The sequence below is a fragment of the Adiantum capillus-veneris genome, chromosome 17 (genome assembly GCF_014529385.1).
Source record: "Adiantum capillus-veneris isolate H3 chromosome 17, ASM1452938v2, whole genome shotgun sequence".
In the NCBI taxonomy this organism is placed as follows: domain Eukaryota; kingdom Viridiplantae; phylum Streptophyta; class Polypodiopsida; order Polypodiales; family Pteridaceae; genus Adiantum; species Adiantum capillus-veneris.
In genome coordinates, this window is record NC_140947.1 from 123602114 (window position 1) to 123746292 (window position 144179).

Below are 144179 nucleotides of genomic sequence, written 5' to 3' on the forward strand. Positions count from 1 at the left end.
CTCCCACCTTTCCTCCGGCCATTGCTTTTTCCATAACTTGTTAAGGGGGCTAGACCAATTCTTCTTATGCATCATTTTTTGATAAATGCTTTAAGGATGGGGTTTCCATAAGAGACTGCTTCCGGGCCATTTCCAGGCATTCCAGTCAAACTCCGAATCACAGATTGGCATCATCAAATTGTCAAGCTCTTTCATCAATTTGTGGAAAAGAAAGACCTCCAAGCCATTGAGTTGGTATTGGGTAACCATATGGTCAATGGTTTTCCAACTCTTGTTGCCACTGTCCCAGAAGTCCCCAAGTCGCTTCAGATCCTTATTACTCAGTTTCTTGGCTGTCTCAATCCAATAGGGAGTTTTCGGCGGATCTACAACTTTAAATAGCCAGGGGGACCAATGTAAAATGGAGTTCTTGAAGTATCTGACTTCTTCCCCCCACTTTAAGATCCTGCTACTCTATTGCATTTTAAATAAATTCACCTGAGTTGCCCCCCAGTCTTAAGGTAGACCACGCCGGGGCTAACAGTTTGTCATGAACCTCCACCCCTCTCCACTTTCCACCATTCGAGCCAAGTTTAGCAGCTTCCATCATATCTTTGACCATGACAGCCCAAACTTGATCCTATTTAGCCAAGGACACAACAAACTTGGCGCAACACGCTTTTGCATGGGCCACAGGGTTGAGAATTCCAAGGACTCCTTGATTCCCAACGGGCCCATTGCCATGGCTTGGAGGATTTCGTGTTGTTTTTCCATAAAAACCTTTTTATTGGTTTTAAGAACTCTTTCTAGTGGCACTTAGCCATCTTGAGAATCGGACTAGTGAAGGCAATATAGGGAATCATAAAGGCATTCATCACTTTTATCCGACTTGGGAATGGGAGAAGAGCATACTCCCACCTACTCATTTTTGTTTTGATTTTTTCCAGTACCCACTCAAATCTTTGCTTGTGAGTTATGCCCACCCCCAAGTGGGCTCCCAGATGCCTGAATAAATTTCCTTTTGTGACAATCTCCCCCAACCAGACAGAAGGGTCTAATGAGTCATTTTCCAATAGGGAGATCAGCCTTGACTTCTCTATATTACACTAGGACCCCGATGCTACTGAGAATATTTTCACAATCTCTAGAGCTTTTCTGATGACCTGGGGGCACGCCTTCAAGAAGAGAAGAGAATCGTCTACAAAGGGTTTTGCTAGGAGCTGGCTATTTCCTGGCAAATCAAGGCCTTGGAACTCCCCTCGTTCTGCACTAGCTTCGAGCGTCGTGATTAAAGGATGTGATCCTATGGCAAAAAGTAGGGGGGGCAGAGGGCATCCCTGCTTAATAGACCTTTTGACCTCAAAAGAGCCCACAATTCTATCATTGAATAGGAGCTCTGACTGGCTTCCAGTCCCCAGTACGCGTACCAACCGACATAGGTGAGGCCCAAAGCCTAGAGCTTCCATGACGGCTTCTATATATGTCCATGTTATTCTATCATAAGCCTTGTCCAGGTCCAACTATAGCATAATGCACTCCTGCTTTGTGACAGTTGCATATTCGATGCCCACCATTGTTGCCAAGATGTTATCATAGATGGACCTTCCTTTTATGAAACCATGTTGATGGGGAGAGATGATCTTGGTTAGTAAGGGGGCTAGTCTGAGGGCTATTGCTTTAGCTATAATTTTGTAAGCCGCTGACATCATCGTTATAGGGTGAGAATGTTTCAGTTGAGAACGGTAGATCTATTTTGGGATGGGTTTGATAAGCCCTCTCTTTACACTTACCTCCAACAACCCATCGACCATGGCTTTATTGGCCAATCTTGTGATTGGGGCCTTGGGATCATCCCAAAATTCTCTATAGAATTCCACCGTCATCCCATCCCAACCAAGGGACTTTTCCTTGCCAAGGGCTTGTAATGCTAGTGAACATTCGTCTTCGGAGAATTCTTGTTCCAAGCAATTAGCTTCTGAGTGGGGAATTTCCTTCTTGACACTCTACAGTAAGGTCCCTTTGGCTTCTTCCACTTCTTGGGACTGGATCTTTGGCCGTCGGATGATTTGACTAAGATAGCTCAACATCAGACCATCCATCTCACCCTGGTTATGAACTGTTGTCCCTTTCTCATCATAGAGCGAGCGGATGTGGCGGCTCTTCTTGATTTTTATATCCCTAAAAAACTGAGTTTGATTGGAGGCTTCAGGTTGCAGGAAAGTCTCCCTCGAGAGAAGCCTTGCCTTTCTGATATCTTCTAACTGCTCATTAGCAAGGTTAGCTTTGGCTTTGAGCCATTGTTTGTGCTCCTCCTCCGTAGCATGCCCTTTGGATTTTATGGAGGTAAGCAATTGTACCTCCACTGTAAGATGCAGAAGGTGTACCTCCCTAGCTTTCTTGAATCGGGGACCCGAGGTTTTGATTGCTTTCTGGATGCTCTGAGCAAAGAGGTCCCACGCATTGTGTTCGTTGAGGTCGACATCTCTTTTGATCTTACCTAGTGCCTTCTTGGTTAGATTCCTGAAAAGAGGGTCTTTGAATAGGTGTGCCCCTGTTACTAACAGTTTTTTCTCACCTCTTGGGGTCTTCTCCTCCCCTTTATTCTTCTTAAAATGTATGTGCAGAGGAATGTGATCTGAAAGGCTTTTTGTTGGGACTACCTTCATCTCCATCAACGATGGTATCCAGCCAGCTTGGTGTGAGCAATAGCATATGTCCATCCTGGAGGCAGTGCGGGCATACTGGAGGCTTGTGTAGGTGAAACCAGGTCTGCTCTTCCATGGGCCGACTTCCCATAAGTCGATCATCGCCCACTTTTTGCACAAACTTTGCAATTTAGACCTTTTTGAGCTAGCCAACATACTGGAGGATCCTGTTCTATCCCTGCTCTTTTCCATCATATTGAAGTCGCCAACCAATAGCCACTCCCCTTCAATAGGAGTATCCCTAAGATACATCCATAGTTTAGCTCTTTCTTTTGCATTGCAAGGGCCGTACACATTCACAATGGTGAAGAGTTGCCCTTCCCATGTGATTCTAATCCCCAAGATTCTGCCGGATGGGTGGTTAAGAACCAACTTCGGCTCCAATTCTCTGTCTACAATCACGAGGACGCCACTGAACCCGTTACTTCCTTCTCCATAGAATACTAGTTTCTTTCCTAGCACGTGCTTTCTCTTGCTATGTGCATCTAAGTGGTGTTCTTGAATGGCCCAGCAATTGACTGTCTTCTCCTTTTTTAATTCCTCCTAGAATAGGATACTCTTCTTATGGGTTTTCAACCCCTTTACGTTCCAAGATTGGATAGTGAGAGACTCCATCCTTAATGAGGGGTTCATTGGGATAGAGGAACGAATTCTTCAGCATCCGAATCATCCCCCCCCCTCCCCCTCTCCTTGGTCACAGGAGAATCCGACGGTTCCAAGTCAGGGGATTTCTTTTCTTGCAGTGCTGCAAATGGATTGTGTTGTGGAACAGTGAACCCCCCTCCTTTCACCTCAAGTGTTCTCACAACTTGAAGCCCTGTAGAGTGTTAAGTATGGAGCCTGATTTACCCCTTGTAATGTTCTGTCGTAAGAACGCACATTTGTAAGGCCCCCATTATGAGGAGAAGCCATCGTGCGTGAAGAAAAATCACTCGCCAGAAACCAAAATTTTCACGGCCCCGGAATATTCTTTTTCGCCGAAATATTATGGCCAGATGGCGACCGAGGAAAAGTGGTCGAAAAAAAACCGGTCAGCTGACCGGGGCCGGTAGTCAATGGCCAGTGGCCGGTCGTCAGAAGTGAATAGCCGGTGGGGTCGGTGGCCAAATTCAAAAGCGAATTTGTCTTCTCAAGAGCGGCCACACATGGGCAGATTGGAGGGTCCGATTTGGACTTATCTACACAAGGGAGGCTACACATGGCTGCCTCGCATGAGAGAGGGAAGCCCTTTTGGCCTATAAAAGGAGGCCATTTCTACACACATTTCACAGTGTGAAGTTGATGCAGCAAGGTGGGTGTGAGGTGGTGAGAGTGAAGCAAGGCGGGAGCTCTATTAAGGGTATAATCCCTTTGTAACCTACTTCTTTTTTGAAGTACTAAAGCCATTAAGTGGCTGTTTTCCCGTGGATGTAGCCCACATTAGGTGAACCACGTACATTGTGTGTGCTGTCTCTCTCTCTCTCTACTCTATAATCTCTTGTGTGTGAAAATTATCTCTCCATTAAGTAATCTACTCAATTATCTACTTAGCTACGTCATATTTCCTAACATAGAGATGATGCCTAAATATAAAAAGACCATCATGCGAGAAATTTGCGAAGAGTGCATACTAGAAATCTCAATGTGTGATGCCAGAATCCAACAGATTGATGAAAGTGACATTTCATTAAGGATTTCATTAGCATGGTGTGGGAGTGCAAGCTACGTGAAGAAGCCCACCATGCGAGTTATTGGTGCCATTACTATAAAAGAATTCGATCCACATCACAAAATCAGAACAGTGCTTGGTAGCATGAAGATCTATTATAGAGATTTGAAAGAAGTCATTCTTCCCATATGCACTATACCAAGGTGGAGTTGTGGAACATGTAGTGGTCAAAATAAAAGGTAAAGATAAAAAGAGTGAAAGTTCAAGACCAATCCACTTAGCTCAAGCAAGTAAACATGGTGTAAGATGCATAGGGAGCCATCCGTGGTAGGTAGGATATCAATAGCATGGGAACGATCATGCGGATAGCATTGAATGCTAAGTGTGTGCATCTAATTAGCATCCCTTATGAATGATAAGAGACAGATCAAATGGGTGCCCACCTGGCCGGACACGTAGCCGGACACCACATTTGTACTCTATTAGTTTTTCGAGCTAGTGTAGTGATACTCTATGTAAATCTTGATCCCGGAGTAGCAAGTCAATTTCCTGAGTTGTAATTTTGTCGACAACTGTAAAGGTCCATGTGAACCGATCACTGGCCATTTAGAAATCCCTAGGTATAAAGGTCAATAACCTTAATGTGAAATAAGGCTTATCTTTAGAAGAAAACGTACGCTCAAGCTACAAAGCTGCTCCAACTTGTAATCAACTTTTCTAACGATTGGGTAATCTATTTTTGATTCAGAAACTTGCATTGTGTTCCTCTCTCTTTGCTCTTTCATTTAAGTGTAAGCATTGTGTTGTGGTTTGTGACTACGCGTCTGTGAGCCTTAATTGCATATTTGAGTGTTTAATTACTATTTTTAGTCATTTTGACCATAGGAGAGTGTTCCTAGATCATAGGGCAATTTTTTTGGACTGATTTGTTGCAATGTTCATGAGCTTTTTCATGGTGGATCGTGATTTTGGTACCTTGTTGGATTGCAACCATACTTGGTAGGATAGTTTCCCTAGGTGTCTTAGACCTCCTCCTTAAGTTTTGTTGCATTTTGAGTCCATTCGAGTGTCGAAATGGCGTGATGACCTAGAGTTGTGTGAAAGGACATAGGCAGATTTCAGTGATCATTGAGTGTTGGTTTGCTTGTTGAGTTGTTGTGTTTTCTTGTTTAGGTTCACTTCTTGAGATTAACAATTTCAAAGAGTCTATGTGTCCCACTTGAGTCACTTCCCTGAGTATTGACATTATGTTAGTGCCAAATCGCTATGCTACAGACGTCCATCGTGGCGACCTGCTAACATTGGTGCCATTTCAAAGTTATGGTCATTTTCACCAAAATATGGTTTTCACCCTTTTTTCCCCGACAGCGGCACCAACGTTAGTGGGTCACCGGGACGACTAACGTCTACAGCATAGCTATCGGGTACTAACATAATGTCAATACTCAGGGAAGTGACTCGGATGGGCCACTGAGACTCTTTCAGATCGTCAATCTCAAGAAGTGAACCTTAACAAGCAAACACACTAACTCAACAAGAAAACCAACACTCAATGATCACTGAAATATGCCATCTCCTTTCTCAAAACTCTAGGTTATCATGCCATTTCGGCACTCGAATGGACTCGAAATGCAACGAAACTTTCAGAGGAGGTCTAGGAAACCTAGGGACACTATCCTAGCAAATATGGTGGCAATCCAACAAGGTACCAAAATCACGATCCATCATGAAAAAGGTCTTGAAAATTGCAACAGAACATACAAGAAATGCTGCCATATGGTCTAAGAACACTCTCCTATGGTCAAAATGACAAAAAACAGTGACTTAAGCACTTAAATATGCAATTAAGTCTCACAGACGTGTAATCGCGAACCACAACAAACGTGACAATTCTTACACTTAATTGAAAGAGCAAAGAGACAGGAACACAATGCAAGTTTCAAAACTAAAAATGGATTACCCAATCATTAGTTGCAATGGTTACAAGTTGGAGCAGCTTCGTAGCTTGAGCGTATGAACAACAGAGCGTACTTTCACCGTGGTGGTCAACCGTGGCGGCGGCGTAAAGAAGCGAAGAAGAAGAAGAAGACCAGCGGTCATTTTCGAAGGGTGAGTTCAAGATTCTTCAAAGCTTCACCATCTCAATGATTCTCTTTTAATTCACCCCTCTTCCTTCATCAAATCAACTCACTCTACCCATTGTAAATGTAACATTAACTTTTTAGTGATTACTAACGACTAACATACTAACACAAAATAGCATTGACCTAACCATAAAAGACACCTCACCTCAAGACATGTACAAAGTAACTCTCTCTCTCTCTCTCTCTCTCTCTCTCTCTCTCCTTACTTACTTTCACCTTATCTACCATCAATAATGCTCTCTTTTGAGCCCACACCCATGACTCAAGCAGACAAAGAAGGCCCGCAATGTTTTGATATTCAAAAAAATCATAATCCTGATTTGTTAGCTTGTAAATTAGGATTTCCAATAATCTTTATGAGGGGTCTCCAACCTATAAATAGACCCCTCTCCTTCTTGTAAAACAACCTCCAACATCTCACATAGCACCCCAACACTCTATGCGTGAGGAGAGACTTAGGTGTAGCAACCACTTGTGAGCTTCACTCTTGGTGTGAGAGAAGCCTTCAAGCTACACATTGCAAGTGAGAGAGAGTGAGTTTCTCAAATCTCAAAACCACTATTGTATATGCTCCTTCATCATCAATAAATTGAGGTTTGGTGCATCAAAGGCGTGATTCGACGTTCAAATCTTCGTCCTTCCATTTGTGCAATACGGTTTGGTGAATTCAAGGTGACTTGTGTATTTTGAGTTTCCATCGGTTGATCTTGATTTTAGAAAGTGTTTTAGTGTCTTTTTCATTGCCAATTTTGTGTCCATTGTAAGAGGGTATTGTGGTGAGAGGTCTCCCACACCCTAAAACAGTGTGTGTGTGTGTTTTGGCAATGATTAGCAATCACTAAGCATTGAGTGAGTTTTCGTACAAGCTCTACGATAGCATCATAACAAACCATCTCTATTTGCAAGTCACAAATAAGGTATTACGCAAGATCCTTTTCTCTCTCTCTTCCCTTTGCTCTAGCTCTCTCTGGTCCATTTTTTGTGTGTCTTGGTGTGAGGTTGCTTGTGTGTGTTGTGTGGTGCATCTTCTTGGTTGTACCAAAATCTCTCTTGCGTCCTAGTTCGCATACCATAACTAGGTGGTGCCCCTATCTTGTTTGGGTTTGGCTGTGGGTTTGCTGTTTTGTTGTGCTTGTGGTTGCCCCAGCCCCAATTGAGCAGCACGGGAGCCTTGAGGGGTGTTTAGAGGTCACCTCTCTTGTTGCCCGCCCCGGACCGCCTCAATTTTGGTGCCCCCATTGAGGAACGATTGTGTGCTTAGTGTTGTTGTATTGCATGAATGCTTGAATTTCAGCATAATCAAGTAGATTTTATGAATCATGAAAACATGTATGACCGAGTTTAATTTCAAGGAAACAAAAATTGATCTAGAATATGGTTCGGATTATGCATAACATAAGAAAGGAAAAAAACATTTTCACATAAAAGTCTAGAATTCATGTTGAAAGACCTTTCAAAACTTTGTATAGGTAGTTGATGACTGTTTGGAACTAATCTTTGTGTGGTTCTAGCATTGATAGACTATGACACGCTATACCTTTGATGATATCCCAATCTTCTTCGGAAATCTAGAAGAAGATGTTGATGATTTTCTTGCTGATTTTAGAATGGTTTGTCATATCCTTGGTAAAAGGGATGACATTGAAAAAGGGGATTTTCTATTGTTATGCCTTAGAGGCAACGCTGGGCAATGGTTTTGGAGTATGTCTTCTCAGATTGAAGATGGATATACCCAAATTTCCAAAGCTTTGAAGGCCAGATTCTCTAAAGTTCCAACAACGGAGAAAGCATGGGCTTCACTAGGGAGACTTCAACAACATGGTGAAGACTACTATGCTTATGAGGATATTTTTTCTCGTCAATGGGAAGGATGTGGATTTAGTTCTACATTTCCAGATTATGTAAAAATGGATCAATTTATTTCGGGTTTGTCTCCTTTCCTAAAGACTAAGATTACTTGTAGTGGGCCCTCTACCTTTGAAGAAGCGGTCACTATTACCCGAAGGAAGTTTCACAAGTACTTCTATGTCAAAAATGGTTTCCATCATGCTGGAAGAACCAACCATCATGAAAGTGTTTCTATCAAGGAGTCATCGCCTTTGCCATACTTGTCTCCTTCTACTCTGACAAATGTTGAAGAAGTTACTTACATGCCAACTGATTATTCAAGTGCTAAAGTGTGTGGCCAAGATTCAAATGTGGAATCTCTTTCTTCTACCTTTATCACAAGCATGCAAAAATCGACACAAGATATCTCAAATGGCATTGATGATTCAATAATGGATACATCCAACCTTTTGGCAGAGGACCAATTTCTAGTCCGAGCAGGCGAAGCTTTTGTGCAACATGACTCTATGGAGAATGAAGACCTTGAAGGTAACCTTGATCTTATGGAATGTTCTGAGAGTGTATCTTGCCTAAAAGAAGAGAGTGAAGAAGAAGATGAAATCATAGGTGGAGAGATCATAGACTACATTGATCATAAAGAGATGATTGTGTACATAGAATGTCAACTCCAAAACAAAGTAGAAGAGTGTGAGTTGAATCCATGTGAGGATAATCTTGAAGAAGTGTTTGAGGATGTTGAAAAGCATTGGTATGGCCCATGTATGTTAAGCATGGAGGAACCTATCATGCAAGAAGCCAAAGTTTTCACAAAATCAAACGGTAATCCATCAACCTTTGAGGTGGTACAATGTGAGGAGTTACAACCTTGCCAAAGGGGGGGCTTAGAAGGGGATGAAGAACATGGGAGAGTAGTAAAAAATAAAATCATAAAAGAAAACTATCAGAAGGGTATCATTCTCTCCAATGGTGTTTTAGTGGGTGGCTCTTCATTCATGGGACAATCTCTTAGCAAGAAAATCCAAGCTTTTGAAGCCCCAATCATCTTCACATTGGGTTTCACCTCTTCAAGGTCAACTTCTCTTCTCTTCACATATACCTTTCATCGGGGACACCATACCTTCTTAAGTGGAAGAGGACATGAATACTTGGTGATAAACGGATGTTTCCAAATCTTCTTCACTTGGTTCTTTGTTGTATGGAGGTCGCACATTGTGATGCTTATGGTCTTCATCATAGATGAAAAACTTGTTGATTGCTACATGTGGATATTTCATCAATCAGTACCAAAATCTATTCTCTTCCAATGTGTTGGAAGCAATAGAAACCTTCATCTATTATCTACTTATGTGGTAAACTATCTGCAATATCTTCCAATAGTAGCTGGAAGCATGGATCAAGCTTTCCTAAATCATAAAGGTCATAGAATTTTTTACTTGATGAGCCTACCCAGGTTGAATGAAATTTATGAGCTACAGTTCAGGAATTTGCTCATACAAGATCTTGAAGATCGTAGCAGATACATCAACTTTACACAAGAGGAAGAGCAACCAATCTTTTATATCACATTCATAGTGATAGATGCAATGATGGACAACAGTAAAATCTACAAGTTTCTTCAATCAAAATGAGTAAGTGATTCCATACCATACATCTCGCTTTGGGAAAGATATTTCAAGATCTTTGATTCTGGGGGGTGCTTATGGAAACATTCTCAATGGAGGAGGTTTACTCCGTCACTTCATTTCATCTTGCTATTGGCTCGGAGAACCTTCCATATCACACAAGGTTTTTTAATCATACAACAAAGGTTCTTCAAAGATAAGAGCAGACAAAGACAGACGTTACATAATATACATGTTGTATGCTCGGATAAATGGTACATGAATGTAGCATTATCTAAGGGGGGGGCTAATGATAGCCGTTTTTCGGCTTTCCATAATTGCCATAGTAAGTTACTCCACCCTACCAAATTCACCCAAACACTGTGGCTATCCCTACCATTTCACTGTACATAGGCGTGTGTGAGTTACGGGACTTTTCCCATATCTCCTTAAAAAACCCTCAGCTAGCTAGTCACTGGGCTTGTTGAGCCAAAAAAATAAATAAAATCAATAAAATAAAATATATTATGGCCCATTTGTGTGTAAATATTGCATTATATATATGGCCTAAATATAGGGATTTTTTATAATTATTTTGGTATTTTATTTAAATATTTCTACCTAGGTGTGTGTTTTATTAAACCTATGTACACCTTCTTTCATCCTCTTACACCATAAGTATATTTTTTGCCAATATGTACATACTCTAACCTTATATTTTTCCTTTTTACAAATCACTCCCACATTTTCACCCTCACTCTCGTGAAAACAAAAAATTGATTTCTACTCATTGGTTACTTTTATTATATTATTTACTTGCATACCTTTTCCTCTTTCACCCAAAATAATTCAAGGAGGGACCATATCATATGATTCCAATATCTTTCCATATCCATAACTCCTCCATATTTTTATTATTATTTTTACTCATTATTCTAACACCATGTGCTCATTGAGCTAAAGTCCATGAATAGTCCATACACTAGTCCCACCATGTATATATTTCTTTATTCACCAATAATCCTCCTCCATGCATGGGTCAAGGGCAACTTGGATGCTTTGTATTATAATATGACAAAGGAGGGGCTCACTCTTGGATGCATTGTACAAATTCAACAAAAGAGGGGGCCACTAAAAGACTTTTGCAGGCATAAAAAATAGGCTTTTTGGTGAGAATTTTGGCACCTATCTCCACTCTCAATTTGGAGCGGTGGTCAAAAGAGACAATGTAGCCCACGATTTGAATAATCACCTCAAATTTTTTCATGATTTTTGGAGCTACCAGCAGTGAGCTATGATTTTTTGAGTGGACCCCAGTCTGCCCACTTTTCTCACAAGTAGCCCTTACTCTTCTCTCACCCTTCCACACACCTACTCACTCTTACACATCCCTCCCTCTCCTTCCCTCACTCAAACCTGCAATTTCCATGGCTTCTCTCACCCTCTTCACCATTACCCTTCTCTCTCATCCCTATAGTTCTTTTATGAACCTTTACATACATACACCCTCTCCATGTCTCTCTCTATTGCTTCTATGTTACAATTTCATTTACCTCTCCTAAAAATATCTAAAATTCAGCATCTTAACCATGATAACTTCTGCAAATTGAGGATTTTTCATCAACAAATCCTCTTTTCACCGTGGTGGTCAACCGTGGCGGCGGCGTAAAGAAGCGAAGAAGAAGAAGAAGACCAGCGGTCATTTTTTCCACAATCTACACAAGGGTGAGTTCAAGCTTCTTCAAAGCTTCACCATCTCAATGATTCTCTTTTAATTCACCCCTCTTCCTTCATCAAATCAACTCACTCTACCCATTGTAAATGTAACATTAACTTTCTAGTGATTACTAACGACTAACATACTAACACAAAATAGCATTGACCTAACCATAAAAGACACCTCACCTCAAGACATGTACAAAGTAACTCTCTCTCTCTCTCTCTCTCTCTCTCTCTCTCCTTACTTACTTTCACCTTATCTACCATCAATAATGCTCTCTTTTGAGCCCACACCCATGACTCAAGCAGACAAAGAAGGCCCGCAATGTTTTGATATTCAAAAAAATCATAATCCTGATTTGTTAGCTTGTAAATTAGGATTTCCAATAATCTTTATGAGGGGTCTCCAACCTATAAATAGACCCCTCTCCTTCTTGTAAAACAACCTCCAACATCTCACATAGCACCCCAACACTCTATGCGTGAGGAGAGACTTAGGTGTAGCAACCACTTGTGAGCTTCACTCTTGGTGTGAGAGAAGCCTTCAAGCTACACATTGCAAGTGAGAGAGAGTGAGTTTCTCAAATCTCAAAACCACTATTGTATATGCTCCTTCATCATCAATAAATTGAGGTTTGGTGCATCAAAGGCGTGATTCGACGTTCAAATCTTCGTCCTTCCATTTGTGCAATACGGTTTGGTGAATTCAAGGTGACTTGTGTATTTTGAGTTTCCATCGGTTGATCTTGATTTTAGAAAGTGTTTTAGTGTCTTTTTCATTGCCAATTTTGTGTCCATTGTAAGAGGGTATTGTGGTGAGAGGTCTCCCACACCCTAAAACAGTGTGTGTGTGTGTTTTGGCAATGATTAGCAATCACTAAGCATTGAGTGAGTTTTCGTACAAGCTCTACGATAGCATCATAACAAACCATCTCTATTTGCAAGTCACAAATAAGGTATTACGCAAGATCCTTTTCTTTCTCTCTTCCCTTTGCTCTAGCTCTCTCTGGTCCATTTTTTGTGTGTCTTGGTGTGAGGTTGCTTGTGTGTGTTGTGTGGTGCATCTTCTTGGTTGTACCAAAATCTCTCTTGCGTCCTAGTTCGCATACCATAACTAGGTGGTGCCCCTATCTTGTTTGGGTTTGGCTGTGGGTTTGCTGTTTTGTTGTGCTTGTGGTTGCCCCAGCCCCAATTGAGCAGCACGGGAGCCTTGAGGGGTGTTTAGAGGTCGCCTCTCTTGTTGCCCGCCCCGGACCGCCTCACCACATGCATATGTAATGAAGCAAAAGAGAGTTGGAGTGAGAAATTTCTTTAGACCAATTGAATAAGTGTGGAGAAACAAACCAATGGTAAATTGAGAATAGAACACTTACTTGATTTCTCGCACACCTTTTAAGGGGAGGACAGACGCTGGCTAACCATCACGAATTGCGACACTTGAAAGTTTTGAAGATGTTTTCATGATCATTAACATAACCATGAGAGATATCATGATGTATTTACAAGTTATTGAGGTGCTACAAATGATTTATTGGGTTGATGGAGTAAGAGATTGTAGAATGGAAAGAGTGGAGAATAGAGTTTGCACTTCCTCCAAAGAGGAGGGTTAGGAGGGAGGATGTGAAAGAGGGAGAGTTGGGTTTTTCTCTACTATTGATCAAGAAACAACATGAAGTTGAAAATATAGGTGTGTGTCCTTGAGTCTCTCCAAGGGGGGCTATTTATAGTTGTGTAGGAGTGGGATTATGCTACACTTAATTAGAGTAAGTGATTAGACCTAATTAAGTGTCCTTTGACCACTCATTGAATATTGGACATAAAAGGGACTATTTATTCACCAAAAATATCATTTTAGACCGTGAAGGCTCCATAGGGGTGCATAATGTAGGTGGCCCCCACCATGAGGCCCTACGGGTGGCTCCTGCGGGATATCTCAACTTGTCTGTCTTGGCATTTAGAAAGCATCTTTAGGTTGGTCCCATCACATGCAAGTGACCTTGAACACTCATTGATCTTCTAGAAGTTGAGTAGAGGAAAAATAAGATCTCACCCTCTTGATTTACTTGATTTACAGTTCCCTTTTGCTGCAAATCTGACAGATTTACACTATTTTGACCATAACTTTTTACCTGTAGCTCGGAATGACATGCTTCAAAAGGCAAAATTGTCCTTCTCAACATGTTTGATATGAATTTGGACTATTCTTCACGCCCATGCACCAAGGAATTCGGTTTGTAAGGTCCACACTAGGCTAGGGAACCTTTTGCTTCCAAGTCTTCTTGTATGGGCCCTTTGCTTGTATGCATCCAAGGGGGATCATGCTTTTTTCAAAAGGCTATGATGATTAAACAAATAGAGGAGGGCCCAATATTATTTGCTTGTGAAAATAATATACAATTGGAGTCTTTTGGAAAGGAGAGAAACTATATGTATATTCTTAAGAGTTATTGGGCCACCTATGTAGGGGACATAGAAGACTTGTAGAGAGGGACCATAATCTTTGGTAAAGACAAGTGGAGAGTTGATTTCCATGGGAATTTATCTATATGGGGTGGAAGATGGATATATTATTTTTCTACTACTAATTCACAAGAGGTAAGAAAGTTTGGGGGTATATACTTGGTTATTGTATGCTTATTCTATTTACAAAGCAAAAAATAAAAGGGTGGTAATATAAATATATGGCTAAGGTGACATTTTTGGGAAGAGTATAATGTATGTGTCGCCACAAAGGTTAAACGAAGAGGGGGAATTTACTCTAGATAACTTAATAGCGTAGAAAAATATATACACATATGGAGAAGAGGACGTTGAGTAGGCTGACAAATGTTGCAAAAAGATGGTTACCATTTTATGCCACTCACCGTCAGACATCTTGAAGCACTAAGACAAAATAGCTGCAATCTGCAAAAACCTGCAAATCTATTGAACCTGCTATCGTGGTACCTGTAACACTTTCTACACTCAACGAGGGTCCACAATCAAGCGTACATACAACCACTATACTTGTACAGTAAATCTTTGTGTACTGCACTTTGGAGACCTGTTTAGAAACTTGTACGAAGGGATTGTGATGCTCTTTCTCTCTTAGCCTCTCTTGCCTGCACCAAGCTCTGGTACCATGTAAAGAAAGAGGATGCAAGAGAGCTACACAAGACAAGCACAAAGCACACAGATATGGAAAGATTCTTCTTCTTCTCACAGAAAAGAGAGTACAAAATGACTAAGTGCTAAAACTGAAAAGTAGCACCTATGTACATGCGGTCACTAAGTGTGAACTCGCTAGAAGCATACTAGACTGGCACTATAAGTGTAGTCCAGCTGTAGAATCACTGGCAGAGATCCTCCGTGTCAGTCACCTAACGCGCCAGTGAGTAAATGTCGTAAGCGGCCAACACTCGTAGTGGATGCCAGCTCAAGATGTAGAGCTCGACATCTCAACAGGGGGTACCAAGATTTGAAAATGTCACTTCAATATTTCATCATTTTTTTGAAATGAAAGCATACAAAAGTTAATCTTCTTAGTGCTAGCATGCTCTAAGGTCACACGATGCTCTTTGCATGGAGTTCTCTTGCTTATGACTCTTCCAGAGCTATCTCTCCAATTGTGTTGTACCACGACTACCACGAGATTGTTGCAAGCCATTTTCTCCTCAAGATGGTTAGAGCTCTCTCTCTCTCTCTCTCTCTCTCTCTCTCTCTCTCTCTCTCTCTCTCTCTCTCTCTCTCTCTCTCTCTCTCTCTCTCTCTCTCTCTCTCTCTCTCTCTCTCTCTCTCTCTCTGTGTGCTACATCTGAAAGTCGTGGCGGCCCTCGATCATCGCACATGCACATGATCGATCTCAACACGAACAGAGAGAGATAGCAAGCAAGAGAGAGGAAGAGAACATGTGCAGGCGCACCTCCTAGAGCGGAGTGCTACGCCGGCACGGCGAGAGAGAAGAGAAGAGAGGAGAGAAGAACAACACGGACACTGGGTGCAATCTCCCCCCGTGCAAGAGTGACCATTTCCCTCTTGCACGTATTTGTTGTATAGATTTCTTGAATGGTCAAATTGGTTACAAACTGGCCGGTCGGTCATAAATGGCCAAAGCTCATAAAGAGCACTTGAATAATAAAATGTACATAAAATATGATATCCTTTTGCAATAGCTTAGCTCGTTCAAGCCTTTTCCACCTGTCAATAAATAATAAGATATCAATTCCATAATATACCTCTCCGTTGGAAAGCAACTGTCCTCAGTTGCGAAGATAAAAATCTACAAACAATACTTGTCAAAAACATCACATAATAAAAGAAAAATTTATGAAACTGAACAACATTAGCTTATGATTGCCGTCATCCACATACTACCTATTCTAGTGTCCCATACCACTAGAATAAGCAGTATATGTCATACCCTGGTGAATCAGGATATCATTACATAAACACTGCCATAATAATCTCCAGATACCAAATCCCAATCCAATTCCAATTCCACAGCATAAGTCCAAATCCAAATCACTTTCATTATGTACCCGGGTAACAAAATCATACCAGTTACAGTGGTGGCCAGCCACTACAGCATGATTTTGTGATCGGTGTTGCCTCATCCGGCGAGTCTACACCAATAAAACGTGCTGCCTAAATCGGCAAATCTGCACTAATGCTACCTAAATTGGTGAATCTTCATTTGGTATAAGTGTAAAAATCATGAATCTGCAATTTATCAATGTGCTGCCTAAATCGACGAATCTGCACCAAGATGAGTATCTATACACTGCCTAAATCGGCGAATCTGTGTGTCAGTGACCAATGGACTAGACAAGACATAAAACGGAAAAGTTTTTATTATGTGTGTGACACCATTTTGGAGTATAGCGAGGTACTTACAAAGTGTTGGTCACTATCCAGAGCACCGTAGCTCACATGAGTAGCTGCATAGCTTATTGACAAATTATCTCAATAAAGAATTCTTTCAATACAATCAGAAGCCATGTCCTTAGTAGTGTTGTTTGAGTATTCAACGTAGAACACAATGGAGAGAAATGAAATAAGAAAAGAGGAATGATGTATTTGATGTACATACCAGGAGGGTAAACTGTATTTGAATATATAGACCATTGTTGGTATATGGATGAGGTACAAGTGTTGTGTGCTTTCTGTAAACCATTAGACTCTGGATGATGTACTACATCTGGAAATATGTACTAGTTTGTGCATGGGGAGAGAGGTACAAGTAGGAGACAACTGCAACCAGAAAGCTTAGACCAAAGTATAGGTAACAGATCCAAAATGTGATAGTGTGGGGTTAATGATTAGTCAGGAACTTGACAACTACAAAGGGGATTAGTATACAACGGAGACAAATGTGAGACAACTGGGGGAGAAAGCAATTTTCTACAGTGTTAACTTAATAGCATAGATAAAGTAGTCACAATCGAAAAAATGTATGAACGACATTTGATTTGAGTTTAGAGATTAATGTAAGAGATAAAATTACAGTACACGAATTACTTACAGACATCTACTAAATGAAGCAGCCCTCATGATATTGAAAATTGTTGTTTCTAGAATGCGTTAAAAAAGTGTATTATTAGTTTTAATTATTTAAAAGACATTGACTTAATGTCTCGTCATCATGTACAGGCCATACTATAAACAGTAAATAAAACTGTGCAATTAATTCCGTTGTAGCGGCTCTTTCCTAGAAGTCTCCATTTACAACATGCAATTCTAGTTAGACACTCGCGATAGGTGTGTGTGTGTGTGTGTGTGTGTGTGTATGCATATAGCACTCGAATTTACAAATGAGTGTGTGTGTGGGTGCCGAGAAGTCATCTACTTGTGAGGTTGGGGGTAATCGAATACAAAGGTAGGGTGCATAGTTTGGTTGAGGGGGGGAAAGAGATGGAGATAATGAAATTAAATGTTATATTAACCATCTTAAAAATGTAATTTAATTAATTGTGAGAATAACTGATACAATCCTTGTGTATCTATTTCGATGCCTGAGTACAAATAAAAACAAAATGAAGTACAATTGAAAGCATAAAACGTAGAGGCTAATATCGTGATGAAAATTAGTATCATTATCGTCAATGCGTGAGAATGGTCGGCAATGGGCGTATGTCGGATAAAATATTGCAGCAAGCACGAAAGAGCGTCATTAATGTCCACCTCTATAGGTAAGCGTACTGGGAAAAGAGAGCAAAATGAAATGGAATGTTAAATTACTTGTCTTCAAAAAAAAGCCTAAGAGACCATATTGATACAATCTTTAATGATCGAATTCAACACCTAGGTATGCCCTCTACACATGGAGCAAAGCGCAACCAGGCTTTATTTTGAATAACAAGGTCTTCGTTTGTAGCTGTTCGAAACTACATGAGTGCTCAAAAATGGCAAGCGACGGAGGAGTTGTATGATGAGGTTGTGTAATAGGGTATAACTCTTCAGAGTACTACCTTTGTCAAGGTCATGAAAGAGCTTACCAAGGGCCGCAGGTTTGATCTTGGTGGGTAGCACAATATGCACGCAAGCTCATGTAGAAGTTTGGTCCACCCTTCAACCTATCTCCTAGCTGGCCTTACATTGCAGCGGTCTGCGAGACCACGTCGCATGCAAGTGGGGGTGAGAAAGTGATATTTTTCATGGCGGCTGGTCCGGAGAATCTACGCATCTGCGCATTCAGTGGTGCGTCTGTCTCCAAGCTTGGCGTGGAGGCACGGAATCCTTTCGTAGGTGAAGGTGAGGTTTAACAGAGCCAGACCGGCTGAGAGAGGTGAGGTTGAGTAGAGAGGAGGCAGTCGTGGGAGCCGGTGAGGAACATGAGCAGGGCAAAGAAGCGCAGGCCATCAAATCCGAGAGAAATCCTGTACTAAGTGGTGCAGGATTGAAGGGTTGCAGGCGGGCTTAATGGACCGAGGTAAGAAGGGAGTTAGAGGACTCAGGTCGACGCAAAGAAAGATGTGAGAGAGAGTTGTAGCCAGAGTGCAGAGAAACGAACGCTTCTGTGGTTCTGTGGGTTGGCAAACCATAGCAGCTAAAGTCACTTGTTAAGTGATATCAAAGGGGGAGAGTGAAAGGCTGATGTGAAGCATGTGGTCGTAGGTGGCCGAAGAGAGAGAGAGAGAGAGACAAAAAAAAAATTGTTGCGCTGAAAAGGGAGATAGAGGAGGAAAGAGAACGATTGTGGGCACTGATTTTTGCAGCTGCAAGATGCATGTTGACGAGAGGTGGAAAAGGAAGGTAAAGCTGTGGAGTTGTGGCTGGTAGAAGTTGTGCACTGGGAGTGTGTGTGTCACAAAATAAAATAAAATTTTTGATGGCATCGGTGAGACTGCAGATCGGGCGCCTCCCCTTTCTCTTTTCTTTTCTGGTTAGGTGGCGGCCCTCCTATCACTATCACATGCGAGAACTATGACATGCAAGAACCAGCGGGTAAACGTTGGCGGTTGGTGGGATGCATGCAGATGCCTTACAGTGCCGCTGTAATTGCCAAAGCAATTGCTGGAGTGTGCTGGCCAAAGTCAAAGATAACACCATCAGCTCTTATATTGTTGACGTGCATAGTGTTTGCTTTGGCCAGCACCTCTACGTCCAGCTTCCTCTCTTCTGCTCGTGAGTGGTCATGTGCGTTGTCATTGCCTTATGTTGCTGCAGCTGGTCGTGCCCGATGGTTATCACCGTGAGTGCGCCTCTACACCTTGCCTGGCCATACTAACGTCGGCTACAAATGTCAATAAAGATCATCGCATCGGTGTGGATGACATGTCCCAAAGCACAGAAGACAGAGGGTGCATCCTCCATTATCGTATTATCGTTGGGTCTGTACTGGATATGCAAAACTACATTAATATAACCTTAACATTATAACTGTGAACTGCGAAGGTCGCATAGGGTGTTTCCAACGATATTTTATTTTATTTTTCCCTTTTTTTTTCTTTTCTTTTGTGTCTGTGTATTGGCATGCTTGGAATAAGAGTTCTTTAATGTAAGACTCGTTGCATAGATCTATGAGGCTTCTTAATGCTATGATAAATTCTTCTTCTACTACTTCCTTTAGATCTACATACCATAAAATGATGAGCTCTCATGAGCTCATCTACTCTTCCCGCTCACCATGAGATTATTCCCATCATAGGAAATTAAATTCTCAAACTACTCATCATGCTATGCAATGGCATATGGATCCTACTGCATAAAAGTTCAAGATCTATTTATATCTTATGTGATCGCTTGCACTAATTACAAATTAATGAAGGATTAATGTTAAGATGTCCAAGGATTTTTCAGAAACGGGTAACATCAAGGAATTTTAAAAAAATTCAAAAAAGTTTACATAAATCAGAGAAAAAAAGAATTTCGTAACACTTACCTTTGGCACATAATCGTACAAATCCTTGCTCAGATGCCTTTTTTTGGATCTCTTCTCCTAATTATTATCAAGAGCGTAGCCTTGTGCTCTGATACCAGTGCTACAGCTGGAAGTCGTGGCGGCCCTCAATCATCACACACGCACATGATCGATCTCAACACGAACAGAGAGAGATAGCGAGCGAGAGAGAGGAAGAGAACATGTGCAGGCGCACCTCCTAGAGCGGAGTGCTACGCCGGCACGGCGAGAGAGAAGAGAAGAGAGGAGAGAAGAACAACGCAGACACTGGGTGCAATCTCCCCCCGTGCAAGAGTGACCATTTCCCTCTCGCACGTATTTGTTATATAGATTTCTTGAATGGTCAAATTGGTTACAAACTGGCCGGCCGGTCATAAATGGCCAAAGCTCATAAAGAGCACTTGAATAATAAAATGTACATAAAATATGATATCCTTTTGCAATAGCTTAGCTCGGTCAAGCCTTTTCCACATGTCAATAAATAATAAGATATCAATTCCATAACTAACTCTCTCTCTCTCTCTCTCTCTCTCTCTCTCTCTCTCTCTCTCTCTCTCTCTCTCTCTCTCTCTCTCTCTCTCTCTCCCCTTCCGGTGCTTGCACATCTCTCTTGAGTGAGATTTCCTTGCATAGCCTATTGAAATGTTGGGTTTTCTTCCTTGAGTCCTCTCTCTCTCTCTCTCTCTCTCTCTCTCTCTCTCTCTCTCTCTCTCTCTCTCTATCTATCTATCTATCTATCTATCTATGCTGAAGGTGTTGCACCCATTGTTTTATGAGATTTGATGGTTTTTTAATTGTGATACCAGAGATGAAGATGCCCCCGTGAAAGTGCACCTTACCAAACAAATCACCAGTTGAGGTGTCATCCACCAGCTTGCATTCCAACAGTAGCAAGCCCAAGAGTAGTGCAAGTATGTCATCAAAGGACTCCTTTCCTACCTCTAATAAGAGCAATGATAATTACCCATTTCTTTCTCATGAATGGATGAATCTATGACAATAGTACTTTGTGGTAAAAAAATAGAGGAATCCATGTCGGCATTTCATGAATTCATAGTTATACATGGCAATGGATGTGTTTTTACTAGTCCCCTTCCCTTTGAATTTTTGTGCCTAATAGTAGTATCTTGGAAGGCTCAATATCCCAAGCAGACTAGATTTTTCTTTACACGACGTGACCTACATGAAGAGGATGGTCTAAGTTTGAAAGGCACTCTATACCAACATTTTTCTCATGAGATTTGCTGGCACTCTTTGCAAAGAAAAGGGAGAAGGGTCTCATGATCTTCTTGCATATGGTACAACTTGAATATGCAAAATAATGTAGGTTATGGTTTTACAAAGTATATCAAGCCATAGCAACCAACAAAGAAATCACGCACAAGTTTTCAACCATGTTTGTATATGAGAGATGCTCAACTGCCTTGTAAAGTCCAATGAGTCAGCGGAAGGTTGCATGGGCTGTTTTTGGTGAGTAGGTCCTAGATCATTATAAGAAGCTCTCGGGCAAGATGGACAAAAAGCTCAAGAACTCGATTCACTGCAAAACGAGAACGATCAACAGGTGACTCAAACCACACGGTCCACTTGACTATGGGGGATAACTTCTTGTAGTTTGGACTCTCAATCAATTCTGAATTGTAGCTCTGTTAACCTCCTAATTGTGGTAGAAGTGGAGCAAAAAGACTACACTAGAGAGTTTGAAATGCACACTAAATGTCTCCCAAGTGCAACTACAAGAGAAAAGTCGGAGCATGTGGAAGATAAAGGGAACATCTTCAGTTGCAAAAGTGCTTCAAGGGAAATTGAATGAGCTGTAACAATGAAAGACAACATGGAGGGAGCATGTTATGCATCTGATTCGAAAGTGATGGTAAACGACAGAAAGATAGTTGCTCTCTCAAGTGCATTGATAGCTCTTGGGCCTGATGCAAGCAACTCAAAAATTAGATACGACATTGATTGTATAGAGGTATGCATCAAGACCAAGACATTATGTATTAAAACTAAACCTTGCATTGAGGTTTTTAAGTGCACATGCAACTTGAATCCTTTTCATAGTGTTTTATAGTATGGCTAAGCACTATAGGTATTTTAAAGGATAGAGGATTTGTACAAGTTAGTTATGTACTTAAATATGTAGGAAATATTTGATCGGTGTACTTTGCATGGTAGTTTCTATGTTTGCTTATAATAGTCCATGGATTCTAGGTACTGCATTTGGTAGCCTATGAGAGTTCAAAAATCATGGTCCCTACAAAGTTCAAAATACCTACCACATGCACTTTGAAAGTACCTATGTGATCCTACTAATGCTTCATTGAGTTTCAGAGTGGTAGAAAATAGAAAGAACTCTCAAAAACCATCATATGCCTAGCATTATACATGACATGGTACTTTGTGTAAGTACCATGTGAACTTTTTGGGTGGTCCATAGAGTTTTTGGAAAGTACTTGACAAGTACAACTCTCAGTATTCGACACTTGACTTTGATTATGTTTTACATGGTACTTTCCACGAGTGCCAATGGAGCCTTTTTGGTACTTAACAAGGCACAAAAAGATAGATCTACTCAAAGTGTTCCATTTAACAAGGATTAAAGATGTCATGGTGATGGTACTTTATATGAGTACCAATGGAGTGGTATGGGGGCTTCACAAAGCCTAGGGATGGTAGAAACGAGGTAGTACTATCAAATTCCACCATGTGATTGTGATTATATACACCATGGTACTTTTTGTAGCTACCAACGAGACATTGTTGGTGCTTCATAGAGCTTATAAATGGTAGAAAATAGGTAGAGCTCTCCAAATCCACCATTTGACTGTGATTGAGTAGATCATAGTACTTTTTTTTAAGTACCAATGGAACTTTATTGATTAGTGGTTCACAAAGCTTAGTGATGGTGGTGGAAATCACAAAGTCCACCATGAGACTAGGATTAAAGGTACTTTGTGAAGCAAATCAATTTGGTAGATTTTTATATGGTAGTTCAAATTTAAGCTACAACCAAGAGTGCCTAATTTGTACATAATGCTGTATTACTTGGTAGATTTTATAGTACCTATCACAGGTACATTGAAAAAATATATGCCTTTATCTTTCAAAGTACCTTTCATAGGTCGATACTTTGAAAGTACATATGCCTTGTTTCCAAAGTAACATGCATGTGTTTGTACATTGTGAAAGTACATATGCCTCTTTTTTTTCAAAGTACCATGTATGTGTTTGTACATTGGGAAAGTACATATGCCTTTCTTTGCAAAGTACCTTTCATATGTTCTTGGTAAGTTCTTGTTATTGGTACTCTAATCTTTTCCTAGTACTCTCATAGGTACCTAGATTGTATCCTTGGTACTTTTTTGACATGGACTAATATTTACTTCCCATTGTGGTGCAAAAAATAACTAATTGACCTGGCAACATCAAAAGCTACATGTGATGCTCAAGTCACATTTTGTGAGAGCTTGCTAGAGAAAGTGAAGAGAGGCGAGTCAATGTTGCTATGTCCCACAATGACGAGCATGGGAGTTAATCACAGGCCAAAGTGATTGTTCTAGGAGCATGTGTTGCATGTGATTTAGGTTTTGTGGCTCCCAAAGTAGTGTGTGTGTATACACTAGCATGTAATAATGCATACCATGCTTTGTGCTTTGTTGGACGGTTTGGGTTTGAGAAAGAATGTGCTAACCCCTCCTATAAGCAGAGTATTTTGGAATTGACAAATGCTTTTGCATAATGGTAGGTTTTCTATTCTCCATGTTTGTTGGGATTAATAGAGTTTGTTAAGAATGCAAGAAACTTTTTTTGATTGCATAAGCTACAACTTTTGTGGTGTAGTTGTAGGTTCCAGTCATTTTCCATATGTGGCAACATTACCAGATGAGGTGTCAAAGTTGAATGTTGATGCAACTCTAGACACCCCCACCATAGACACAAACATGCAATTTGATGATCAGTCAACTCCAGATGGTAGGAAAGGCTCATCCTTGGCAAGTGACAAAACCCTGGCTATTGAGGTGGAGTCCTCTGAGTAGACAGAAGGTGAACCAGAACCAAAGGAAACTGAACCAATGGAAGATGTTGATGTTAAGATGATGGATTTTGTAGCACAACAGGGGTGGAAGCGGTGCAACGCATGGTTCATTCATACACATAACTAGATTCCCCTGTCTTCCTTAGTCATATGGTGAAGAAATCAAAGAATCAAAAGAAACATGTTGATGGTAATTTTTTTTTGGCCATAGGACTTGTCTCCCTATAGGCATTGACTGATTGTTATTGATGTGCCTCTTTAAGGTGGTGAAGCTGGACATTCCAAAAAGACATGAGCATCAGAGATGGATCGCTTAAAGAAACATTTAACAAGGTTGAGGATGACAATGATGGTGATAACTCCTTTACTCATGGATTGTTCATGAAAAACATCTCAACATGTAGAGGAAGTTTGTATGGTCAACCTCATTGCTAGTGACATTTCTATAGCTTACATTCATGCTCATCAGTGTGTAAGTTGATTGGGTTTTGGTTCTAGGAAGAGATGGAAAAGCGATGAGCAATGAAGTTCCAAAGTCACCACCTCCTGCAAAGAAGTCCCCCAAACAGGTACTTCGCTCCGACATCCCATGCCAAAGCCTCACATTTGCAAGAAACTATGACATTGAAGACAAGTAGTGTCTTCACTCTCTTGTAATGACAAAGAATATTTGATTCTGTTTTTTGAATAAAAATGAGAATTTTATGTTGGCCTCCATTTCTTTGTCTCTCAATGGTCACTCTTGTTTTGGTCAAAAAGTCTTTATCTATTCCTTTTCAATGTAAAACCATGTCTTTTACAGAGATACGAAAAGAAAGGGGACTCTTAAATTTCCTATTGAAGAATAATAATCATCAGAGATCCACCACCCTATATTTCAAAAACCATCACATCACTACCACTTGATATCCCCTCACATCCAACATTAGTATTTGATCTTAATGGTGTCTACGCTTCATGGATTGAAGATCCTAACTGAGCAAGGATGCTCAGCTACATGATCTGGAAAATGTTTCATTCAACCTCATCAACAAAAAGAGGGGTAGGTTTGACTGAGGCTTTGAAGTATTTTTTCTATATGTATGATTTGTGCATGTCAATCAAGCAGGAATTCTTGGAGTTTTTAGGTACCTCTACGTTCCCAAGGATGCCAAAAAGTTCTTAGCTTGGACTATGGGCTGGGTAAATATTTACACATGGAGTTCAACAATGCTAGAAAGAGTGAACAGAATAATCAAGGTATCTTTTGGGGGGATTTTGGACTAGTTCAATGGATGTGCTAGACAACACCTTTGTGATGTAGCCACATTCTCAATCGCAATGAAAAACCAAAATTTTTCAAGAATTTGTGGAATTTTTTAAAGGTGGTTCCACGATACGATACGAGAAATGTAATATTGATCGGAAATAGTTTTTATAAATCCCATTATAATCCTCTTGGTTCCTACGTTGTGAGCGGAATGAAAACACACACAGCGCCTCTATAACGACCCGTCACACACTCTTGGGAAGATACACACACACACTATGGGGCACCACTCGGCTTAGACAACACACCTGGCCGAGACAGGGAACACACCTCTGGAGTGAGAGGAGAGAGACTATCCACTTGCCCACTCCACACAGACACACACACACACACACACACCCAAAAAAATCAGCTCAAAAGAGGAGAATTTCTGATGTTTAGATACAATTGAGCTTGGGCCAACACCAATGGGGCAAATAGCTCACACACTATGGGTGAAAGAAGCCATATACAATCACAAACTGGAGCAGAAACTTCGCTCATAGGAGGAACTTACACAGAAAAACAGCAGGAAAAGAGTGAGGAATTTGGCAAAATGGACAGCGCCATCGCGTCCGGAACGGCCCAAAACCCCAGTCTACAATGTCAAAGTGCTCAAATCCGACCTCGGATGAGCAGTTTACGGCCAAAACAGGCTCCAAAAACCCCAAAAACACACCTGCGGCTGTTCCTCCTCTCTTCTCCACGTTTTTTCTGGTCTTCTCTCTGTTTTTTCAGTTCCCACACTTAGATTTATTAGTTGGTCACCCTTGGCCTTTTAGATGACCTCAAACGGACCCCGAACAGGCCAAAAACTGACCTCGCAGTGCATAGTTGTCACCTTTTTGCATCATTCGCACACCTGACACTCAGCTTTTTTCCAATAATGCATCTCTCCACCACGTGAAGTGGCCCCAAAAAAAGGTCCTCATGATGACCTCTCTGCATAACTCTCACCAGAAAACACCCATGTTGTGCCCGTACTTCTCCACGTGCAAATATTGACCTCGTTCGCCCTCCTGACGCCACTAGATGCCATCTGACGCACCTGCTGACCTCACGTCGTCGGCCCGCGGATAGCTTCCTCGAGAAGTTTTACGCGCTACCAACTCCTCCTTATTGTAGAAAAAACACAGTGGTACTGGTAATAGTGAAAATCGATGCACTATGTACACCCTGTCCTACCTGTACACATGTGGGCCCCACGTAACCACCTGGCTCTGCAAAATGGGCAATTCCTTTATTCGATGCACCATGCATGTGTATATACATATGTGCAATACCTTGCTCCAAAAAACTCCTGACATAATTTGCCCACCCTCTAGCTTGCTAGAGCATTCATGCTCAGCAGCAGCACTAGTAGATGCTCATTCCACCTGGATCAAAAGGCCAAAGGCATATGGCCTGATTCACAAGAAGCATCATAACACCACACCTACATTTGTCAACAATCAACCAAAATGCACCATAGGTATATCCAACTAACACATCCGCCCTGTCTGGAGTTCCAAAAGCATAAATATTGCCTGCCACATTCAACCCAACCGATAGAGACAACTCAAGTGACTCATCACCTGGCATCTTGGCTTCACCAGCCATAGCAACAACCTGCAAATCATGCACCCAAGTAGCTAAAAGCATTGTGTGAAGGTAAAGTTGTTGATATCCAAAGCAAAAAAGTATCCCCGCAGCACATATATCCCTAGCATAGGCATCCACATAGCTGAGATTAGACTCATATATGCCAAACCCCTTCTCATCATCATAAGCATACTCATCATCACACATAACTTCATCCACATCATAATCATGGCTATCACCACTATCCATAGCTTCTAGTATGGGTTCATCAATCTCTAAGAATACAGATCCCTGCTCTAAATCACAATCATGCTCACAAATCGATTCAATCACTGCACATCCATCAACATATGGCTTCAAAACAGGCTCCACATCCAAAAAATCCACAAAATGGCTCTCAACCTTGCCCTCTTCCCTAATTTCCAAGGAACTAGTATCCAAAGATACGTGCTCATCATCAATAACCTCAACCTCACTCTCACGCCCAGAATCACAAGGTACACAAGTAGCTAATGCATCCTCTTCAAGACTTTTCAATCCTGTATGCAAAGCATTACTCACCTCTTTAGGCTCTTCCATAAACCTGTCAACCTGCAAGACCTCTTTACGCTTCACAATAGACCTTGGGAAGAAATGAGAAACATCATAGGATAGGCTACTTTTCACCTGCTTAGGCTTAACTTCATCTTCCATGTCAAATCCATCTTGCACATGCATACCTGTACTGATACCATGTTCCTCAAGACGCTTAAACTTCCATTCCTTGTGCTTTGCAATGCATACCGCATCTTCAAAAGACTCGGGCGTCTTCAACTCAACCTCGAACCGCAACCAAGGTGACAAACCATAAACAAAAGAACTTTTCTTCAATGAACAAGGGGGGGTCTCATCCTTAAGAGCAACACACCAATGAGTCCATAAATCTATAAAACCTTGTACATAGGCATCAACACCTTGACAAGAACCTTGCTTAAGAGCATTGAGCTCATTCCATACTGCATTTGCATCTTCAAAAACTTGGAAACGCTCTAAAAAAGCTTCTATAAACTTGTCAAGACTCAAACCATAAGAAGAAGCCATTGCTTCCTTAGCTTCCAAATCCATGAGCCAAACACGGGCCTCATCTTTCAAAAGCAATCCAAATAGCCTCAAAATCTTCTCCTCATCACACATATTGTTGCTTATGCATGCCACCTCGACTTGCTCCAGAAAGTCTTCCGCATCTTCACCACTTCTTCCATGAAATTCCGGATAAGAGAAAGCCATGGCCACCCAAGCTACTATGCTTTGAGAACCCCTTCAAACACACGTACAAGAACCCAAAACTTTTCACTACCCAATCCCCAGAAACTTCGATGGAGCTCAGCTTTAGATAAGGACAAACACATGCACATCAAATGAGTTTTCATAGTTAATCATCGGAATGACAACAGGAAAAGGACATTCCAGGATCTCTCTCAATCTTCTTGGCCGAAACATAAAGACTATGCGCTGCTGGAAAAAGATCTTCCTGGACACATGAACATTAATCTAAATTCTTTGAGTTAAATGAAAAGGAGTGAACTGAGGGCCATTTTGATCATCCATTAAAGCCAACCATGAAGCTCCCAAGAAGGCACACCTGACTCAACCTCTGATTTTGCCAGAATTTCAGCAGCATAACAGCATAAATGGCTCAATATACCAAAAAACCAGCCATCATAACTTGGGAAAATTTCGACAGAGTTTCCCCAGAAGTAGAGCAGTAGGAACCCAAAATATAGACTGTCTATGTATGCATAAACTGTCAACAATAGAACCCGAGCATCAAGTAGGACTCACTAGTACATAGCCTATGGCGAGGTCACGAAAAGGGTGCTCCAGCTACCTGTATCACCGAAAGGATCTCCACATTTGAGAATCCCCCAGCTCAATAAAAACCTCACGCTATCGACCCTCACACGAAAGCTAATGCAAATCGCGTATAGTCAAGTCTCAGAAATGACTATCTTCCAGACCAAGTCTCAGAAATGGCTGGGACTGCCAAATAAAACCATATATGGCTCCACAAAGGCGTACAATGGCAGTTTCCACAAGTAACGTACAATCCAACAGACAATGCGCTCAAATAGGCGCCAAGTGATGCATACCCACAATAACTGCAAGTGACATCACTGCTAGTTTATCACTGTACTCCAGCTACCTGTACCTGTGTGAATCACCTATACCTTTACCTGTCCCTGTAACCTGTAATCTGTAATCTCGAAGCTTGAAGCTTGAAGCTCGAAGCAGAAGGTACTCGAAGAAGATCCTCCGTGGGGGCGCCAAAAGAATGTGAGCGGAATGAAAACACACACAGCGCCTCTATAACGACCCGTCACACACTCTTGGGAAGATACACACACACACTATGGGGCACCACTCGGCTTAGACAACACACCTGGCCGAGACAGGGAACACACCTCTGGAGTGAGAGGAGAGAGACTATCCACTTGCCCACTCCACACAGACACACACACACACACACACACCCAAAAAAATCAGCTCAAAAGAGGAGAATTTCTGATGTTTAGATACAATTGAGCTTGGGCCAACACCAATGGGGCAAATAGCTCACACACTATGGGTGAAAGAAGCCATATACAATCACAAACTGGAGCAGAAACTTCGCTCATAGGAGGAACTTACACAGAAAAACAGCAGGAAAAGAGTGAGGAATTTGGCAAAATGGACAGCGCCATCGCGTCCGGAACGGCCCAAAACCCCAGTCTACAATGTCAAAGTGCTCAAATCCGACCTCGGATGAGCAGTTTACGGCCAAAACAGGCTCCAAAAACCCCAAAAACACACCTGCGGCTGTTCCTCCTCTCTTCTCCACGTTTTTTCTGGTCTTCTCTCTGTTTTTTCAGTTCCCACACTTAGATTTATTAGTTGGTCACCCTTGGCCTTTTAGATGACCTCAAACGGACCCCGAACAGGCCAAAAACTGACCTCGCAGTGCATAGTTGTCACCTTTTTGCATCATTCGCACACCTGACACTCAGCTTTTTTCCAATAATGCATCTCTCCACCACGTGAAGTGGCCCCAAAAAAAGGTCCTCATGATGACCTCTCTGCATAACTCTCACCAGAAAACACCCATGTTGTGCCCGTACTTCTCCACGTGCAAATATTGACCTCGTTCGCCCTCCTGACGCCACTAGATGCCATCTGACGCACCTGCTGACCTCACGTCGTCGGCCCGCGGATAGCTTCCTCGAGAAGTTTTACGCGCTACCAACTCCTCCTTATTGTAGAAAAAACACAGTGGTACTGGTAATAGTGAAAATCGATGCACTATGTACACCCTGTCCTACCTGTACACATGTGGGCCCCACGTAACCACCTGGCTCTGCAAAATGGGCAATTCCTTTATTCGATGCACCATGCATGTGTATATACATATGTGCAATACCTTGCTCCAAAAAACTCCTGACAACGTCATTGTACCTAGCCTAGAGGATTGACATAGTGAATTCTTGTCAGGGATTTGTAGGAGGTTCTCATAAAGTGGAATGATGCTACAAATTGATCAATCGAGTCTTTCACCTTCAATAATGGGGAAGCCTACATTGGAGGACGACTATGTTAAAGTTTCACTCTAGCAAGGTGGAAAGATGACTAGTTATGAAGGATACTTGGAAGGGCCACAATTGGTGTCAATGTTCTCTGAGCACTAGTATCTCATCCTTGTCATGTGAGGGATATTTGTAAAAATCTTATGTAATTTTTGGACCCCAAGCTTTGTAGCAAACCCTTGTATAAGCAGACTTGTCATTACAATTACCTAATTGTAAGCTAACGCTCTCCTACAAAGCCATGTATATGCCTACTTCCCATGAGGGATGGTTTTTTGGCAACATTTAGAATGATTATGTACTGAGTGATTAACATGTAACTCGTCAATGACATGAAAGTTGAATTTATAGTTACTTCATTATGTCACCATTGTTGCTTTGGACTCAATTTATGTTGTGGGTATTGTGTGTTTGGTTGTGGTTGTGGTTGTGGATGGTGTGTATCAGACACGTTCTAAGAGCATGCTATGTGTCAAAATTGGAGGCCTCTTGTCACTAAATTCATGCTGTATTTTAGCATTCTAGCACTAAAAAGTAACAATACAAGTAGTACCAACCAAGGTACTTGGTGTACCTAATGTGTAGATGAGTATTTTAAAAGAATATTGTGAAACCACCCACAATGGTAGTTTAAGGTACCCTATTTGTAAATAGATACATGTGAAAAATGTTGGGAGACTACCCAAAATGGTACTTAAAGTACCTATTCATAGATATGTTCCATGCATCGTACTTCAGTACCTAATACACACACTTCTAGAACATGCACTAAAAACCTATGATTGGTTCTTTGAGACTATAAAAACCTGTGATTTGTACTTTGAGACTATGTGCATACCTCCTTTAAGTACCTGAACAAGTAGTCAAGTGGTTGAACTTGAATTGTAGTAAGTCTAGCATTACTTTATAGTACACATGTTGGTACTTTAAGTACATGGGTAGATAGATAGTTTGCTATCATGTAGGTCAGCCTATTTTGAGACTATGTGCATACCTCCTTTAAGTACCTGAACAAGTAGTCAAGTGCTTGAACTTGAATTGTAGTAAGTCTAGCATTACTTTGAAGTACACATGTTGGTACTTTAAGTAAATGGGTAGATAGATAGTTTTCTATCATGTAGGTCAGCCTATTTTAAATATGCTTCTAAAGTCAGATTGTTAAGCCGACTCTTGAAAAAACACAACCTCCTCTCCTTTGCAATTCTCCAAATGATGCTCTGCAAGCGGGCTGAAAAATACAAGTACCTCCAAGGTCTTCACCACATTAAAAACGCAGACAAGAGTCTCTCGGTCCCTTTTATAGAGAAAGAGAGGGAGACACCCTTTACCAACATGAAACCACTACTGCATGTGTCTTATATACGTGTTGAAAATTTTCACTCTGATATCATGTGAGAAGTGGCAGTGGAAGAGAGAGAAACATACCATGCATGGACTATAGAAAGAGAAAAGTAAGTATGAAGAGACTACATTTGTGATTACGTGTTTTTGGAGGACTTAGGTACAATAAACAATATTGCAGCAAAATAATTGTTTATTAGGCTCAAAGATATAGAGACCTACAACAATGTTGGCATGCTATTGTACAAATTTTCATAAACCTTTAGAGATAATCTAAGCTTATGTGGATCACCATGCAAGGGCTCCAAAGGTATCTTGATCGATTGAACCAAGTGAGATGCCAAAAACACTTTTGGTTGGTCTGGAGGTATGTAATAAACATCCTCGGTACCATCAACTAGCTCATAGTAGTAGCCCTCAACCAAATAGAAGTTTGAGAAAATGAAGTTTTCCTAAGAATCTCTTAGATCTCATGTTATTTTGTATTTCTCCTTTAAGCACCTCAAGAGGTTGAAGTCTGCTCTATCTTTGTTCCTATTTATGGAAAAGTTTTCACCTACATGGAGAGCATCACTAAATATTTCCACCATACATAGGCAAATCTAATCCTTCATCGTCGTCACTTGACTAATTGCATCATGATGTCCACCATACATAGGCAAATTTGATCATTCATCTCATCACTTGATTGATCACTTTCTTTAGCATTGTTGTTCAAGGGTTTGATGGAGATGTACTACCAAGACCATGTTGCATCCCATGTGACAACATGTGCCAAAGAAAACCCTACCTGTAGGTCCATAATTGCATGATGTAAAAATGTATTTCGGCACTGCAACCCAAAGTTATTTGCTCTTACATGACCTTGTCATGTTTTTGAAGAGGAAAATGGATGAAAGCATTCAAGATTATTCATTCAACTTGAAAAAGTCAAGAAAAGCAGATCTAAAAAGGGAATAAAACCAAATCATATACATACCTGGAGGTTGAACATGAAATTCACTTACGCGTAGTCACATGCACTTTGCAAACTTAAAAGATAAAATTGGAAACGTGCCTTACCATAAAAGCAGCCTGAAAGAGGTAATATATGGGTGACCTGTTGAACACTAAATCAAAGATTAGTGAAAAACAAGCAGTAGAAAACCCTGGGTGTTGCCCTTGCAATCCAAACCCCTTGGTTAGCTTCTACAATGTCAACCCACTTGGTTAGACTTTGCATGAAAACTACTCAACCTAACAACCAACGGTGGAGAATATAGTCTACCGTGGTCAGAAGTGTTCAAGAAAGTTGAATTTGTTCACTACCCCTTGGTAGTTTGCAAAACTCTTTCCTTGAAAGTAGAACTGTGCTGAGCTCAAATCCTGACGCTCAACACCTATGGAGTGATTGTGTATTAGCTAGGGCATACCGCTGAAAATACCACTCCAAGAGATGTAATCAATGATACAACTCCGCAATAGATCTTCAGTAGTTAGAATCATAGCTTTAATGATGTAGCCTAGCTACATAATACTTGCTCATGAACAGCCTTGCTTGTTGTCCACGACCATGTCTATTCCTGTGAAAAGGCAGCATAAAGATGCCTTGGTTACCCTTTAAGAGTATGGGATTGCTCATAGCCAAAAAAACCCTAGACTGGAGGTTAATCTACAAAGTAGTCGTTCCCTTATATTTCTCTACATGATCTGTTCGTCCGCCATAGTTAAGCATTGTCTAAATATGACGACCAATTTGCTTAAATTCTGATCTTTGTGACCATGAAGGTCTGCTCACAATCATATTGTCGACTTTCAACCATTTACCGAGCAGGTGGTTTGTCAAAAACAAAGAAGCTTGACACTTAATGCCAAACATATGGGCCCGTGCTGATTTTTCCAATTCTGCGACTCTTGTTGGGGCTATAGATCTTAGTTGGGTAGTTGGGCACCCACATTTTGAACACAAAGAGAGAAGAAGAAGGAAAAAAGCAATGGCTGCTTCTACAGAGTTCCCAGGGAGAAGAAGCAAGAGAGAACTACTGTGTGATGCCCCATGAAGGCCGCCAATAGATTAAAAAATATCCTCAGCCCCTGCGCACCCCACGAGTCCAAAAAACACACCATCCATGCAGGTCGACAAAAAGCCCCTTGTGTGTGCAATCTTTTGTTCTTGAGGACCTCAACCTCCTCGGATCTGTGTATTCAAGGGGCCATGCCCACAGCCTTCCCCCCTTCCTTGCAAGAGAGCTTATCCATGGCCTAGGATTTCCCAGAGAGAGAGAGAGAGAGAGAGAGAGAGAGAGAGAGAGAGAGAGAGAGAGAGAGAGAGAGAGAGAGATATTCTTGAATGTGCCATGCAATCCCCTCCATGCATGCTACCCTTCCCCCTTCTCCCTGAGCTCCAATACCAATGAAAATCCTAGGGAGTGGAGCATGCAACTCTCCACCCGACCATGCCCTATATAGACCCTGCCTTGCTAATTGTAGGCCCCCCTTGACTGCATGTCCGCCCTGTCCCTTGGCCTGCCTGGTCTTACCCTATGCCTGATAGGATAGACTCCCTATCTTGTGTTGTGTTAGACTCTAGCAGTCACAGTTGCAAGACATTTAGGAAGCTATAGGGAGGGTATGGAGTATAGAGTCTCACTCATACTGTTAGAAGCTTTGCGACACCTCACACTTCAGAGATGAGCATAGGTAAGTGTTTAGTCTGTACCATGTTGGAGGCTTGCCTCACACTTCACAAAGTAGATTTAACATTTCTAGATTGCGGTTCATATTCTGCACAGCATAGTGCTTTGTGACACAAGAACAATTCACATTCGTCATACATCTTCTATCTCAAATTATGATAAAAAGAATAGAGTCGAGGTTTATCTTTTCTCTATATTTGATATCCTAGTTGAGAGTAGATGTTATTCATCTAGTATCTTAGATAATGGGATGAGCGTTGAGTTGAAAAAAATTCTTCTCTTCGTCTCCAATATTTGTGCGAGTTATTAGATGCATTGTACGTGTTCAATTCTGAGACCGACGTAGTTGTTGTGTTTGACTTGGATCCCAATGCTAGGTTTATATTTTCAAAATTAGTCATTTGCTACTTTGTGTTGATAGACGATTAATCTATCAACACTTCCCTTGCAGCGTCCAAATTTGTGTTAAAGATGGACATCTCACATGGTTGGATTGCACACATGGTGTCCTCTTTTTCTCTTCCTATCTATGTTTTTCTCTTCTTCTCTCTCACACACACTTTTTTATGATTCTATTTCTGATGAAAACAAATAACTTGATTGTATATACTACATGCTCTCTGTGTCTCACATAGTAACAATGTTTGAAGATAGTTGGTGTATCTATCTTTAGTTTTTAGCGTTTATTTTGTTTTGATCGTGGTTGTCATTGACACAACTATGTATTAACAAGAATGGTTGAGATAAAAAAAATCATGAGCGCATCAGAAGTACACAGTAGGGTGTTGCATTTGTTTTCTACATTAGATGCCTGAGAATGATCCGCATCATCATGTGGGCCCTGTTACACCTATAAATTTTACCCTTCTCATCAGAGACATTTCCCACCACTCATTTGCACAATTATAGAAAATATATCAAACCACCTCCTGTCACTCAACAAATCTTTGGGCAGATTATTGTCTCATTCAAAAGTTTTCATGGTCCGACCATTTATGCATTGCTTGATGTGCGACAACGAATGAAACTTGTGAAGTAGGTACTTGCAGAATTAAAGGCCAAGAAAAGATTGAGTCTTCTTCAAAGCCCAAGTGTACAGACAATGATCCAGTATCAAGCACGCCAATCGAAGGAGAGAGGGATCCTATGGCCTTTGCAACACCACAAGTCTCTCTCATGCCCTCCTCGATACATGTTTCCACATCCTAATTATCAACCTCCATAGGGTCCATGCCCACACGACATCTTTCACGCCATCCTCGACGGTGTTCACCAAAAAAAGTGTTAGCGACAAATGGAAAAAACAAGAGCGTTGGAAATCTCCTCGTTTTTTAGTGAAAATTTTAGGGCTTTTACTAGTTTTTACACTACAATTCTCCAAGTTTAGCCGATTTCCATCAAGGTGACCCTCTCGCCTACTCGTGAATTTACAATTTGTATCCTTTAAAACTACACTCAAGGTTAGTTTTCTATGAATGTGGTTCATGTTCTTTGGATAGAGGCAAAGGCAATCTTGACAAGGATGGCATAACTAGTGCTTAGTTAGCTGCGTTGGTACCCACCAGGTCCAAGAAGATCCATTGTTATAAATGCAAGAAAAGACGCTTTTTGCTCAAGATTTCAAAGCCAAAGGCAAAAGCAAAGAATTCACAAGAGGAAAAAGGCAAAGGAAAATTTGACAGAGATAACGATGATAAGTATCTGATAGATGAGATCAACATGGCACACGTGGTGGAAACTACAATGGCCACGATACCAAATTTCTAGTTAGGTGATCATTGTGGCCACTAGCTTCATCTAGGTAGGGGCTTGTGAGTGGTAGAGAGGGGAAAATTGTGCTCCCTACAAATAACTTGGACCCTTGTGTTGGAGTTCAAGTTATTGGTGTTTGAATGCATGGATTGTGCTACAAGCACATGTATCTGACAAGGAACCTATGAAACGTATCTAAAACACTATGGATGAGTGCACTAACACATTGTTGTTGGCCAGATTATGGACAAAATGTGTTTCAAAGTTCATTATCTAGGACTATTTGGATGTGATGTATTCATAGATCATGAATGGGGATCTTGGACATAGTGTGGTCTACAATTCAGCTTTGTAAAAGGCATCTGATGCTCAAGATTGCACTCTTCTCGGTGATACATTGGTACTAGCAAATTTGAGGTGTATCCACAAGCACAATAGTTGTTGTTGGGGTGTCTATGGTAGCTTTTTCATTGCCTTGTTATCACTACTTATGTCGCAGAGAGGGTGTTAAAGGTTATGGCATCCCAAGTGAATATCCCAATGTGCTCCCTATATATATATATATATATACATATACATATATATATATATATATATATATATATATATATATATATATATATATATATTGGCTTTAGACATTTATTTTACTTATTTGTCAAATCTTGGGCAGGGCAATTTGCCTAGTGCCAGTTTTGTAATTGGCACTCAATTATCCTAAAGGAATACATAGGAATTGATTATGTGGGAAGCGCGCATGACAAGAAGTATGTCAAGAAAAGATTGAAGAAGAGAAGCCTATAATGATGACTTGGATGAGCTGGATAGAATGGATGAAGGGGTAAATGTGACACCACAACAAGCAAAATTGCCCGAGGGTGTTGTAGAAAGTGAAGGAACGGATAACGATGATGAATTCATCATGATTGCTCATGCCAAACCTAGCTGGTTGCAACTGATGAATTAAGTGCTTTGGAGGAAACATTCAAGAGTGTGCAAGAGGAATTTATGAGGACTTACAATGGGCAGAATGTGCAAGACACCGGTGATGACAGCCCTCTCTTGGTTTTTGTAGACAAAGTGAAGCTGAAGAGGAAAGGTGGCCTAGAATAAAATCCAAAAGAGCTTGTAGAGGATGCTTGTGTTGCCCAGAAGAGCACCCAGGATGATATAACCGACCTTACCAAAGGTGAAAAGAAAGCCACTTGCTCACATGCTTACAAGAATCTATGTTGAACATGTTCTCTATTGTGCCCAAATTTTGTAGTACTAGCAAGCTTCACATCTTATGGCATGTATCTCTCTGAATCTTTATAATGGAGAAAATATTATAGGCATAATTATGTCTCTGTGCAATAGTTCAATAGTTTTCTCTTGTCCTTTATGATGTCTTCATTCGATACCTTTATTGGCACAGGGAAAGAGAAACTAGAATTAATTGCCTTGCATGATATGAATGTTGCCATTGCATTGAAAAAGATATGATAAAGGCGTCTCACCAAGGCCAAATAGATAAGAAGAGAAAAAGATGAGATTGAGAATCACCTAGACCGCTACCTTAAACAACATAGGAAATTTGATGAGTACTTGGGGTAAGTTATTTTTTTTTTAGAGGTATCCGCCATCTCACCCAATATGGTGCCCAAGATATTGGTTGACAAGAGGCACGCTCTAATTCTTGATTTGAATGGCATGTTGGTTAAAGTTGTAGAGTCAAATCATGGTGAAGTTCCCCCTAAATATGCAAGGGAAATGATAAAGTAATGTATGCAAAATAGGTGGTATGTATTTTATCGCAAAAACAGACACCAATTTTTGGATTGGTGCCTCCAGTTTTTCCATGTCACATATGGAGCACCAACATTTAGCTAAAGTAAATGCAATATTAGATACAATATTGAAACTGAAATGGGCAAGGATGGCAGGTGTTTTTGCACATGAGAATTGTGGTAAGGTGCCTTGATTGATATGTAATAAGCATGTTTTCTTCAAGAGCTTGAGTATGTTTTGGAGGGGATTAACACAGTTCGGGCCCAAAAACACTCTAATCATTAATGATAGTAAGTACAAACTGTGCTAGAACCCTGAAGGAAGTTGGCTTATTACTCCCAAGTTAGAGGACCAGACTGTTGAACAATGGCAACAATTTTTGGTAGACACTTTGGCTCCCTGGCTATTTTTGTGATTGCAATCGAAGGATCGTGTGTCACATACAACCAACAATGGGTTTGATACTGGTCTAGATGTGTTTTCTTATGCAGTACTCATCAAGCCGGAAGCAGATATGCAAGCAAGCGATGAGGCTGAGTGGAGGGCAGACATCCATCAGAGACAAAGGGAGGCTGACGAAGAAGCTGAAAGCCATGAGAGGGAAATATTAGAGAAGCAGTAGCAATTTGAAGTAGAAAGGACAATGTAGGAACTAGAGGCCCAACAAATCCAAGAGCACAAGCACATTGGGCACTACAAGTACAAGCGCCCTAGGTAGCACAAGCATTTTGAAGAGTAGGAGACTCTTTGCATACTTGTAAAATTATGTACTATGATGGAAAGTTGTAATATCATGATGAGGTTTCCTTTTCAATGTTCATACCTATTCTAACTTTCATTCCAGATAGTAATGTTTAAAAATTTTGTACTATTGTAATTTTTGGGGCCATACGTCCTTGTGCTATGTTGGCATACTTTTTTGGTCTTGTAAACATTATAAGAATGCAATGGTAGCATATTTAGTGTTGCCTTTCACACTCAGTAAGCTAGTAACCCTAAGCAATAAGTTAGTTGACTTACCCAATTTTTTGATAGTATAGATAGTTGTAAACATCGTGAATGGTACTTTGCATGCTGGCTAGCATACATGGTTATGCTAGTCAGCAGACATGCTTTTGTGTATGTTAGTCAGTATACATGCTTATTATGTTATGTATGCTAGTTAGAAGAGTTTGTATGCTAGTTAGGAGAGTCTGTATGTTAGTTGGAGAAGGGGGTATAGTGGCTATCATATTGTGTTTAGCTAGCATACCCAATTATGTTATTTAATATACATGCTATATATGTTATGTATGCTATTTATCATAGTGGCTACTATGGTGGCCATCATACCCAGTTAACCTAGTAAATATACCCAATTATGCTAGCTAGCATAAATGCTAGTAATTCTATGTATGCTTGTTAGCATAGTTTGTATGCTAGTTAGCATAGTGTGCATGTTGGATAGCATATTGTGTATGCTAGTTAGCATACCTAGTTACTAGGTGTTATAAACACCAAAACCATGTATACACAATGTTCACAAAAGAGACACAGAACCAACTTTATGATAAAACTACATTATTTGCAGCAAGAAGTATATTGAAAATCCAGTGATTACAACTCAAAAGCTGAAGGGCGTGCTATTAGAGATTGCTTCATAGCTTTAGTGGTTGATTGTGTACACATGCCTTCTCCTTGGGATGTGCTGCATAGGTATTTTCATACATCACACTAGATGTGAAAGTAGGTGGACGATGGGTTGCTTGTGGTCTATCTTGAAGGTGTATTCATCCAATTGCTTGTAACACAATCCTTGCACAACATATGAGCCTATGTCAATTACATTGATACATTCATCATGGAGAATCGATGTACCCCTTCTCCACCTTCTCCTTTGCTGTAACACACTGAACCAGGTAGAAATCCACATCATCGATGTTGGTTGAAGCATCTGAATTTATAGAAAAAGTGTTTCTAACCATAGAGCACTACTCAATAGATCATGATGACCTTCGTATGTGAAGTCATCATAGCAAAAAAATTCCTATGTTGAGATTTCATCTGCTGGCTCAGAATCCGCCACAACCTCATAAGGTAATGGCATTAGAATATGATAATCTCAAGCCTACACGTAAGATTTATTGATGCAATGATTTCACCTTTCATGCATGCATGCGTCACAAAAGCATACCAATTTTCTTATTGTTGCAAGGGTAGTTGGATCATGTAAGTTGTGACCACGAAAAGCATACAGAGAGCAAGATTTTGCCACAGTGGCACAATAGGCTTGGATCCCTTGGATTGTGAGGCTACACTATCATACCACACTTATTTTTGCTTAGAAGTGGCACCCTCTTGTTGTAACCAATCTCGGTGTAGCATGAAGCAATGTTGCACAAACAATGTGTCATGCACCTTCTCATTTGATATGAAGAAGTGGATTGTTTTGACTTCCTCCCCTCCATTGCGCTTGGGGGTGGGGGGGGGCACTACAATAAATAAATGCCTATAATGTGGGCTCAACAATAGGGATTATTAAATCCTATATTTTCTCACATTTTCACATACAGAAAGGTGTTGAAAAATGATCTTGATACAGATGGAATAGGAAAATGGTCCTCTTTATTGGTGGAAAAATCACAACTAAGGCGGGCCCGAGGCCTTGTGGTAGTACATTATGTGTACAAAAATGGTTACCTAACTAGAGTGCCAATGCATTGACTGAATCTCATTTTTCTCCTTGAAGACATAATTTTTGGTAAAATCAACAACTGAGACAACAACATTATCCAAAAACCAAAGTAGAAAATATCTAAATTGTTGTCCTTTCCGTCAAGCTACATAGATAGAAGTGATGAAGAGCTTCGCCTTGGTCTTCAAGAGTTTCAAAAACTCCCACCACTGCATTTCTTTACGCAAAAGATATTATTGTTTCCATGCTTGTCTTTTGCTACTTCCCATCCAATAATTCAAATTGATGGCAAAAAATTGCCATAATCATCCGTAATCCATGCCTTTACACAACAATACCCTCCACCATTTCCAGCCATGGTTAATAAAACCCAGTCCCCCAAGCAAATATTTAATTGTGTATACCCAAGTAGACTAGTAATACACAGGATTACAAACCTAAGCCAGCTTCGACCTTCTTTAAGCTAGAAGGGACAACTCAAGGCCATAGTTCTAAATATATATGGTCAACTAGAGTAGCTATCAAAGGGAACATAGTCTTCATACATCAAGGTCTTGATAGAGCAAGACTAGTGAAAATACTCTCACAATAATACTCTTATGTGGATTTGCTGTCTCCGAGCATCATAATTCTAACCTCTTGACTCCACATATCTTACAGTCTTCCATCAGGCATTCTCTTTTATGGAAAATTGCATCTACTGGCTTTGGACAGGCAAGCGACTCCCACATTTGTGTGACACCTTTGAACGTGTGGTGTGAAGCCAAGCCACTCTTGCTAATGTTCTTGCCTATGGCACAGATGCAGCATGGACATTTGCAACCCGCACCATGTAGCCCAAAGACACAAGGGCGCATTTGGTTCAGTGGGTCCTTTGAAAAAGACATCTGCACATGGTATTCACAACATCATGTGTATGTATCCTTCAGATTCCTCCAAAAAAATGGCTTCAACATCTCAAAAATTATCATGCCAATCTTGCATCTGGATGTTTTTCTTTGAATCTGTGAAAGAGCTCAACCTGCAATATCGAAATTTGATTAGTATGTTTACTAGGATAAATGAATCCAAACACGAATATATTGATTGTTACCTTGGACATTTGACATGTCCATGAAAACAAATCAAGGTATTAAATAGCACATTCAACATCCTAGCATGCATGTAGCGTGGTGTGTTGACTACATATATGGTTTTTTCATTAGCATAATAGGTATGCTAGCATACTCAGTGTGCTAACAAGCATATGCAAATAGCATAGCATGTATTCTAACTTGCATACATTGTGTGCTAACTAGCATGCAAGGTATGCTAGCTAGATCCTTAGGTATGCTAACCAGCATAGCATGGGCAAGGTTCTAATCAGCATGCCCAGGATGCTTAACAAGTATACTAGATGTGCTAGTAAGCAATGATCAGTGTCTTGTTTAGCATATGAGGTATGCAAAACTACATAAAATGTATGCTAAGAAGAATAGAAAGCATGCTAGCTTCCATGGACTAGGTTTTGACCAGCATACCCTGAATGCTAACAAAAATAAAAACTGTGGTGATTAGCATACCAATTATGCAGTTGATCATACCTGGCATGGTACGTAGCATACTAGGTATGCTAACAAGCATAGAATGGGATAACCAGCATACACATTATGCTAGTTACCATACTACTTTACACTGGCAACAACTCCCAACTCGTACTCGTCGTATCTTGTTGACCATGCATCCAATCAATGAACTTTCAAATATTGTTGGACCCACACCATGCCCACCACCTTATGAAACCTTGTGGAGGCCCAAAAAACACCAGGTTGGCACGTCTTTCAATATGGTCAGGTTGGCACAGAGCCAACCCCCGTCAAATTTTTCAAATAGCCATAACTTACACCTTGGAGATCTAATTAGCTATCCAAAAAGATTGACAAGCTCCACACCTCACTCTCTACATGTGTATCCACCAAACCCAACTCTAACCACCCATCGCTAGCTACTGAGTCTGTTGGGGATCTGCAAACCTTTCAACTTTGAAATTTGATATCTTTCACAAACAACATACTCAGCATGCTAGTTTTCATACTAGGAATGCTAACTAGCATAAACATTGTGTTGAATAGCATATGAAGCATGTTGGTGAGCATACTAGGTATGTTAAATAGCATAAATGGTGTTAAGTAGCATACATATTGTGTTAACTAGCATACTTTGTATGCTAGGTAGATTACTAAACATGCTAACTAGCATACTTTGTATGCTAGGTAGATTACTAAACATGCTAACTAGCATACTCATTATGCTAAAAATCATACCTAGCATACTAGGAATGCTAACTAGCATAAACCTTGTGTTAAACAACATTCTCAACATCCTAGTGAGCATACTAGGTATGATAATTAGCATAAATGATGTTAATTAGCATACATATCGTGTTAAAAAACATACTCAACATGCTAGTGAGCATACTAGGTATGCTAACTAGCATAAAGGGTGCTAATTAGCATACATATTGTGTTAACCAACATACTCTATAAGATTACTAGGGTGTTAATTAGCATACATATTGTGTTAACTAGCATACTAGGTATGCTAGGCAGGTTACTAGGCATGCTAACTAGCATACCTACCATACTAGGAATGCTAACTAGCATAAACCTTGTGTTAAACATCATACAAAGAATGCTAGTGAGCATATTAGGTATGTTAACTAGCATAAATGGTGTTAATTAGCATACATATTGTTTTAACCAACATACTCTGTAAGATTACTATGCACGCTGACTAGCATACTCATTATGCTAAACAACACACCAAGCATACTAGGAATGCTAACTAGCATAAACCTTGTGTTAAATAACATACTCATAATGCTAGTGAGCATCCTAGGTATGTTAACTAGCATAAAGGGTGTTAATTAACATATATATTGTGCTAACCGGCATACTCTGTATGCTAGGTAGATTACTAGGCATGCTAACTATCATGCTAAACAACATAACCAACATATTAGGAATGCTAACTAACATAAAAGTTGGGTTAAATAGCATGCTTAACAATATACTAGGTAGGTTAACTAGCATAACATATTGTGTTAACTAGCAAACTTTGTATGCTAGGTAGATTACTAGGCATGATAACTAGCATAATCATGGCATGCTACCTATCTTACCTAGCGTGTTAATGAGAATTTTAAGTATTATGTACAATGTGGTTACTAATATCAGTCTACATATGATTATGCTACTAATCAACATATAAGTTATTATGCATAGAGATGCAATACATAGAATGCATAAGTTATGGCATAAGGTGCAGCGGCGGTCGACTTTTAGGACCCTAGAGAATTTTTCAATAGGCATGTTTTTCTTTGAATTCAACAACATCTACAATGTTGCACTCTTTGAAAACAACTCCTCGTTATAACCTTGTTGCTTGATGTAGCCAGTGTGTTGCTGACATTGGAGACCATTGCACTCTGTACAACAGCCTCCTCCACTAAAGACTGAACATGGATTTCCCGAACAAGCGGATGTTGAGCGACAAGATTCCATATTTTCCACTTTTCTTCTTTACTAAAACCTTCAATCCTACTCTTGAAAGCTCTCGCAAGCTCGGAGGATATTTTCTTTTTCTCCTCATCATCGACGGCATGATGTCCTCGCTCAGCTTTCATCTGTTTGCGCTCCTACTATTTACTCTCTCTTTCTCTCTTATACTTTCTAATATTTTTTGGGAGTTGTAACTCATTGCTTGTAATGGCTCCCTTCTTCTTTCTCCTGAGGACTATAAATGTGTATAATATATTACTTACTTGAAATCACTTAAATGAATAATTATCAATAATTGATACTGTAATTCCAAACATGCCAGCTCCAAACATGCAATGATGTGACCAACTAAACAAATGACATCATATGGAGTGATTGGGATACCCACAAGATTTCCTTACCATCATCGGGGGATCACTTAACAATTATGTGACTATCAGCTAAGTGCAGCAGAAGGGATTATTAAATTTCATGTTTTCTCACATTTTCACATACAGAAGGGTGTTATAAATTATAATTGGGAAAAAAATTTACAGATTGAATAGAAAAAGGGTGTATTTTACCTATAGAAAATTCGTAGATATTAAAAATAGTCCTTAAACGCAGGTGATATACACAATTTATACATAGTGCCCCTCCCCCGAGTCATCATTATATTATAGCACACCTCCATTTCCAACATCGGAGTTAGTGGCAATAATGTTGTATGCTAGTTCTCCATATATGTTTGTCTTTGCCGGAGCGAGAGAGAGCTCAGCTTTGACAACTCAACTCCGAGGCAGGATGCCCGTCACAAGGAACGAACGTGACACACACACACACACACACACACAAAGAGAGAGAGAGAGAGAGAGAGAGAGAGAGAGAGAGAGAGAGAGAGAGAGAGAGAGAGAGAGAGAGAGAGTCTAGTACCCCACGTCGTCTTTAGTAAGGCCACCCCCCAAAAGGGAGGGAATGAGTAATATTTTTTATGGACATTTTAAATTCAAACTGCACTTGCTCTTTGGTTTTCAATATATGCTAACAAGCACAACTAGCATTGTGCGGGACAACATTTTTAGTGACACGTTATAATGCTTATTTCTTGCAAAATAAATATTGCTATGAAAACGTAATAAAAGTATGCATATAGATTTCCCAATTGTGTCCATATGAGGTATTTTTATACAAATACATGAGATAAATGGACAAATTCAAAAGTGGACTTTATTTTAAGGCTAGTCTTTGACCAATAAAAAATAATAATTTCAACATGCACAGTTTTTGGGATATGACATATGTTGGGAGTAGAAGCATAGAATGGTTGCTTCACAATTCTAATTTGCTTGAACACTTACTTGTCAGCCTCTCATCATCTCTCCCAAATCCCAAGTACACACACCTAGACTATGACACCATACACACATACACATACACACACAAACATAGACTTGATAGTGAGATCTTGTAAGGGGAAGATGATGTAGACAAGATTAGAGAGTACACATCATAGCATAGCATACCATGAGAGAGAGAGAGAGAGAGTAATCTTGCAAATCAATGGCCTAAAGATTGTAGCCCCAAACTCCACGGCACCTCTTGTGGAGTTTGGTATTGAATTTTTGATATTGCTTATTGCTTATTTTCGATATAGTTACTTAGTTCCACTTTAGTTTATGAGTGGAGCATATCACTTATTGCATGAATCTGTTAGAGTGAATTCTTACTAACTCTTTACAAGCAAGGCACAGTGGCTTATTGAAGATATAAACTATAGCACTATGCAAATAAAAATTATCAAGAATAATTTATTGTCGACGCATTCTCCTCAACTCCCAAAATTCCAATCTACACAGTATCAACTCACCATTTACTTAAAATAGAAAGACAACATAGTAATTAACCATTACATGTCAGCTATCCCAATTGCAGTAAACCACATACAATAGGAGGATGCCCAATCTTGTAATATCCCTCCCTCTAGGAATAACAACTATCCTCAGTTGCTCAATAGAGAATCAACTGGACTATGAGTGATGAAATGTGTGGAGACGATCTAGAAAGTTTTGGAAAAAAATTTCACGCATCCACTTAGCACCTTCTCTAGGGTGGCCTTTAAAAGTCAAAAGATAACGATTATAAGCCATGCCAGTGCGTGTAGTGGTGGTCTCATGATCATCTATCTGGTCATGGATGAGTTTCTCTTCTTGATCTACAAGTGTTGGTGGCTCCTCATATATATGATGTGTAGGTAGGGGTCCTCAAAAGGATCAAAATAAATTAATGTGAAATTCATTGTGAATATGTCAATGTGAAGGTAGTAAAATGGAACATCATTTATTGCAACATAAATTTTGAATGGACCTAAAAGGGCGGTGGTAATGCGTGTGCTAGTCTCCACCCAGCCATGCTATCTTATAGCCTCCCCCTAGCGTACACCCTATCCGGCCGTGCCGGTGGCCTTGCCCATAGGACCCATGTCCTTACATTACCCCCCCTTTGGAGAATCATTTTCATCCTCACAAACAAACGTAGGAAAACATTTCTTAAGTGCGGAGACATTCTCCCATGTGGAACCTTCTTCAGGTCTATCTAGCCATTTTACCAACACCTGTCATCTGACATGATGTGTGGTGCGAAGCTCATGAGAATCCAAAATATTTTTGGGCTCATGAGGAATGCTTGGTGGTTCGACAAGGTCAACTAACACACCTGTGTCAATGACATTATCATTCTGTCCTAGCTATTTTTGTAAACGACTAACATGAAAAACAGGATGAACTCGTGATTTCTCTGGGAGATCTAACTTATAGGCCACTTGACCTATACGTTTGAGAATGGTAAATGGTCCACAATAGCGTGATGAAATTTTAGCAGCTTTTCCCATCTTCAGACTTTCTGAATGCTCCGGAACTTTGAGGAAAACCTTGTCTCCTTCTTCAAAAGTAGCAAGACGACGATGCTCATCTACGTACTTCTTGTATCGATCTTCAGCTTGCTTAACATTCTGTCGAGCAACTCGAAGCATGTCAAAATGGTCTTGGAGAAAATCCTTTGCTTGTTGTATCTTCTCCTTAGCCAGCCCCACCGTAATGGGTGATCTAGGTTGAAATCCATATAAAAGCATAAATGGACTAAACCCTATAGTCACATGCTTTGAACTATTATAAGCAGATTTCAATATAGGTAAGTAGTCTTCCCAATTGGTTTGCTTCTTGCTAACGTACGCTCATAGCATATCCTCACTTGATTAACTCTTTCGGTTTGACCATCCGTTTCTGGATTATCATCCGTACTTAGATTAAGTTTAGTTTCCAGCTTTTGGAACACAACTCTCCATTAGTGATTATCGAACTTTCGATCTCTGTCACTAATGATACTAGCTGGAAGACCCTAGAGTTTATATATATGCTCTATAAATAGCCGTGCTAATTTTGGTGTCTTAACCGTAGTCTTAGTGGGAATGAATTGACCCATCTTTGTGAGACGGTCTAAAATTACCCAAATGGCATCATGGCCATGATTTGTAGTACGTAGTCCTACTACAAAATCCATAGAGATACTCTCCCACTTACCTTGTGGAATCTCTAAAGGATGTAAAAGAGCACCTACCTTGAGGCACTCTGCCTTATCAACTTGGCAGTATTGGTAGTTTAGTACGTACTCTTTAACATCATGATGTAAGCCCGGCCAATAAAATTGTCGTCAAACTAAGGCATACGTCTTACAAATACCTGGATGACTAGCAAGCACATGGACTATCGTGACACTCAAATAAGATTTGGCACCTAGTGTCTGAGTCCTTTGGCACACATACTCTATCTTTGTGGAGTAAGTATCCATCATCAATGGAAAAATTCTTCCATCGCTTAAGCTCTTCCTGAGTAGGGGTGGAGCCCTATGTGTTGGAGTTTCTATATTCGCGTGCAGAGACATGTTGATCTGGTTGTTCACAGACATGTGGGTGTGAGGGGTCCCTCCACACTTTAGCATATGATTGATCTTGTGCACACTTTCCATGTAATGACTCTAAAAATCCACTCTTTATTTCCGTGAAAGCAAGTGAATTAATCTGAGGCATCCGACTTTGTGCATCCGCTACTACATTATATTGCCCCTTGCGATATCGTAGCTTACAATCATAATCTTGAAGGATTTTGGCCCATCTGGCTTTAAGGGCCTTCAAGTATGTTTGAGTAGTAAACCATCTGATACTCTCATGGTCAAAAACTACTTGAAACTCGGTACCATATACATAGTGTCGCCACTTTCGTAAAGCGTGATATATGGCATAGAGTTCTCTCTCATAGACATAATAATTCTGTTGAGCTCTATCTAACTTTTTACTTTCAAAGGCTATAGGTCTTTCCTCCTTGAGAAGTACCGCACCAATTGCTTTATCACTAGCATCAGTCTTTACAGCAAACGGCTTAAGTGGGTCGACGATTGCTAGGATGGGAGCAGTGGCTATAGCTACCTTGAGCTGTTCAAAAGTGCGTTTTTTGGGCTTCTTCCCAAGAAAAGGTCTTACCTTTTTCTTTAAGTTGATCCGTCAAAGGGCAACAATTTTGGCATATCACACATATACTATTGATAAAATCCAGCCATGCCTAAAAATATTTGAAGCTTCTCAACCGTGTTGGGATGTGGCTGATAGCGGGAAAAAGAGCAGTGCAATCGGGTGGCCTCTGTACTCGTGCACACTCCACAAACCACACCTCATGCAAACAAGCAAAGAACAAAACAAAGGGGGCACCACCCTAAATTAAGAGGTTTAGGGACCTCACACATAGTGCACATAGGCAAGTGAGACTTCTGGCATTATGATGGCATCAAAACATATGGCAAAACACATAGAAACGAAGCTTAGGGACCTTATGTAGCATATATATACACAAGACATCAGCTTAACAATACAACGGCATCTTATCATACATAACAAGGATATAGAGAAGCAAGCCAAGGATGGCATAATCCCTTGTCAAAAACAATCAACCCAGCAAGTAGGTATGATCCTACTAGCAACACATCAATACCTTAGAGAATGATGGCGAGGATGGTGGTCATGGAGCATGAGAGAAGACTCCTTATTAAGGTTTTAGAGCTAGTAATGTAGCATACTAGAGGGAGAGAGAGAGAGAGGGAGAGAGAGTAAAGCTCCATCCATAGCTCCTCGTTGTGAGCAATGTCGTCATAGCTTCGTTGCTTGGTGAAGTGGGTGAAGTGTTGGTTTTGAGTGAGAGAAGGCCTCCTTATATAGGTTTCTGAGAGGGTTTAGGACTAGGGATAAACATGCTTAAATCCGCTGATTGGGGTTACTTTTTGCTTAGGGTGGTCAACAGATTGAGGTCACCTGATATGTCACCATCAAGATATTCTCTAGAGTGATGTGAGAGGGGAGGGTAAATGCTGATTTTTCTGATTGTGACACATGGGGATAAGGCCTTGACCAGCATTTAAGAGCAGGTAAGGTGGCTGTTGAAACTGGAGGTTCTGCACATGTCAGGGGGGGACCTGCGGGGGGGAGGTGGCAGCTGGGTCTCCTGAATATCAAATTCTCAAAAAATCCTCAACCATGGCTTCTTTTGACATGTGTTCTTTGAAAAAATCAGCATGTCTCTTTTCAACTCAAAAGTCTTTATCCCTGTTGACTCACCTTTACCATAAGATTTTCCCCTTTTCTCCTCCTGTAACTGCATTGTTGATGCCCAAGCATTGCTTCTAGTAACAGTGAACTGTTACCTACCAAATACTTATGGTGCAGTAAAAAATATTTACCATGGGTAAAAAAAGTTACTGTCGGTAAAAAGTGATTTGTATTTACCATGTAGGTGAAAAATATTTACTGTAGGTAAAAAATATTTACTGTCGGTAAAAAAGTGAAAATGGAGTATGCTGTGCTGTGAGTCCACACGAACATCCTCGTGTAAATTTCACTAGAAATTCACACCTAGAATGGGCTATTCTGTAAGATATAGGTTTTAGGCATGCATAAGAGCTCGTTCCCACGTATCTTCTGTCCATGGCACTTTTTACTCTTTGGTGCTTGTGAAGTAGATTTTTCTTCTCTTTCGAGATCCCTTGGACTAGAGTATCCTCATCTCCCCAACAACTGACTGTGCCTTTATTGCATCTTCAGAAGGGGTCCTAAAAACCATGCATCATATAGCCCTCCCCCTTAAGCTAGAGGTATTTGATGCCTCTAGCTGTAGGTTGTGCTACAATAGGGTTCTCTTGAATACTTACCCACCTGGTACCAATTGAATTTGCCATGTTACTGCTTTCTTGGCTGATGCACCCTGTTTAGTCCTTTCTGATGAATAATTGTATCCATCCATGACTAACAACTGGTCTCCTAGACCCTTGAAAGTCATACCCCATCCATTGTCAATATCCGCTTTCACTGGTAGCATTCTCTTTTTTTCTTCTCTTTTTTTCCTTTTTTTTTTTTTTTTTTTTGAAACGACTATGTACATGATTGTTACCTTAGTTGGAGCTCGAATATGATGAGCTCTCCTCTGAACCATCCTTAGCATTGATTTCACCAGCATATGGCTGTGAAAGACGACATTGGTAGGCCTTCAATCGCCAACCATTTACCGGGGTCTGATGTACCTTACCATCTAGGTCACCTAGTTGGTAACTACCATTTGAGAACCTTTGTATCACTACAAAAGGGCCTTCCCACTTAAGCAAGAACTTACCATCCATCCTGCGATCAAAGAGATTGTCGTATCTGAGCACTAAAGAACCTTCCTTGATACCTTTCTTGACAAGGTTGCGATTGAACTTCTTTCGTTTCTTCTCTGCCTAGGCTGCATATACTTCACTGTTGACTCTTGATCTAGCCCTAACCTCTCCAAATCGATGATTCTTCCTTCCACCTGCTTCTCTTGACTATCCTCTTGATGTGCTTTTAGAACTCGGAGGCTCGCTAGCTCCACTTCTATAGGCAATAGTGCCTCTTGCCCGTAAACCAAGTGAAAAGGTGTATACCCCAAGGATGTTTTAAAGGATGTTCTGTAGGCCCAAAGTGCTGCATCTAGGTGTTTGTCCCATGCCTTAGGATGTAAATGCACTTGCTTAGTGATGATTTTACATATAAGACCATTTACCTTTTCCACAAGACCATTGCACTGAGGGTAGTATGGTGTAGAGTGCCTGCGCTTGATTTTTAACTTGCTCATCAATTGCCCGACTAAATCAGCTCGAAATCCCGGTCCCCTATCCGAGAGAATCTCCAAAGGTGTGCCAAAACGGAAACAAAGGCATTCAAAAATGAAATCACTCACGTCCTTGGCTGTGATGCGCTTTGTGGGACGAGCTTCTGCCCATCTGGTCATGTACTCCACCCCCATAATGATGTATTCCTTCCCTGATTGAGTGCAAGGTAGTGGCCCTATTGCATCTATCCCCCATTTTTCAAATGACCCATAGGTTTTGATTGGATGCTGATTTTCATGGGTAAGACGCCTTGGTCCAGCTTTTTGGCAAACCTCACATGTGCGGCACCAATGTTGTACATCTCGATGGAGGCTTGGCCACGTGAACCCTGCTTGTAAAATCTTTCTGCTAGTAATCTCTTGTGCAAAGTGGCCACCACACACACCTTCATGACAACTAAACAAAATATCCTTTATCTCTTGGGATGCAGGAACTCTCCTTAAGACAGCATCTTTCCCTCTACAATACAAGTCCTCATTCACTAAGCTATAGCTGGTAGCCTTTTTTTCCAACCACCTACGTTCACTTTTACTCATACCAGAGGGTGCTTCACAATGCTCAAGAAATTAAAGTAAATCATGCAGCTCCTCCTTTCCCTGGTATAAAGGACTTTTCACAAGGATAGCACCTACTATGAGAATTTGTAGTTCTTCACCTGCTAAGGCATCTGTTTCTCGATTTTGATCTCTAGGTACAAAGTGCACTCGAACTTCTTTAAAACCCTTCAACAAGGCCTTTGCTTCCCTCATCTTAACAGACAATTTGTCATTTTTACAGGCCCATACACCAACCATTTGCTTAACAATCAACATGGAGTCACCAAAAACATTTAGCTTTGTGATGCCCTGAGAAAGACAACATTGCAACCCTAAAACAAGGGCATGGTACTCTGCCTCATTGTTAGAATGAACCTCTTTTAGATGAAACCCTTTTGCAAAGATCTTCTCCTTCTCTGGACCTAATATTACTATGCCTGCTGATGCCTTGTCTTTGGTCCTCTTGTAAGCCCCATCAAAATACAGACTGTGTGCTCCCAGTAGAACTTCAGGCTCCGGGATAGGCGGTACCTTACTAGGTGCCTCTTTCTTGGCCTTCGCATAACACCTTTGTGTGAGGACATCTGCCAAACAAGCACGGGTGGAATCCTCTACTTGTAGTGTGTAGTCAAACTCTTGAAGCTGCACCACCCACTTTGCTATTCTTTGAGACAATTCCATGTGTTGTAGGGCATATGGAAAAACCTCCTCATTTGTGATCACCACAAATTTTCTTGGAAGTAAGTAAGCCCGAAACTTCTCCACTGCAAACTTAAGAGCTAGCACCAATTGCTCAGTTGCGCTGAAACCCTTTTCAGCAGCTGTCATCACTCTACTAGAGAAGTAGACTGGTCTCATGAGAGATGTCTTTGGGTCTTTTTGCATCAAGACAACTCCTAGAGTTTCTGGACCTACACTAGGATTTACATAGAATAATTCACCCCATGTGGGTTGTAGGACGACAGGCAATGAGCTCAAAATGGTTTTAACTTCTTGAAAGCACCTTTCACCCTCCTCACTCCATGTCAATGTAGTGTGTTTAGTGAGCTGCTACAAAGGATAGATTGCCTAAGAAAGGAGATGTATGAATCGTCCCATGTAGCGAACCTTTTGAATGAAGGAGACTAGTTGCTTCACGTTTGAAGGAGTAGGTAAAGCTAACAATGTCTTTACCTTTTCAGGGTTAGCCTCAATACCATCTTGAGACACAACATGGCCTAATAGAGTGACCTTGCTCTCACCTATGTGGCACTTTTCTTTATTCAATTGCCCACCCAATTGGGCCAGACGGGTGAAACCTTCATCAACCTTGGACAGATGTACTTCCCTAGAGCTGTAAATGCAAAAATCATCAATGAAGACTTGTATGGACTTACCAAAGTAAGGTTGAAACACCAAGTTCATAAACCTCTGGAAAGTAGCTGGGGCATTAGTTAAACCAAAAGGCATAACTCTATAAGCAAAACACCCCCAAGGTGTTATCAAGGTAGTCTTTCTTTGGTCTTCATCTGCAATTCTGATTTGGAAGTAGCCTGAGTACCCATCACACACTGTGTACCTTTCATGACCAGCCACTTCATTTAGTATTTCATCTTGAAAAGGCAAAGGAAAATGGTCCCTTTTTGTGGCTGCGTTTAGAGGCTTGTAATCCACACATACCCTCCACTTCCCATTTTTCTTTGGTGCTACCACAACTGGAGACACCCACTTAGAATCTTCCACTGGGTAGATAAATCCTGCCTTGAGTAATCTTTTTACTTCTTTTAAGAGTGCATCTTGTTGCACTAGCCCTAATATCCTTAGCCTTTGCACCACTGGTTTGGCACCTTCCTTTAATTGGATATGGTGTTGGGTTACCGTCACTCCTTTAATGTGCTCGTAATCAGTTATAAAGAGGCCAGCATGCTTCTTTAGTACCTGCAAATAGGGTTCTCTCTCTTCTTCTAGTAAATCCTTAGCTAGCATCTCCTCTAAGCCTGTGGCTTCTTCCTTGTTTAGAGAGTCTTGACCACCTTCTCCTTCTGGGTTTCGCAGTATTATACCCATGACTTCCAAAGAGCTAGCATCCTCCTCAGATGACTCATCCTCAGATGAAGAGCAGCTGCTTGTGATCCATTCATCCATAGAAGTCTCCAGCTCTAGGTTTTGTTGTCTACCCTGCTTCATGTCATACACAATTTTTTGTTGCTTGCCACCTACCTTATGATTTGGTCTCAACTCAAGGGAACCTGTCTCCCAATCTTGCCTAGCTTTCATGGCCATAAGCCAAGGTCTTCCAAGGATTAGCGGATAGCCCTCCCCCTTAGTTGGGATCACATAAGCATCAATTGAGATTGCCACACCAAAATCTGAAACCTTCACTCCATTAACCTTTCCCACACAAGCCACCCTTACATTATTTGCCATCTTAGCTTGTAAGGAAGTTTGCTCGTTTACTTCCAAACCCAACCTGTGCATTAATTTCTCTGTCATAACACAAATATCGGCTCCACCATCTACGTACACATTGGAGACTCGCTGACTCTTAATCTCTGCATCAATGACTGGCACGATATCCTTCATGCCTCTTGCACTAATAGACCCAACTGACTTTGCCTTATCCCTCCTGGTGCTAACCATCTTAGACCAGGTTCTACGCATATTTGGGGAAAGGTGGAGGATTTGCTTTCGTGAAATCTTTGGTCCTTGCTTACTCACATCTGCTACCAGGTCGTAAGGTATGGATCCTACCCCAAGTGGAAATTCTTCTACTCCTATGTGCCTCCTTGACCTACTCTTCCTTTTCTTGTCTCCTATCACTTGGGAGGAACCCTCATTCCCTTTATCCGGCTCTGAAGCTTCCATTTCATCAATTCTTTGTCTCCTAACTCTCTTTATTGGCATGGCAACAGCTTCCTCCATTTTTTCTTTCCCTTTATCCTTACCATTGTCAAGACTTATGACAGAGACAGCCCTGTCCTCCCCTCCCAGTGGTAGTGGAGGGATCTCTACTGGTGCTTGTGGTGGTGGAGGAGGGGGTCTCAATATTTGGATTGGTGGAGCCACGTGTGCATTTTGTCCATTTAGTGGCCTAGCTCGAGGAGGAGTGACTTGCTGACGAGGAGGCCGTTTTTGATTACCATTTCCTTGATAGCGTCGTGGATGGGGGCAATAATACATGCCGTGACCTACCTCTCCACAGTTGTAGCAAATGTACTCACATGCTTGCCTTTGTCCTTCTTGTCTATTTCGTTCATTTCCTAGCTGGGGAGCCCTTACACCTTGAACCAGATTGATGGACAGGCTCTCTAGTTGATTGGTGATTTGTTGAAGTAATTCTTGTTGAGAGGACTCTTGGTCTGTTGCTCCTGTCCCTGCTACTACCCTTGCCGTAGGTTGAGCTAGCGGTGGAGGCTCCATTCCCCCTTGTAGTTGAGCTTGGAATTTTAACTTCCTATCCTTCTCCCTTGCATAAGTCATAGCTTTATCAAAGGTATCTGGGAATTTACCTTTTACCTTTTCTTGAAGGATGGGGTAAAGCCCTGCCAGGAAACAGTCCTTCTTTAGGCATTCTGGCGCCCTTTCTCCTTCACCTAGTGATACACACCATTTCTCCCACAAGTTGGAAAACTTTCCTTCATAGCTTCTATAGTCATTGGGTGATGTTTGGCGTAGCTCTAAGAGCTATCTCCATATCTCCTCTGGAGGCTCATGGCGGCGAAATTCTTCGATGAAGGCCATCTTTAAGGACTCCCAGTCTCTTCTTTCTTCAGGTGCCAAAGTTTGATACCATAATTTTGCACCTTCCCTCAAGACCAAAGGAAAGGCCCTTAACTTAGTAGCTTCGTCATCCCTTCCCGATACCAGAAAGGCCATTTCCAAATTATCCAAAAAGTCTGGAGCAACCTCCTCAGGCTTACCATAAAAATTAGGGAAGGCCATCAGTGAGAGCGTAAACAATTACACAAACAGCTCCAATTTATTTTAAAATAGAGTATGGTAATTACAATTTGGAGCTTTAGCACAACTTAGCTCAAAATAGGATGAAGATCGACACATCAAAGGAATGGTAATAGTCTAGTAAGGGTAGAATGACAGGATGAGGAGAGCGCAAGATTTCCCCAAGTCTCTCGGCTCCAAACAGCAGGGCTATTCTTTGCTGATAAAAGATTTTTCTATCAATACAAATATTCACACGGATATGACGCACAAAATGGAAAGGAAACATGCGGGGATCATCATTCTCATTATTGGCATCCATACTTACACACAAGAGCCTAGCTTAGTTGCACCACCTTGGGACCAATGAGCATGATCAGCCACAGAAGGTCAGCACCTCGGATCACTTCGACTCTTCCTGATGCATCTGTGAAGACGTAAGGCGTGATGGCAACACTTTGTACAATGCTGAGCCTTTTAGCAAGCAACAATTGGATGCTATTACCATAATCAGCATGACGAATGAAAGTGACACCATTAATGTGCAGCACATCATCAACTAAGATAGTTTCCTTAGATTGAGATAACTTCTTGAAAATTAGCAGCAAAGGTAGGGCAGGGAGGCTTTTCACCCGGTCTCCAAATCACTTTGGAGAATATCCAAAGTGATCTTCACGCGGACAGGAGGTTGGCTTGGGATTGGTGGTGTGTGGATTCACAAAGTGCACTGGGAGCACTCGCAGACGGGCGGCAATCTTGTAGGCAAGCCTTCGCCTCTTTGCTTCAGGAGGATTTAGGGGTGAGAGTCGTGGTTGCAAGTTGGAGATTGAAGTTGGTTGCTCACTAGCCTTTTTCTTGCCTGTAGTGGTCATGTAATCCCTTATTTATGAGATTAAGCCAAATGTTACCTTACGCTTGAGCACGCGTTGCGGCCTTGGGCCACTTAGGTGTAGAGGTGATCTTCCTCCTCTTAGTCGGCTCCTCAGGAAAGAGAGGTCTGGTGATGCTTTCTCTTTCCTTAATGTGTGTCACAGTACCTTCGTGTATGTTGATGTAGAATATTTCAAGCTCGTGTGCGTTGGAGGTCTCTGGAGCACTCATAGGTTGAGAGGAGAGGTATATCAAGCTCTTCTTCTCACTCTCCTTCGTTGGCGACGATCACGAACAAGGCATGTACAAGAACTTACTTCTTGAATTTCAATGACACTACAACCTGGTAATAAGACCTCAATGAAAGCTTTTAAGGCCTCTAAAGCCTCCTCCTCTTCTGTTCTCCAATTTGCAAACTCCTCACGCCATTCGTCCATGTTGTAGATTGCACATCTTCATTGCTTGTGGACTGAAGGTCTGTGTAGCCCTCCTCCGTGGGGGCACCAAAATGATAGCGGGAAAAAGAGCAGTGCAATCGGGTGGCCCCTGTACTCGTGCACACTCCACAAACCACGCCTCATGCAAACAAGCAAAGAACAAAACAAAGGGGGCACCACCCTAAATTAAGAGGTTTAGGGACCTCACACATAGTGCACATAGGCAAGTGAGACTTCTGGCATTATAATGGCATCAAAACATATGGCAAAACACATAGAAACGAAGCTTAGGGACCTTATGTAGCATATATATACACAAGACATCAGCTTAACAATACAACGGCATCTGATCATACATAACAAGGATATAGAGAAGCAAGCCAAGGATGGCATAATCCCTTGTCAAAAACAATCAACCCAGCAAGTAGGTATGATCCTACTAGCAACACATCAATACCTTAGAGAATGATGGCGAGGATGGTGGCCATGGAGCATTAGAGAAGACTCCTTATTTAGGTTTTAGGGCTAGTAATGTAGCATACTAGAGGGAGAGAGAGAGAGGGAGAGAGAGTAGAGCTCCATCCATAGCTCCTCGTTGTGAGCAATGTCGTCATAGCTTCGTTGCTTGGTGAAGTGGGTGAAGTGTTGGTTTTGAGTGAGAGAAGGCCTCCTTATATAGGTTTCTGAGAGGGTTTAGGACTAGGGATAAACATGCTTAAATCCGCTTATTGGGGTTACTTTTTGCTTAGGGTGGTCAACAGATTGAGGTCACCTGATATGTCACCATCAAGATATTCTCTAGAGTGATGTGAGAGGGGAGGGTAAATGCTGATTTTTCTGATTGTGACACATGGGGATAAGGCCTTGACCAGCATTTAAGAGCAGGTAAGGTGGCTGTTGAAACTGGAGGTTCTGCACATGTCAGGGGGGGACCTGCGGGGGGGAGGTGGCAGTTGGGTCCTCCTGAATATCAAATTCTCAAAAAATCCTCAACCATGGCTTCTTTTGACATGTGTTCTTTGAAAAAACCAGCATGTCTCTTTTCAACTCAAAAGTCTTTATCCCTGTTGACTCACCTTTACCATAAGATTTTCCCCTTTTCTCCTCCTGTAACTGCATTGTTGATGCCCAATCACGGCTTCTAGTAACAGTGAGCTGTTACCTACCAAATACTTATGGTGCAGTAAAAAATATTTACCATGGGTAAAAAAAGTTATTGTAGGTAAAAAGTGATTTGTATTTACCATGTAGGTGAAAAATATTTACTGTAGGTAAAAAATATTTACTGTGGTAAAAAATATTTACTGTCGGTAAAAAAGTGAAAACGGAGTATGCTGTGTTGTGAGTCCACACGAACATCCTCGTGTAAATTTCACTAGAAATTCACACTTAGAATGTGCTATTCTGTAAGATATAGGTTGTAGGCATGCATAAGAGCTCGTTCCCACGTATCTTTTGTCCATGGCACTTTTTACTCTTTGGTGCTTGTGAAGTAGATTTTTCTTCTCTTTCGAGATCCCTTGGACTAGAGTATCCTCATCTCCCCAACAACTGACTGTGCCTTTATTGCATCTTCAGAAGGGGTCCTAAAAACCATGCATCAGTGGCCATCAAAGAATGGCAGAGACCTTGTTAGTGTCCATTTTGATGCCAAAATAACAGATCACATGACCGAGGTAATGTATCTCTGCTTTAAAGAAATCGCACTTGCTTTGCTTAGCATACAGTACGTGAGCTCCTAGCTGTTCGAATACTAATCGTAAGTGTTCTATGTGTTCATCTTTAGTCTTACTGTAAATGAGAATGTCATCAAGGAAAACCACAAAAAAATTTCCAAGATAGGGACATAAGACACTATCCATGAGTGTCATAAATGTAGCTGGAGCATTGGTTAGACCAAAATTCAAAATGCCCGAACCGTGCTCTAAAGTCAATTTTGGAGATATCTTGTAGTAGGATACGCACCTAATGGTATCCTGAACGAAGATCTATCTTTGTATAGTATCTTGCCCCATGGATTTGATCAAACAACTCATCCACTCGAGGTAGAGGATACTTGTTCTTGATGGTTATCACATTTAATCCGCGATAATCTACGCACATGCACATAGTACCATCTTTCTTTTTTACCAATATAATTGGTGATGCCGAAGGCAAAGTGCTAGGTCTAATGAAACCACGAGTGAGGTATTCAGTCCACTAACTCTCAACCTCCTTGGCTTCTTTAGCACTCATACGATAAGGTGGTTTACTCACCGGTTTAGTGTCTGGCAAGACATCTCTGCCATGCAGCACATCACGTGTAGGGGGTAAACCCAGTGGTAAATCACTTGAGAACACATCACTATACTCCGTGAGTAAGTGAGTTAGCTTTTGCCGTGCAAAAGGAGAAAGTAAACTAGAGTTATGTTGGGATGGAGAATCTTGTAATTCATGTAATGTTTGTTTTACAATAGTTGCACGTTGCTCTATAGAATTAAAATTGAGAGCACTTTGCTCGTTAGATTTGTTAACGCTTTGTTTATCAATAGAATTCATTGCACTTTGAATACCATTAGAATTCATTGCACTTTGCATACCATTACTAGAATTCACCGCACTTTGCTCTTGAGAATTCACAAGACTTGGGGACAAGCAGTAACACAAAAAGACCTCATCTAATAAATCTGCTTTCTGCAAAATAGAAAGCTTGGCTGTACATATAAAGAGGTGCATATGGTATATTTTCTCACCAAGAAAAAGCACATGTTACCATTGGCCATAAACAATAAGGAGTTGCGTTCATAACTAGTGTGCAATGTGTTTTTTAAACCATGCAGGCACTCCCATCCTAAAACCACATCAGCACGGTCCATGTTCATAACTTGGAAGTCAAGGGTCATCGTATGATCTTGAAAAATAAGCTCAACCCCTTGAACTACCGTGTCCCATACTTCTTTATCATTCCCAGACATCTGCTCCACCACATACTTGTGAGAGCAGGGAGTCTATGTAAGCTTCAATTTCTTGACTAGCTTATAGTTTAAGAAGTTATGAGTTGCACCATCATCCAATAAAATACGAACACGTTGTCCGTTAATAGTGCCATGCATGCGAATCAAACCATGGGGACCAAAGGTGGGCTGCCACATTGAAGCACGCACACAACACTTGTGCTTTTCTTCCATATGAAGAACCTCTACAGCACAATATTTAGGAGATGAATCTAATGTGAGGCGTTGCACCATGTGCATGGCCTTTTCTTTGTCTTGCAAAAGAGGACAATATTTCTTGTTATGTTGGTTCGAAAGACATCTAAAACACAAATTGTGTTTCTTTTCACGCTCAAAATCAGCAGTGGTGAGAGACCCACGTGGAGTATTTCATGATTGCTTAGGCTTCTTAGCCTCTTGTGGGCATTGAGAGGTAGATTGTCTCTTATTCCTCTTGGAACGTGTGGGAGATCTACCTCTCCATTGGCTCTTAGCCACATTTCTCTTAGGAAAAGTATTCTTAGAGTAGGGAACATTTCCTTTCCTCTCTTGGTTATCATCATATCTTTGGGCATGAGTGATGTCTTCTTCCAAAGTTTTTGGATGTTGGGTCTTGACATGAAGACGATAGTCTTTGTCAAGACCCCTATTAAAACCCCGTATCTTTTGGAATTCATCTAGACCTTTTAGTTTTAATATGATTTCCCAATTCTTTGAAAGGTACTGTGTGAGAGAGAGGCTAGACATGCAGCATGCATCCCATGCTAACCAATTCTTATCTTCTTCATTGAAGTCCAAAAACTCTTTGGAGAAAGAAGCTTAAAACGCAGCCCAAGACGGAGGATGAGCATATATTGGAACTATCATCCACCACTTATAGGCCTTGCTTTTAAGAGATGGACTTGTTTCCATAGCGGTCTTTATATCCGCGATGTGTCTTAATCTATGAATATCACTCCATTTGTGTAAGAACGTATTGACCGCATCCTTGTTGCGATCACGCTCTTCCCCGTGAAACTCAGGAATGGTGATATTCTTAAGTGATGCATGGCTACCTTCTGCATCTTCTGTAGCACTTGTCTCTTGGACTCCTTGAGTAATGCGGTCTTGGTTCCCTTGAACCGTGCCACTTGTGGCTCCTTGAGCCGTCTGTGAATTCATAAATTCACAAGTAACTCCGTAAGATTGGTAACATTTTCATTGAGTACAGAGAAGTTGCTTTTAAGTACACTTTGAGGATGTTCCAAAGTCTTGAAAGAATCCATATCTACAAGCCCATTATCTCATAGATCATCATCATCATGCATATTAGTGTCTACAGCACCCGCGGTGCCCTGAATTTGATCTATGTGCTCAAAATCAAAAGTGTGTGTAGGTGGGATATCCTCATTGGCCAAGATAAACACACACTAATGTAAAGAGAGAAAAAACGTCAACTTCTACCTTGTCAAAGTGAAGTCTTTGTGTTTTGTATGCTCCGCAATTTGTGTTGCATGCGAACCTCGCCTTGTGAGAATTGTAGCGCTTCACGTGTCGTTCATCATAAGTACACCTTTGTTGCCTCTTCAGAAAAACTCGTCGTTTTTGTTTAGGCTTTTCATCACTTTGAAGCTACCTCCTTGAGGAAAAAAGAATTTTTGGAGGAAAACTTGCCTTCCTCCAAGAAGTGAAAAGGAAGGGTGAAACTACTTCCTTGAAGTTTAAAGATTTTCCTTTCCTTCTAGATTTCCTTTCAACACAAGTATGCTATCTTTCCTTGTTATATACAACAAGGGTCTATAGCTTGATGGTAAAGTGTTTCCTCTTACCCTCATGGGGTGGGTTCAACTCTCCTCCATGCAAGGGTTAAGCAAGCCTTTCTACGCGCGTAGCCAACGCCGCCAACGAAATCCTTCGGAGCCTTGGTGCCATGGTTGAGTTTGCCTTGGGCACTCGCTGTGGATGGCGTAGGTGGGTCGTCCACAGTTGGCTCTCACAATGTCTATCCGCGCGCGCTTCACAGAGAAAACTGTGCATGTCTTCTTTTTGTTACAGATATCTTTGGCTCCTTAGCAATAGACTTTAGGGTCATTGGCTGATAACCCGATGCTTGCGAGCTAGTAGATTTAGGCTCAACAGACACTTTTTCTCCTTGAACCATTAAATTATCCTCCAATTGGATCGCATTGGTGGTGACTGCTTCCCAAGTGGTGATACCTCTAATGACTATTCCATTGTAGATATCCTCATGTCATAATATCGCAATTAATCTATCAAGCAATTGATTATTATTGAAGCGCTCATTTGGATTACAATGAGAATTTGAATGCTTCAAGCGACAAATAAATTCTCTCACCAACTCTCATTCCTCTCCTTGGGCTTTCTGGAGCTGAGATGCTACACCCCAAAGTACTCCCTCTTGTATGTATTCTTGAAGAATAGTCTCCTAAGAGTAGGGTAAATCGTTATTTCTTCCACTCTTAGGGTTCTATACCAATCTCAAGCCTTCCTACTTAAAGTTAGGATCAAAGCATTACTCTTATGCAGGTCATTTTGTTCTCCTCCTAGAGAATCGCATATTTGTTCAAACACTTCGATATGTTTTCTAACATCCCCGTCTCCGCTAAATTTTTGTGTGAGCCTGGCTATTTGTATTGCCTTACTTCTAGGCTCTCTATCAGGCGTGTTACGCATATTCTTAGCAATAGATCGATTGATAGCTTGAGAAAATATTTCCAAGTCACCTAAGTGAGCAGACACCGTGGGCGAAGGTGCTCCAAAGACTACATGTGGAGTAGGTATTGGAATTGGTCTTGGCATGTAGGAAACCCTTGGGTTCCAAGTTTGGTACGGTGTTGTGCCATGTGGTGTTCACATGTGTGGCCCTAGGCATAGCAGACGCCGGATGTGACATGCTAATGCTAGCCGATATGGTCCATTGAAATAAGATTTTGGGTGTTGTGGTGGTGGAGCATAGGTTGTTGAAACAATGGGAGGGGTAGGAACTATATGAGTATGAGGACCCATAGGTGTATACAATTGGTACACACTTGTAGGTATTGTTGCAGGCATTGAGATACCATGTAGCGGTGTTTTACTAACAAATGAGGTCCATGGCATGTTTCTTGGCATGCCCATCATTGGGGTAGGCATGGTATCCATGGCGTGTTTCTTGGCATGCCCATCATTGGGGTAGGCATGGTATCCATGGCGTGTTTCTTGGCATGCCCATCATTGGGGTAGGCATGGTATCCATGGTGTCATCAAGGGAAAGATGAGCTAGACTTGAAAAGGTAAAGCTATCACTTGTGGTCTCAGATTTCACTGAGACACCTAGCGAAACAACATATGGAGGATCCATCGGACTTACCGAGGGAGTCTCCATTTCTTTAGCCTTCCCTGCATCCAAGAATCTCATGAGACCCGTTGAAGGAATGTAGATCCCCTTGTTCTGTCTCTCTAACTCAATAACCCTATGGATGACCTGACAAACACTTTGTTGTTGATCCTCTACACTAGTAACACCCGTTGTGGATTGTAGCACATCTAACCAACCCACGTGATAGATGTGACCTGTGCATAGGTCGATTAGAGTTTCCGTTTGTAGTTCATACTCCCAGTTTTTGTTTAGAAACGCTCCATCTAGGATTGAGGTGCTAGGGGTGTCCTTTGAACTAGATGCAATGTGGCTCTCTATGGGTTGACCCTTAGTGGTCGCTAATTTAGGAGCGCTCGATTGTTCTCCTGGAAAGGATATTTACATAGGGACTTTCACTTTTAACTCTCTTTGTTGCTCTACCCTACGTAAGCTCTTGATTTCCTTTTTCCTAGCCGCAATGATATACCACTTAACCTCTTGCACTTTGGCAAGGCTTCTATCATCAGGTAATAAAACCTCGGAGGAAAATAACTCTGAAGAGTCAAGGGGTGCAGTGAATGGATTATTCACATGCACATTCTCGAGGAGCATGGGGTCTACGTTGTTCTGAATGGCGAATTTACTTCCCCACCCCCCTCATTTACATCGTTAGCTCCATGTTTGAAGCAAATGGCTCTACTAAAGGTTTCCTTCAAGCGGCTAAGCACGCTCGGCCGAGATCGTGGGCCCATGGCATGCATGTCTTGGCTTGAGCTATCCGGATTAGGCATTGGGTAACCCTCCATGACATTGTAGTCAGAGGAAGAGTCACTAGATGCAATATGTGGGTCTTGAGTGGTACTACCTTGGGTTCCCGTTGAGGGCCTAGAGCCTAAGGTAGAGGAATAATGAGTGCCCGCATAAATGGAGACACTCTATGTGCTCGTCCTCTAGCACATGACCAGATCATAGGTGCATGTGACCTCAACACTCTAGAGGTGTTGGTGAGTGTCCGTGAAGGCCGCTCAACTAGTTTTTTAGGTGTCTACAATTCTTTTTTTTTTTTGTATTTTATGCATCTATTCTAAACCAAGCCACTAAATATATCATGCAATAGTCAAAACGAGCATCTTGGCTAGAGAGACCTGTCGTGCTTTACAACCCCCGATTCGGTTATGTACAGCCCTCAGAATCCTAAAACTAGTATTTTCCTAGGTGGGGAGAGGGCTAGAATTAGTAAGTCCAAAGGGTGAGTGTGAAGGGGATGGTGGAGGACTTGAGGAACTTGTACCACATGCCCTCCCTTCACTTGAGATCCTAGTATTTATATATAAGGTAGTGTGAGTAGTATATCATAAGATTGAGGACTGAGACTTGGGGCTGGTCTTGGGCTTGGGGAATGATCCTGATCCCTTCCTTCTAGAATATTATTTTTTTAAATTTAATTTCCAAATTTCTTTTTAGTCCCAAATATCCCGAGCGTTTTTTTTTATTAACAAAGAAAAACTTTTGTGAGGATAATGTGGCCGCGTGGGTGCCAAGCTCCCACACGCACACAGCACCTCCTGCAAACTCTATCTAGCCTCTTTTCAACTAACATAGCTAATTAATGTTCACTACCTCTGCTAACCCTTTGTCAAACACAATACTCTACACACTCACAAAGAGTCAACCCAGCACAACAAAATAGAGAAACAGATGGAAGAAAGGCTCCCGAGGTAGCACTGAGTGCTCCTTGAGCCTAATGCAAAGCTTTTCCCGACAGTAGCTGCGCCAAAAATGTACGCTTTTCCATACATGTGGAAGGATGGGAACTTGCATGTGCACCATGTGCGAGCCTCAAAAGGCTACAAACACACAACTAGAGAGTCCTAGCAAGCTCAAAGCAATAACGGTGTGTCACTCACCGCTCAATGCTTCTGTCGTGAAGGATTCTGTGGTGCTGCAAAAAGGAAGGATCCACAGTCTATGCCATGCTCAGCCGCCTCACCACCGCTCATGTCGTCACAATGCTCAATCTCTCTCTCTCTCTCTCTCTCTCTCTCTCTCTCTCTCTCTCTCTCTCTCTCTCTCTCTCTCTCTCTCTCTCTCTCTCTCAAGCATACACACACACTTGTGAGCACACGAAGGAGAAGGAGACAGAGATGGATCAAGAGCACGTTTTAGCTTACACCTCTCAGAATAAGGATTTTAGGTCAAAATAGACCTTTTAGAAGAGTTCAACCCATTCACACATGGGCGCCCACAGTGGCTGGTCAAAGTAAAAATAGTATCAAATGAGATATGTGGCACGTCTCTCATTGGTGATCACCCAAGCACCTATAGGACCGACAAACCCGGTCTCTAACTCACAACAATGTGATATTTGTGGATGTTTATTAGATCGACACCCATTTGCCGGGGTCAACACCAAGCAATGCGGAATGTTGGGCAGTCACCAAGCCTCCTATTTGCTCGATGTTGAATCCACTATTGCATGTAATGATGTTAACACCAAGGTCAACACCAAGTGATAGAGAGCGTTGGGTAGTCACCAAGCCTCCTATTTGCTTGGTGCTGACTCCATTGCATGACTTGTAATCACATCACCAAAAGGGTCTCCATCGTCAATTATACCAAGGTCAACACCAAGCAATAGGGAGCATTGGGTAGTCCCCAAGCTTCCTATTTTCTCAGTAGTGACTCTACTATCCCAAGGTCTTTACTGTCGCTTGTAATGGCTTTAACACCAAGGTCAACACCAAGCAATAGGCAGTCGCGGAGCTTCCTATTCGGCCAGTATTGACTCCACTGTATGGCTTGTTGGTTAACAACTTTGATACCAATGAAAAGCCTAGGGAGTGGAGCATGAAACTCTCCACCCGACCATGCTCTATATAGGACCTGCCTTGCTTATAATAGGCCCCCCTGAGTGCATGTCCGTCCTGGCCCTTGGCCTACCCGGTCTTACCCTAGGCATGATAGGATAGACTCCCTATCGTGTGTCATGTTAGACTCTAGCAGTCACACTTGCAAGAGGTTTAGGAAGCTCTAGGGAGGGTATGGTGCATAGAGTCTCACTTATGCTATGTTAGAAGCTTTGCAAGACCTCACACTTTAGAGATGAGCATAGGTAAGTGTCTAGTTTGTACCATGTTGAAGGATTGCTTCACACTTCATAAAGTAGATCTAACATTTCTAGATTGCGGTTCATAGTTTGCACGACATAGTGCTTTGCAACACAAGAACAATTCACATTCCTTATACATCTTCTATCTCAAACTACAATAAAAGAATAGAGATGAGGTTTATCTTCTCTCTATATTTGATATTGTAGCTGAGAGTGTAGATGTTATTCATCTAGTATCTTGGATAACGAGATGAGCGTTGAGTTGAAAATTTTCTTCTCTTCGTCTCCAATCTTTGTGCAAGTTATTAGATGCATCGTACGTGTTCAATTTTGAGATCGTCGTAGCTGTTGTGTTTGACTTGAGTCCCAATGCTAGATTTATATTTTCAAAATTAGCCATTTGCTACTTGGTGTTGAAGACATGTTCTCACACTCGAACAGTGACTCGATTGATAGAGGATTAATCTATCAACACTTCCACTGCAGCATCCAAATTTGTGTTATAGACAGACGTTTCACACGGTTGGATTGCACACATGGTGTTCTCTTCCTCTCTCTCTTACACACTTTTTTATGATTCTATTTCTTATGAGAACAAATAACCTAATTGTATGTACTACATGCTCTCTGTGTTTCACATAGTAACGATGTTTGAAGATAGTTGGTGTATATATCTTTGGTTTTTAGCATTTATTTTGTTTTGATCGTGCTTGTCATTGACACAACTATGTATTTACAAGAATGGTTGAGATAAAAAAATTCATGAGCGCATCGCAAGTACATAGTGGGATGTTGCGTTCATTTTCTACATCAAATGCTTGATAATGATCCGCATCATCATATGGAGCCTGTCACACCTGTAAATTTTACCCTTCTCATCAAAGATATTTTCCACCACTCATTTGCCCAATTATAGAAAACATATTAAACCACCTCCTTTCACACTACCCTTCTCTTGAATGCAGTTATAGAGAATGCAACTCAACAAATCTTCGGGCAGATTATTGTCTCATTCAAAATTTTGCATGATCCGACCATTTAAGCACTTCTTGATGTGCGAGAGCAAATGAAACTTATGAAGTAGCTACATGCAGAGTTAAAGGCCAAGAAAAGACTGAGTCTTCTTCAAATCCCAAGTGTACACACAATGAGACAACATCAAGAACGTCCATCAAAGGAGAGAGGGAGCCTATGGCCTTTGCAATTCCACAAGTTTCTATTTCAAAGGCAACACATCTTGACATGAGCACCCAACCTCCAATGCTACATCTTCTCCTTGAAAGAGTTATTTTTTCATTTGTGGATGTCGTAGTTGAGTGAGGGTAGGTGGGCTGTAGTGAAGCCAGTTGCAGTATGAAATCCTCACTTCCCAAAGCCGATCTATGCAGCGAAGTGTTTACTTGGTTAGCCCAAGGTCCTTTTTTCAAATAAAGCCAAGGTATTGAGCCACTCGTCTTGATCTTGACCATAGACTACAGACCTTAAGACATTAACCAAAATAAAAGCATTGCCAGCTTGCTTGCTTTCAATACATATTGTCAAAAAGCAACATGCCTGATTTTTGAGTTTGTTTAAAAACAATAATAGGGCTTTGTAACCAACATTTTGCATCATCAGTCCCCTCTACAACTGACCTTCAGTATCTCGGCTCTCAACACTGCTTCTCAAGCATCTAGTAAGAGGTATCTCTCCCCCCCCCCCCCCCTCTCCCTCTCTCTCTCTCTTCTCAATTACAAGATGAAAATTGATATGGTTACAGCAGTCCATGAGAACTACAGATTGCAAGTTTTTCTTATTCATGTTGCACTTCAACGTTAAAGAAGATAACAAATTATGACAGACTCTTCTCAATTACAAGATGAAAATTGATATGGTTACAGCAGTCCATGAGAACTACCGATTGCAAGCTTTGTTCATTCATGTTGCACTTTAGCGTTAAAGAAGATAACAAATTGTGTATGTGTGTGTGTGTGTGGAGAGAGAGAGAGAGAGAGAGAGAGAGAGAAAGATGTAGGGTAAATGCCTCAATACACGAATGTTGAAGTTGGGGCATGTCTTGCAACAACCCATCTTGCTTGCAGTTGTCTGACTATATTCCCATCTGTACACCAACAACACAGCCCTTGCCGAAACCCACCTACTACACCTTCTGTCATTGTTGGCAGTATCGCCTTCACCTCCACCTACAATAGAAACCTTTGCCAATGCCACCTGCTGTAACCCAATAACACTATTATTTGAACAAATGTTGCCATCCACCCCAAAACCCCCATCTTAGCCCCTTTTGAAATTTGGCTTCTTGTGTCCCCTTAAAGATCTCTATATTCACTCGTGCTGGTGCGTATGTCATACTACATTGAGTTTTGAGGGGAGGCAAGGAGCAACAATTCATCGCTTGCAACGCCCAGCCCGGATTGAAGCGTAGTTGTTTGCAATCATCCTTCTTGCTTTCTTCACTGCATGTTGAGCCTACACCTCGCCCACATATGCTCCTGCCTCCAAAGGGGCCATGCCCATAGGACATTTCTCAATCCCTCCTTGATACATGTTTCCACATCTTAATTATCAACCTCCATAGGGTCCATGCCCACACGACATCTTTCACGCCGCCCTCGACAGTGTTCACCAAAACAAGTTTTAGCAACAAATAAAAAAACAAGAGCATTGGAAATCTCCCAGTTTTTCAGCGAAAATTTTAGGGCTTTTACTAGTTTTTACACTAAAATCTCCAAGTTTCTCTAGTTTCTATCAAGGTGACCCTATCACCTAGCCGCCGTGAATTTTCAATTTGTGTCCTTTAAAACTACACATAAAGGTCGGTTTTTTATGAATGCGACTCCTCAATACATGTTTCCAAAAGGGGTCTACCCATAATATAGGCCTATCTTTGGCGCTAAGCCCTTGAGGGCCCGGTAAGAAAACTTGAGTAAAGGTCTTGGATGGATGTGATGTGTCTCAAGATAGCCTTGACCATAGAGACCAATGACACTCACCCCTCCCTGAACAAAGCTTGATTTCCTCATCTAGCATACAATCATCACCTTGGATCTCAAACATCAAAAATCCTAGATCATCAAGACATGAAATGCTATCTCTTTTAGTAAAGAAAGCATAAAGTAAAAGTTGGTAAAGCCATTAATAGAAATATGAGGGTGTACCATGCAAAGGGGGAGCTTTCCATATTTAATCTCTCTCTCTCTCTCCTCTCTCTCTCTCTCTCTCCTCTCTCTCTCCCTCTCTCCTCTCTCTCTCTCTCTCTCTCTCTCTCTCTCTCTCCCTCTCTCTCTCTCTCTCCTCTCTCTCTCTCTCTCTCTCTCTCTCTCTCTCCTCTCTCTCTCTCTCTCTGGGGATCTAGAAGCAGGGATTGGGAGAAGAATGTGAGCTTGAAGGAATCTTGATGAAGGCAAGCCGAAAGGGATCATCCATGGGCAAGAAGGACGGGAGGGAGAAGCTTTCATGATCTCTCTCGATCAACAAGGATATGCAAGTGAAGCAACAGGGGAAGGAAGGTGAGATCTCTCGCTCTTGCTCTCATTCTCAATCAAAGTGGTGCATGAATGGAGGAGATCTGCCAAAGAAAGGGGAGGGAAGGAAAGACAAAGCAAGACAGTGAGTGGATTTGATATGTCTCTTAATGATTTGCGCAAGCTTTGATTAAAATTGTCAAGATAAGGACTGGAGGATTCTGCATTTCTCTACGCACGGGCAAATAGGTTGCTTTCAATGGGCGGGGAATTTCTGATAAGGGGTTTGTAAAAGGGATAATCTTGGGGAGAAGATAACATAGGGATTCAAGAGAATTACGGGGATCAAAAGGGGTTGGAGATTTTGCTATCAACAGGGTGGGGTTCTTCAGCTGGGGGATTTCTGATAAGGGGTTTCAAATCGAGGTGCATACCAACATTGGCATATGCGGTCGAATTGTAACAAAGTTGTCAGAGATCATGCATATGAAGAATTTTGTTGTTTGCAACATCAAATTATGTGTCATTTTCTTGCTCTCTCTTACTATTAAACCATTAATTATGTTCTAATCCTCAGTTATCTCTTGCATTTAATCTCTAGTCATCGATATTCACCTTTTCTACCGCTTAACACACCACTAACTGCACTCCGTTCACTCGGTGGGAGCCTACACCTACTTTCTCTCTCACAGCCAAAAGCCCCGAACTTTCCCGGTCACCCATGGAGAGCCGCACACGCCGACAATGTGCCAATGAGGCCACAAGGACAACATATGTATCGCAACCCAACAAATGTGGCACCCATGCAGAGATTTTTAATGAATATAGAGTAGCTATAGCCAATATTAGGTCAACAAAACCACTCCAAAAAATACGCAACACGAGCAATAGGTCACAAAGGCCACTTTAGCTCTACAAGAATCAGAGTCTACGGTGCAACGCCTACAGATTCAGTTTAACATTGCAAATACACAGTTAACCCAGGCGGAAGCATGATGCCAAGAACAGAATGCACTTCTTAATCAGCTAAAGGATATTCCAGCAGTAGTCACACTACAAAGCATATATGTTGCATATGAAACAATGGGGCAGAAGGTTAAGGACTTACATATGGAGCTAAAGCTTGAGCAAATGCAAAGAAGAGAATTGTTAATCAACTTCATGCGAGCGAGAAGACAACTACCAAAAGCATATTTCTCATCTTAACTAAGAGTTAAGAAAGATTAAAAAATCATTTGTGGCACATCCAACCACGTCGGGGGCTGAGCAAGTCACTATCGCAATGCGAGATAAGAATACCCTTCAGTTCATGTATTTGGAAGTGCCAACCGTGGAAGAGGCCAGTCTTCTTGAGCTTGAAATTTCTCAAGCAAAAGTGGAACCTTCCACTTCTTTGAAAATCCTGATTGTTGAGGAGGAAGATGTTTTGAAAAACCAGATAGTTTAGAGGAAACAAAGACCATTTGGAAGGAGGCAATGCAATAGGAAGAACGCATTATACACTTAATCAATGTCAATCTACTCACTTCCTCCACAATCAATGAAATGTGGCATTAGAAACCTCTCCCTTACCCTCTCATTAAATTTGAAGTCCTCCAAATCAAAGAAAGACTCCAGGCCAATCCATCACTACACACCCAAAATGGCTAGGAATTTGGCTTAACCAGTGATACCGGATTAGTTACACCGCCCTCTAGCCCGGCCGGAGAAATTAAAGTTTGCTCAGCTTTCGGAGCCGAGGCTGCAGGAATCAACCCCATTCGGGGAGCATGAGGTGAAAAAAAAATTAAAAAAAAATCACTGTTGTCGCCAAACCACCACTTCCCTCCCCTGCTCGCGCATGTGCGCAATAAGCCGCCGTGCCTCCCTTTAGCACCACTCCCTCCCTCTCCTCCATTATCCCCTCTCTCCCCTCTATTATTGACAACACACCCCTAACTCCCCCTCTACCTCTTGCCACTGTCACTCTCTCTCTCTCTCTCTCTCTCTCTCTCTCTCTCTCTCTCTCTCTCTCTCTCTCTCTCTCTCTCTCTCTCTCTCCACTCACACCCACACACTACCGCCACCTCAGCCTCTCCCTTACCCACTCCCCCTCTCTCCTTGGCCCACTCTCTCTGCATAAGGACGGGCCGCCATGCGTAAGGAGTCTCTCTCTCTCTCTCTCTCTCTCTCTCTCTCTCTCTCTCTCTCTCTCTCTCTCTCTCTCTCTCTCTCTCTCTCTCTCTCTCTCTCCCCTCTCTCTCTCTCTCTCTCTCTCTCTCTCTCTCTTACTCCACCCCCACACTACCGCCACTCAGCCTCTCCTTACCCTCTCCCCTCTCTCTTGGACTCTCTCTCTCTCTCTCTCTCTCTCTCTCTCTCTCTCTCTCTCTCTCTCTCTCTCTCTCTCATCATTCACCCACACACACCCACACACAAACCCCCCCCCTACTTTCTCCCTCTCTTGTTCTCATGCATGACAAGCTGCTCGGCTTCTCCCTCCCGTCGACATTCCGTGCCCTCCTTTCCTGATCCAGAAACAACCCAGTGGGCTCGGCCATCTCACCCATCTCCCCCTCACCCCCCCCCTCCCCCCCACTTTCTCCCTCTGTCGTTCTCATGCATGGCAAGCTACTCGGCTTCTCCCTCCCGTTGACTTTCCTTGCCCTCCTTTCCTGAATAGCCCAGTGGACTCGGCATCTCACCCATTTCCCTCACACACACACACACACACACATCCCCCCCCACCCCACCCCCCCCAACCTCCTCACTCTCGCTCCCTCCCCTGTTCCGATGTAAGCCCGCCATGCAGTTGCGCAATACTAGCTCTCTCTCTCTCTCTCTCTCTCTCTCTCTCTCTCTCTCTCTCTCTCTCTCTCTCTCTCTCTCTCTCTCTCTCTCTCTCTCTCTCTCTCTCATGATTCACACACACATCCCCTACCTCACCACACACACACACACACTCCCCGATGCCTCTCACCCCCTCAGCTTCTAGCCATCATCCTCTCTCTCATGGCTCACGCTCTCTCTCACTCATGCTATTTGTGAAGCCGGTGTAGCAGCATGTAAATTATTAAAAAATATAATATATATATTTTCCCTCTCTCTTGTTCCCATGCACACACACTATCCTTATTACCACACACACCCACACACAACCATATACATGCACATACACACTCATGAGCACATGCACATGCATCCAAACACACAGTGCACGCATATATGCACACACAAAAAAGTAAAAAGCAAAGGAAACGAGCACCACGCCATTGACATCGGCAAAGAAGAAACACTAAAAGCACAAGAAGGTGACACTAACTTAAATAGTGACGCTGAAGTCATGCCCTGACCGGCCTGGAAACGAACAAACACGTAGCACCTCGGCATCATGCAAAAAGAACACCATTTTTGGCAGCATTAACCTCACATCGGCCACCCGAACCATCAACAAAACCCCTTGTAAATTCCACGACCCCCCACTCTTCTCTAATAACCTAGCTAATAGCTAGTGGATTGTTAAAAAATCCCCACCCCACTCTTACTTGCCTTCTCTCTATCTCCACCTTCTCTCCCTTCTCTCTCTCACTAGAGAGGCATCTACACTCACTACAGTGACCAGTGGATATTTGCAAGAACCATTAGGTAAAAACCACCTCTTAAACCTATATAAAGGGGCCTCCGCTAAGCAAAAAGGGAGAGACACAAGTAGAGAACACACTAGAGGCACCACCCAAGCTCCATGCACTCTACATTCCATGCACAACTAAGCACATAATGCACCTCCCAAGGTAGGCAGCTCATGGTATCATGTTTTGTTGCAAGCATGGGCATTTTAACATTGGCCACATCACCACCACCACCAATCTCCACCCACACCATGGTTGAATTACTAGCTATGACCACCCATGCACATAAGGCACTCACTATCACCCCGTAGGGCAACATGAGCACGCTAGGATTGAATGCACCAACACCATGCTATCCCTGGCCACTCTCGATGATGGTGATTTACGTTGTCGGTGGTTGCATCCCCTTGATGTTTCCCTCAACTAACCTCTCGCTAACTCCAAAGTTTGCCATGTACCATATGGTGCTCGCATTTCATCATGCATCGCGAGTGCTCAAAGCAAGGTTTGGTAACAGTCAAGACCACTATTTGTAAGTATCACCATCATCAATAAAAGTGTGCAATGCTATCCTGATCTTTGAGTCCATTCTCTTTTCTCCTTAGCTTTATTTTTCCCACATTTGCGAGATGTTTCATCTCTTGTATATCACTCTACTTGTGCTTCATCACGTGTGCCATCACCAGTCAGTCAATATGCTCCATTTTGACCTTGTCACATACCTCTCTCGTACACACACTCCTGACGGTTGATTAGGCATTTTCTATATTTGGACATTTTGCTACATCATCATTTCATGTTGGCTACCTAGATGGCATCTCACTTTTCTATCCTAGGTCATCTTCCTAGCCTCACTTCTGCCCTGGGGAGGTCACCTAATAAAAATGTAACCTATCACGTGAGCTCAACAGAAGGGTATTTAAAGCTCTTGAGACTTACAGAAATATATATACAGAAGGGCATTATTTTTTCAAATTTCAAAAAAACTTAAAAATTTTAAAAGAAAAGGGTACATTATATTCCTAACAAAATTCACAGATAAGGGGTTTTACAAACATGTCGTGAATGCAAGGGATATGGTAGTTTTACACATACTGAACCCCACGAGACTTATGCTAGGTGGTGCCCCTCTATAGGTGTAGGCTAATTCCTACCTTGAGATGATGCTTGGGATGTTCAGGCTATATGTGGTGTAGAGGCCACCCCATATGGCATGTCATTTCTGGTCATCATTTTCTTGGCGCCCCACCGAGAATTATTTCATGAATCCCTCTAGTTTACAAGACTGAAAACCCTAATCTTTTGTGGATGGATGAATGATTACCAGGGCTAAGTGGACGACAAAAGAAGAAGAGCTCCGAGCACAACTATACAAACTTCGCATCTCCATCGAGGCTCAAGTGCCAGGTGTAATGGTGATATATCTGCAGTGGGAAAGACAACCAGAACGTCAGACCCAGTGGATATACATAGGCTGGGTTCCAAGGACAAGAAGGAGAAAGTCGAGACCATGTCCGCAACCTACGACCAACCCGCAACAACAGGATGGAGGGAGCTCTACACAATAGAGAGTCAACACTATTCTTCTTCAAGAATCGGGTAGCTCAAGTCACCGAGGTAATTATCACAATCAGTTTCCAAGTTGCACCTGATGCTGCAGCACAGATAATGGAAGCACATGCTCACGCTCTCACTAGTCTACTTCAAGAATCGGGTAGCTCAAGTCACCGAGGTAATTATCACAATCAGTTTCCAAGTTGCACCTGATGCTGCAGCACAGATAACGGAAGCACATGCTCACGCTCTCACTAGAGAGACTAGGGATCTACTAAGCCTGTTTTAGGAAAGGACACCACCCTCTCCCACAAGTTTGGATAGTGACTAAGCACCTCTAAGCTTCACATGAATCGGTACAACCTACCTCAAGGCAGATCACACATTCCGATACGAGTACGTTCAATCAAGGTAATACTGGATTGGAAGGCTCATTGCCAGCACGTCATCAATGCCATGCAAGGTGTGGAGCACTTCTCTAAGGTTCTGGCATCAGATCATTCATTTGTCCTACCTTTGGTACAAGGCAATGTACCGTTTGAAATTTTGATTTATGTTCTAGTATAAAAAGGGTATACATGCCTCCTTGTAAAGAAAAAAGAAACTTTTGATTGCAAGCTAAGTAGTGTCGTCTTTCTAGCTCTCTCTCTCAATAGTCATGGCAAGTGTAGCATTTCCAACATTTAGAGGAAAGAATGGGGAGGATTTGGTAACAGATTTCTTAGACGACTTTGAAGTAGTATGTTTAGTAAGCAACAAAGATATACATGAATCTCAGGTTAGAATCTTTAAGAATCTCATGAAGTTAGAAGCTAGGTCGTGGTACAACGCACTTCCACAAGCAACTAAGGATGATTGGGAGACCTTAAAAACTGATTTTAAGAGGCGCTTTGGGGGAGGTACTGTTGAGATGTCGAGCTCTACACCTTGAGCTGGCATCCACTACGGGTCTTGGCCGCTTATGCCATTTACTCACTGGCGCGTTAGGTGACCGACACGGAGGATCTCTGCCAGTGATTCTACAGCTGGACTACACTTATAGTGCGAGCCTAGTACGCTTCTAGCGATTTCACACTTAGTGACCGCATGTACATATGTGCTACTTTTCAGCTTTAGCACTTAGTCATTTTGTACTCTCTTTTCTATGAAGAAGAAGAAGAAGCTTTCCATCTCTGTGTGCTTTGTGCTTGTCTTGTGTATCTCTCTTGCATCCTCATTCTTTACATGGTATCAGAGCCTGGTGCAGGCAAGAGAGGCTAAGAGAGCAAGAGCATCATAATCCCTTCGTTCGCAATCCACGACCAGATATGTACAAGTTTCTGAACAGGTCTCCAAAGTGCAGTATACAGAGATTTATTGTACAAGTACAGTGGTTGTATGTACGCTTGATTGTGGACACTCGTTGAGTGTAGAAAGCGTTACAGGTACCACGATAGCAGGTTCAATAGATTTGCAAGTTTTTGCAGATTGCAGCTATTTTGTCTTAGTGCTTCAAGATGTCTGACGATTTCAGTCAGATTGTTACTGAGAAGCTTGAGAAAAATAACTACCCTGCATGGAAGTTCAGAATAAAAAATTTCCTAAAGGGAAAGGTTATTGGGACTATGTAGAAGGAGACAATGAAAAGGAACCAGAGCTTCCCGAGGCAAATGCTACAGCAGAACAAAGGAAAGCTTTGAGGGACTGGCAACAAGGCCAGAGCAAAGTGATGTATTGGCTTTCTATGAGCATCACAGATGGCATGATGGGCTATCTACAGGATGCTGAAACCCCGCCATTGCATGGAGAAACTTAGGCAGAGTGTTCGAGGTGAACACCAAGCCAGGAAGCTTCAACTAAAGTCGGAGCTAAATCAGGTTAAGAGGAACAACCTCTCAATCAATGATTATGCCTTGAAGATCAAGAGTATCATTGAGGCTCTTGGATCTATTAAAGTCTCAGTGGAAGACGATGACATTGTCCGTGCATGCTTGGATGGTCTAGGAAATGAGTATGTACATTTTAGGTCTTCCATGAATACAAGAGACGACATCCCCGTGTTCCAAGATTTGATTTCTATGCTTATTCTTGAGGAGAAGAACCTTGACACATCTTCTTCTCATGGAAGAAATAATTTTGAACAGGCCTTCTATTCTAACTCCAACAGAGGTAGAGGTAGAGGTCGTGGTCGAGGCCCAAGGGGTTGTAGGGGCCAATTTCTAGAAGGTCAATCACATCAAAAAAATACAGGTGGCAGGGGAAACCAGTCTCAAGGCAGGGGGAGTCAAAGAGGTCGTGGTGTCGGATCAAGCAAGCAGCAACATACTCCAGATAGCAGAGAATGTTGGACTTGTGGTGAAAGAGGTCACATGTCATGTGACTGTCCAAAGGGAAAAGTAAGTGGAAAGAGAGAACAGGGCAACTATGCATCTACTAGCAGAGACGCAGATGACAGCAAAAACGAGCGCATGTTTGTTATGCAGCATGTAATGAATACAATGACTGCAGAGAATTCCACCCAAGATGATGTTTGGTATGTGGATTCAGGTGCCTCTAATCACATGACGTCTCGTGGAGAGTGGTTTAGAGATATGTGCAAACTAGATGTGTCAGGCTATGTGCAGACAGGAGATGACACAGCTCACCCCATTGCTCATGTAGGGGACATACCTCTAAATACGAAGAGTGGGAAATCAAAGTACTTAGCAGATGTACTTCATGTCCCAAACATTACAAAGAATCTTGTTTCTGTTGGACAAATGGTTGAGCAGGGTTTGTAGGTTCGCTTCAATCCAAATAGCTGTTATGTGAAGATTTCCAGAATGGCTGTAAGCTGATCACAGAGGGCAAATGTGTGGGCAGAATGTTTACGTTGAATGTAGACATGCCTGAGGTAAAAGCTGCATTATTTTCACAGGGCACAGGTGTTGTGGTTGATGTTGACATTTGGCACAAACGCATTGGCCATGTCAATGAGCAGAGATTGCGCAGCATGCAATCAAAACAGATTGTAAAAGGTTTGCCCAAATTCAAGGTGGATGGTATGCATAAAGTGTGTGCAGCATGCCAGTTTGGAAAACAGTCAAAGGGCTCATTTCCACATGAGCGCAATGTATGTAAAAAGCCACTTGAGGTGGTGCACACAGATGTTTGGGTTCCAACCAATACTGCAAGTATACATGGTTGCAGGTATTATGTCTCTTTCATTGATGACCGTACAAGGAAAGTATGGGTCTACTTCATGCGTAACAAAAGTGAAGTGTTTGGTCACTTTCAGGACTTCAAAGTCATGATTGAGAAGGAGACAGATATGCAAATCAAGACATTGAGGTCAGATGGAGGGGGAGAGTACTTCTCCAATGATTTTTCAGATTTTTTGCGAATGCATGGCATACGCAGGCAGTTTACATGCAGATATACTCCACAACAGAATGGGGTCGCAGAAAGGAAAAACAGGCACATTGTAGAGGTTGCACGTGCATTGATGAATGAGAAGCACATGCCTCATCATTTTTGGGCTGAAGCTGTAAATACAGTTGTGTACATTATGAACATGACACCTATAGCTGCGGTGCATGATGTAACGCCTGAGGAAAAGTTTACAGGTACAAATCCTGATTTGGCACACTTGAAAGTGTTTGGCTGCATAGCTTACGTGCATGTACCAGATGAGTTGCGTACAAAATTGGATCCTAAAGCAGAGAAATGTATTCTTGTGGGATATTCCCTTGAACAAAAGGGGTACAGGTGCTACAATCCTACTACACGATAATTACGAGTGAGCAGAGATGTAGTCTTTGATGAGATGAGCAGCTGGTACAGTAATGCACATGGCACTATTGGGGCTGATGTAAAAGATGATGTGGTTGTACAAAATGTGAGGCCACAGTCACAGGTTTTGAGTGGACCACAAGAGTCCTCTTTTCGTGGCTCTGTTGAGAAACCATGGAATGGTAGACTACGTACGCAGGTTACTCCACCAACAGGTACAGGGAATGTATCACGAAAAGGAAAGGAAAAGGTTGATCTTATGGCTGATGCATCATCAGGTTTTTCACATGTAGACATGGATTCAGATGGTTTTGAACAAAGTCTTGATGAGGAATTTGGAATTCCGGCTGTCAGGACACCTGGTGTAAGGAAAGTACAAGAAGATGCTAGAGGGCAAAGGAGTGACCCAGGACCGCGCAGATCTAACAGAGTCAAAAATCCAGTATAGAAATTGACTTATGATGGGTATCTAGCGCATCACCAAGCCTACATGGCTAAGGTGATACAGGATGTGGAGCCCACATGTTTTGAGGATGCAGTTGGAAATGTGCATTGGGATGATGCAATGAATGAAGAGATGGCTGCATTGGAAGCAAACGACACATGGGAGTTGGTGCCATTGCCAAGTGGCAAGAAAGCTATTGGCTGTAAATGGGTGTATAAAACCAAGCATAAGACTGATGGTAACATTGAGCGTCACAAGGCAAGGCTGGTCGCAAAGGGTTATGCACAGACGTATGGCATAGACTATGAGGAGACCTTTGCTCCAGTGGCAAAGATGATGACTGTGAGAGCTGTCATAGCAGTGGCTGCATCTAGAGGATGGATTATGCATCAAATGGATGTAAAGAATGCCTTCTTGAATGGTGAGTTGCAAGAGGAAGTGTATATGGATCAGCCACCTGGTTATGTCGATCCAGGTTACCCAGATTATGTATGCAGACTTCTCAAAGCTTTGTATGGTTTGAAGCAGGGCTCTAGAGCATGGTATGACAGGATTGCCAAGTATCCTGTCAGTATTGGGTTTAGGAGAGCTCATGCAGATCATTCACTCTATGTACGTGAGAGTGATGTGGGGATTGTGGTCATTACCATATATGTAGATGACCTTATTATTGTGGGTGACAATGCTATGGAGATTGACCATGTGAAGGGTCTTCTTAAACAGGAGTTTGAAATGAAAGATTTGGGCGAGTTGCGCTACTTCTTGGCATTGAGGTGATCAGGACTCCAGAGGGTGTATGGCTGTCACAGAGACAGTATGCTTTGGACATGTTGTCAAAGTATGGTATGGCTGATTGTAAGCCAATTTCTATTCCCTTGGATGTGAATGCAAAGCTGAGTGCAGAGAAGGGTGATGTTGTTGAGGATGTCAACATGTACAGGAAGATGGTGGGTAGTCTAATCTACTTGACTATCACAAGGCCAGACTTGAGCTACACAGTAGGCTTGGAGAGTCAGTTCATGCAGCTTCCGAGGAAGCCACATTTGGATGGAGTACGACGCACACTTAGGTATGTGCAAGGGACTCTTGACTACGCATTGTTCTATGCAACAGATGCACCATTAGCATTGTATGGGTATACAGATGCAGATTGGGCAGGTAGCATTGTTGATAGGAGATCTACGAGTGGCTTCATGTTCTCTTTTGGGAGTTCTGTTGTTACTTGGAGCAGCAAAAAGCAGCCTACGGTTGCTTTATCGAGCACAGAGGCTGAGTACAGAGGTGCAGCAGTTGCGGCGTGCGAGGTAGCTTGGCTACGCACATTACTTGAGGACTTGGGAGTGCAGGTGGACCAACAGATTTTCATCCATTGTGACAACCTTAGCAGCATGCAGTTGGCTAGGAACCCAGTGTTCCATGCTAGGACAAAACACATAGAGGTCCATTACCACTACGTTCGAGAGCAAGTGTTGGCGGGCGACATCGACTTGGTCTACGTCAGCATAGAGGAGCAGATAGAGGATATCTTTACCAAGGCCCTCGAAGCTGAGAAGCTTCGACGTTTCCGGACTATGCTTGGACTCTGCGACATGCAGAGCTCGAGGGGGAGTGTTGAGATGTCGAGCTCTACACCTTGAGCTGGCATCCACTACGGGTCTTGGCCGCTTACGGCATTTACTCACTGGCGCGTTAGGTGACCGACACGGAGGATCTCTGCTAGTGATTCTATAGCTGGACTACACTTATAGTGCCAGCCTAGTACGCTTCTAGCGAGTTCACACTTAGTGATGGCATGTACATATGTGCTACTTTTCAGCTTTAGCACTTAGTCATTTTGTACTCTCTTTTCTGTGAAGAAGAAGAAGAAGCTTTCCATCTGTGTGTGCTTTGTGCTTGTCTTGTGTATCTCTCTTGCATCCTCATTCTTTACAGGTACCACTTCAGAGAAGCTGTGGGACAAGTTGAGAGACTTGAAGCAGGAGGGTCTTTTAGAGTATTCCACCTATGAGTCCAAGTTTGTGGATTTATGGGAACGGTGGATTGAGTCATTGGCAAGAGGGGAAGCTGCACCCGATTTCCTCAAAAAGGATCGGTTCACGCATGGCTTGTGGCTGCTGCTCAAAAATAAGGTGAAGGGTAGATTCCTGGCTACGTACGAGGTAGCCATGGAGATTACTTGCTTTAAAGACAAGAAGTTGCGAATGAAATCCAAAGACACCAAGTCAATAGAAGCAAGAACATCGTGTCGACCAACAACCACGACAACCACCATTCCTCCACCACCACCAGCTCTTGGGGTAAGAAATGACCAACAAGATATGTTGGACCACATTACTGGACCAACGGCAAAATTTGTCTGTCCACTTGATACAACAAGGAAGGAATCAGAAGAGAGATCATGACCCAGGGAGAGCACGATAAAAAAACATGGATTATCACTGCTACAACTACGGAGAAGATGGTCATGATATGTACCACTGTCCTAAACTGCGACAAAACGATAATAAGGGACGTGGGAGAAACCAATTTTCACCTCCTAAAGAGAGAACACCTCCACCCTGAGCACCAGTCCCACCAACACAAATTTTACATCCACCCTAGGCACCACCACAAGCACCCATTCCACCTCTTAGTTAACAACAAGCTAACACAGATACCATTTTTCGGAGTTCTCATTGTAAAACACTTATTATTTTGATAAATCGGGAATATTGTAACTCCTATTTTCTCGGATAAACTTTGTAATTAATGAGCCAGAGCTACAAGCTTCCAGATTGTATCAACCTGTCATTAATCATCTTTGGTAGAGCTCCCAAATTATTAGTTTTGACCACCAAAAACCTTTGCTAAGGTATAAAAGCCAATTTTTGTAAGTTATTATGAAGTTTTGGATAATGAAATACACAGCAAGAGCTAATGGTGCTCACTCCTCTCCTTCTCGCGCTTCCTACTCCCTCCCCGGTTGTCACATTGCAGTCGCGTTTGTTGCATTGCAACACCGCAGGTAAGAGCTCTACGCATTGACGTAAGCACTTCACAATATTTTGTAGCTTTTGGTGTCACCGACCCGCAGCCTAATTTCATCATAACTAGGAATTTACACTTTGAAATCAAAAACTAAGCATAGACGGGGTATTGGGGCATCATTGCTGAGCATTTAGATGCATTCGAAAACGACTAGGTCAAAAATCGACTGCTGCTGTAAATAATCGCGATTTTGGAACTTGACCTAAAGTGGGGTTTGAAACCATAAGCATGTGTGCTTAGGTCTTATAAACATGTCCTAGAAGTTTTGTTATGTTTGGATGTCATTTGATGCTGTAACGGATGTGATTTGTTTGCCGATGAGCGATTGGCTTTTGGTGATTTCAGTCACTTGAGTGTAGCTTGAGTTAGATGCGAGTTGTTAGTTGTTTTCCAAGATATTGACAACCTCTTGTAGCCTCTATGCACTAGTCGAGTCAGCTTTGTCCCATGGATTGACAATTTAATCGTGGTTCTCACTAATACTGCAATAAGATAGGATGGTGAGGTTAGACATGCGTCCCACATTTGGCGCCGCTGTCGGGGATCAAAGAGACCTAAACTAGGAAAAAATACGAGCGTCTTGCTGAAGTTATCCTTTAACTTCCTCTAGGATCGCTTAGAGTTCAAAAATTTCTTTTAGAAATCGCATAGCCTAAGATTGTTGTCTTTTGTTGTGTAGAGGTAGCTTGGAAGTAATCGTACTTGCTGAGTGCCTTTAGGATTGTAGGATTGTAGAAATAGATTAGGATTTTCAGGATGATTGGTAGACAAGACAAGTCTTAAGATCAATACTCAGAAAACCATAAAAGATAATAAAACGAGTGTTTGTGGACACTTTCTACAACCCCATTGCATGAGAATCTAAGAGTAGAGTAAGTACGATCTGAGGTGGATTTCAGAACATTGCTCTCTTTGAAAGAATCATTGTGAGTTGTTATTGGAAGTTACAGAATTTCAGGTCTACGGCTAGAAATAGCACAAAAAGACTCCAAACCACCCAATCCGACTGGAGAGTAAGCTTAAAATTTGTCTAAACCAGTTGGTAAGCTCAAGAACACTTCGAGGTAAAAATTTCAAGAGTTGGCCAAAACTCAGATTAAGTTACGTTTTTTTGACATTTTAGGCCAAATTATTGTTGACTTGATTCATAGGCTTAAAATAGTTCATAAAAAAGATTGTCCATTGAAAAATTGCAAAAATCGGTTCATTCAAGCCTGAAGTTAATAATCGTGATTATTAACTTTCGTTGACCATTGCATGTGTGCCAAAACTCAGATTAAGTTACGTTTTTTTGACATTTTAGGCCAAATTAATTGTTGACTTGATTCATAGGCTTAAAATAGTTCATAAAAAGATTGTCCATTGAAAAATTGCAAAAATCGGTTCATTTCAAGCCTGAAGTTAATAATCGTGATTATTAACTTTCGTTGACTCATTGCATGTGTACAAACAACTTTTGTAAAGGCACAAAAGATTTGGATCACCAAACTGGCAAAAAACTGGGTAAAAACTAAAGTTTGTACTGACTTTCTGAATCTTGAGTGTAGATTGGGAAAAAATTTATCCAAACTTGTTGAAATTTGATTCATAGGCTTATATTGATGTGATAAACATGTGTACATGCTCAGTTGACCAAAAAGGATGCAAAAAGTTTTCAGTCGTAAATAATCGTGATTATTTACATCTCTCTCATTTTTCAACTTTTTTGACCAAGTCAGCATACCACTAGTTTTACCATGCTGTAATGAGCCCACAAACCAAATTTGGTAAGATTTGGATCGCTGGATTAAAAATTGTGACCAAATTTGCAAAGTTAGTCTGCGAAAAGGAAATTGATGATCATTTGACCAAAAATTGTCCAAACTTGATGAAACTTGGCTAGGGACCTTAACTTGAGGTGCTTAACAAATCTGTGTCAAAATTGGGACAAAAATTTGCAAAACTTTAGCTGGAGTAAATAATTGTGATTATTTACACCTGCTTCAAAACTTGAAAATTTTGCAAATTTGAGTATACCACAAGGTCAAGCATATCAAGTAGACACCACAAATCAATTTTGGTGAAAAAGTGAGACCTAAGCCAGATTCTTGAAATTAGAGTCTGCAAACACAAAATAGTCGATAAACTTGATCAGATTTTGTCCAGACTTGTACAGGGACTTTAACAGGTTGTATACTTGCCAAACCAAGCCAAAAAGTGCAAAAAAACTAGCAAAAGTAAATAATCACAATTATTTATTACTGCTACCCAGGGACATCAGTTTTGACTTTTGAACTTGTACAGTGTTAGGCCAGCATAATACAAAGCCACCGGGCAATTTCGGGTTCAATCGGATCCAAATTTGTACATGTTCACTCAGTTTTCAGGTTGCAGATTAATCCTTTGATTTTTGCTAAAATCAAATCTGAAAGTCAATTGTTTCTGACTCCAATAGCTCGATTTGAAGTGATACACATAGACCAATCACGACAGTTAGCAAAAACTCTAATGTCTTTATAGAAGAATAGCTAACTTGATCAAATTTGTACACGAATCAGGTTGCAGACGAGGAATCGGTAACTCATCAGAGATTAGAATCAAGTCAAGTGGAAATTAACAACAAGTCAATCCAAAGATAAGTACTCTAACATGGCTTCATAATTCTATATGAACTTTAGATCTGGTCGTGTACTAGGAAATCAGGGCATACTTGGAGTAACCTCCAGTACAGTATCCACCGAAGACAGCGTGAATCAAGGAAATTCCTTGCACACAATCCTTGAAGAAGTCTGAGAAACTTTTTCAGATTCAACATCTGAAATGTCTTCTTACTCGACTCACTCAGAAACCGGAACGACAATGCGCTATAAGCATATACTCTCTTTTTATAAGACTAACCGCCATGGAGCTCAGGTTTACCTGGACCCTAACGAGGAGTATGCTATTTGCATTGATGACCATGGCATTGAGTTCGAAGAAGAGATTTTTCCCTACCCTCTGATTAAAGTTGAGTTGCTAAAGGTAAAAGAAAGGCTTTACACAGACATGCGAGTCGACGGCGTAGATAAAGACCACCCGAAGTGGAGGTTGAGTTGGCTGAACAAAAATCCAAGATACTTGATTCTCTTTACGAGAGCACCTGCAGCCCCACCTGCAGCCCTGCAAAAAGATCCGACTTTTTGTCCTGCACGAAGAGTAAGGACCTGGATAGCATATGAGGCACTACTAAAGAAGCGGCGAACTTGGCTGAATTACCTTAGATTGCCTGCTCCAGAAAGGGGACCAGTGAACGACTAAAGAATACATGGTGAAAACCCTAAAGGGTGCCATGTCATTCTTTTAAAGTCTACCAGATTTGTCATGTGCTATGCTATATAAGATCTGTCGAATGGTGCTCACATGCATCAAAGTGTTCAATGAGCCAGAGCAAGCAGGCGCCCCTTGGATGTCATTCCTCAAGGGTAATAAAGGTTTTTGCTATGATCTCAATGGCCAACCTTCCGAAGAAGTCCTCTATGGCTTCTACGCTAGATGCATGTTTCTACCTTCACACAATATGTTGGCGTTTGAGAAAGCGTTCTACACGGGATTCTTTACTTGGCAAACGAAGATATTTGAACCAGTGATCAGCAACCTCACATCAAGGTTTGTAAGCTACTCAACAGTGGAGCTAAAAGATAGAGTAACTATGCAGTTTTTGCAAGTGCCAGATGAAGAAAAGAAGATCAGATACCAAAAGACACTAAGTGCGCTTAAAGACCACCTTGCCAGTCTCACCAGCCCAAAAACTTCTTCAGCCCATAAAGCTGTGTGAAGGGACGACACAGGTGAGGAGGGGGGGAATATTAGCAGCAAGCTAACACGGATTCCATTTTTCAGAGTTCTCATTGTAAAACACTTATTATTTTGATAAATCAGGAATATTGTAACTCCTATTTTCTCGGATAGACTCTGTGATTAATGAGCCAGGGCTACAAGCTTCCAGATTGTATCAACCTGTCATTACCCATCTTTGGTAGAACTCCCAGATTAGTAGTTTTGACCACCAAAAACCTTGGCTAAGGTATAAAATCCAATTTTTGTAAGTTATTATGAAGTTTTGGATAATGAAATAATTTCATCAAGACTAGGAATTTACACTTTCAAATTAAAAAACTAAGCATTAACAGGGTATTGGGGCATCATCACTAAGCATTTAGATGCATTCTAGGTCAAAACGACTAGGTCAAAAATCCACTGCTATTAATAATCGCGATTTTGGAACTTGACCTAATGTGGGGTTTGAGACCATAAGCATGTGTGCTTAGGTCTTATAAACATGTCCTAGAATTTTCGTTATGTTTGGATGTCATTCGATGCTGTAACGGATGTGATTTGTTTGCCGATGAATGATTGGCTTTTGGTGATTTCAGTCACTTGAGTGTAGCTTGAGTTAGATGCGAGTTGCTAGTTTTTTTCCAAGATATTGACAACCTCTTCTAGCCTCTATGCACTATTCAAATCAGATGCGTCCCATCGATTGACAATTTAATCGTGGTTCTCGCTAATATTGCAATAAGATAGGATGGTGAGGTTAGACATGCGTCCCACACTCTTCCACCGGCACCACCACCTGATCGCCCTATAAGCATCATAAGGTTAGAGGAGAAAGGAAAGGCCGTAGTAGTGGATCCACCCAAAGTAAAGGAGAGCGATAAGGGTAAGGAGAAGGTAATCTTTGAAGAACCATTTGAAGCCATGACTATAAAGAGAGCTAGGAGGGAGAAAACTACACAATCTGATGATGAGAGAAGGATGAAAGGAGAAACTAGCAAGAGGCCGTCAAGGCCACGATGGAAAATAGACATCACCAACTTTTAGTTATGGGAGAGTTCTAGGACTTATGATCTAACATTGGATTTGTCACAGCAAAGACCAAATATTACATGGCCACAGCTGCTACATCTGGCACCAAAGGTAAGGCGGAAATGGTCCAAAATGGTGGCGCTCCAAAGCAAAGGTATCCGGAAAAATTTTGGGTTGCAACATGGATGACATCCTTCCAATCGTCGACGTCAACATAAAGGGTAAGAGGGTTGGAAACACCTACAATGATGGTGGTGCACAAAGTTGTGTGATGAGTGAAGCTATGATGCTTTGGCTAGGGCTCGAGGTTGACATGCCTTCTCCATGCAAGGCAAAGATGGCAAACAATGCAAAAGTAAAATGTGCAAGTGTAGTAAGTGTTGCAAAGATAAAAGCCTTCAACACTGAGGTAGAAGTAGATGTTTTTGTGATGACAACTAAGGGGGAGGTCTATCCATTGATCTTGGGAAGGCCATGGTTGATGGCCATGAAGGAAAATTAGGACTGGGGCACTGACCTTCTATGCATGACTGGTAAGAAAGGACAAACAATCTACTATGACATGAAGACCGGCAAGCAGAAGCAAATGGACCTAGAGACATCAGCAGATGAAACCACTAGTGAGTCTTCCATTTCTGAGGAGGAGGCCACTCACACCGATGAAAGTGAAAATTCCATCGATGTGATGGGTATCATCATGAAGGATGTACAAAGGGTTAGCACAATTGGTGACCTGTCTCACCAGAAGGGCAAAACAACGAAGAGGAAAGTAAATCACCTAGCCTAGGAGAAAGTAGGTTGAAGAGCATGTTTTCCATGGAGTTAACAATTGAAGAGAGGGATAAATTTTTGTAAATGTTGATGGGATTTCCTGACCTTTTCATTGACAATTATGAAAGAATCACAGGTATTACATTAGTGGATCATCATATTAAGCTGAAGGAAGGGGTGAAACCAGGTTGTGAAAAAGCTACAACAATTGGGGGTCATACAAGAAAAGGCACTCCTTGGCAAGGTAAGGAATCTACTAGAAGCAGGGTTCATCTATCCTGTGGAAAACTCAGAGTGGGTGTCAACCATAGTAGTGACGCATAAGAAGAATGGTAAGTGGAGGGTCTGCGTCAACTACAAACCACTAAGTGCAGCCACAAAGAGAGACCACTTCCCTCTCCCTTTCTTGGATGAAATTCTGAATGAAGTAACTGGTTTTGAATGCTACACCGTGTGTGATGGTTATTCCGGGTATTTTCAAATACACATATCTTTTGAAGATCAGCTAAAAACCACTTTCATTACGCCATGGGATTGTTTTGCATACAGAGTTATGCCATTTGGTCTCACAAATGCACCTGCCACATTCCAAAGATATGTCACATATGTCTTTCAACCGTTCTTTGGAGCATCTATAAGAGTGTTCATTGATTATTTTTTTATATATAGCCCTCGCATTTCACATTTAGAAAAGGTAACTGAGGGTTTGGCAAGGCTGCAAAGCCTGGGTGGGCAATTAAATGTAGACAAGTGCCACATTGGGGAAAGTAGAGTCATTCTTTTAGGCCATCAAATTTGAGCGAAAGGTATCAATGCCGATCCAAGTAAGGTGTCCACACTCATAGCCCTACCTTCACCAACAACCGCAAGTAAACTAGTCTCTTTTCTACAACAGGTGAGATACTTGAGTAGATTCATACATCTACTATCACAACTTGTTATACCACTACAACATCTCACTCAACGATCAACTTTCACCTAGGACGAGGAGAGTGAACATCACTACAACAAGGTAAAGGAGGTCTTAGCCACCCTACCAACTATCTCACCGCCTAAGTGCGACAAAAAATTCTATGTCACCTCAAGCGTGGGTGATGACTCCTTAGGGTTTGTGCTACTTGAGAAGGATGCAACGACATCTTTCATGAGACCAATCTACTTCTCCAGTCGAATGATGATAGCGGAAGAGAAAGGTTTCACCCATGTGGAGCACCTAGTCCTAGCTCTTAGATTTGCAACTACAAAATTTCATTCATATTTGCTGCCTAGGCAATTTGTGATCTTAACCATGGATGAGATGTTTCCCTATGTTGTATAAACATGGATGTTTCTGCTAGGATTACTAAATGGCTAGTTCGTCTGCAAGACTTTGACTACACGGTACATGTGGAAAGCATAACAAGGGCAAGCTTGGGGGGACTCACGAACTACCAAAACTTTGAGAAGAAGATAAAGCAATCTAAAGGGGAAGGAGTTCAACCACTTTCAGAGACACCGGTGGTAGAAAGAGCACACTCTCTCTACTTTGATGAAGCCTACAAGTGAGTATATGATAAAGTGCTACTACAGGCATAGTGGTCTTTCATGACAAAGGTATCAAGGTATTTTCGCTTGGCCATTTTTTAGAATCACATTCTAACAATGAAGTTGAGTATGAAGCACCGACCAAGGGGTTGCAGTGGTGCGTCTCACAAGGGGTAAATCCCGTTAATGTATTTGGGGATGCTCTACTTTTGGTAAGGCAAGTAAATGGAGTGTGGACATGTAAGAATCCTAGCTTGAGGGCCCACTTAAGCTGTGTAAAAACTTTGTTGGGTACATTTGAAGCAATTCAAATACACCACATCCCAAGGGCTCAAAACCATGAAGCCAATGCATTAGCAAGAAAAATACTGCAGGAAGTGGTGGTTGGGGCTATAAAGCTAAAACTTCCCCTATTTCAAGGTAGTGACACCTTACCCAACATCATGTATTTCTTGGAAACAGAGGAATGTCCACCGGATTTACAAAAGGGCAAAAGCAATGGCTTACCAGGAAGGCCGCAAGGTATCGCCTTACCAATGATGGTTTGTGTTGTAAAATTAAGGACCAAATACTCAGGAAGGTCCCTCTTTCTAATGAAATTACACGGGTAATTGCCAATTGTCATGATGGTGTTTGTGGTGGCCATTTTGCCCTAGATATAACAAGCAAGAAAATCTTGCAGGCTAGTTTTGTATGGCCTACCCTCAATCGTGATGTACAACACTGGTGCAAGACATGTAAGTTGTGTCAAAAGGCCAGCACCAGGTCACTCATGCCTAAACCACAGACATCCTTTCATATGGGCCATTTGAAAAATGAGGTATAGATGCCATAGGAGCATTGCCTAGGAGCCAACTCAAGGAAGTTCTACATCATCATGGGAGTCGACTATATGACTAGATGGGCGGAAGTCACAACCACAACTAGGATCACAGCTGTGGAGGTAGCTAAGTTTTCTATGAGCGCATATGTTGCACGTTTGGCACACCATTAAAAATCATCTCTGATAGAGGGCCAGGTTTCAGAGCAGACTTGGTAGGAGAGTTAATGCAAAAACTAGGCATTACAAGGAGGCACTCCTCACCATAATACCCTCAATGTAATGGCCTAGTTGAAAAAGTGAATGGAATGGTTTGTACAATTATCACCAAGCAGGTTAACAATCATCCTGAAAATTGGGATAAGTATCTAATCCCAGCTTTGTGAGCCTACCAAACCTCATTCCGCACATCTTTGGGGTTCACCCCATATCATTTGGTATTTGGCAAGGAAGCAATCTCATCTCTTGAGGTGCAACTAGCAAGTCTCACAGTAATGGCAAGCCAGTTTCAACGACCCAACATGCATTTAAGAGATCACATCCTTGACTTGGAAGGATAGAGAAGAAGCAATCAACTATTATGTGACACAGGCAAAACACAGACGGCTTAGTTTTAATCAGTGTCTTTGGTGCAAAGATTTAAACAAGGGCATGTTGGTGCTCCGCTATGACAATTGCTTCGACACATGCAAAGATAAGAAACTCCTACTCCAATGTAAAGGCCCTTTCATCATTAGAAAGAAATATGCCAATGGGAGTTACCAGCTCATGGAAGTTGATGGTAAGTTCCATAAGACCAGAGTCAATGGCTGGCGGATTACACCTTATTTTCTATTGATTTGATCAAACTCCACCTTTCGCGTTCCTGATGAGGATACACCATAAATCTCCACCTCCGATGAGAATGATTAAACAAATGAGTTAGAGGCATAAATGCCCTAACCTTAGGGGGAGGGCTAATGATACCGGGTTAGCCGCACCGACTGGAGAAATTAAAGTTTTCTTGGCTTTTGAAGCCGAGGCCGCAGGAATCAATCCCATTCAAAAAGCATGAGGTAAAAAACAACAACAATATATATATATATATATATATATATATCATTGTTGCCAAACCACCACTTCCCTCCCTTGCTCGTGCATGTGCGCAATAAGCCGCCGCACCTCCCTTTAGCACCACTCCCTCCCTCTCCTCCATTATCCCCTCTCTCCCCTCTGTTATGGCCAACACATCCCTCACTCCCACTCTACCTCTTGCCACTCTCTCTCTCTCTCTCTCTCTCTCTCTCTCTCTCTCTCTCTCTCTCTCTCTCTCTCTCTCTCTCTCTCTCTCTCTCTCTGTGTGTGTGTGTGTGTGTGTGTGTGTGTGTGTGTGTGTGTGTGTGTGCATAGGCCAGCCCATAGGGCGTTTTTTTAATAAAAAAACACACACTCTCTCTCTCTCGTTCTCTGCATAAGGAGGGGCTGCCATGCATAAGGAGTATTCCTCTCTCTCTCTCCCTCTCTCCACTCACACCCACACACTCCCGCCACCTCAGCCTCTCTCTTACCCACTCCCCCTCTCTCCTTGGCTCGCTACGGCCCCTATTTCCATCTTGTCCATACCCTCCCTCTTTTGCTCCCTCGTTGACCCTTTCTCTAACTCTCTCTCATCCTCTTGTCGACAGCCCATATGGGTGCAGCATCCTTGCTCTCTCTCTCTCTCTCTCTCTCTCTCTCTCTCTCTCTCTCTCTCTCTCTCTCTCTCTCTCTCTCTCTCTCTCTCTCTCTCTCTCTCTCTCTCTCTCTCTCATTTACCCACACACACCCACAACCCCCCCCCCACTTTCTCCCTCTCTTGTTCTCATGCATGACGAGCTGCTCAACTTCTCCCTCCTGTTGACTTTCCTCGCCCTCCTAGCCTGATCCGGCAAACAGCCCAGTGGGCTCGGCATCTCACCCATCTCCCCCTCACCCCCCCCCCCCCCCCCCCCCCCTCCCACCCCACTTTCTCCCTCTCTCGTTCTCATGCATGACGAGTTGCTCGGCTTCTCCCTCCCATTGACTTTCCCCGCCGTCCTTTCTTGATTTGGCAACAGCCCAATGGGCTCGGCATCTCACCCATCTCCCCTCACACACACTCACACCCCCCCCCCCCCCACTTTCTCCCTCTCTCGTTCTCATGCATGAAGAGCTGCTCGGCTTCTCCCTCCCGTTGATTTTCCCTACCCTCCTTTCCTAATCCGATAACATCCCAGTGGACTCGACATCTCACCCATCTCCCCCTCACACACACACACACACACCCCCCCCCCCCCCCCCCCCCCTCCTCACTCTCGCTCCCTCCCCATCATCTCACTCTTGCCCTCATTCCAGTGTAAGCCCGGCATGCAGTTGCGCATTAGTAGCTCTCTCTCTCTCTCTCTCTCTCTCTCTCTCTCTCTCTCTCTCTCTCTCTCTCTCTCTCTCTCTCTCTCTCTCTCTCTCTCTCTCTCTCTCTCTCTCTCTCTCTCTCTCTCTCTCTCTCTCTCTCTCTCTCTCTCTCTCTCTCTCTCTCTCTCTCATGATTCACACACACACCCCCTACCTCGCCACACAAACACACACACACTCCCCAATCCCTCTCACCCCCCTCAGCTTATCGCCATCATCCTCTCTCTCTCTCCTCGCTCACGCTCTCTCTCAATCACGCTATATGTGAAGCCGGTGTAGCAGCATGTAAATTATAAAAAAATATAATAAATATATTTTCCCTCTCTCTCATTTTCACACACACACACACACACACTATCCTTATTACCACACACACCCACACACAACCATATACATGCACATGCATCCAAACACACAGTGCACGCATATATGCACACACAAAAAAGTAAAAAGCAAAGGAAACAAGCACCACGCCATCGACATCGGCGAAGAAGAAACAATAAAAGCACAAGAAGGCGACACTGACTTAAGAAGTGATGCCGAAGGCATACCCCGGCCGGCCCCAAAACGAACAAACGCGTAGCATCTCGGCATCACGCAACAAAAACACCAATTTTGGTAGCGTTAACCTCACACCGGCCACCCGAACCATCAACAAAACCCCTTGTAAATGCCTCGACTCACCACTCTTCTCCAATAACCTAGCCAATGGCTAGTAGATTGTAAAAAACTCTCCACCCCACTCTTACTTGCCTTCTCTCTATCTCTACCTTCTCTCCCTTTCTATCTATCTCACTAGAGAGGCATCTAGACTCACTACAGTGACCAGTGGATATGTGCAAGAACCATTAGGTAAACACCACCTCTCAAACCTAGATAAAAAGGCCTCTGCTAAGCACCAAAGGGAAAGACACAAGTAGAGAACACACTAGAGGCACCACCCAAGCTCCATGCACTCTACATTCCATGCACAACTAAGCACATAATGCACCTCCCAAGCTAGGGAGCTCATCGTATCATGTTTTGTTGCAAGCATGGGCATTTTAGCATTGGTCACATCATCACCACCACCAATCTCCACCCACACCATGGTTGAATTACTAGTCATGACCATTCCATGCACATAAGGCACTCATTATCACCCCGTAGGGCAACATTAGCACGCTAGGATTGAATGCGCCGATACCATGCTACCCCGGGCCACTCTCGATGCTGGTGATTGTTGTCATCGGTGGCTGCATTGTCTTGATGTTTCTCTCAACTAACCTCCCACTAACGTGCTAACCTCCCGCTAACTCCAAATTTTGCCATGTACCATATGGAGCTCGCATTCCATCATGCATCCCAAGTGCCAAGAGCAAGGTTTGGTAATAGTCAAGACCACCATTTGTAAGTATCATCATCATCAATAAAAGTGTGCAATGTTGTCCTGATCTTTGAGTCCATTCTCTTTTCTCCTTAGCTTTGTTTTCCCCAAATTTGTGGGATGTTTCATCTCTTGTATATCACTCTGCTTGTGCTTCATCACGTGTGCCATCACCAGTTAGTCAATATGCTCCATTCTGACCTTGTCACATACCTCTCTCGTATACACACCCCTGACGGTTGATTAGGCATTTTCTATATCTGGACGTTTGCTACATCATCATTTCATGTTGGCTACCTAGATGGCATCTCACTTTTCCCATTCTTTTTCGGCACAATAACTATTGGAGAAACCCATTCTACATCATCATTTCATGTTGGCTACCTAGATGGCATCTCACTTTTCCCATTATTTTTCGGCACAATAACTATTGGAGAAACCCATTCTAAGCGCTCAATAGGGTATATGAATCCGCATTTCACAAGCTTTTCAATCTCTTCTTGAACAATCTTTGCATACTTAGTATTCATTGGGTAAGGTTGTTGCTGAACTTGTTTAGCCATGCTATCCACGGGGATTGTGTGTGGCACCATGGAAGATGGAACACCTTTTATATCATCATATGTCCAAGCAAATATATCCCTGAATTCCTTGAGAAGTTCTTTAAGTACATACTCCTCAGTCTCTGTCAGATCTTGGGCAATGAAAACAAGTTTGGACTCTTCACTTGGGTCTGCTAACTCTATTTCCTTAATTATTATTGGACCTTCATAAACTCCATTGCTTCCATCGGTAGGTTTTCTTTGAGCCTTTGTATACACAACCTTATGTTCCTCTATGGTATAGGATTTGAAATGATTAGGTGTAGGGTGTAAGTCTGTGGGGTCTTCTTGTTCTGTGGACTGTGATTTCACTTTTGCTTCCTTTTGTTGTTGAGCTAACTCTCAACTTTGTCGTCTCCTTACGGTACAACTCAACTTTAGCTTCACTGTAGCCTCTAGTTGTGCAATGGAAATGCGTTGTGGACTACACCATATAACGCTTTGAAGGTATTCACCCCAGTTATCTACCAGCTTCCGATGAGCATCACATGCCCCTATATAATTAAGCCATTCCATGGTAGATTTCTTTTTGTTTATTCTAGCACGCACATTTGCTCGATATCACAGCCTCTTATATCTATTACTCTTCTTGTGTAATTTTTTATTACGAAGGACCTCTAGTGAAGAGTCACTAGATGAATCGCTACTTGTGTCTTCTGCTCCCCTGGATAGATTGTCATCTAGGGTACCACTTGGCCCTGAATGGTTTGTCCCCACATTTGCATTAAGATTTAACTTAGATTCTTTGTCCTCAGAGTCAATTTCAATTGATGAGTCTAAATCCAAATTGTGTGGGCTAAAGTCTTCTGAGACGCTACTGGTTCCAATGTCAATAAAGCGTTCATCTTGTAGGTCATCAGAATCTATATTCATTGCTTCTATCATATTTAAGGGTACAAGTGGTGGCATTTCATTCCCCTCAGGTGTTACCCAGGTCGTTCCCCTATTTCCCCAAGTGTCTATGGCTGCGTGTCTATGGCTGCTGCTAGGTGGACCCAATCCACATTGTCAGACTCAGTCATCCCATGTAGAACATCCATATAAGGAGAATCTTTCCCAGCATCAATGTCCATTTTACATGTGTAACAATATTGCAATGGGGCCAAGTGAACTATGGTGTTAGATCTATGATCAATTATAAACATGTTTCCTAGAGGATGTGCTTGACTAGTTAAGATCCACTCAAATGACAAAATCTTGGAACTACAAGTAGACATAGTTTTTAGACTAGTCATGCACCATTTTTTCCTCCCTCATGAAAGGATGTCCTGAGATCATCTCAGATGTCATAGTGTGCTTGGAGAAATCCATAACAATGAAGGTATTTCTTATTTAGGGTCCAAAGACCTTGATCTTGAGATCTTCTAGCATCCCAATAGGTTTAACAATAGACCCATTGGCCATCTTTACTACTATGGTTGTGGTCCCAAGGTGAGGTCTTCACACAGTTTCCCAGCAATTTTTAGTCACAATGCTAACCCCAACGCCACCATCAAGGATTCACTTCACAATTAATCCCTTGGTAGTGATTGATATGGTCGCATTGAATTCATCACCCTCAAAGTATTGTCCCAAGTTGTTAATAGGTATTTCTACAACAGAGTTCTCATCTAGGTTGGGTTGTGGATCTAAGTGTTCCTCCTCCATTGGCATCTCCCTAGCTCCATCCATCTGTGCAAATTGTGGTAGCCCAACCTTCAGATCTCCATTGAGGAAAGCTCAAAGAGCTAAGAATAGCTTGGAGTCTCCATATAGTTTGGGCATGATGGTGGTTCTAACTTCTAAATCCATGAAATCCATCAATTTGCCAATATATAATGGCATCTTTTGGGCTTCAGTCCCTTGACATGGGAAAGATGGGATCTCCAAATTCTTTGATAGATGTAGGTAGTCCCTCTGTAAACATTCTTTCCAACAAGAAGTGACTATGCCCACTTTCCCATGACTTTAATTCACTTTCTTCTTGGATGACACTAGGTATGGCTAGGGATCTATGGAATTTGTGAGGTTGTTGTTGCGTCGGGAACACTGTGTCTGTAATCTAGATCTGCCTAGGTGCTGGCTCTAGATCCCTTCGGGTCTCTTATACCAAAATTCTTAATTTCTTGACTAGCTTGATCTCCTCTATATGGTTTGGGTAAGTTCCTATCTTCTTTTTGGGTCCTAGCCATTGTGGCTCATGATGATCTTCCTTGTTGGTTTCTTTCCTAGTGTTCATTTTGGTCTCCATGGTTTCACTTGAATCAAAATTCTCTTCAGCGTCTTTTATATATACGGGGTCCTTACCAGCCCCTATGTTAGTCTTTGAACAGGGGTCAGACTTCACTGCTTTTTGCGATATCTTCTTGCGTGTCTTCTTCTTCTTCTGAGATTGGGCAGTTGATGCCGTGTTTCTTTCTTTAAGATTTTTTTTTTTGGAGCATCGATCATATGCGTATATTTACTTGTACCACAGTGTACTTTGTGATGGATCCTTGGTAACCTCAATCAAGTTTAATGGCATAATCTTCGGCGCATTTGGATTATTTGGACATTGGGCAATCAAATGATCTACTCCACATCAACTACACATGAGTATTGGCATTGTAGACATGCTCGCTTGATTGGTTTGTATTAGTGTAGCATTCTTTTGTAGCCTAATAGGACACTCGGCTACACCATGTGGACCTCCATACTCATAGCATTGAAGATATGGTCTCTTGGCAGTGTAATTGATATTTTGGCCTCTTGCAGCAAGAGAAGCTACTTGATAGACATGTTTGACTTGTCCCCAATAGTCCTCCATGTAATATTGTGGACTTTCTTCAAGTGCATCAATTTCATAGGATATATTAGGGTCTATGTCTTCCTCATGGCCGTCCAAACAAGCAATATATGACTCACAACCCACTTGATTCATAGAAGTGATTCTCGGATGTGGTGGTTGCGGTCCTAGAACTGGAGGTGGTAAGGGTGTTTTTTGAAGAACATTTTGGGCCCTAGGGACTATGTGTTGTGACCATTGTTTAAGAGGTGGGGCCGGCATCAATGCAGGCACTCAAGGTGTGTCTGTCCATGCTAAGGTTGGTCTATTGGCCATCGCGCGCTTAAACAATATGCAATCCTTAGCTTGATGACCATACCTCCCACACGAATTTCAATTCCCATTGAGTTTTACTCTAAAAGTAGGGCATTCATTGGTACTATGCGGACCATAGCATACTGAGCACCATTGTTGCGCCCTTCTTGGATACATATGATTGTTTGGCAGAGCACAATTGTCTCTAAGCCTCTCTTGAATGGCCTTGGTGAGATCTGCTAAATTCGTCTCATATATCTTTGGCTCCTTAGTAATAGGCTTTAGGGTCATTGGATGATGCCCCGATGCTTGCGAGCTAGTAGATTTAGGCTCAATAGACACTCTTTCTCCTTGAATCATCAAATTATCCTCCAATTGGATCATAATTGGTAGTGACTCCTTCCCAAGTAGTGGTGATACATGTAATGACTAGGCCATTGTAGATATCCTCATGTCGTAATCCCCTAATGAATCTATCAAGCAATTGATTATTATTGAAGTGCTCATTTGGATTTCAACGAGAATTTAAATGCTTCAAGCAACTAATAAATTCTCTCACCGACTCTCCTTCCTCTCATCGTTGGGCTTTCTGGAGCTGTGATGCTACACACCAAAGTACTCCCTCTTGTATGTATTCTTAAAGAATAGTCTCCTAAGAGTAGGGTGTTGGAGCCCCACATGTCCAACTGTTGTAATGACCCCATCTTGTAAAGCCTATCAAATTCCCATTTTTATGTCAAAGACGTCTTACCATTTTGATCCACTTGTCTGGGTTATGTAAAGATTAATCAGTCAGTCAGGACCCATATTTGTTTCCACTTTGTAATTATGAGGAAGAGAACCCCATGTACATTTTTGAGCTAAGGTGACTCAAGTATAAAAGTCACCTTAGAACCATTTTTTGAACAACATTTTTAATTATTAATCCTATGCCGTACGAGTCTGAGAGAGAGAGAGAGAGAGAGTGAGTGAGTGTGTCTTATCCTCTTCGCTACGCGCTTCTCCTTCACCGGATTCATGACGTGACCACATCATCGCGGTAGTCTCTCTGAGAGCTACGCGCCCATGCCACGCATTCATATTTTTGAGCTGTTCGTGATCGATCCTTCAGCGAGCTTGTTTTGCTTGTAAGTAACACAAACAGTGTTTGTTTTCAACAATCAAGTGCTCTATGGAATGAGAAAGAAATTAGCTACACCTAGATATTCATAGACTTAGGTTTCGCCCAGTTTTGGATTATGACCTGTGAGTCTATCGCGACTGTGATTGAGATAATTAGGGTTCAAATCTGGTGAGATTAGACTTATAGGTAAGTATATCCTATTGAGAGGATGGTGTCTAGTAAGTTTGATGCGATTCCGAGTTCATTGGAGGTGTAAACGGTGTTGTGAGCGTTTAGGGATAGAGTGGGTTGCATTCTACCAGGGTTAGTGATTGATGCATCATGAAAGTGCGTATGTGTAGATTGGTCTCAACCTGACAAGCTAACGAGATTGCCTACGTGCACCTATGGGTTAGTCGTGTCATCGGATGATGTATGTTGTTTGTGTCATGCTTGAGAGCATGAACAGGGGAGTAGTTTTGCCATAAAGCATTTGGCGCCGCTGTCGGGGACACAAGACCTTAAGTAGGGAGATCTACGTCACTCGTGTGATGGTTAGCTTACTTTAGTTTCGACTAGAGAGAGCTTAAACTTTTAGAACAAGATCCAAGATAGAGTATCCTGAGGTCTAGTGGATAGCCAGGAAGCCTGTGTCTTGCCGAGGGTCTATGACTAGTTAGATTTAGTTAAGTAGGATAATGTGGAGTTATGGTTTTTGGTTTTGAGTGTTTGTTATACTTGTGTAGAAATAGAGTAGAAAAACGCAAAAACAAACAAAAAGAAGAAACAATAAAGCTGTTTGCTTGCCTTGAAAGCAAAACCCACACCATATACCCTTGAAGGGGGTGAAAAGAGTAGACATTGAAATTTATGATCCAACACTTGAGAAAACATAAAAATTGCTACCAAAACCAACAAAAAGAAACAGGTTGTCAGAAGAAAACACTAGTGACCCTAACAAGGCCAAGAAGAGATATATAACCATTAGCCTAGGGTAAACTGACTGTGTCATATGTTCACAAGTTTAAGATGAAGTATCATCAAATTTGCATCACTTCAAGTGCAATTGAGTGGTGAATTGCCAGAGAAAAGTGAAATTTTTGAAGTGCTTGAGTCCAAGGTCAAAATAAGTCCAAACTTCATAAAACTTGGGGGATAGGCTTATATGGGCATAAAGTAACTTATATGGGCATAGAGAACACAACTATCCAAAAACAGACAAAAATGAAATCCCCATTGCTCTCTACCTAGTCTATCGTGATAGACTGATGAAGTTGGTGATTGACTAACAACAAGGAAAAAAAATCTTTATACCACAAGTTTAACACGTCAATACAAGGGTACTCACAAAAATTGAGTGAAACCGAACACCATCTTGACCACAAAACTTCAAAACTAGTGTTTTAGAGTTTGAATTCATAGACAGTGGCAAGAAGGCTTTGACCAAATGTCCAAACAGTGCCAAAATTTGTCAATGCACTACACAAGGAGAGGCTGAACCAGCTGTGGAGAAAACTTGAGAAAAATTCCAACAATGGAGAACATGCCAAGTCTATCGCGATAGACTAGGGAAACTACTATTGGGGACCTTTTCTTTCAAATTTCCCAGAGGGAGAGCTTTATCAGAGCCTATACAGCATACACACCAAATTTCAAGGCATTTAGATCATTGAAAGTCAATCTAAGGCCCAGATAGAGAATCAAGCTCTGACCAAAATACTAAAATGGGACCAAAACCCAACCCAAGTGTCCAAACTTCATAAAACTTGAGGGATAGGCTTTAGAGGGTAACTGGAACTCAAGGGTGAAGTCACAATTTTGAATTGACTTGTGCTGAGAAAATTGTCAGTCTATCGCAATAGACTAAGAAAGTAGTGATTCAGACATATTTTGCAATTTGTGACTATACTACTAGGACATACTCTCCATATAGATCCCAACCATCATTTCATATTTGAAATTGGACCACCAGAAGACTGACTAAGGGGTTGTTGTACATACTTGAAAGATTTTTGTGATTCAAGGAAAACCCTTGTGAACAGACTAACCATACTTGTGTAGATCCAAGAAGGAGATCATCACAAAGCCGCACAAGAAGGAGTCCAGGTAAGATTTTAGTTTGCAACCCAATTTTCATTCTTATGTATTTAAGGTCGGGAGCCTTTGTTAAGTCAGGAGCTAAAAGTGTCAAAAGTCAAGTAAGCACCACGTCCACCGAAGAGAGTGTAACTCAGATGAGACTAGACCCATTAGCACCGATCATTGAAGAGGGTAGTGATACTGACACTTCATCGGAAAAGTTCTTCTTCATGATGGGGAGTCAACAACTAGGAGGGCTCAACGGTGAAGGACCAATGCCAGGGGGGAGCACCTCCCTACATCCTTTAAACGAAACCAAGTTCACTATAATCTTCTTGGAAGGAACAAACTCGAGGGGAGCCTTAGTTTATTCTAACTATTGAGGACGCAAGTGTATATGTATTGAAGAAAGACTGGCTCAGAGACTAGAGATAATTCGAGTCTATGATGATGGAAACAGATTCCGAGACGAAAAGGGGAACCACTATCTGATAGTTAGTAACCCTAAGGATTACAACAGATATGGAGATAACGTGGCAAAAGGGAAAATGGTTTCAGAAACCCAAGAACCGCCTCCTAACATTGATCGACCTGGAGCACTCTTTATGTATGATAAGAAAACAACCAGGGTCCCAACCTATAATGAGAATGCGGGGATTTACAAGCATGAAAGCGAGGGAATAGTCTCATACTTTTGATTCAAGGAACCCTACCCAAATGAATTAAGCAAAGACAAGTTTCTTTACTTATTCTCTTATGAAACTTCTATGGGGAAGGATATTGTTTTTTTTTTGACAGGTACGGGCGAGAATACAAACGTATTCTCCCAAAAGAGGTTGAAAAGGAAACAGTTCCGGGAGCATCAACCTATGGCCCCGACGAAGTACCAAGAGCCAACTACACCCCTAGCAAGTCGGCAAATCCCTTTTCAGAAGAGTATGATGCTACCTCACATTCTACCCGACAACCGACGTTCAACTACCAGGACCAACCAGCTACTCAGCCATCATTGCAGGCATGGCTTCAACAGAGTGCTACATTAGAACAAGACCAAACCCGAGAGGGTTATCAAACCGCACGAGGGCTAAGGGATTTACAAGAACCACCACTCTATGCACAGTATCAAGGAGAGAGTAAGCCAAAGATTCAGGGGTCAACTGAGACTAGAAAACCACCCCTAGAACGAGTTCGAAGAGATGAACCATCTCTTGCGAGAACTGTTAGAAATTATGGCTTAGGAGCACCATTGGGAGAGGAACCTGGACACTACAGAAGACCAGAGGAGGTATATCGACTAGGACGGGGAGATCCCATGATGAGATTTGTAGACCATCGTAGAATTAGACCTTCTCAAGTGAAAAAATGGGTAAACAAGAAATATACGGGAAGCAGGGATCCAAGAGATCATGTAGCAGCCTTTGTGCGTGTAATTAGAGCTGAAGAGGTGTTAGACTTTCCTACCCAATTTGCAGGATTTGGTTTAACCTTAGAGGATGATGCTGCTACATGGTTTGACTCAGTGGAGCGAAGAGACTTTGGGTCTATGGAGGAAGTGTTTGACGAGTTTATCGAAGAATTCTCACAAAGGAGAATATCTCATAATACCGTCTCACAAATCAATAAATTCAAACAGAAAGATGGAGAGTCTGTGCGAAAGGCAGCCCTCCAATTAAAAAGATATGTTAAGTTTTGCCCCGTGGAAGAACTGCCAACTCAGTCCAGACTTATGCTTATATTTATCCACGGACTAAGGAATGCAGATCTCCAGAAGGACTTACATATGAAAAGGAGCACGACGTTGAATGATTTAACCAAGGAGGCTCTATACCTTGTGGACAATTGTGCGGTCTACAAAGAGGGTGAGTTCAAGGATCTTGACGATGATTCCTCCTCGCAACAAAGCGGAAGCAAGTCTGCTAAGACAACACCGAAAGGAGAAGTAGCGGTGATCCAAGAGCAGCTTGTAGAGGAAGTGCTTAAAAATATTAACTTGTATTCCAAACCACAAGTTAAACAACCAAAATGGTGTGCGATTGAACAAAAATGGACAAACCATGGGACGGAGGAGTGTTATTATAACAAGGGATATATGAGAGAACGACCATATGCTCCACAAGCTCAAGCGACATCCCCTCAAGTCCCACCGATGCCTAGATATCAGACAGGCAACCTACCAGGACCTGTAGGTGTAGAAAGACCATAACCAGTGTTGGGACAACAACCACCCCTACCAAGATTACGACCAGTCGGCCTAAGATACACACCCACCGTAACTGAGTCGGATGAGAAGGCTTTGGTACCTATGCATGCATACTATAACGAGCCCAATGGATATGCGGAAAACTCTGTCTATTATCCACCGGAAGAACCCTCTACACCAGAACCATGGAGCATGATAGGAGATACAGGACCACCAACTGCTGCACAGGCAGCGGGGGAAGGAAGATATAGCTTGGATGAAAGAAAATTGTTGTTCATAGCCAATGGAGGCATGAGCGGACAGAGGTTTTCACACCAACAAAGAGGAGCTCTAGGAGCACCTCAATAGCCTAAAGGACCATGCTACAAGTGTGGTGGAGACCATTGGCTGAGGGACTGTCCTCATGATGAAATCCTTAGGGTCAACGCATATTGCACCGAGTGTGGAATTACTCACTTGATCCCTGATTGCCCTAAAAATCCGAGCAAAGGAGAAAAAACTACCTTGAATCTACTGGGAGCACTACCTTCCAGTGGAGGGTCAGAAAACGAAACTCCGATTCCTGTTAAGGTCTTGACGAGAGCCCAAGCAAGGAAAAATGACAATCAGCCCAAGAGTAACGATGAAAATCAAGAAGAAATCAAGACTGACAAGTCTAGCGTCAGTCGTGATAATCCTTGGAAGGAACAAAGAGCGAAAATGAAAGCTACACGTGAGCGAAAACAGAAAGATGTAGAAGCTGAGGTAACAATAGCTCGAGAGAAACTTAAACAGCAAAGAGAGTCCGGCTCTCTAAAATCAACGGAGGGACCAAGAAGTGCAAGCTCAAGAGGGTCGGTATTGGTAGATAAGATCAATGAACCCTTAGATGCAATCGTGCAATCATATGAAGCAAGATTGAAGAACAGACAGACTCTAGAGCAAAGGTGGATGACATATCCATATCCAAAGATAGAAAAATAGAGACTAGACATGTGCAAACAACCGATTGAAACTGCACAAGCTTTACTGGAGCCTCCACCTATGGAAGTGGGGGATAGAGTAATCAAACCACCAAACAATGAAACACCTCACAAAACCGAACAAAGGGTACCTGACAAGATAGAAAACGTTAAATCCTTGCCGGATGTAGAGGATGTAAGAATCGTGCCTAATAGCACTGATGAATCACTGAAAGATTTTCTACCATATACCCCTATGGTGGAAGAAAATTGGCCTGAAGAGCTATGGGAAACGGTGAGAAGAGCTCAAGAAAAATATGAGACTTAGAACTTTGCCACCATACATGGGGGACTACAAGGCAAGGTCAAAAATTCGAAGAGTACCTTTTCAAAGAATAGGCGGGTCAAATCAATTGGACACTAAAATCTTGACAGACTTGCTGACCACTCCGGTCAAGTGTACAATCACATTGGCAGAATTGTTAAAAGTTAGGCCAAGCATGTGGAAGGAAGTGGGCAAATGTCTTGAAAAAATTTGTATAAGGACGCCTCTTAAGTTCTTCGAAACCGAGCTTAATGACACAGAACCGAAGAAATTCAACACTAGACCAGTGCCACTCAACAAGTTCGGAGAGTATTGTGAGGGAGAAGACGGCAACACAACCCTACCAGTTGAGTATAACGGCATAGAGACTAAGGCCATACTTGATAGCGGAGCTGGCATTGCCATTGCGACCCAAATGTTATGGGAAAAATGGGGAAAACCAGCAATACGAACAACTAGAATGAAATTGCAACTGGCGGATGGGCACATAGAAAGGCCTATAGGATTGCTTGAGGCAATTGTGGTATCTTCCTGTGGAATAGAGTACGAACATACTTTTGCCATAGTAGATTTCGGCAAGAAGAACAACTATGAAATTATGCTTGGTAGACCGTTCATGAGGCAACTCAAGATGGTGCAGGACTGGGGGTATGATTATTTGTATCTAAGACATGCTGAAACTAATACACGAGTAAACATGAAAAATCGGAGCTGCCATGATGTCACGAGAACACCTGTGGAAGAATTTGACTCAGCCACCATTAGTGGATCAGAAGTCCCAGCGTGGCTCTGTAAGAAAAAGGAGATATGGATGTGTGGAGCATCTCAATGTAGTGAATTTGACCACAATGAAAGGACACTAGAGAGGGTCTTGGAAGACGATGCCTATATACGAGAACCCTTTCCTGAAGAGAAGCTCGAACCCCTAGAATGGTCTCAAATTTTGGCTACATTGGATGTATGCGTCAATGAAGTCACTCCCACCAAATTTTGTGACGAGAATGGCTACGATATCATACCATACTACATGTTGAGCAAAATTGTTGAGGAAGACGAGAACGATGGAGATACTGAGAATATGAAGATCAATAAAACAGAAACGAAACTTGAGATTAAGATAGTGGGCTATGTGGACATCCCCACTAAAGAAATCAAGTAGGAGAGAGAAGAATTTTATGATTCTTCTTATCAAAGTGAAAACAAGGATAATGCGGATGACGAGAAGTCAGAAAATACGAAGGGAGACGACCATCAAGATCAAGACAATGACGTCTTCTACAATTTCCCAAACCAAAGTGAGAGATGCCAAAACAGATACAAGAGTAAACGACACCATAGCAGTCTACCAACTAGGCTAAGACCTATGCCAGAGTTCAGGGGTAAGACACATTTCCTTATGAACATTCATGCTATTGATTGTGCTAAGGATAAAGTGTCAGGAAGATTTCTTAAGGTTTCTGAAGACTCAGGATTTAAGTCCAGACTATTGAAACCTAAGAAAACCAGCAAAGCAAAAAAAAGAGTTGCAACAGAAAAATTGGATGTCTCTGGTGGTCCAATTATGACGAAAATTGAACGGAAAACGAAATACAATGAATTGAAACAAAAAATTAAAAATGTATGGACAACTGAAATGGAAAGTAGCAATGGAACAAACGCTAGTGATGGGAGTAAAAAGATAGATGTACCTCCACACTATTGTAAGTACACCATTCAAGAAAGAAGATTGGTGGTTCAACAACCAATGAGAGAGCCTAAATCAAACGAGTCCTACGATGGGCCAGATAACGCCAAGAAAGTAGACTTAGCAGAGCCAGGAGAAAGTCCTCAACTTTCTTACATTGCCACAGATCTAAGCCTTGAAGAAGAGGACTTACTGATCAAAACACTTAAGGAATTTCGTGATGTATTTGCATGGTCGTACAAAGATTTGAAGGGGGTGGATCCTAACATTTGTGAACATTCAATCCCTCTGAAGTCTGATGCAAAGCCAAGCAAACAACGTCCATACACGTATAATGAAACATTCGCCAAAAGGATAAAGGAAGAGATAGACAAACTTATGGAGGCTGAATTTATTTATGAGATAGAGCACACGGATTGGGTGTCCCCGATAGTCGGGAAATTACGAGTGTGTGTGAATCTCAAGAAGGTAAACGCAGCAACAATAAGGGACAACTACCCTCTTCCTATCACTGAACACGTCCTAGAACGAGTAGCAGGCAAGCAAGCCTATAGCTTTATGCATGGATTCTCTGGTTATAACCAATTTGTAAGGTTTCCAGTTTCTGAAACCTTAAAGGTTGTATAAAGCTTAATCAAACTGATATGATTATTGAAAAAGTAATGTAGAATTGTCCGACCATGGCAAATATTGGTATTTTTGGAATCTTAAGCACAGCAAACCTCGGGCTAGAAATTTTCAGAATTGAATTCCGATAAAAACTGGCATAGTTATGACCCCTGGAAGTTTACACTGTGAATTGAATAAAATAGGTAAAATTGAAGGGTTGCAGTAATCATTGAAGCATAGACTTTATTAAAGGCCTCCTAGATATTTACAAGATATTTACCAATTAAGTAAAAATAGGTCAAAATATAGCATAATTGATATTTTAAAAGCTGGCAGGTAATGGGAGGGTCATCACTGACCTGCCAAGGACTCATTTAGCAGCAGGGGTCGTTTTTTGACTTGTTGGGGGCTGCTTGAATTGCAAGCAACTGCTTTTTTAAGCCTGTGAGAGCTTAAGTGGGCCAGAAAACTATAAATAGGACCCCTAGCTTCACATTTTACACAGACTCGGAGCCTTGCTACTCTCTCTCTCATCTAGAGAGAACACTACACAGAAATCATTAGAGTTTAATCTCTAGTTGATTAACCCTAACGGTAATTAACCTAATCCTTCTTAATTAGCAAGGTTAGATTAAGATAAATTGCTAATAAATCAAAGATTAGGCCTATGCATGCTCCTTAAACCTCTTTAAATTAATTAATCTTTGCTGATTATTATAATTAAGCTTAGTAATACTAAGCTGATTATTTATCCTATCATATTAAGGCGGAAATTAGCCAAATTAACCATGAATTAATGATAAATATATTAATTAAGCTTAGATTAAGATGAGGTAATTATCAGAGTTGCATTAGATAGTCATTAAGCTAGGAAAATTATCCTATAATTTTCTGAGTAATTTTCCTAATTAATTAGGCAGAATTACTCTAAGCAATTTAAATAGGGGAAATTAGTAAAATGATTTCAAATGTTGTGATATAATTATCAGTGGTTAATAAGGTGTTCAATAACCCGTGATAATTAGGAGAAGGTCAGAAAAATAATTTAGCTAATTATTTTAGCTAAAATACCCTGCTTTTTGAGCAATTTTAATAGGGGAAATTAGTAAATGGAATTAAAATTCTATCATATAATTATCAGTGGTTAATTAGGTGTTAAGAAACCTGTGATAATTAGGAGAATCTCAGATAATTAATCTAGCTAATTAATTAGGAATAATTACTCTATTTTTTGAACAATTTTAATAGGGGAAATTAGTAAATCGAATTCAAATGATTCCATATAATTATCAGTGGTTAATTATGTGTTCAGTAACCCGTGATAATTAGGAAAAAATCAGAAAGTTATTTAAGATAATGATTTTAGCTAAAATACCCTGTTTTTTGAGAAATTTTAATAGGGGAAATTAGTAAATGGAATTTAAATGCTTCCATATAATTATCAGTGGTTAATTAGGTGTTTAATATAACCACCTAAAAAACTAGGTGAGCAGCCTTCATGGGCACTCACCGACACCTCTAGAGCGTTGAGGTCACATGCACTTATGCTCTGGTTGTGTGCTAGAGGACGAGCACATCAAGAGTGTCTCCATTTATGAGGGCACTCATTACTCCTCTACCTTAGGATCTAGGCCCTCAACATGAACCCAAGGTAGTACTACTCAAGACCCACATATTGCATTAGTGACTCTTCCTCTGACTACAACGTCATGGAGGGTTACCCAAGGCCTAATTTGATAGCTCAAGCCAAGACATGCATGCCATGGGCCCACGGTCTGGGCTGAGCATGCTTAGCCGCTTAAAAGAAACCTTTAGTAGAGCCATTCGCTCCGAACATGGAGCTAACGATGTAAATGAGGGGGGTGGGGAAGCAAATTCGCCATTCATGACCAACGTAGACCCCATGCTCCTCGAGGTGTGCACGTGAATACTCCATTCACTACACCACCTTACTCTTCTAAGCTATTCCCCTCCAAGGTTATATTACCTGATGGTAGAAGCCTTGCCAAAGTGCAAGAGGTTGAGCGATATATCATTGTGGCTAGGGAAAAGGAAATCGAGAGCTTACGTAGGGTGGAGCACCAAAGAGAGTTAAAAGCAAAAGTCCCTATGTCAATATCCTTGCCAGAGGCAATAAATGGAGTGCTCCTAAATTAGCCACCACTAAGGATCAAGCAATCGAGTGCTCCTAAATTAGAAACCACTAAGGGTCAACCCATAGAGAGCCACATTGCATCTAGTTCAAAGGACACCCCTAGCACCTCAATCCTAGATGCAGTGTTCCTAAACAAAAATTGGGAGTATGAACTACAAACAAAAACTCTAACCGACCTATACATAGGTCACACCTATCACGTGGGCTGGTTAGATTTCCTACAACCCACAACGGGTGCTACTAATGTAGAGGATCAACAACAAAGAGTTTGTGAGGTCATCCATAGGGCTATTGAGCTAGAGAAATAGAATCAGGGGATTTACATGCCTTCAATGGGTCTCACAAGATTCTTGGATGCAAGGAAGGCTAGACAACCAACCTTATCGCAAATGGAGACTCCCTCGATAAGTCGAATGGATCCTCCATATATTGTTTTGCCAGGGGTCTTAGTGCAATCTGAGCCCACAATTGATAGTTTTACCTTTCCAAGTCTAGCTCATCTTTCCCTTGATGACACCATGGCTACCATGCCTACCCCAATGATGGGCATGCCAAGAAACACGCCATGGACCTCATTTGTTAGTAAAGCACTGCTACATGGTAGCTCAATGCTTGCAATAGTACCTACAAGTGTGTACCAATCATATACACCTATGGGTCCTCATACTCATATAGTTCCTACCCCTCCCATTGTTTCAACAACCTATGCTCCACAACCACAACACCCAAACTCTTATTTCAATGGGACCATAGCGTCCAGCATTAGCATGCCACATCCGACCTCTGTTATGCATAGGGCCACACATGTGAGCTTTGGACCTCCACATGGCACAACACCGTACCAAACTTGGAACCCAAGGGCTTCCTATGCACCAAGCCCAATGCCAATACCTACTCCACATTTAGTCTCTGTAGCACTTTCACCCACGGTGCCTGCTCACTGAGGTGACTTGGCAACATTTTCTCAAGCTATTGGTCGATCTTGCTGAACATATCTGTAACATGCCTGATAGAGAGCCTACAAGTAAGGTAGTAAAAATAGCCAAGCTCACACAAAAATTTAGTGGAGACGGGGATGTGAGAAAGCATATCCAAGTGTTTGAACAAATATGTGATTCTCTAGGAGAACACAATGACTTGCATAAGAGTAATTCTAGAAGCCTAACCTTAAGTGGGAAGGCTGGGGATTGGTATAGAACCCTAAGAGTGGAAGAAAAATGATTTACCCTATGTTTTATGGCAAAACTACTCCCCTGTTCATGCTCGCAAGCACGACACAAACAACATACTTATCATCCGATGACACGACTAACCCATAGGTGCACATAGGCAATCTCGTTAGCTTGTCACGCTGAGAACAATCTACACATACGCACTTTCATGATGCATCAATCATTAACCCTGCTAGAATGCAACCCACTCTATCCCTAAACGCTCACAACACCGTTTACACCTCCAATGAACTCGGAATCGCATCAAACTTACTAGGCACCATCCTCTCAATAGGATATACTTACCTATAAGTCTAATCTCACCAGATTTGAACCCTAATTATCTCGATCACAGTCGCGATAGACTCACAGGTCATAATCCAAAACTAGGCGAAACCTAAGTCTATGAATATCTATGTGTAGCTAATCTCTTTCTCCTTCCATAGAGCACTTGATTGTTGAAAACAGTCACTGTTTGTGTTACTTACAAGCAAAACAAGCTCGATGAAGGATCGATCGCGAACAGCTCGAAAATATGAATGTGTGGCATGGGCGTGTAGCTCTCGGAGAGACTACCGCGATGATGTGGTCACGTCGTGAATCCGGTGAGGGAGAAGCGTGTAGCGAAGAGGATAAGACACACTCACTCTCTCTCTCTCTCTCTCTCTCTCTCTCTCTCTCTCTCTCTCTCTGAGACTCGTACGACACAAGATTAATAATTAAAAATGTTGTTCAAAAAATGGTTCTAAGGTGACTTTTATACTTGAGTCACCTTAGCTCAAAAATGTACATGGGGTTCTCTTCCTCATAATTACAAAGTGGGAAAAAATATGGGTCCTGACTGACTGATTAATCTTTACATAACCCAGACAAGTGGATCAAAATGGTAAGACGTCTTTGACATAAAAATGGGAATTTGATAGGCTTTACAAGATGGGCTCATTACAACAGTTGGACAAGTGGGGCTCCAACACTCCCCCCCCCCTCCTAATTCATGTCTACCACGACATGATCGTCTTTGTCTTCAGTGTCGTTGTCGTCCTTCTTGGTTGATTTGATGTAGAAACACATCATATCGCATAGACTCGCTTTCCATTAATGGGCCAAAAATTTTGGATTTGTACATGAAGAAGCCTGTGTAAAATGCTTCTTTGAAGGTTTGGAGATGGTAGCTTGGCAGAAACATCAGTCGTCTGAAGTAGGCATACAACACTGGCTCTGTAGGCGGCCCACTTAGATCATATGACAGTTCTGAGATGCTTCTTTCTGTATTCATATACTCTGAAGTCCAGCTTTCTGAGAACACTGTGAGACAGGCCAAAAATGCTCGAGCTATTTTACATAGCATCTTGCAGGATAGGTCGGGAGAGCCTCTGAATTCTACGATGGCGCCCTGAAGGGTTTTCACCATGTAAGAACCGGATATTCTCTCTCCTTCTGCAGGCCCTAGCAATACTGGATAATTCAGCCATGTAGGATTTCTGCTTTGTAGTGCTTTATATTGGCTGTAAGTGTATGTTCGGGGCGTTGGGCAAAAAGTTCTATCATTCCTCAACTCAGGCGGTGCGTTGACTAAGTGGATCAGGTTATTAGGGTGATCCAAAAGCCATTGACGCCTCCACTTTGGCTGGCTGTCTACTATCCTATTTTTCTGTTTCCGATCCTGTAATTCTCCTTCAAACACTGGCACTTGTCCTTCTTTTGCGAGCTGTCGTTGATGTGTCAGTGTTTCGTATTTCAGCAGAGCATAGGGTAACATAGGGGCATTCCATTCCTCCCGTAGCTCTGCTGCTGTCTTGCCTGATCTGGAGAGCCCTTGTAGCATCTCCTTTTCTAGTTGCATGGCCTTGTACCATATCATCTCTGATTGCTTTTCCATTTGCTCTGCCAGCTTCTGCTCTTCCAATCTCGTGACTGAATCTTCGTCTATTTCTTGGTCTTTGGAGCCAGGTTGATCAGTCTGTGTATCTGGGGCCTCCTGATCATCTAATTCTTCCTCATAGTCATCTTCACCCCCATATACTTCTGCGAGTCCAGTTCTGATAAGCTAACCATTGACTGTGCAGTCTTGTTCGGTTTAGTAGGGTCTCCATTGACTGTAAATCTTCATCTATAGTAGCTTCCAGCTCAATTTCTTGAGAGGAGGAAGCTTTTTCTTTTGTCTAATCCACCTATTTTTTCTTGCCTTTATCAATTTGTGATATGGTTCCAGTGTTTGGGTGACCATCTGTTCTTTCTTCTTCTTCACTGGGTGGTGTATGAACTCTCTCATCACGATATGAGCTCTCTGAATGCGAAGGAGATTCAGCAGGTGGGGTTGATTGCCTCTCACTTATCTCTGGACTTGGAGATGGAGGTGGTGTTTCCTGATCTCGTGAAGTTGGCCTCAACTGATCTCTCAAAGTTTGGAGATCCTCCTCTTCTAGTAGCAATTCTGGTTCATCCCTAGAATTTCTTTCTTGGATGTACCTCTCGAACTAGTCCAACTCAAAAGCTGGGTTGTTTTTATTCTTCGTTCTCAATGTGTAAGTGCTACTAGAAGGTTTCCAAGTGGCACCTACATCGCCTCGTAGAGATCTCTCGAGAACAAATCCTTCTAGCATTCTTTCCATTTTTGCTACCTTCTGCAACTTGGTGTTGTTTTCCATTTCCGCTTTTCGCTTCTTTAGTCGGACATCTTCCTCTTCAGTTCTTCTTTCTTCTTCCATCTTTTCTTGTGTGCTTTTGGTTACTCTTTCCAGCCTGCGTCCTCCAATGGTGTTAATAGAGGCGGGTACTTTCCTTTGTGATCTATCTTCGATATTCTCTCCTAATACCAGCCAGTCGTTCTGATGAGGAGCAAGTGGCAATTGATCTGCCGCGCCTATGACCTGGTATATTACTCTGGTGAGAACTTCTCCTCCTGCAATGTAATTTGGTCTGTCCTGCCGTAGCTTTGTCACTTCTTCAAACAGATATGAGGCGTGATCTATATAGAACTCATGTGTCATTCCCATAGCCCATGCTAGTATTGTTGAGATGCTCCCGTGTGGTGTAGTGTATCTTGACGGTCTTTTGTTGTAGCTCAACAAACACTGACTGTATATCTATGTCAGTTCTCTTACTTTCGGGTTTGCTATGAGTTCGAAAGAAGGCAGTTTGGACTTTTGCAAGTAGACTATGAGGTTTTTCCTTCTTTCTCTCATGTTGGCTCCTTTATCAGACAATTTCAATGCCTCCTTGATGATCTCCTTGGTGATCTGGATCTCCATCACTTCATTATTCATGCCTTCCACTCTGCAAGTTCCATCTTCTTGGATAGTCTCAATTAGGTGTTGTACCCTCTTGATATCTATCCCCACTGGTGGTAGTGAGACAAAGTTCCACAAGACAACTTTTTTGAGCCATGACCTTTGCGGTGATCTTTTCAGGTAATTTTCTGCCTCCTTGGGGATCATCACTGTATCCACTAAATTTCTTTTGTCATCCACATATGAACCTTGATAGATCTGAAAGGTTGCTGCCTGTTGCACGTCTGCAGGTATCCAGGTGGCCGCTGGCTTTAGTGAATTGGGTAGAAGTGCATAGGGTATTGCACCTTCCGTTGCCAGGTTCTTGCCTTTTCTTGTTCTCGGAGAAGCATCCATGGATCCTGTATTCACAAATAACAGTTAATGTACAAACATAGTACTTCTCTTCTAAATTGATTACCACTTAATCATGCATCTAGATGAGCCTTTTTAATCCCAACATGGGTTAAGGTAAAATGTTAGCAGATAGACAAGCTCTTCCATTGTGCGGCTCTGACGGCTTCAAATTAATGCTGTTGGTGAAGGAGAACAAGTCCAAATGCCTTGAAATTTTGTGTGGTGTATGTTCACAGGGCATGTAGGGTCATCCTATAGTCCCAAGCTGAAAATCAGTTCATTTGAAACGTCTGCCCAGTCTATCGTGATAGACTGACCATCTTTTGACAAGGGTCCTATTTTGCATTGTGACTCCACCAATTGATTTCTCATACCTTGCACATGATCTGATCCCAATTCCACCTCAAATGAATGTCAAGTGACCCCTTTTTGGATCAACTCCCATTTTTCTAGATTCCTTCCAAGAGATGTTGGTCTATCTCCTTCATTTTGTGTTGTTTTGGGCTCAAACTTAGTGGGTAGTCTTCTTGCATCATGTTGAAGCCAACTGTTAATTCAAATTTTTGATAAGATGGCCTAGTATCACTCCGCTTAGTCTATCGCGATAGACTGGAACTTAGTGTCATTTTGTCATCTTTTGGCTCTGTGATCCTCTGTCTGCCTTCTCCTAGTTGCTGTAAGGTTGCCTGACCTCTCACATGTGAATTTTAATTGTCTGCCCTTGAGATGTCTTGGTATGACTCTGAGTTGCTTTCGTGTCTATCTCGGCTTGCCATATGAGTCCATCCTGTCACCAAATTTGGTGTACTGCCTCCATATGCTTCCCTAAGTCTATCTTGTGAAAATTTTGAAAAGCCTGTCCCCCAAAGATTGTAATAGCAAGTCTATCACGATAGACTAGGTTACTTGGCTAAAAGATATCCATTTTGCACTTTGATTTGATAACGGTGGTCATTATTCCTTGTTAGCACCCCTCATGAAGTCAAAATCAAAATTTTACTTGTCTAATTGTAATAGCAAGTCTATCGCGATAGACTGAGTACCTAGTCATTCTTACAAGTTTTTTGATGTTAGTTGACCACAATGGTGTTAGAAGGCTCTCCTAGACACACACATCAAGTTTTAATCAATTTAGAAGAGTGTACTCCCTGTTTGCAGCACTTAGTTGGTTATGGAGTCGAAGTAGACCACTTAGGTGATGGTCGCCGTTCCTTTTGGTCATTGTATGACTCCGGCTGTCTTTTATTTCCTTTTGACCTTCCGTCAAAGCGGTCAGTTGTTGTTTTGGTGTTTATATCACCAAGAACGACCATTTGGACATCTTTTGGCCTGTTGCTGACATTTGCCCTAGTGGAAGAGCTTTTTCTTGAGTGGACACATTCCAACTCGTAGTTGACTCTTTTGGATGTACCTTGTTAAATTTGGTGTCATTTTGTTACTTGGTCGGCCCGTCAGATAGGGACTTTAGGCTCTGTTTTGACGAACTTTTTCATGGTCTAACCATTCAGTCAGTTGTCGAGGTTATTGGCTTGTTGCCTATGAGTTTTGGCTCATTTCCGATCACTTTGGTTCAGGTGCCCTTTTGCAGGTCCTGTGAAATTAGGGTTTTCTGGGAGGCTTCCTTCACGCTTTTTGAGGTCATAGGCTTGATCCCTAAGCTATAGGCATTGTGCCTTTCAATTTTGGTTCCATTTGGTGGCCTCTAGGTCTCCTTAACAACCGGTCTACCGTATGTGTGCACAGGTTGTGATTGTGATGCTGGTGAGTTTTTGCGACTAACTGAAGTAAAAAACACTTAGAGTCAGTGTTGACGAGCATACCTCTCATATTTGATGTCGATCTCGTGACCGTGCGCGATGGATGAGCTCCTGGAAGTCTCAACTGTTGTAGGGAGCTCTCTCTCTCTCTCACAATGCAAAATGACTCAAATGAGAGATTTCTAGCCTAGCCTCGAGACTCCGACACAAAATTTTCCCATCTTTTACCTGTGGCCATAACTTTTTGCGAGATGCGGTTTAGGCTCGCAAATTTCGTGATTTGGACCTCGGTTGCTCCAATTCTACAATTTTTGTAGATTTCTCCTGTTCGAGGTCCCGTCATGACGGTGGTCATTTTTGCCATGTCACCTTTGCAGTCCCTATTTTTTCTGTGTCTTCTTTACCTTGCTTTGATCAGGCGTCTCTTCTGTTGTGTTTCCATCTAGAATACAGATTTAAAAGAAAAAAAATTGCTAGAAAAATGGCTAAAATAAAGCAAATAAATCCCAAAATAACCCGAAAATAGCAATTCTAACCTATAAAAATACCAATGAAAAGCAAAACACTTTGTAGCTCACTTTTCTCTCATCTATGTACATTCTCACTCATAATCGTCAACCTTGGCCTATTTTTTGATGTTTTTTGACATTTTTTGGCCAGATTTGACTCTCTTTATAGTATATACACATCCCTAGGAGCTCATGTATGATCATTCGGTCCACAATTCTGATTAATTACGAGGGCATATTCTTTTTCCAAAATCACACAATAAAACGCAAAAATGGTTGAAAATTTGATCACAAACATTGCCCTCTAATATATGACGTGAGTCCGCATTGGAATGCCTCTCCCCCTCCTAGTTGGAGTCCTCCCGGATGATAGGGTATCGTCAAGGGTATGTGCTGTGCATGGGTGTGAACTCGTGCTAATGCAGGCCTTGTAATGTAGCCCTATATGCATGTACAATCAATGCATGTAGAAAGAATTTATGCGGTGTAAGAGGAAGGTATAAGCGATTCGCTTATTGGCATTTGTCGTTGAGGTTTCCTGTGGTAGCTTGAGTTGGCTGACAGATTTTCTTTGCAAGGAGAAGTTGTAAATCTGCCGCTCTTTGTTTGATTGTTTTCCACTGTTTTTGAATTGGTGTATGTGGATTTTTTGAAGTCGATATTGTCGTATATTTTGTTGCATTTTCTGGTGAAACATTCTTTCTTTTCCATTTGATGACTTGGGTCTTATAGATCCTTGTAGTTATTGTTGTGGAATCTGCTTGTTTCCTCGTGCTGATTGCATGATGTTGCTTGGCATTGACAATTGTAGATAGCTGCTCGGTGGTCATCTTTGGCCTCCATACTTGTGTTGTTGGCACGTTCTGAATGAGTAATTTTGGCCACCATACCACTATAGTCCGTTGCGTATTCGACTGATTGATATGGTTCTTTGAAGCTTTGCTTGCTTTTGGTGTTTTGTCTGTTCTTCTGCCCCCTTTTTTATAGGAATTAGGCTGTCTTGCTTTATCCAAACTTTATATTTTCTCTTTTGATGGAATTGTGCCTCGGCTAGATCTGTACGACGTACCCACACTTGCTTGGTTCCCAGCATGGTTGTTGATTTTTGATAATACGTTTCAGGACATGTAAACTCTGTTTGTTGTTGGTCAATGCCTTGCGGTTGTATTGACTCCTGTCTCCTCCTTGACATGTATTGGTCATGTGATAAGAAGGGTTCTGAAAAGTTTTCATTTCGGAACAGTGCTTCATTAGTATCCAAATCAATGAATACCCTGTTAGCTTTCATCCATGACACTGCTAAGATACACAGCGTTGCTGATCTACTTGGTGGCAGTACATGGAACTTTGTAGTGTACGGGTGTGCATGCATTGTGATTGGTAATATAATAGACCACAACATGGTCACCTCATCACCCAATGCTACTTTCAACCGGTGTGTCTTTGGGATCGTCCTCATTGTTCCAAGTTTGTGAAAGAGCTCAAAGCTGATGACACTCATTTTTGCTCCAGTGTCAAGCAATGCATAGATTTCAACTTGTTCTGTGCCTGCATAAGCTTTTATGTAAGGACTACACCACGTATCTTCCAAGTTGTCAATGGTGCTATCGTCCTGAGCCCTAAAGTCTGTTATGGTCTTTTCTACTTCTTCGTTTTGTATATCCGCTTCGATTGTTCGGAATGTCGAAAGAGGATATTCGTCAGTCATCATTGGGGTGACCATGTTTATTGTCCTGAGAAACTGCTTTTGTTTAGCAATGCGTTCCTTGGCTTCTTGTTGTGCCTGGTCCTGAATTCTTTGTTGTTCCTGTCTATAGGATTTTCCATAATGCAATTGAAACAACATTTCCGGTGTTAAAGGTAGATGATATTTTTTTAAACGACATCCACTAATCCAGTTCGGCATGTTTTTTCCATCTAGAGTCGACAGTTTTACTGCTCCGCTGGACGATATCTCTTGGACTAAATAAGGCCCCATTCCCCTTTTCTTTAGTTTTTTGGCATGTTGTTTAAGGGTGTATACTAAGACATAGTCGCCCGTTTTAAAGTCCTTGTTCTTGACATGTTTGTCAAAAAACTCTTTTTGTTGTCTTTTTTTTGCATATATGGTTGCTACAGCATTGAGTCATAACTCATCTAATTTTTCAAGGTCCTCTAACCGTTCTGAAAGCTCATGCCCTGTCCAGTCCAAATGTGTGGCTACCCTTAGTGTGGGAATCAAAAATTCAATAGGAAATATTGCATTTAACCCATATACCATATTAAATGGTGTAGCATTGAGTGTTGTTTTATATGCAACTCGATATGCCCACAATGCCGAATATAGCATTTGATCCCAGTCCGTTCTCGTTTCACTAACCAGTTTTGTAAGAACTGTGCACAATATTTTGTTTGTCGCTTCTGCTTGACCATTGGCTTGTGGATGGTAGGGTGCAGATTTGCGATGATTTACCATAAACTCATTTAAGAGATGTTGGATAACTTCATTTACAAAATGTGTCCCTCTATCACTCACCAGCTCAATGGGAAGGCCATAACGTGTAAACACATATTCATATAAGAATTGTGCCGTGGTTCTAGCGTCTGCTTTCATTGTGGCTTTTGCTTCCACCCATTTGGTCATGTAATCCGTGGCCACTATGATATATTGTGCTTGTGAACGATACGCTGGTGGAGTAATAGGACCAACAAAGTCCAATCCCCATTTAGCGAATGCTCGAGCACTCATCATTCGTCTTAAAGGCATTTCGTCTCTTTTAACTGGTACCTTAGTGCGTTGACATTCATCACATCTTTTCACAAATTTTGTTGCATCTTGAATCATGTGGTTGGCCACCATATACCTGCAACCATAATGATTTTTACGGTTCTCTCTGCTGAAAAATGACCTCCTGCTATGCCTACATGAGCTTATTCCAATAATGGAAAGTAGTCATTTTCATGAGGAACTAAACTCAACTGGTCATCATTTCCTCTTTTATACAATTGGTCTCTAATGAGGGTATACCTATTCGCTTCGATTTGTAAATCCTTTTGTCTGGCTTTAGAGCAATCTCCTGGCAACTCCTTATTAGTCAAATATTCCACAATAGCATGACTCCATGCGGGTGCTACTGTCACTTGGTATAATATGGCATAATCCACAGTGGTATTGGATGTGCAAAAGTTGCATTTCTTGATGTAATTAGCTACATCGCCTGCCATTCCTGGCCAATACACTCCAAGTCTTCTTAGTTGTTCATAGGTTGATTTCCTCGATGGAATCCCCCTATTTGTGTATGGGCTTCTGCTAGATATGTTTCGTACTCCTCTGGGCCTATACACAACCTCAGAATCCCATCGTGTCCATGATGGTACATTTTTCCTGCAAGCATTGTATAATTTTGTGCTTGTCTAACGTCTTCCACCGTGTGCTTGTCGTCAAGAATCATTCCATATGTCAGCAACGGAATAATTTGCTCTGACCATTTCGGTACCATCTCTATATTAAACAGGTATGCGTATGGGAGATCATCATCCACCCCAATAGCTTTTTCGCCATGTAGTAATTGAGAAAGGTGATCTGGTCTTTGATGAGTTTTTCCTTTCTTAACTACTACCGTAAAATCAAACTCCAACAACACAATGAACCATCTTACAATTCGTCCCGTGTTACAAGGTTTGTTTACTAAGTACAAGAGCGCCTGGTGATCCACAAAAAATGTGAATTTGTTCGCAAGTAAGTAATGCCGAAATTTCTTTACCGCATATATCATACCCAATCCTTCTCTTTCAGTGGTGGTATAATTATTTTCTGCACTGTTGAGTTGTCTACTAGCATAACTGATCGGAAAATCTGTATTACCCTCCCCTGCTTGTGCTAATATACAGCCTATTGCAAATGCCGAAGCATCTACATGTACATGGAAGATCTTTGACCAATCTGGTGCTTTTAGAATTGGTGCAGATACCAGTGCATCTTTTAGTTTCTGGAATGACTCCTCACATTCATTGGTCCAAAACATTAGCGTGATTAGACTATACAAGGGTTTTGCAATTACAGCATACATGTAGATAAAACGTCGGTAGTATCCACAATGTCCCATAAATGATTGTACCTCTCGTACAGTGTTTGGTCTTGGAAATTCTATGATCACCTTTACCTTGTCTTCATCAGTTGTAATTCCATTAGCCGATACTATGTGGCCTAAGATTTTACCTTGTCGGGCCATGAATACACATTTTTCTGGGTTGAGGCAAATCCTATACGTTCTGCATTTTTCGAATACCTTTCTAAGATGATCTATATGTTCTTCTCTCAATAGAGAATAGACACACAAGTCATCCATGTAAATATCCAAGAATATTCGCAAGTATTCTTTAAAAGCATGTGTCATTAATCTCTAAAATGTGGCTGGAGCATTGGTCAAGCCAAATGGCATTACCCTAAACACATATATGCCCCATTCTGTTGCAAACGCCGTTTTGTATTGATCTTCTAGTTTGACCCCCAATTGTGTAAGGTCCCCATCCTGCCTATACCGTGATCGGGATGGGATCCTTGACAGGTCTCTAGGCCTTATAAAAATCAGAGTCTCTAAACAAGAAAAATCCAAGGAATAAACCTTTGCCATTGACAATGGCTTGGGTCTATAGCCTTAGAAGAAGACCTAGTCCTATCTCGCAGCGGAAACGGGACAATGTATTCAATACAGCCTACAAAAAAAATTTCTTATTCCGGCCCTATAACTGCCACAATTTGGGCTAAGGTATCCTCAACCAACGCTTTTTTCCCCCTAACAGATGTGAGGGCACAGCCGTTGGTGGACTCCTCTTTCAAATGAAGAAGTTTTCTAAACGTTTTAGTGCGCAAGGATGGATAGTTACCTGACTAATCAGGTCCACCCGTCCATGATTGACAACCTTAGTCAATCCCCACTTACCACCCCGCACTCACACAAGATTCGTTTATCTTATTATCACATTGTTTTAACATTTAAAATAATGGTTTCTTTTAACGTTCCATCACGGTAATTCCTTGAAGATAGCATTGAAAGCATTCTTTTAGCAAACAGACATCTTTAAACTTAAGACAAGGTACTGTCAATCAAAACATTATCCATAATAACCATGACCAGTACTCGTCTTGTCTCAAGACCACCTAAGGGTGAAAAACGGCACCCATTCCTTGTTCAAATCCGGAGTGGAATAAACCCCCACCCACGGTTCCGGGTGCCCATACACCAACCAGTTGCCCATACAACCGGGCGGCTCCCCTAGGATAAAAAAACGGTATCCTAACTTATGTAGAAACATCAAGACATGACACGGAGTAGAAACTCATCGTTCATGGGGGTAACCGACTTAACTGTGGCTAGAAAGCCAATCATTATCATCAATTTATATCAAGGAGTCGGAGGTGTCTTGAGACAAGCTGTCTTAAGGATGATCAAACATATCTTTCCTAATTCAACCAGTTTTAACCCAAACAATTCTTTCCTACATTCTAAACATAATGCACGCTGGAAGTTTTGTGGCTAGAAAGCCAATCATTATCATCAATTTATATCAAGGAGTCGGAGGTGTCTTGAGACAAGCTGTCTTAAGGATGATCAAACATATCTTTCCTAATTCAACCAGTTTTAACCCAAACAATTCTTTCCTACATTCTAAACAAATGCACGCTGGAAGTTACTTTCCGTTTTCAGCCAATTTATCCTTCTTACGTATGCATTGCTAACTTATAAAAGAACTTAAACTAATTAAAAACTTAATTGAATAATGGAAAACCCACCTGGGATTGATTGGCCATCTTTTGTTGCGGTGGTGCCCGAAGACTCTCCTCCGTAGGCCTACTACTAGGCCCGACTTCGTCGTCATGCGATGCTCTAGTTCGTTTTGGAGCTACGTCCTCATCATCAGATGTAGGATTTGCTCGGTCCTTTTTGGTATCATAACTTTTTATCCTTATAAAAAGGACGTCTAATTATTAGGTAAATAGTTCAAAATCCAGACTTAACCTTTGTATTTAACCGTAACCCATCCAAGGTTAAATTTATAGTCTTAAGTGATAAATTCTTGACCTAGTAATTTCTTATTTGTCTATATAAGCATGATAACTTCTTCCACCGTTTCCCTAAGGGTTTTCTAAGCTCTCCTAACTTTCTTATAATTTTCTATATCTTTTTCCTAATTTTCCTATCAACTTTTAAGCTAATAATTTACTTATTTTGGGCTTAATATTTATTGTATTTAATTTCTCTTAAAGATTTAATTTCTTTAACTTGATATCATAGGTTTGCACTTACTATAATTTTTCTAAAAACTTTTAACCACAAGTCTATTTATTTTAATTAATCATTTGCTCAAAATAAGACTTTTGGTCAATTATGATTTACTAACCTCACTAATTAACTATGGTATAATTACCACAAGTAGATAAGGATATTTTTGACCTCTGGCAATTATCTTATTATTTTCTAACTTAATTATATAATTTTCATCTTCAATTTTCAGCTAAAAATAGTGTAATTTGACTTAGATAAATATCTATACTACTTTTCTAACCTTGACATAATTATCACGGCCTCTTTACCCTATAATATAGCTATGATAAATAACATGTATTCATATAGCATGATTTACTAATTTCCCTCTTTAATTTTTAGCTAAACATAGTGTAATTTGACTTAGATAAATATCTATACTACTTTTTTAACCTTGTCATAATTATCACGGACTCTTTACCCTACAATATAGCTCTGATAAATAGCATATAATCATATAACATGATTTACTAATTTCCCTCTTTAGATTTTAGCTAGAAATAGTGTAATTTGACTTCGATAAATATCTATACTACTTTTCTAGCCTTGTCATAATTATCACGGCCTTTTTACCCTACAATATAGCTCTGATAAATAGCATGTAATCATATAGCATGATTTACTAATTTCCCTCTTTAGTTTTTAGCTAACATTAGTGTAATTTGACTTTGATGAATATCTATACTACTTTTCTAACTTTGTCATGATTATCACGGCCTCTTCACCCTATAATATAGCTATGATAAATAGCATGTAATTAGAGAACATGAATTACTAATTTCCGCCTTTAATTTACTCCTAAAAACAGCGTAATCTTACTAAGATAATTAGTTAAACTAATTATCTGAGAATAGCATAATTATCACGGGTTTTATAAATTTTAATTAACCTACAATAAATAACTCAATTCAATTTGAACCTATTTACTAATTTTTCTTATTTAAATTATCCAAAAAATAGAGTAATTCTGCTTAAGTAATTAGCTAGATTAATTTTCTGGGTTTCTCCTAATTTTCACGGGTTTTTGAACACCTAATTAACCACTGATAATTATATAGAAGTGTTTAAATTCCATTTATTAATTTCCCCTATTAAAATTTCTTTAAAAAAAGAGTATTTTAGCTAAATTAATTAGCTAAATTCTTTTTCGAAACTTCTCCTAATTATCACAGGTACTTGAACACTTAATTAACCACTGCATACACACACACACACACACACACACACACACACACACACACACACACACTTGTGAGCAGAGGAAGGAGAAGGAGACAGAGATGGAACAAGAGCACTTATTAGCTTACACCTCTCAGAATAAAGAATTTAGGTCAAAATAGACCTTTTATAAGAGTTTAACCCATTCACACATGGGCGCTCATAGTGGCTGGTCAAAGTAAAAATAGTATCAAATGAGATATGTGGCACGCCTCTCATCGGTGATAACCCAAACACCTATAGGAATGACAAACCCTATCTCTCTCAAAACAATGTGATATCCATGGATGTTTACTGGGCCGACGCCCATTTTTTGGGGACAGCACCAAGCAATGGGGAGCATTGGACAATCACCAAGCCTCCTATTTTCTCGGTATTGACTCCCCTATCGCATGTAATGAAGTTAACACCAAGGTCAACACCAAGCGATAGGGAGCATCAGGCAGTCACCAAGCCTCTTATTCACTCTCTACTGACTCCATTGCATGACTTGTAATCACATCACGAAAAGGGTCTCCATCGTCGGTTACACCAAGGTCAACACCAAGCAATAGGGACCCTTTGGGCAGTCCCCAAGCTTCCTGATCCGAGCCTATCACAAATTTTTGTTTACTATATTTGGTTGGTTTTCCTTGCTTCTAGAGGTTTAAAATAAAATAAAGAGTGAGAACAATCTCTTGGAAAAATTCAAAAAATGATTTGATGGGAATTTTTTCTTGACTAGTTCACCGGAGGTGAAAGGTAGAGGGAGAACCTAGTTGGTAAAGGGAAGGGAAAACATGTAAATGTGAAAAGAAAAGATATGATGTGGTTGTGGAGCCATGTACCCATGATTCAAGGGTCATGAGTGGCTCATATCATCATGGCTTTGGAGCCATATGATGATTCAAACAAATGGGACCCAAGTGGAAGACTTGGTAAAGGAAGGAAACAGACACATGATTTTGTTGAATTTTTAAAAAATACTTCCACTCTGATCCAAGAAAAGTTTTCTGCATCAAATTTGTAGCTATTGAGCTGGAGATTTTGACCATATTTTTTTTATAATTTTTGCATCTACGGTCTAGGAGATATGGCCAAAATGGCGGACGCCGGTTTTTTCAACTGTGGTGGAGACCACCCCCTCTACCTTTACACACACACCCTTCCTTTTCCACATTGAGACCTTCTCTAAAATCAGCCATTAGTCTTCTCACCCTCCCCTCCTTCCTCCTCTCTCTCAAGCTCAAAAAACCATCACAAATTCCTCTTCTAATCACCTCTCAAATCATGCTTAATCTTGTTGTAATTCATAAGTTCTCATTCAACCCCTTTCTATTATTACTAGATATGTATTGATTTTATGTAGATTCTTTACATTTTAAAATAAGGAAGCTCTTGGACTCAAGCTATGGAGGAAGGAGTGAAGACAACACAAGTGATGATGGAGCCAATTAGTTGCAAATTGGTCAACAAATCACTTGAAAGGAGCTTCTTCATTGGTTGAATGTCCTTAATCAAGCTTCATTTGTACAAATTACACTTGGATCTTAACCTCACTCCTAATCACTCTCTTTACTATATAAAGAGGCCCCCCCCTTTGTAATTTCAAGTCTCCCTCAGCCCCATTGAGTCTTTGTATCACTCACCATGAGCCCATAAAGCTCATTCATTCACTCTATTCTTGCGTATTCTAGAGTGCAAATTGTTTTTATGCTAGTAACCTCCCTCCTCTTACTTATGTTAATTAAGAGAAATCTTTTATGTGTGTGTGAGAGTGCTTGATGTGATTTGGCTAATCCTTGAGTTGTTGTTTAGTAATCTACATGCTATTTGTGTTGGGATCTCTTACATAAATCATCCGTCTCCAAAGGTGGCATTCTAAAATTCATGCTCTCTCTGCTCTCTCTCTCTCTCTCTCTCTCTCTCTCTCTCTCTCTCTCTTCTCTCTCTCTTTGTGTAGCGGTCCTAGTCCACGCTTCCAAGACTAGGTGGTGCCCTCATCTCATTTCCCTTGTGGCGCAATGGAGTTTGTTTTGGTGTAGAGGCCGCCATTCCAAATTTCCTTCGTCACTTCCTATGCACCTAGTTGTTGGAGGGGAGCGACTCACACACCCACGAAGTGCATGCAAACACTACCTAGATCAACATAATGTCAATCGAGGACACAGATGACACAATAGGCACACGGAGGAAATCTCTTTAGCTTGTCAGGCTGAGACCATCCTACACATACAACACTCAGGATGGCCAACTAAACCACAATCAAGAACCTCACTGCCCTCAACTACACCACCTAGCCACATACACACATACGGAAGGTAACTCACCTAATCATGCCAGATTAATACGAAACTTAAGGAACACCATCCCCTCACTAGGATACACGTGTCCCTAAGCTTCTACACTCAAAACCCTCACTCTAAACCCATCTGCGGAAAACGTGTAGGATGACAGAGCCGAATTTCAAAAGTGCCCGAAACTGAAATTTATGAGTACCTATGCGTTGCTTATGTCGCCACGATTCTATAGACTACTAGAACGCAGAAAACACATATCGTTTGATACACTTACGGCCACAGATATCTCGTAAATGCGTCGACGTGTGCGCTTCGTCGCGCGTGGAATGCTTGGCGTTGTCGCGTAGCTCTCCTCGAGCCTACAACAATGGTGCATTCGGATCTCCAATGTGTTGAGCGAGCTAGACGTAGCGAGAGGATGAAGCTCATGCTCACTCTCTTTCTCTCTCACACACAGTAGACGGCAGCGCTAAAGTTTTGATTATGAAAAAAGTCCTTTTACAATATGACCTAGGTACCTTATATACTAAGGCTACCTTATGTTTAACCAAAAATAGGGTTGAAAGGGTCAAATGGCTTTGTATTTACAATCTGGAAGTGCCATTGCACCCCGGCTTCTGAAACTATAATAACTACTCATTACAAATGACGTTTATAGCCATAATCCGCAGCATTTTATAACTCGCAAAAGATAAGACTTTGGTACGAAACTTGAGTTATGTTGTGTTGTTGACGCGGTAGTCAACATTCCCCCCTTCCGCGTTCATGTCGTCCCCGACATGACCTGATTGTCGATGGCGATGTGGTCTTTGCTATCGTTTCGTTGTTGGAAAGAAAGTATAGACTATAGCCTTTGCAGTAGCTTGTCTTGTTCGTCCAATCCGATGTACATAGTCTTCACATGATTCAGGAAAATCATAATTGATGACGAACTTTATGTCTTTCACATCCACGCTCCGAGCTGCAGCATCTGTTTCTGTCAGTATAGGTCTACTTGCCAGATCTAAATTCAAAAACAACCCAATGTCGTTTAACTTGACTCTTATCATGGATAGAGAAAGCTCCATCCACCACTTGCTCCAGCAAATCTGTCAATTCGGAGTATTTGTGATTCTCAGAAAAAAATTCTACAATCTGTAGAATTGAGTGATTGGCTTTCTGATCTTGTGAGCCAATGACAACTTTGTAAGGATTTTGTAGAAATTGTATGGCTAAACCCATAACTTCTTTAGGCCAAGTTGCACTCCAATGCAATGTCTCTGTCTGTCAGGCCGAATCCAAGACTTTATTATTCTAATTTGAGGTTCAAAACCCTGCCGAGCATTCGATGCGCATTATCAAGGACAAGCTTTTGAGATCCTCTGATTACTTTTATGGCTACTCTTCTTCATTGGGGACTTCTTTGTTCCTGAGCAATCATGTTGTTAGTGTTGTCTGCAGCTTTGTCATTGTAGGCCATTCTTCGACTCGCCATTGAGGAGAAGTATGCTATGATCTGAAATTGGTGCTCCAATTCATTTGTCAATTGATTTGAGTAGCATTTTCTTATTGTTGATGTAGAAGGAATATATACAAGAGGATGGTGATAGGTGTCTTTAGATTAGGGTCTAAAACCTGGATGACCAAAGGGAAAAAACCCGGTGGGAAAAAATTGCCTTTGGTATACGCTCTTATTGGAGTTGAGCAGTTGAACTTGAAGTACATGTTCATGAAAGGTGAGTGCTTGGGTGAAACACGGAAAGAGTGCCTGATGCAAGTGCCAATTATGGGACACTCTATATGCATATGAGAAATTTGTCAACAAAAGCATGCAATGTAAAAGAAGGAGATGATGGGTGTTTCAAGGAATAAATGTAGCACATGTGACATCAAAAGATGTCTCAATAGCTTCCACCTTTCCAAGAAGGGTTTTCGATGTAGAAGTTTCTCCACTCGTATCTCACTGTGCTCAATACGTGAGTGTCTTTTGGACCTTCTCCTTCACTTCACCAGACTTAAGTACTTAGACTTCGACTCTTTTGCTCACCTATACCAGCATGAGCGACACAACGTAAATATGCTCAACTCTTCCAGCTTCAGCAGTACCTAGAATAGCTAAGACGCTTAGACCACAAAGAATATTACTTGAAGCTTTGGGACTAACACCTCACTCATTTTGTGGCGTAGCTACTCGACTCTGACTTGTCGGTTGCTGCTGACACGGCTTTGTGACAAGTTCTTCGGCTGTTGTAGTGGCTGCTGAGACATACTTCATGAAGTTTCATCGTTTCCCTGTACCTTCTTCTCTTTGTAGTGCTCAGGCCTCTCGTCAAGCTTTTTTTCTTCATGTGGATTATGGATTTTTTTATTTTTTTCTTAATAATAAACAAAGAAAATCTTAAAACAACTCAACAAAAGAAAAATCATTCAAATAGAAATCTAAATGCTATGTACACTATACACATGTCCCTAGGGGCTCATATATGTATTTTGTCCCCATACTCCTCTGTAACACTACTATGAGGGAATATACTCTAAATTTAGTCAAAAAATTTATCACAATAAAACGAAAAAATTCAATGCATCTCACAAAACATTGCCCTCTAATAGTCATAATGTTAGATCAGCATTCAGAATGCCTCCCCCCTTCCTATTTGGAGTCATCCTTTACGACAGGGTATCGCAAAGGGTATGTGTTGTGCTTGGGCAATTAAAAGTTGTGCCTATGCAGGCCTTGTAATGTAGCCGTATTATGCATACACAGTCAATGCATGGAAAAGATTTATGTTGTGCAAGATGTGGGTATAAGCAATTTGCTTATTGTCATTTGTTGGCAAGGCTTCCTATTCTAAGCAATGTAATGGTCTTTGAAGCTCCTGTACGTTGCTTGATTGAAGCGACTTGCTCTCTTCTAACTGTACTGTAATCGTAGGAAGAATTGTAAGAATTCAAGCGGCGATGCACAGACATCAGTTTTGTTCTTCTCTTTGGGACCCATTTCTTTGCGATTATTGGTTGTTTTGTTGTTGGCTCTCGTTTGGGAACCCATACTTGCCCGTGCTTCGTTTGTGTTTGAAGAGACTTCTTTGGGATCCACCTTTTTGTTGTGTGATTCAACAGTGGTCTTTGCTTCAGCCCTTGTACGCTTGGTTGGGGAAGGGATTCAGGCTTTGAAAATTGATACTGTGGTTGTTTGGGAATCCAAATGAATTCCTGACTTTTTTGTGCTTGAATCAACTCTTTGGAGCCCAAACCTGAGTTGTGAAAGCTTGCGACTTTGTGATATTCTTACCCGTTTGTGCACGCTTTCCTTGTTTTTGTTTTGGTGTTGGATCTTGTGATTTGTCATTAGAGATCTTTGTCTTCTTGATCCATATCTGTTTTTGGCCGATCTGGCTTTTTGGTATCCAGATTTGTCGAGCTTTTTGGCTTAGGCTTGTTGTCCTGTTCTTTTGGCCTGTCATGGTTGTTGTTGCTGAAGGGGTTGGTGATAGTGATGGCCTGAGTTGATGATAGGGGATGTCGTAAGATTCGTCACTATCGCTACTATCGTCAGCAAGGTTGACTTCTTGTACTTTCCCTTGAGTTTTTGGTTGGTAGTGAAAAGTTACTGTCTGTTTTCTCGTGGGTGGTAGTCTCTTGGAGGACTTTTCTAGCCAATTGATTAGAGCATTGTAAGCTCGTTGCTCTGGTCGTATTCCTCCTAGCTGAGTCTTTGCATCCTTATTAGGAGCCATGTATGAGGATGTTTGTGGTGGCTATGTCTTTACCGAGGACTTTGGAATCCACTTTTGATGCACTTTATTCATGTAGCGATGACATTGATTCCCGCGTCGTTGATCTTCTGGAAGCTCGAAGTGTTCTACAGAGTCATAGAACTCGTCATCTTCTTCATCTTTTGATTCTCCACATTTCTTTGTTTGCTCCTTATTTCGAGAGCTTGTTAATGTTTGGATCTCTTCGTTTTCCTGGATTACACTCACTGCAAAATAAGGAACGACATCATAGCCATTTTCATCACAAAACTTTGTTGTGGGAGCATCCTCCACGGCGCACACGTCCAGAGCTTGAAACGTGAGGAATGTATCCTCTATAACCCGCTCTAGGATACATTCCTCACGTTTCAAGCTACCACATTGTGAAGCTCCACACATCCACAGTTCTTTAGGCTTACCCAACCAAGCTGGAAGTTTTGATCCTGCTACTGTGGCGGAATTAAACTCCTCAACCGGTGTTCTCGTCACATCCCTATAGCTATGGTCCCTAAAGTTTACCTTTGTTATGGTTTCCATATGTCTCAGGTATATATGGTCATAACCCCAATCTTGGACCATTTTCAATTGTCGCATGAATGGTCTTCCCAGAATGATGTCATAGTTGTTCTTTTTGCCAAAGTCAACAACAGCAAAAGTGTGTTCATATTCAATGCCACAAGAAGTAACAAGTACTTTTTCTAGCAGTCCTATGGGCTTTTCCTTGTGTCCGTCTGCAAGCTGCAGGGTCATTCGTGTGGATATCAAGGCAGGTTTTCCCGATTTTTTCCAAACCTCTTTGGTTGCAATGGCCACACCAGCTCCACTGTCAAGGATTGCCATGGTTTTTACATTATTGAATTCCACAGGAAGGGTGGTGTTTCCATCTTCTCCCTCGTAATACTCGCCTACCTTGTTTAATGACACTGGCCTAGTATTTAGTTGAGGCATTTCAAGCTCTTTGATGCCTTCCTCGATTTGAGTTATTGGGGTTTTTACACCAAATTTCTCTAGATATTTACCCACATTAGCCCACATGTTTGGTCTTATTCTGAGCAACTCGGCTAACCTTATTGTACAGGTGACTGGGGTAGATAGAATATCTACTAGCCCCTTTGAATCAATGGCCTTGTTGGGAGACAGTCTCTGTGATGGGACTGCAACCACATCTGACTTGGTCTCATACTCTCCCATGTAGGACGGTAGTGTTCTCAGCGAATGGGGTTGACTATCCATAGATTGTACAGATCCTTTGTTGCCCCGATACGATCGCACGTCTAGATTCATTTGAGATCCAGTCTCAAATTCCTCTATTGGTGGTAGAAACACTCCTCGTTCATCACCAGTCTTGTCTACTCGTCTTCTTAGGTCATCGGCTTCATTGGCCTCTCTCACTTGTTTCCACAATTCATCAAGACCATCTATCTCTTTACAATCCTCAGGTATAGCTTGATGAAATCCCTCGGAAGAGTTATCCATGGTATTCAGTACTATCCTTGGTTCTAGTGTTGGGTCTTTGAGGTTTGGTCTGTGCTCATGACTAGAATCTGGCTCTTTTAGTTCCTAGTTTGGTGGGATTACTTGTGTAGGCATGACACAGATCACATCCTCAGTTTTTGCAACTGGTGGTTCTAGTAAAGCTTGGGCTGTTTGAATCATTTTCTGGCACATTTCAAATTTTTGCTTTTCTAGTTCCGCATAGGGATATGTCATCCACCTGTGTTCTTGGGTTTGGTTGTTTTTAAGCCTCACATCATAGGCTTTCAAGAGGGCATCTAATGTCTCAATAACCTTCTCTGCCAACAGAGATCCTCCTGAACTAGCACTTCTCGGTTTCTCATTCGTGGATGGTTCTTCTAGAGGTTTAACCATCTGTGTAAGAGAAGGTGCCTCCTTTTCCTCATGTTGTTTTATCTTCTTTTCAGCTTTGGTAAGCTTCTCAGCTAGGGATTTTTTCTCTCGTTCCCTGCGTGCTTTCATCCTAGTCTTTCTAGCTTTCCAACTATTTCGTTTGCTCTTGGTTCTCTGACTAGGTGCGTCTGTCTTTGGTCCATCATCTGTCTTTGGACTCGTGTCACTTTTCGTGTTCTTTGTCTCTAGATTCTCATCAGCTTTCCTTTGAGCTTGTGCTCTCGTAACCACTTGAATTGGTACGACATTTTCATTTTCTGAGCTACTAGGGAGCTGAACAATCCCTGATACATTTGTTGTGATTTTCCTGATTTGGTTTGGTTTTTTCGGGCAATCGGGGATCAAGTGAGTGATGCCACGCTCAAGACAATAGGCATTTACTTCAGTGATCTCCGTATGAGGACATTGTTTGACCAAGTGGTTGTCACGACTTTTGTGACAATCTGTCTCTGGTTGAGGAGATTCTTTTAGCACTTCCTCTTGGCTATAAGCAAGCTTTGACCTAGATAAACCGCTATTTTCAATGAATCGCAATGTCCTTTCGTCCATTTCATACCTTCTTTCTTTCGACTGAAACCCAGGAGGTGGAGGTTGTACCGGCCTCACCACTCCATGTGTTTCTCTCACCTTTTGTTGCTCCGAAGGGTAGTACTCACTTTGGTTTCTATACCACATTGTAGCTGGTACTGGCGTTCGTTTATTTGATGCTTCCATCATTGGCATGTATCTCATGTCTACCGGCATTCTACCACCTGACAGCGGAGGTTGTTGTCCTAAGACAAGGTGTGGCCTTAAAACTCCTATTGGTCCTGGCACATTCCCCGTAATGTATCTAGGTGGAGTAAGTGCTTCTGGAACAGGTTGTACATACCTCTCCCTAGCATTTTCCATGCTATAATAGCACTCTTCCCCCGTATGGTTCGTCCATTTTCTCTCAATTTCACACCACTTCGACTCTCCCGAATCAAACCTTACAAGAGGAATCAACCTCTTGACCAAGTCGTCGATAAGCTTTTCTTGATCAATAGGTGCCGCTGGCTTGGCAATGGACTCACTTATCTGTGAAACACTGTGCTGAGAGGATGTGTCATCTCCTTGACTCTTTAAGTCGTTTTCTTTGTATGCCTCACAGTTATCCACTAGATAAAGAGCTTCTTTGATCAACTCATTTAGCGTCATCCTCCTTATCATATGCAGATCCTTCTGAAGGCCCGCATGTCTCATTCCCTGGATAAAGATCAGCATGAGTCGTGCTTGCGTAGGCAATTCCGCTCTCGGACAAAGCTTAACATATCTCTTGAGCCGTAATGATGCTTTGCGTACTGATTCATCCTCTTTCTGTTTGAATCTATGGATTTGCGAGACCGTGTTGTGAGCAATGCCTTTTGGCAAGAATTCTTCAATAAACTCCTCAAACAGCTCATCTAGGGTCTAAAAATCCCATTTTTCCACCGAGTCGAACCATGTAGCTGCATCATCTTCTAGAGTCAATCCAAATCCCGTAAATTGTGTCGCAAAATCTGAAACTTCCTCTGCTCTAATCACTCTTCTAAAAGCCGCTACGTGATCTCTCGGATCTTTATCTCCGGAGTATTTTCTATTTACCCATTTCTGGACTTGGGATGGTCTAACTCGTCGATTGTCTACAAGTCTAACCAGAGACTCTCCCAATCCTTCTCTCGTTATCGCTCTTGAAGGGAATCCTGGTGGCTCTCTTCTTGGAACTCCTATAGGAATTCTCGTGTTTGGTGGAGGCATTTGTGGTCCTTCATTGACCAAATATCCACCTCTTTCTAGTACAATCTGTGGATTTGTGCTTTCTACAACTCTCTATTCTCGTCCATACTTGTCGACAACTATAGATCTCCATTGACAGTAGACTCCGTATGTGTAAACATATACGAGCTTGTGATCCGTTATCTCTTCTAGGTATGGATATGAACACGTATAAAGACTGACCTCATTGTCGTCAATGTATCTATATAGTCCTTCACTCTCATGACCAATCATCCAAACTCTCTCAACAAGATGGGTCTTTATCAATTGCAAGTTTGGAAGATCCATTGTGGGAGGATATTCCTCTATCGTCGGGATCTCCAAGCTTGTGTAAGCTGCGTTTGAATCTGGGGTAGACATGATTTCTAGGCTTAAGAGCTTTTGCTTGGTTCAAGTAGACTTAGTCCACTATGTTCAAGTGCTTTGGTTAGGGAAAAGTTGAAACTATGTCCAAAACCGCAATCGTTTCATCACAATTCTCACAAATTGTCGCTTTCAGACACCCCTAACTTGCGTATGAATTTTGAGGCCTCAAACGATGTTTTTTTCAAAGTTGAACTAAAAGGTTTTCGTCGGCATACATTTAGTTCAAGTTTTTCTCTAAGATCTGTAGACCCGCTCTCAGGCTACGTTTTGATATAAAAACTTTTCTGATCCGATACCGTTTGTGAAAGTTATGGCCAAAATAGTGAAATGCAGTTTAGACTGGTCAAAATGAGTCCAAATTCAATTTTAAAAGAAGATTTGGGATCTCTGTGACACTGTGAACACTTCTGTATGGTCAAAATTACAGTTGGACCCTAAAACTGGCCTAGAGACATCCTACGTGGAGGATGTCTATATGCTCAGAATTTAACAAAATTTGGTCCAGAGACTCCCCTTAAGTCCAACAACACAATGGTATGCTCATAACTTCGTTTGGACCTAAAAATGGCCTTGAGACATCCTACGTGTAGGATGTCTTTTTTCTCGGAATGACTTGAAATTTTCACCCCAGCTTCTCCTTGATGTGCTGATCACAGTGGTGTGCTCATAAGTTGGTTTGGAGTAATGAATCAAGCTGGAGACATCCTACGCGTAGAATGTCTTTTTGCTCTGTTTCAGCTCAAACTTGCATTGTAGCTTCCCCTTGATGTGCTAAACTCACAGCTACTTTTACTTTTTGATTCTGACACCTATAGGCTGGTCGACTGATCAAGAATCTGTTCCAAAAGCCTGATGTCTGTTCTGATGAATTCCCAAGTCAAATCAACTCTAAATTGGACCAAATTTGCCTAGGGGGCTTATCTAAGGCTATATGACAGCATGGTATGGTCACATGAGAATTTTGGTCTCAGAATTATGCAGTAGACATCCTACGCGTAGGATGTCTTTTTGCCCAGAATGAACCCAAACTTGAACCACAGACTCTCCTTAAGGTGCTGATCACTGTGGTATGCTCAGAGGTTGATTTGGAGTGCTAAATCATGGTGAAGACATCCTACGCGTAGGATGTCTAAGTGTTTAGAATTGCCCCAAACTTGAGCCACAGCTTCCCCTTCATGTCAGTAACCCAGTGGTATGCTTAGATTTTGGTTTGGATGTCAAAAGACCCCAAAACTAGCTATCCTTGCCTTTTTCAGTCAAAAATGCTAAAGTCTGTTCAATCTTTCTTTTACTGACCCAAATGAGATGAAATTTATCACATGCATTCAAAACATCATGTATAACATGCACATGAAAGCACCCTATGGTTTGGTCTCAAAAATTATACCTTGGACACAATTTGGGTAGGATGTCTGGCAATTTCAGTCTATCTGGCCTTATCCTGTCAAGATTTGGTCAAATTTCCACTTTCCAGGTGAAAATAGGGTAGAAGCTACCTTTTAAACACAATGGTAACCTCAGATTTTCAAAAAAATGCCCAGATCACCCTGTAGACATCCTACGCGTAGGATGTCTACTGTTGATTTTTTGAGACTGAAGTGTCCCTGATGCTTCCTTATGGTCTCAACAAGTGCAAGAATGCTTCACAATTGCAAAAACATGCAAAAATCACTCAATTTAAGCCTTTTCTGAAATTTTACGTTTTCTGACTCTCGCCTTTTGGCTTTTGGTCAACAAAAATAGGAAAAAATACCCAAGTCAATATGTTACTAGGGTAAAACCTACCCTCTGAACCCACTGGTGCAGTCAAAATTTTCAAATTTGGTCTCCAGAACCCCCTTGAGACATCCTACGCGTAGGATGTCTATGCTTACAGAATTGCACGTTTTCTTCAGCTCTTTTATATGCACAGCATCAGTCAGTCATACAAAAACATCTACAAAAGCTTGTTTAATGCATTTTTACCCTCAAAAGCACACTTTTCTGTGATTTCAAATGCAATCAAGTACTTTAGCAAATAATTCAGTGCTGAATAGCTCTAGATCAGAATCGGATCACTTACCTAAAGCTACTCCTACAAATCATATGGGGTTTTGCATCTATGAGTAGAAAAACACTTCACTGCCACACACCGACTAGTAAACGCTTTTATCACCTCATAAATCACTCGACCACCAACAACTACTCTAATCCACAGATCCTAACTAAACCTATCTAGTCGCAGACCCTCGACAAGACACACGCTTCCTGGCTATCCACTTGATCGCGGAATATCCTCTTCCGGATCCACTTAAGAAAAACGCTTTCTTTAGCCGAAACTAAATCAAGCAACCATCACACGAGTGTTAGTAGCAAACCTTCTTAGGTCCTTGTGTCCCTGGCAACGGCGCCAATGTTGGACGGGAGACTCACACACCCATGAAGTGCATGCAAACACTACCTAGATCAACATAATGTCAATCGAGGACACAGATGACACGATAGGCACATGGAGGAAATCTCTTTAGCTTGTCAGGCTGAGACCATCCTACACATACAACACTCAGGAAGGCCAACTAAACCACAATCAAGAACCTCACTGCCCTCAACTACACCACCTAGCCACATACACACATACGGAAGGTAACTCACCTAATCATGCCAGATTAATACGAAACTTAAGGAACACCATCCCCTCACTAGGATACACGTGTCCCTAAGCTTCTACACTCAAAACCCTCACTCTAAACCCATCTGCGGAAAACGCGTAGGATGACAGAGCCGAATTTTGAAAGTGCCCGAAACTGAAATTTATGAGTACCTATGTGTAGCTTATGTCGCCACGATTCTATAGACTACTAGAACGCAGAGAACAGTCGTTTTATACACTTACGGCCACAAATAGCTCGTAGATGCGTCGGCGTGTGCGCTTCGTCGCACGTGGAATGCTTGGCGTTGTCGCATAGCTCTCCTCGAGCCTACAGCAATGGTGCAGTCGGATCTCCAATGTGTTGAGCGAGCCAGACGTAGCGAGAGGATGAAGCTCACGCTCACTCTCTTTCTCTCTCACACACAGTAGACGGCAGCGCTAAAGTTTTGATTATGAAAAAAGTCCTTTTACAATATGACCTAGGTACCTTATATACTAAGGCTACCTTATGTTTAACCAAAAATAGGGTTGAAAGGGTCAAATGGCTTTGTATTTACAATCTGGAAGTGCCATTGCACCCCGGCTTCTGAAACTATAATAACTACTCATTACAAATGACGTTTATAGCCATAATCCGCAGCATTTCATAACTCGCAAAAGATAAGACTTTGGTACGAAACTTGAGTTATGTTGTGTTGTTGACCCGGTGGTCAACACTAGTAGTGACTCCACTATCCCAAGTTTTTTAATGTCGCTTGTAATGGCTTTAACACCAAGCGATAGGGAGTGATGGGCAGTCGTCGAGCTTCCTATTCGCCCAATATTGACTCCAATGTATGGCTTGTTGGTTAACAACTTTGATACCAATTAAAAGCCTCAGGAGTGGAGCATGAAACTCTCCACCCAGCCATGCTCTATATAGGACCTTCCTTGCTTATAATAGGTCCCCCTTGACATTGTCCATCCTGGCCCTTGGCCTACCTGGTCTTACCCTAGGCCTTATAGGATAGACTCCCTATCTTGTGTTGTGTTAGACTCTAGCAGTCACACTACAATAGGTTTAGGAACCTCTAGGGAGGGATTGGACCATAGAGTCTCACTCGTGCTGTGTTAGAAGCTTTGCAAGACCTCACACTTTAGAGATGAGCATAGTTAAGTGTCTAGTTTGTATACCATGTTGGTTGCTTCACACTTCATAAAGTAGACCTAACATTTCTAAATTACGGTTCATAGTTTGCACGACATAGTGCTTTGCAACATAAGAACAATTCACATTCGTTATACATCTTCTATCTCAAACTAGGATAAAAGAGTAGAGTTGAGGTTTATCTTCTCTCTATGTCTGATATTGTAGTTGAGAGTGTATATGTTATTCATCTAGTATCTTAGATAACGAGATGAGCGTTGAGCTGAAATTTTTCTTCACTTTGTCTCCAATCTTTGTCCAAGTTATTAGATGCATCGCCCGTGTTCAGTTCTGAGATCTTCATAGCTGTTGTGTTTGACTTGGGTCCAAATGCTAGATTTATATTTTCAAAATTAGTCATTTGCTACTTTGTGTTGGAGACATGTTCTCACACTCAAACAGTGACTTGATTGGTAGACGATTAATCTATCAACACTTCCATTACATCATCCAAATTTGTGTTAGAGACAGACGTTTCACATGGTTGAATTGCACACATGGTGTTCTCTTTTTCTCTTTCTATCTATGTTTCTTTCTTCCTCTCTCTCTCACATACTTTTTAATGATTCTATTTCTTATGAAAACAAATAACCTTATTGTATATACTACATGCTCTCTGTGTCTCACATAGTATTTCATAAAATCTAATATCTAATATCTAACCAACCCAAATGATTTTCTCATATTAAATTGATCACTTAATGTGGGAGAATAAACGGGAACAAGTGTTAAGATATAGACATGTGCTTGTAGATCTATCTCAACACGGGGCCAATGCTAAAGGGGCCCAAATGAGAGATGGTCTATCAAAAAGAAAGGCTAACAAATGAAGCATAAGACCTTAGGGTTAGCTTCATTGAAGACCTCCAATAATGTGTGTAAAAGGCCTTTGACCTTAGGTAAGCTAGGGCTGAAGAGCTTGAGGCGCGGGAACCTGACCCAGCTCGAGGTGCTTGTCCTGCTTGTCATGCTTGATGACTAAGGTGCTTGGGGTGCTTGAGATGCTTAAGGTGCTTAATTATTGAGATGCTTGAGGTGCTTGACATGCTTGAGATGCTAGGGTTGCACTTGAGGTGAGAACCCACCCCAAGCTTAAAGTGCTTATGAGCCAAGCTTGTGGTGGGAACTGGGCCTATGCATGAGGGGTTGAGGTGTCAAAAAGTCAAAGATTCAATCCCTACAAGGAGGGGGCAAGCCCTACATGAAGGGGGATGAGAGAGAACACCCACACACTCACCCACGGCATGCATGGTACAAAGAAAGCAAAAGGGACACTTGTCAAGTTCCTCCTCATGTTGCCCTCATGGTGTGCCTGAAGCCTATTGGTTGGCCACCCAAGGGGTCCAATAATAATTTAGGAGATTTAATTAATTTATTTAGCATTTATCTAGCCCTCTCTCTCAAAGGGGAAGGGGGGACACTTGTCTCAAGGCTACCCTTGCTTCTTGTGATTGGCTAGGCCTGGAGGGGTCCAATGAGCTTCAAGCATGAGCTATAAGGGGGGGTCGACCCAAGCAATCTAGGGGGTTGCTTAGGGGTATACTCAACCACACACACTCACAAACACTCTCATTGTGTGCTATGCAAAGTGCAAGAGCTCCCTCTCCTTCTCCAAGCAAGTAGAGGTTGAGAGCCTACACCAACACTCTTGGATATGGAGTGCAAATCCAACCAAGAGCCATGCTTCAATGCTTAAGCTTGCCATCTCCTTCTTCTCCATTACTATGCTATTATGTATGCTAGAAACAAGAGTTATGATAAGTGAGGAACTAATTCTTTCTCCTACGAAATGTTTCTTCTTCCTCTTCCCTACCCTCATTCCCTTCTAGCTCTCTCCACCTTCGAAGTGTTTGAGTTCTTGGGACTGAGGCTTGGGATAGTTAAAGCTTTCTTCAAGTTTATGTTATGTTTGTGATGTATGAAGCTTTCCATCTTCATTGCATCACCTAGGTCACAAGGAACACAAAGATTGTATAAATGCCTATTGGAGGGGGGATCGGCTCTACATAAATCCGGTCCTCAACTGTTGTCATGTTCTCTAAATTCTCTCTCTTGCAAAAGTATTGTTCATGCCAAGTTAACTAATTGCTATGATTATGTTTCTATCTTCAATTATGTTCACCCGCTATGCTCACAAAGACACTTCTCAAAAGTACTCTCATTAATTTCCGCTACTCTCAAATTAAATAGGCCAATTCCATTACATAGTAACGACGTTTGAAGATAGTTGGTGTATATATCTTTAGTTTTTAGCATTTATTTTGGTTTGATCGTGCTTGTCATTGAAACAACTATGTATTTACAAGAATGGTTGAGATATAAAATTTCATGAGCGCATTGCAAGTACATAGTGGGATGTTGCTTTCGTTTTCTACATCAGATGCTTGAGAATGATCCGAATCATCATATGGACCCTGTCACACCTGTAAATTTTACCCTTCTCATTAGAGATATTTCCCACCACTCATCTGCCCAATTATAGAAAATATATTAAACCACCTCCTGTCACACTACCCTTCTCTTGAATGTAGGGATAGAGAATGCAACTCAACAAATCTTCCGGCAGATTATTGTCTCATTCAAAAAATTTCATGATCCGACCATTTATGCAATTCTTGATATCCGAGAGAGAATGAAACTTATGAAGTACCTACATGCTGAGTTAAAGGCCAAGAAAATATTGAGTCTTTTTCAAAGCCCAAGCTACAAACAATGAGCCAACATCAAGAACGTCAATCAAAGGAGAGAGGGACCCTATGGCCTTTACAACGCCACAAGTTTCTATTTCAAAGGCAACAAGTCTTGACATGAGCACCCAACCTCCAATGCTACATCTTCTCCCTAAAAGAGTTATTTTTCATTTGTGGATGTCGTAGTTGAGTGAGGGTAGGTGGGCTGTAGTGAAGCAAGTTGCAGTATGAAATCCTCACTTCCTAGAGCCGATCTATGCAGCGAAGTGTTTACTTGGTTAGCCCAAGGTCCTTCTTTCAAATAAGGCTAGGGTATTGAGCCACTTGGCTTAATTTTGACCATAGAGTACAAATCTTAAGACATTCACCAAAATAAAAGCATTGCCACCTTGCTTGCTTTCAACAATAATAGGGCTTTGTAACCAACATTTTGCATCATCAGACCCCTCTACAACTGACCTTCAGTATCTCGGCTCTCAACACTACTTCTCAAGCATCTAGTAAGAGGTATCTCTCTCTCTCTCTCTCTCTCTCTCTCTCTCTCTCTCTCTCTCTCTCTCTCTCTCTCTCTCTCTCTCTCTCTCTCTCTCTCTCTCTCTCTCTCTCTCTCTCTCTCTCTCTCTCTCTCTCTCTCTCTCTCTCTCTCTCTCTCTCTCTCTCTCTCAGTACTCAATCCAGTCTATGGCCTCACGTCACCTCAACTTCAACGTAATCCTTTGATCCCACATCCTCTAAAACCCATGGCCATCACAAGCTTCACTCTGCAAGCTTGTGATCTTGCACCCTCTCAAGCCAATGGTCCACTAACACCAGCAACATGCAACCCTCAATGCCTTAGTTTGACGTTCAAAAAGTGGTTCCTTAGTACATTGCCAATCACTATGCTACACGCTCTTTGACTAGTTTTACTCAGTTAGATCATGTGAGAACTAAATTTTATATGTAAGATAGGCGTATAATAGTTTTTTGCATTGATTGTCGTATAAGCATAGGAAGGGGTGTCATGTTCCCTAATATAAGTCGTACATAGGGGTTTTTTCAAAGTTGTCTGCTCGTAGGTGGCGTCCCATTTTGTATATAGAGTGAATCCTCTAGGCACCAAGCTCAATGATACCCCTCAACCAGTTCACATAAAGCCCGAAACCATCTCTTGGATCAATGATACATCTAGGAAAGTACCACCTACACAATGTATCCTCACCTTCAAGGACAAAGAAGAGCGACTGCAGTTGCTACACCAATCTCGCCTCCTAAAGGGACGAAGCTTGCAAACAAGGCAAATGGGCAGTCTAACGAGGTGGCAAAGCTGTCATTCAAGAGTTTTGAGCTACCAAACCGGCTTCCCCTTCATCTAGCCCCTCTTAATTTTATTTTATTTTTCTTTCTTTTGGCCAATGGACCTTGAGTTCTAACTGATATGTACCCAACACCTCCATATAAAAACACCATTGTCTTGTTTTTGCTTTTGGTCCCATAGGTCATATATGACCTCTGTGGACGATAATTCAATCTCTCTCTCTCTCTCTCTCTCTCTCTCTCTCTCTCTCTCTCTCTCTCTCTCTCTCTCTCTCTCTCTCTCTCTCTCTCTCTCTCTCTCTCTCTCTCTCTCTCTCTCTCTCTCTCTCTGTTTGGATGCTTTTGCATTGTCAACTCTAACATGGTCTTAGAGCCTCGTGCTCCTTGATTGTTGGGAAGGACCAACACACATTGAAAAGAGCACGGTGAGAGAGCCTTTGTTCCTAGCATGTTCCCCCTCTCCTTTTGCCCTTGGCTTTCCCACCCTTCTCTAGCAGCATTTTAAAATGTTAGTCGTTGCTTGGCATTTTGCTCACCCTCTATTGGTGCCCACTCCAACCCGATGGTCTAGAGTTTGGCATCCCTTATCGTAGTGTTTTAAAATGCTATCTTTTCCAGTGCCTGATGGGCAGCTTCAACAACAAATAGTGCCCCCCCCCCCCCCCCAAAAAAAAGAAAACATTTTTGTTTCTCCTTTGGCGGTACCACCTCTACCATGTTGCCAGCGTTTTAAAATGTTGACCGTAGATGTGCTTGGGGTGTTGGAGCTCTAAGAAGGTAAAAAATGAGTTTTTTGATCGGCTTTGGGAAGGCGGAATGCTATAGTCACGAAAGTGTTTTGAGGAGTAACTTGGGAGATTCTTTGCGGCCTTAATTTTAAAATGCAAGAAGGAAATAATTTTCCGTTTTGAGATAATGTATGTGCATCATGGCCCCCCCTTGCTTGAGTGTTAGCAACATTAATGACAAACACCAATAGATGTCTATGAAAAGTGGATTGACTAGTACCTAGTTAGAGGTTTATGCATTGCTAGCAAGATTATGGACAAAATGTGTTTCAAAGTTCATTATCTAGGACTATTTGGACGTGATTGTTAGGAGGGAAGCTACGGTGGGTGGTAGCGGTGAGCAGCCATGGCTTTGGAGATGGCGAGCGAGCGAGAGAGAGAGAGAGAGAGAGAGAGAGAGAGAGAGAGAGAGAGAGAGAGAGAGACATAGTAGGAGAACAAAAATCACGCTATTCTTTTTTTATTTATATTGTGTAAAACAAACCTTGCAATATAAGGCCAAACTTACCATGCAAACTTAACTTGCCAGTAAAGCTACATTGCATGCTATAGAGAGTGTTCCCACAGGCTAAGACACCACTAAACACAAGCTTGCATACCCAACAACCCCCCCTCAAGCCCAAACCACTAATAATGGACTTGATACAGACCATGGCCGAGTCCAATCACCTGAAACCATGAGTAGAAGTCCCCCCCTTGACAATAACATAGGTGTGTGTGTGTACTTCCCTCAACAACCATCAGTGTGAGACATACCAGAACTCGACCAAACAACAAAGGGTGGTCTTACCACTTTGTATGTGGCAGTGTGTATAACCCGTAAAATATTTTGGGGCATGAGGACAACTGACAAGCACGACAATATTTGACAACAGATAATGTAAAAGGAGGCTTTAACTGGAAAAAATTATGACACTTAACGGGTAAAATAATTTGTAGTGCAATCTCAAAGGATATTCTTCTTTGTTTTGGCAATTTCGATGTGTTTGAACATGTCAGAATCCTTGAACATGATAAATTTTTGCATACATACCAAGATAAATGTGCCATTATAGCTCTTTATCTGCTACGCCCGTCCAAATCCTAGAAGGCTACAACCACTTTTAGCCAATTGTGCTCTGAGCCAAGACTTGTCAATTTTTTGTTAATTTGACAAAAACCTACCTTGATGTTACTGCCGCGGGTTGGAAATTTTTTTGTTTAAACCTTCAAGAAAGTACCAATTTTCTATCCAATCACCGAATGCGGAATCAGAGGGTACATGAGGGTGGGAATACCCGTTGGGTTAGGGAGTTCAAGACCAAATCGGGTGGTCACTTGCATTCAGTGTGAAAATCAACACAAAAAAAAACCTCTATAGCACAGCAATGCCACAGGCGATAGGTCGAAGAAAAAGATAAGCTCAGGGCGGGCTGTAAAGGCCAAACGGGGGGGTCTTGCAATGTCAAGAAATTCTCAGAAAGCCAAGCCGTTCATGTTGATGATTGGTTTGCCCTATTTCATGCAAGTCGACAGTGCTGCTTCCTTACTCTGTAAGGGGCTGCTCCGGCGTGACTCTACGAGCATTGAGGGCCGGTTGTGATACCAGTTGTTATGAGGGAAGCTATGGTGGGTGGTAGCGGTGAGCTGCCAAGATGATGAGCAATAGAGAGAGAGAGAGAGAGAGAGAGAGAGAGAGAGAGAGAGAGAACAAAAATCACGCTATTCTTTTTTTATTTATATTGTGTAAAAACAAACCTTACAATATAAGGCCAAACTTGCCATGCAAACTTAACTTGCCAATGAACCTACACTACATGCTATAGAGAGTGTTCCCATAGGTTAAGACACCACTAAACCCGGGCTTGCATACCCAACAGTGATGTGTTCATAGTTCATGAATGGGGATTCTTGGACATAGTGTGGTCTACAGTTCAACTTTCTAAAAGG